This window comes from Myxocyprinus asiaticus, chromosome 45, assembly GCF_019703515.2.
Source record: "Myxocyprinus asiaticus isolate MX2 ecotype Aquarium Trade chromosome 45, UBuf_Myxa_2, whole genome shotgun sequence".
Taxonomy (NCBI): Eukaryota; Metazoa; Chordata; class Actinopteri; order Cypriniformes; family Catostomidae; genus Myxocyprinus; species Myxocyprinus asiaticus.
This window is the reverse complement of record NC_059388.1, coordinates 13,521,713-13,637,950: the sequence shown is the minus strand read 5'-3', so window position 1 is coordinate 13,637,950 and position 116,238 is coordinate 13,521,713. Positions and strand designations below refer to the sequence as shown.

At 41.0% G+C, this 116,238-nt stretch overlaps 2 protein-coding genes across 2 annotated transcripts; both read right to left on the bottom strand.

Moving 5' to 3' along the window:
• Positions 1–22,803: 22,803 nt before the first annotated feature.
• Positions 22,804–71,455, bottom strand: LOC127435385 (cadherin-related family member 5-like). Its single transcript, XM_051688826.1, has 17 exons — positions 71,372–71,455; positions 40,822–41,007; positions 35,876–35,979; positions 35,367–35,575; positions 34,739–34,795; positions 34,151–34,243; positions 33,862–33,948; positions 33,254–33,364; positions 32,945–33,115; positions 32,678–32,768; positions 28,905–29,011; positions 28,544–28,744; positions 28,240–28,371; positions 27,998–28,076; positions 27,366–27,559; positions 26,862–26,882; positions 22,804–25,071 (listed from the first exon to the last, which is right to left on the bottom strand). The coding sequence occupies exons 3-17, from the start codon at positions 35,940–35,942 to the stop codon at positions 24,232–24,234; spliced, it is 2,460 nt and encodes an 819-aa protein (XP_051544786.1). The 5' UTR covers positions 35,943–35,979; positions 40,822–41,007; positions 71,372–71,455; the 3' UTR covers positions 22,804–24,231.
• A 724-nt stretch (positions 71,456–72,179) lies between these two features.
• On the bottom strand, positions 72,180–100,568 carry LOC127435386 (D(4) dopamine receptor-like). Its single transcript, XM_051688827.1, has 6 exons — positions 100,352–100,568; positions 79,113–79,292; positions 78,444–78,718; positions 75,504–75,616; positions 73,252–73,955; positions 72,180–72,393 (listed from the first exon to the last, which is right to left on the bottom strand). The coding sequence occupies exons 3-6, from the start codon at positions 78,678–78,680 to the stop codon at positions 72,191–72,193; spliced, it is 1,257 nt and encodes a 418-aa protein (XP_051544787.1). The 5' UTR covers positions 78,681–78,718; positions 79,113–79,292; positions 100,352–100,568; the 3' UTR covers positions 72,180–72,190.
• Positions 100,569–116,238: the final 15,670 nt, after the last annotated feature.

Here is a 116,238-nt window from a genome sequence, read left to right as displayed (position 1 = left end):
CAAAAGCAAATCAAAATTATTCAAACCAAACATATAGTACACTACAGTTTATATGGCTGCATGCAAGTAAACTCAATAAAATAACTTATAGGAAAGAAATAATAAACTGTGCCTTTTGCCATTCTGTGTATATAGGTGTATAGTATAGACACAACATTAACCAATCACAACAAGTGTGCTGATAAAGATGAAGTGCAGGTGACTGCCTGCTGTTGTCCTTGAAGCAGCAATAACCTCATCTTATTATGTCCTTTTTAAAGGAAAAATTGGCGTAGGACCCCATAGATAACTTTATTTTCTGTGCAGTGGCGCTGCTGTTTCTCACGGAAGAGACGCGGCCAATGTGAACGTCATGCTCACGGAGGATGTGTGCACCCGGCATAAAAGTTACAAAGTTTTACCTATAACTGACGTGTCGTTGTTATGACTAAAAACTAAAAACAGAGTTATGACTAAAAACAGATAAAAATAATTTTAGCCTACCATCTTTATACAGACTGCACTATCCATAGATATCTATATGTAGATACCTTACTAGCAGCTGTTTCTATGGACTGCGATATGTCGGCACGTCCGCCATATTGGATAGGTCAAGAGCCGCCTGTCAATTGACAGACACTGTCTGCAAAAGTATATTGTCTTTTCCAGCCAAATTTCAGATTATCTGATTTTCCATAAACATTGTATTTTAGATTATATAAAAAAAAATCCTGACTTGACTCCTAAAACAGTTTTTCTTCCCCCATAGCAAACTGCAAATAAAGGCCTTTTCAAATGAATATACCATAGCAACGGTCTGAGGATTCTTCTCCATTCACTTCACATTCAAACAGCTCTCCTTGTTGACCGTTCCAAGATGACGGCGTGGTTGACGTATCCAAACCAGCCAGATGAGGCATCTACGAATTGCATCATCCCCGAGTGGCAATAACTCCCACCTGCATCACTCAATGTAATCCCAACAGAGAGATCCATAACAGCAGCACTACACACCTTGATGTCAAAGTAAATGCACCATGCACTCTCTGACATTGCCTGCCAGGTTAAATGAGGTCATTTAGTGGAAGTTGAGTAGACTAACTGAGAGGGCATGTTGGCTTTTTTATCCACTTTCCCTGCACATAAAAGCTAATCCTCATCAACAATTCACTCTCTGCTTCTCTTGCTCTTTTGATTTTATGCTGACTTTCTCTATTTTTCCTTCTTTCATTCATCTAATTTTTTAAGACTGTGTCCTCTTCTGGCTAGTCTGGCTGACTAGTGGCTGTAAAATGATGGTGTTGTGTTGCTAGGTGACGATTGAGATCAGTTAATCTGTGGATAGTGTATACAGCATTTGCCCTACCTGTGCCTTCTCTGTAACTCACGTCCCGGGGGGCTTACTTCGAACTTTGGATGACCCCATGGCATGCACATAAAAAAAAAGTTAAAAAAAAGCATGCTGGTCTTTTCCTGCACAGTGAAAGACACTTCAAAAATCTTTCTTGGCATCAAAAAGGCCTTTTATCAATTATTGCAATCTATTGTGATATTAAAATAAGTTCTTTAGTGGTGCTTGCAAAAGCACTGTTACAATTGCACATACTTATGGTTAGGAATTTGAACAAACTGTTTGTGCTACAGACATGAATGATACCTCAAATCATGTCTCATGGAGAGAAGAGGTATGTGATTACTTTTCAAAGCAATAGCACGCAACAAATTGATTTTCAACGATAACTTATACACCTTATACAGACCAACCTTGAGCTCCGAGGTTGTTCATCGATGGTATATGCTTCTGTTGAAATCATCCGTTTGCGTTATTTTAACTTCATTGTTTAAAAAATGTGTTTGATAGAAGAATTCATGGTTAACAACTACATTACCCATTTGCAATGCTTCATGGGATTGTAGTTTGTGCCCGCATGAAAGTACACAGCCTTGTACCTTTGTCTGTTTGTCCAAATTTCAAATACTTTTTTGCCTCAAAACAAAGTTTGTGATGTTATGATTCACCTCGGAGCTGGTTGGTTTGGTTCAAGGCTTACAACTCTTTTATGAGGTATTTTATGAAAAGTCTATTGGAAAAATGAATGGGAAAAATACTTCTGGAACCCAGACGGCTGAAAAAGTGGGTGGGTACTGTTGCGCTCTATTGTACATATGATTTTTGCCAGATGATATAAATGGTGAAAAAATCCAGTAGATTTATCTTGACAAGGGGACCCAAGTCATATCTAGGGACCAGAATGTCATAGTAATGTACTTACAAGTAATTACTAGTGTTGTCAGTCAATAAAATTGGTTTTAATCGTGATTAATCTCATAATTTTTTGTAGTTAATCGTGATTAATCACAGATTTTGAAAATGCTGAAATTTAACACCAAACTTTTCCTGTCAAAATGTATTTATTTCCATCTTAGGAAAGAAAACAAAACAATATGTAACAATATAATGCTTTGTTAAAATTTTCCAAACAAAGCCTTCCACAGTATAAAGATAGAAATGCACTAAAATAGCATCAATTCAAGTAACATTAAACATTTCTCAAAGTCTAAGTGGGAGTTTGACTAACTGAAAAACTAGTCCACACATAGGTTGCATATTTATTGCAATGGGCATTAAATCTCTTAAACTCTCATCCTCCACAATATTAATCTGCCAGGAAACTGTAGCTATCCACTAACATTATAGCAGTCGTGAAGCTGCATTCATGATTTGCGTCAGAGCATCAACGCCAGTGTCAAATGTCACTTTGAAATCCACATGAAAAGTGCTTGCAGACCAAAATGTCCAATCTGCGTTTTGGTGATAGTTAAGACTTGATGTGCTTCTGTGGTAAATAAAGTGCACCTTACATATTCTGAAAAATACTTGATTTCTTGTTTTATACATCAAATAACGCTAAGAGGTCCTTTCTTCAATATTTTATCACTGACAGAGAAACGTTGTTGTGTGTGTTGTGTCAGTGTAATGACTCTGGGTGGACACATTACAAAGGTTCCACCCTCCCAACAAGTGTTTATGCTAGTTTATGCTGTATTAACGGTAAATGTGTTAATCATGATCATGAAAAATGTATGCGTTAAACTTTTTAAATCAATCACATGGGTTAATGCATTAATTCTGACAGCTCTAGTAATTACCTTAATTGAAAGTCAGCAACAGTAATCTGATTACAAAAAAAATTCAAATGTAATGTGTTACACTACTTGTAGACAAAAAAGTAATTCAACTACACTACATTTACTAATTATTTTATAATAAGATTACACCCAACACTGGTAAGTAGCCACCTAGCAACCACCCAGAACATCCTAGCAACACATTAACAAACCACTCAGACCACTGTAGCACGCTTGCCGTGGGCCTGGGAAGACAGGCCACCATTGATGCCGCCGCCCCACGCGCCGTGGACTTTGGAGGGGAGCGTGAACGGCTGACTGACCCAGCCATACCTGGGCTTTCCTTTGGACACTACCCCGCCCCTTTCACGGAGCCCCGTTCACCACGAGGATGCCAGATTCTCCCTTTTATGAACACTATTCCCCCTTGGACACTTTATTACCCCTTTTGGACATTTTTACGTTTATTATTGTTTCCAATATATGCCTCTCCGAGGCTTGACGCCACACCCACTGTGTCTGTCTCTTGCTCACCCTGCCACACTTATACCACCTAATCTAACTAAAGCCCTGTAATCCATTTAAAATGAGGTTATGAGGGTGCTGCTGGATTTGCAAAGATGCTTTTATGAGAATGAGATTATGTCTGTATTACAGCGACCTGTGTGTCTCACTGAAGAAAAAAAAAAACACTTCAACAGAAAGTAGGAGGGGAAAAAAATGAAAATAGATGAGTGTGGCATCTTTACATGTTAAGATAAATTAATGTTATTGATAATCATGTCTGTCATTCAGTCTTAAGTACCACCTCTCTCTATATTAGATACTTTGTATGATAATTTGTCAAATTTGTCTATATTTGCATTAAGCATTATTCATTGTGTTCCTCTGCTTTTGGTTCACAATGACTAAACCACCACACATTTTTAAGGTGCCAACACACACACTCAGACACAGTTCCTCAAATATACCCTAGTGTAAATCCTCATATTTGCTGAGATCAAAGTTAGCTGCTTATTTGCTCAGTAAATGCAACGCTCCGGTGAGCTCACCTACCCTCAGCTGCATCCAGACAGTAAACACTGCATATCCTTTCATAAAACAGAAATCATTACCCTATGGAGCAATCTAACCTGCAAAAGTTATTATAAATCTATTAACATTCCAGCTTTTCTTGTCTCTTTGCTAATTAAAGACAGGCACCTCTTATCTATCTATCTATCTATCTATCTATCTATCTATCTATCTATCTATCTATCTATCTATCTAGTCACTATTTACTCACGCTCATGTCATTCCAAACTTGATTGGAAGATTGAAGTATTTATTAGAATTTATTTCCCTCTCTCACGCTTTGCAGTTTGTTTGTTTTTTTCAAATTATAATTAATAATTTTCTGCTTGCATGCATTAAATGAACCATATAGGTTGTGTAAAAGTATTTCAGGTGTATTCACTTATATTTCTCTACTGGTTCAACAGAAACATTTGCTTTTGCTATCATTCATTGTGTAATTGTTTTAGTTTGGCTTCTACTGTATTTTGTTTCCTACTTGAATGCATGAAATGTCATATTAACAAATGCCCAACTCAGGCCCAGGTGCACTTGAAGGCAGCAAATGTCTCGTTCTCCATCCCACATATTCAAACTGGCATGATCGGTTACAGCACATGGCATTTGGTGTTGATGTCAAGTCTGTCATTCCATTTATGAATGGAAGGGAAGATCATCAGTGAAAAATTACTTACATTCCAGTCCATTCCTCAAACAAAACATGTGGGCTAAAGTTGACTTTTATGGTATGACTTTTATTGTTTTTCCCTTTTGGAGTTTTATTTTATGTTTATCGGTATGCCACTGTATTGGAAAAGAGCTGTGTGAAGATTTTTCAAAATTCAACTTTTGTGTTCCGCAGAAAGAAATAACAGCAAAAGGTACAATATGAGAGTGAGTAAATAATGACAGAATTATCCTTTTCATTTTTGGGTTAACTACTCAGTTAATGCTCTGCTGTAGTACACGCTGCATGCCCTTATCCACAATCTGTCCTGTAGTCCCCATAATGCTGCACTCCCAACCGATCCCAGCCTTTGTTTTATTTATATGACCTCAGGGGATAGAAACTGCAGTACATTTTGGTTCATTGTTCAGATGATTGTTGAAATATTATGCGGTCATTAATTATGAATTTAGACATGGAACGAATACACAGGTCTGTGTGTGCTAACCATGTGCTTATTTGGCTTTGAAAAAAATAATCTAGTGTACTTTCAGTAAAACCAGCAAATGAGCCAGAGAAAATGGATTGGCAAATATAATTATGACACTTCCTCCCTCTTTAATAGCATCTGACCCCTAGCTACCACATCAATAGTCTATCTTCTTAGAGCAGCGTTTGATATTTACTGAAAAAAGTGTGCGTATTATTCAGTTAACTGACATTATAATCTGTAGCCTACAGTGATGAAGATAATAATAAGTACAGTATATATTTAGACAGTATGTGTTCCTTGAATTTTTAACACAGTCATTTGGCAGGCCAGACCTTATGCTCTGTCTCTGTCCCAGTAACTAATGATTGTGCGTTAATAATTAATACTGGCCTAATAAATGTCCTTGATTAGTGCTTTAGGTGTGGGTACGTCCATTTAGCAATGGAGCAGTATTCAGATTATAAGATAAAAATTATGATAAAATTATTAAGGCAGTGTTTTGGAACACCATTATGTTTGGCTTTGGTGTTATTCCTGCTTGAGTCTAAAACCAGAGCAGTAAAATGTAAATAATAATAATAATAATAATAATTTTTAAACTGTTCAGTTTAAATGTATGTTGTTCTGTCAAAAGACTTTTTAAACCAGAATAAATTAAATATTTTTTTGTGTGCGTGTGTGTGTGTTTCTTATTGCTTTCAATGCTGATGGTACATAGTAAACCATGCATTGTAAACCATATAAAAGCAAACTTTTGTCAGAAGGCAATGTGAAATGTTTGGACTAGAACTGTTTGTGTGTCAGAGACACTTTAGTTGAATATAGTGGAGGGCATCTCCGTCCTTTTAATTGGCTACCCTTCTTGGAATTTTAGGCCTCAGGATTGTAATGTATAATCTGGCACAAATACATCCTAACAAAAACAGAAAATTATTTGTTTTATATCATAACATTTACTGGTATTTTTACAGCATACAGCATTTGTTGCTGCAACACATTATCTCTTAATCCAATTGAAGATTAAAATAATATTAAAGGAATGATTGCAAAAACATGCCTTTCCTCTACTCATGGTTTGCCAAGTGTAATTTATTAATTAATATGTCCCATGGAGATTGTTTCTAAGGCAACTGAGGACATCCACATTTTAACGTCCCATAAGTTATATAAGAGTTTTTGAGTGTTATCAAACAGGTTTGTTGTTCTTGAAATTCCATGTCAAGTTCTGGTTTTTCTGTGTTGAATTCCTTGTGTGTATGAGCACACTTGGCCAATACAAATCTTTTTAATTCTAATGTCACAGAAGATTCAAATTTCATATGAAATTAGATACTGTATTTAATCCATCAAATTTGAATTTTTTAATCTCTGTCTATACATTTCAAGCTTAAGAAAATGCATGCATACAATGTGCCAAATAAATGTGTGCACTTTGGCAATTTAGTTTTGTTTTTTTTGTTTTTTTTGGTTGTTGTTGTTGTTTTGTGCAAAAAAATACATAAATAATAAAAAAATATATATATATATATATATATATATATATATATATATATATATATATATATATATATATATATATAAGAGAAGAAGCTGCATCTTTAGTGTGACCTGGTTGTAGTCACACAGCTCTGACTGCAACCAGGTCACCCAGAGAAAGAGACACAGCTCTAACTGGGCAAGAAGAAAGATAATCAAATTTTCCTGGCTAATGTTGTGCTGATACCCTTTAGCTTATGATCTATTCACTATTCACCACAAAAAGATGGCAAATGCAAAATAGCCCATGGCAAAGCGCTGAACAGAAACAGTAATACCTTAAGGAAAGGCACTTTTTTTTTAATACCTCAGAAATTACATTCTGCAAGAGACCACTACAAGATTCACAATGCTATTTATCTCATTAAAAGAGAAAAAACAGGCTTGTGAGCTCCCTGTACTGCAAAATTATCAGTGATCAGTGTGATCTCATTGCACAAGGTACTCTGTTATCTGACTCATATGGCTAATCTAAAGCAGTTTTTGTAACTATACACCATATGACAGGTGCACATGTTGAACAGGTGTCTTTACTGCCGCTTTGTCAATATGTACTGTAACATGTTCAGATAATCTTAGTAACAAGGGTTGTATTGTAAAAGATTCAAAAACAGCAATGTGAATGTAAGAAGTAGAGTGCTGATGTTGTTGTTCAAAGATATTATTATACTAACCAGAGGCTATTTAGCAGAGATGGGCCACTTCTATTCAAATGAATGGGAAAAACTGGAAAGCCCAACTGTCAACGGATGTGGAAAGAAAGTCGCCTCAAGGTTCGAAGTGTTGTGCATTCTGAGAAGCTATTCTGCTCAATATGATTGTACAGAGTGGTTACCTGAGTTACTGTAGCCTTTCTGTCAGCTCAAACCAGTCTTGCCATTCTCCATTGACCTCACTCATCAACAAATAATTTCTGTCTGCAGAACTGCTGCTCACTGGATGTTTTTGTTTTTGGCAACATTCGGAGTAAACTCTAGAGACTGTTGTGTGTGAAAATCCCAGGAGATCAGCAGTTACAGAAATAACCAGCCCATCTGGCACCAACAATCATGCCACAGTCGAAATCACTGAGATCAAATTTTTTCCCCATTCTGATGGTTGATGTGAACATTAACTGAAGCTCCTGACCCATATCTGCGTGATTTCATGCATTGCACTGCTGCCATGCAACTTATCGCATGAATAAGTAGGTATAGGTGTTCCTAATAAAGTGCTAAATGAGTGTATGTTCTTTGATCATAATCTTGACCAACCATTTTTGAAATTTCAGTGTTCCCCCATTCAAGTAGATAGGAGCTGCACTTTAATGACTGGAAATAGCTTCCATAGAGCGTTCCAAAGATGGCTGCCAGTGGACTGACGTGCTAGAAATACTTTGACTTTAACCTATGTTTCAAACTATTGTAAATGACTGCCCAAACAGTTGTGGGTCACTTTAAATTTATTTAACATACCTTACGTACATAAGATGAAACAAGGGTAATGCAAATTAGCGATGTCACAGCAGAGTGAAGTGTAATGTGTGTAGCTCCACATGTTCCTGATTTTGAGATCAAAGAATCCTTTGGAAATGGTTAAAATTTTTATCATTTAACTTGGCACCCTTTGGCAAGTGGAGCGAGGTACAGTAAATCATCTCAATTTGTGTTGTGTCCTTTTTGTTTATTTCATTGTGGTTTGATCTTTGTTTGTGTTAATGATTTGTGCATGTTTTAAAATGGTCCAAATCATCTGTTGTGATTTTTTTTTTTTTTTTTTAACATTCTGTGACTTAAATTTGCATGGATTTGATTTAATTCCTTTTTATGTCTATTTTAATTTGTTTATATTTATTTTGTCATTTCTTTGTGCAGTTTTACGGTGCTGCAACTCGGAAGTGAAGCTTAATGGTACTCTGTATGAGCAAAATAATGTTAAAGGCACCCATCAGAAACACTCTGTGTCCCCTTTATTGATGCCAAGGGGCCATTACAACAATGTCTCAGATGTTTCTTCTAGTTTCTCCTAACATTTGTTAGGGGAAATAAAAATAGAAGCAAATGAGACACTTGTTTTAGTAAGAGTATAGAGCTATAAAATGAATGTGGATAGCATACTTCAGATAATTTGGTCTTGGAGGATTCTAATGAGAAATGCTTGAGTGCTGAGACTGGTGACTTTTGATTGCAGACCTGGGTATCTTGACACTTGTTGTGATCTCATCTGAAACACACAGAATACACATGTTATATTAATGGGGTCTTAATCTTAAAAACAGGAGAGCAAACGTATTCATTTGATCTCTATTTAATCTTGTTGGAGTAGCAGTTCAGATTATAGGTCTGCACGGGCCTTAAAATTAAACCTGAACCTGGCCTGAATTGGGATCTTGCGGGACAATTCTGAACGCTATATGGCAGAAGATGCAGCAAACCACCATTTTCTGACACACTTTGGTGGGACTGAACAACACCTCTGACCACTTTGATCCTGACAACTTAATCATCTTTCTAAAAAATGCAGTTCAGTGCACTTGACTACAACATACATCTGGATATATCCAGGTTATAATGCTCTTCTCCATCATTTTATCATTATTTGATGAATTACTGCTGTTTTCATCTGGCGGTAGTAGCGCAATTTAAGTTGTGCAAGGACATTTTTGTGAATTAAGCGCAATCTACAATAAGCCTAATTTACATTGAAAGGAGGCATGTTTGCATAGAAAGGAATGACATTTACTTACTCAAGATGCTTAAACCAGATTTCGGTTAGTGAAGAAGTTGCAGGTTTTTGGCGCAACTGTTTACTGAATTTACCTCATTTTTTGTGTATTCACCTGTCAGATCTCAATCTTGACTAAACAAAACCTTCAAACACAAACACTCACATCAATCAGAACAAGCATATTCTGAGATTTGTAGATCTGACTGACATTCTCCTGCCTCTCCAGTTTGACATTATACTCTAGTTCTTTTTTTCTTTTTTTTTTTTAAAGCACTGCCCTCAGTATCTGACACCTGTACCTTAAAGACTGAGTTCGTCTCAAAGCATTGAGCCCATCAGTATAGGCTTGCTCATTCAATAAGTGCTCAAATGGGCAGGCTGTTTATCCAGGCAGTAATTGTGTTACTATGTCTAATGGCTCAGTTCATATGGCTCGTCACATACCAAGAAAGAGGGAGAGCAGACAGGCAGGCAAGGGAGTGGGGAAGCCAGATACATGCTGGCTGCTGGTTTTAAAGTAATCATGATGCACCGCAGAAGCCGTGTCTGGTGAGGTTGTGAATCATATTGGTATGATTCAACACACACAAAACCCCTTCTTATCCATCAGTCTTACAATTGCATGCTGGTTGACCAGCCTCACCAGCTAAGTTTTGCTGGTCTGCCAAACCAGCCTGGAAATTAATGCTGGTCTAAGCTGGTCTTTTGAGCAGGGAGGGCTTTGGTCACATCATGTTTTGAACATACCTCAGGTAATGAGAAATATGGTTACAAATATATCTTACTTATCTTACAAATTTATCTTATATTATCTATACCTGCTGATCTCTGTCCAATGCTTGTGCCTTTCTGTTGGCCAATACAGTAATTTGTGCATAAACAAAGGAACAAGACTTTAATTGTCAGAAGTGTGAGGTTTTAGGAGTCTGACTCATCAAAGCCAAAGAACATCAATGCAGATCTTTGAAAAATAAACAGCTATTTAGAAGTCCAGATACAAACATTTGAAGAGAGAGACACACAATGCTGATGAAAGAGAGAGAGAGAGAGAGAGAGAGAGAGAGAGGAGAAGAGAGACAGGTGTCCCCTAATCAAAGTGGACAACCAACAAAACTCCTTCATCCTCTGTTGCCTCTCCTGGCATCTCTGACAAATCTAATATATATAAATATATCAAGAGGCTACTGTCCTTCATTGAGTCACAACCCTGAATCTGCCCTGCAAGAACACTCTGGAAAATCCCATTCAAGAAAAAGAGAGGATTAGAAAGCAGCACTGAGGCCCAAAACATATTCTACATTAGTACGTGAATGCAAAAATTTCTAACCATGCCAACACAATTTTAAATGTTGTTGCATTTCGAATATATAAGAATGCAATTCATAACGCAACATAAGTACACCTTGCATTCACAGGCCACGTCCACACTAAAAAATGTAAAAATATATTATTATATATTGAAATTAACATTAACTAAGATTAATAAATGCTTAATACGTATTGCAAATTTTTAGTTCATGTTAACTAATGTTGTTAACTAATGTAAACAAATGGAACCTTATTGTAAAGTGTTACCCACTAACCTATTTATATATTTTTTTTTTTTTTTTTTTTTTGGTTGACTCATCAATTTAGCTATGTTTATGCCTTGCATCCACACTGGAACGGCATTTTCCTCCACCAAAAACAGAAACTTTCGAAAACGCTCACTGGTACCGCATTCTTTGGAAAACGATGAGGTCAGGAAAACGACAACCGAATTTCCAACCGAGAATGTATTAGTGTGGATGTGGCCTCAGTATTATTGCAAATGGTGCAATAGCAGTCTTCTAATAGGTCAGATCATGGTGGAGCAACAGTTGAAGATTCTTCCAGAGGAAGTTAGTTAAAGTCGGTAAAACTTGCTGCACTTAACTGCACTTAAAGGGATAGTTTAAACCATAAATCTCCACTTTCACTTTCAAAATGTGAAAATGGAGATTTATAGTAAAAAAGGACTTAAATATTGATCTGTTTCTCACCAACACCTATCATATCGCTTTTGAAGATATGGATTAAACTACTGGAGTCGTATGGATTACTTTTATGCCTTTATGTGATTTTTGGAGCTTCAAAGGTCTGGACACCATTCATTTGCATTGTATGGACCTACATAAAACCTGATGGGAACAGTTTATTCGCAAAACTGTGATGTGTTTTGATCATTTGTGCAACAAGTTTTTAACCCACTGCTGATCGTCAAAGTGGGTCCACACAATTCACCAAAACAGTTTTTAGCACAGGCGCTCCCATATATGGAGGCTAGCCGCATATGGGCAAAGCAGCCATTTCAGCCCTCAGAGATATTACACTCATTCTGTTTAATAAAACAATGTACAATTGCTTCAGTACCACAAATACAACTCTCCCTGAAGCAAGCAGGTCATTCAGATGCTCCATCATGACAACACGGGCTCCCTCGAGATAATGCAAATGACGTAGTGGATGGACACCCGCAATAATTCACGTTTAGTCAAATATTTAGAAATGTGTTTAAAAAAAGGCTAAACATTTGGATGGAAACCCAGCTACTGTCTATATGTTCAGCTAGTGTCCTTAGATCAATGGAACAGACATGTGACCTCTGTCGCCCGCTTGAGTTGTGAGGGTTTTTTTTTCCACCACAGGAATGCAAGAATGAACAGGACCACACAGGGGCAAAGTGTGGCCCAAGCAGTCACGTCTACATTTGCAAACTTGTGTAGAGTATGTTTTTGGACCAATAAAAGGGAAACATCAAACATGTAGTTTGACAATGTTCTTTTAGGTTTTTTTTTTCTTTTGACATTTGATGACATTTATAAAAGACTCCAGTCTTACCCCTGTTAGGACACAAATGATATGGCTGACTGTTTCAGCTCAAGATTGCAGACAGATGTCTGTGTCTCTCAGCTCTCAACAGCAGATGTGCCTCATCTGGCAGACACCAGCAGAGGAAGCTCTGAATTACAGATCACATGCTATAAAGATCTGTGTCTAATTCTAAAATAAATGTTGTTTATAACAGGATGTTGCCATCACCAAATGAGCCTTATTGGGAGAATACATCACAATACAGTTGTGGATATACAGCACAAACCAATTTCCTGTATGACAATGGATGAATATGACATTGAATAACATGAGATTGGATCTGAATCACAGTCTTGCATAAGCAGCCATCTCCCTCTGGCTCTCTTGGGTATGTGTCATAGACATACTAACTGAGATAACGCACATACACAAATGCTCACCCTCTTTCTCACTTTTTCCGTGATATTCAAAATGCTCTGGGCAATAACATATTCTAGGCAAAAAAATAGTTAAAAACACATTCTATTCTATCTTTATTCAGAAATAGATGAAGCGCCCATCTGGGGAGACACCATTTGTAGTTGAGGGACTATTATTAAGTCTTACTTTGGACTAAACAATTTCAGACATCGCTCCCCAGATCATGGGAGACTTTGATGGTGACAGATGGTGTAGCTCTCCAGCTGCAGATGCATCGCATAAACAAGAAAAGCTTGCTGGCCCACAGCAGGTGGAGAAAGAGGTGTGATCCATCATGGCCACCTGGCAGTCTGATGTCCTGCCGAGGTACTTGCACACATCTGTCACTGTGCGAGAACAGCACAGCATCTTCTGGACCCAGCAGACCCAGAGCTCCAACTAACACCTGTCTGTCTGTTAGAGGAAACCTCTGGCACCTGTCCACAAAACTTGTGAAACTTTTGCCCCTAGTGGTAGAAGCAAAAACATGTCAGGTTTAGCTGGTTTAAAGTTCACCCCAAAAAAAAGAAAAAAGAGAATCTCATCATTTACTCACCCTCATGCCATCTAAGATATGTATGACTTTCTTTCTTCTGCTGAACATAAACAAAGATTTTAAGAAGAATATTTCAGCTCTGTAGGTCCTCACTATGCAAATGAATCAATATTTAAGTCCTTTTGTGGAGGCAGGAGTGTTTCCAAGAGCCGTGCTGTAGAAAGTGAAGCAGGGGGAGATGAGGGGTGAATGATTTCCACCTGTGCTTAACACCTGTCTTGTGTTTTAGTGAGGAGTGACAGGGGCTTTTAAGGAGAAGAGACAGCGGCAGTGGAGAGAGAGTGCCAAGCTGACAAGATGCGTGTGTGTTGGCTGCTGCCGTTACAGAGTGTTGGAGTTTTGAGTAATGAGAGCTGTACCATTGCGCTGTTGAGCGAATGTGTTTTGTTATTTAAAAAAGACAATTCTGAGTTTGAAATTGCCGTCTTCCACTTCCTCATTCCTTGAACTTATTACACTGGTGCCAAAACCCAGGATTTGAGGAGGACAGCTGCCATGGTGTCCTCGCCACTGGCTGATGTGATCAAGACACTTGCTGGCATCCACCAGACCCAACACCAGGCCCTCCTGGAGCTTCGCAACAAGCAAGAGCAATGATTTGAGGTGCTCATGCAAGCCCAGGCAGAGGACCGGCGGGCGTTCTGGAGCTTGCTGTCGCAGGGGGATACTCATGCAGCGACATCGGTCATGGGACCTCCACCACCGATCACCCTGGCCAAGATGGGCCCCCAGGACGGCGTTTGTGGAGTTATTCGAGCGGGTCACTGTGGGCCAACAACTGCAAGTGGATAACATGCTGGACCAAGCTATCTCTCTCTCTCTCTCTCTCCCACTGCCTCTTCCAACCACCCCCCCCCCCGTCCCTGCTCCCCGGAAGCAGGGGTTTATTCCCCCAAAACCCGCTCCACGGATCCAGGTCGTTTCTCCCACCCCCTCTGTGTCTGTTCCCCTTTTCCGCCAGGTTGGAGAATCAGTGGTCACAGGTGCGGGGGGGGGCCTGGGTTGGTGGGCTGGTGCTGCGGGGAGCCAGGATCACTTCCAGGATCAGTGCCCGGTGATGGAGGTGGGGATATCGGGCCAGATTCCCAACGTGTCGCACACCACCCCCGACCAAGCAGGGACGTACCGGATACCTGTGAGTATTCAAGGGGGTACCTACCAGGCCTCGTTGGGTTTGGGTTGTAATCATACCTCGATTCAACAATTCCTGGTTCAAGGTGAGGGTTTGGGTACAGCACGTTTGGATATTCACAAATACCTATTAGTGCCCATCTCTATTCAATTTCAGGGGCAAAAGCATAGTGTAGAGGCTGCGGTTAGTCCCCGCCTCAACCATCCACTAATCTTGGGTACAAATTGGCCAGCATTTACTACTTTATTGAGGCGAATCTGTGTGGATAGGTTCTATAACAAAGTGTCTCGGTGTGTGGTTTGCGATGCATTGGCTGGGGAGGTGAAGCCGTGGCCATCTACTTCAGCTCCACGTCAGGGTGATGTAAGGGAGAGGCAGACATTGCACTCACATATCCGTATTTTTCAATTATCAAAGATCAGTTATATTGAGTGATGCAGGACGCTCAGACAAAGGAAGATACAACCCAATTGATAATTCTGAAGAGCCGTTGGGAAATGCTTTTCCAGACGGCTCATCATAATCCGGTGGTGGGTCATTTAGTGCAAGAAAAGACACTGAACTGTCTAATGGCCCATTGTAACAGATGTTCATTTTTGGATCAAAAGGAGGAAGCGGGACACGGCAAGATCCAACTCAAAAGGGCTTTATTTCCCATACCTTCACATTCTATATATACATTCCACTTTTCAGTGGTCACACTCAAATTAATGCTTTTCAGCACAATACAAATCGCATTCAGGAACACTCTGCTCCATGCAGCTCTCTCTCTCTCTCTGTCTCTTCCGGTGGACTGGGCCATCTTTTATCTCCCCCGACTCTCACTGTGAACATGGAAACATTAGTCACAATTCATTTCAGGTGGATGTCCTTACCACTTTCTCTCTCCCCAGATGGGCGCTTCACCATGCCCTCACCTCCACATATCCCCACCACCCGACTCAGGCTGGAGGAACTGTTCGGACTGCCGCCCCCCCCCCCCTTTTCTGAAGAGGAAGTCCGCGACAGCCATCTGTGCCCCCGGACTGTGGACCACCTTGAACTTAAATGGCTGGAGTGCCAGATACCAATGGGTGATGCAGGCATTGGCAACCTTCATGCGGTGGAGCCATTGGAGCGGGGCGTGGTCCGAACAGAGGGTGAATGCTCGTCCCAACAAATAGTAGCAGAGAGTGAGGACCGCCCACTTGATGGCCAAACATTCCTTCTCTATGGTGCTGTATTTTGTTTCGACTAATGTACAGCACCGGGCGCTCCTCCCCCTCCACCACTTGGGACAGAACAGCACGCAGCCCCCTGTCTGTTGTGTCCATCTGTAAAACAAAAGAGAGAGAGAAATCAGGGGAATGCAGAAGCGGCCCACCACAAAGTGCAGCTTTTACCAGGATGAAAGCTTGTTGGCATGGCTCCGTCCACGCTCCGATGAGGAGGCTTTTGGAGTGGCCGGCGGATTCACCAGCTGACATTCGTGGCGTGTCGCACACCACTGGCTAACATCCTTGTGAATACCCGGCCAATAGAAACGGGCCATGAGACGGCTCAGTGTTTTCCCCTGTCCCAAGTGTCCTGCCATCGGACTATGATGAGCCGCCTGGAAAAACATTTCCTGATGGCTCCTTGGTACAAACAAATGGGTTGTATCTTCTTTTGTCTGAGCATCCTGCATCACTCGATACAACCGATCGTTTATAATTGAGAAATATATGTAATGTGTGGCTGAAGGGGTTGACCATCAATTAATTTCACTTGGTCAAACACGTGCTTAAGAGTCTCATCTCGCATCTGCTCCAGAGGGAAATCCCCAGTGGGAATTCCCCTAAGGGCTTGGGAAGCCGAGGCTTCCCCCTCCCTTACATCATCCTGACGCGGAGCTGACATAGACGGCCCTGGTTCAGCCTCCCCTGTCAGCGCATTGCACACTGCAGACCATACCACTGTATTACAGGACCCATCCACACACAAGCCCTTTATCAATTCGGTAAAACGAGAACTGTACGAATTATTGGGGATTAAATCAATTCGGACCAGCGTGTACCACCCTCAAACAAATGGCTTGGTCGAATGATTTAATCAGACCCAAAAGAATATGATTCGTATGTTTGTGCACGAAGATGCTAGAAATTGTGAAAAGTGGCTTGAGCCCCTATTATTTGCAGTACGAGAGGTCCCACAAGCCTCCACGGGGTTCTCCCCGTTCAAATTATTGTATGGGTGTTGACTGTGTGGCGTGCTCGTCATCCTATGGGAAAATTGGGAGGAGGGACCTTCTAACAGAAAAAATTTAATTCAATATGTTCTTGACCTTAGAGCAAAACTCCACACATTGGGGCAATTAACACAGGAGAATTTTCTCCAGGCTCAAGAACGTCAAAACCGGGTGTATAATAGGGGTACTCAGCTATGGGAATTTACACCTGGAGATAAAGTCCTTGTATCACTTCCCACATCGAGCTCTAAATTACCCGGCAAGTGGTAAGGGCCCTTTGAGGTCACACGGCAAGTCGGGGAAATCGATTATGAGGTTAAATGTACGGATAGAGCATGTCAGATTGGAGAGAGGCTGTCCCCGTGATCTTGGAGACATTAATTCAGGAGAGGGAGGAGCTCGGTCCGGAGGCAAACTTAAAAATCACAGATCGAGTCACCACGGTCACTTGTGGAGACCACCTCTTGCTGTCACAAGTCACGGAGGTTGCCAGGATGCAAGGAATGTTCTCTGATGTGTTCTCGCCTCTTCCCTGTCGTACAAATCTCATACAGCACCATATCAAAACAACCCCAGGGGTAGTGGTACGCAGTCGTCCCTACCGTTTACCCGAACACAAAAAAAAAAGGTAGTACGAGAAGAGTTGAAGGCTATGCTTGATATGGGAGTAATAGAAGAGTCCCACAGTGACTGGTCCAGCCTGGTAGTCTTAGTCCCTAAGAGTGACGGGTTGGTTCGGTTTTGTGTGGATTATAGAAAAGTGAATGCGATGTCTATATTTGATGCATACCTAATGCCTCGCATTGACGAACTGCTTGATCGGTTGGGTGCAGCTCGTTTTTATTCGGCACTGGATTTAACAAAGAGATATTGGCAGATTACCTTGACTCCCATGTCCCAAGAAAAAATGGCTTTTTCCACTCCGTTCGGCTTACACCAATTTGTCACCCTATCTTTGGGTTTGTTCGGGGCCCTGGATACGATTCAACGGCTCATGGACAGAATCCTCAAACTGCATGCCGCTTACACTGCTGCCTATCTGGATGACACCATTTTTTTCAGTAATGATTGGCAGTGGCAACTGCAGAATCTGAGGGCTGTCCTGAAGTCGTTGAGACAGACGAAACTCACAGCAAACCCTAAAAAGTGTGCAATTGGACAGGTGGAAGTACGGTATCTGGGCTTCCACTTGGGTCATGGGCAGGTGCAGCTCCAAATTGATAAGACTGCAGTGATTGCAGCCTGCCTGAGACCTAAGACCAAAAAGGAGGTGAGACAGTTCCTGGGGCTGGCTGGCTATTATCGCAGGTTTGTGCCTAAATATTCGACCATCACCAGCCCGTTGACTGATCTTACTAAAAAGGGGGCACCAGATCCGGTCCAGTGGAAGGAGCTGTGCCAACAGGCTTTCTTACAAGTAAAGGCTGCACTCTGTGGTGGACCACTATTGCATTCCACTGACTTCTCTCTCCCTTTTGTTTTTCAGATGGACACATCGGACTGGGGGTTGGGGGATGTGTTATTCCAGGTAATGGAGGGGGAGGAGTGCCCCATGCTGTACATTAGTCGAAAGCTCTCAGTAAGAGCGACTAAGTACAGCACGATAGAAAAGGAGTGTCTGGTGGGGGGGTGGGGGGTATGTGGAGGCGGGGGCGTGGCCGAGCGCCGTGCTGTGGAGAGTGTGCTTAACACCTGTCTTGTGTTTTAGTGAGGAGTGACAGCGGCAGTGGAGAGAGAGAGCTGAGCTGACAAGCTGTGTGTGTGTTGGCTGCTGCCGTTGCAGAGTGTTGGAATGAAAAACCCTGAGTTTTGAGTAAAGAGAGCTGTACCGTTGCGCTGTTGAGCGAACGTGTTTTGTTATTAAAAAAAGACAGTTCTGAGTTTTAAATCGCCGTCTCCCACTTCCTCATTCCTTGAACCTATTGCACCTTTTTTACTATTCTTCATTTGTTTTTGGTGATTTGCATTCTTTGTGTATATCACCACCTACTGGGCAGGGAGGAGAATTTATGGTAAAAACTGACTTAAACATTGATCAGTTTCTCACCCACGGATTGTGAAAGGCTTAACAGGAAAAGTTCGACAAAAATGAAAATTCTGTCTTCATTTACTCACCCATTTGTCGTCTAAATCTGTATGACTTTTGTTATAGTTGTGTGTGGGTACTTATGGGGCTTCTGTCCTGGGTTAATATTGTGGATGCAAAAATAAAATCCATGGACATTGATGAGTTCTTTTTCAGTATTTTCTCCATCTTTATTTTCTCAAATTTTTCATACTTTTTCCATCTTTATTTTCTCAAATTCACCGCTAAATGCTCCTGAACTGGACTCTCTCTCTCTCTCTCTTTCTGAAAACAGTATAACACATAAAAACAAAATACATACATGTAATTCTTTATCCAAATACAAAATAAATCAATTCCTTTACACACAAATTCAGAAATATTTACTTAGCATACAAACATAAAAATCTCAAAATACTGTATATTTTTCAGTTACACTTGCATGAATATCCATGCTAATCCAAGCTCGTTTATGCTGGTTTTTATTGCAGTCTAGCAGGTGGATCAGACATGGTCTAATTAATCTGGTTGACCACATGTGAGGCTTAAGATGCTTAAGAAGCTACAAAAAAATAATAAAATAATAATAATTACTGAGTGCACCTTTAAGTCTCTGAACCAAATTATTCATATAAAACCACTAATTACCTTGACTAGTATCACACATAGTGTAAAAGTTGTTCAGCGTTTTCCTCAGACAGCAAAGAGGCATAAAACGTGTATCAGGATTATTATAACATTTGGAGATCATAGCATCTCTAGATGTTGTGAGCATGGGCATGTCCTGTAAATAAAATTCAGTTACTTGTTGCAAAACACTACATATTTTACACAGAGACAAGAGCAAGCAAAATGAGTATTAGACTGCTTCTTTCAAAATTTGGTTCTTACATAATATATGACGATTGCCTCACACAGCTCCAGAAGCTGACGTGTCAGACTGAACAGGAAGAAAACAATCTAATGGCTCCCTCTTTTGGTCACAGTTCATAAAACAGAACAAACCTTTTGTCATTGTTTTCTCACCCTTATTTTGTTCCAATACCATATGACTTTCAGTCTTCTGTGGACGCAGATTTTAAGGAACTTTTATATTTTAAAGAACTTTGCATTTGCTGATTTTCATAAGCTCACATTTTTTCCCATTCTGATGGTTGATGTGAACATTAACTGAAGGTCCTGACCTGTATCTGCATGATTTTATGCACTGCACTGCTGCCACATGACTGGCTGATTAGATAAGCACATGAATAAGTAGGTGTACAGGTGTACCTAATAAAGTGGTAGGTGAGTGTGTTTTATACATCATCTACTTGCACAATTACATCTAATGCACAATAGTGTTTACCAGTTCTGGAAAAGAAATGGAAATTAGTAAAATCTCTCTCTATGTATGTCCTCTTAAACGCTACGTGTCATGAAAATGACATTTCCAGTAAATATCCAGTGTTTAATTTTTGTACAAATCTGACTAGTAACATGCTAAGGCTATTTCCCCATGGTTTCCCTAAAGAATTTCCAATAGGGTTTTAGAAATGTGGTGTTCATTTGCCCTTATCTAAGAAATTATTAGCAATGTTCGTTTTGGGGGGTTTAAAACTTTTCAAAGTTTTAAAAGTGCACTTAAAATGTGTTTTAAATGTGTATGTTTTTAATCAACCTATAGTTTTTAATTAATTGTGAAAATGTAAATGTCATCTTAATCATTCTTTTTTCTTCTACATGAAATTATATAAGATACTGATGTACTGTCTTCTGATGTTATTGTGCCTACTTACTATTTTGTTGGATTATTTCCTTAGCAGCATGGGTCCATATGTTAAAATGCAGTATACCTTTGTCTTGGAATTGTTTCAGTCAAAAGAAAATAAAGGACTTATCCTAAACATAAAATTACTTTAAGTTTTGTTTAAAATGTTCATTAGTGAGACACAATGTCCTTTTATTTGATACAGAAAAGGAATGTTATTATAGTGCTCTGATTTCTGACAAAGCTTTTTTTGTTTTTGTTTTTGTTTTTTTTTTTGTTTTTTAACAAATATGATTGATATTGTCATTGAAAACAAGATATATCTATTTAAAAAAAGTATTGTAAAGGTTTAATTTAATAAAAATAACTAAAACCTTGGTTAAAAGTCCCAACATTCACACAATTTAGAGGCACAATGATAAGACTGAAAAAATTTAAAATTGGCTACTATTGTTGTTGACAACTAATCAAAACAAAAGATGGTTAATCTTAGTTTAACCATCTATGAATCATGTGCATCAATTTTTATAACCACTGCATGAAAATATGTAAAATATGAAGTAAACTAGAAAACATATGTTGCCACATTTAAAATTTTAGCTATCTGTCTGTGGCCCCAAAAAGTATTTGGTCACTTAATAAATGTATGAATGTCATTGCCTTATATAACAAATATCAAAGCACGTGGCAATTGTTTTAAAGAAATGTAAGCACGTCTTTCAAGAAAAAGGGGAAAATGCTTGTTTCCTCTCACAGTCACATGAGGGCAGCAGACATCTTTTGGTATCTCTCATGGTTATTCACAGCTTTCTGGAACATCTTTTATGGCCCCCTACTTTTGTTTGCCATTTTCTGGATTTTTAAGAATCATTGTAGAAACTATACCTGCACCGTAAGTGTCATATTTTATCTGATATATTAATACACAATGGGGACATAAAAATGTACTGCATAGTAGGAATGACCCCAGACACAAAGAAAATTAGTGTCACAGATCATTTAAGGTGAAGCATGAAGCATATTGTTGTCAGCTTTTCCTAACATGATGTACATAACCAAAAATGCTAGACCACAAATTTCAACGAGATTAACATTTTACCAACAGCATCCTTAAAGGAATATTCCGGGTTCAATCTAAGTTAAGGTCAGTCAGCAGCATCTGTGGCATAATGTTGATTATCACAAAAATTATTTCAATTTGTCCATCTTGTTCTTCAAAAAAAGCAAAAAATCGAGGTTACAGTGAGGCATTTACAATGGAAGTGAATGGGGCAATTTTTGGAGGGTTTAAAGGCAGAAATGTGAAGATTATAATTTTATAAAAGCACTTACATTAATTCTTCTGTTAAAACTCGTGTGTTATTTGAGCTAAAGTTCTTTAAATCATCATTTTACAGTAGTTTTAGGATTTGTTGACATTACATCGTCATGGCAACAAAGTTTAAAAATTGGCTATAACTTTACACAGTAAAGGTTAGTACATGATTTATCACACTAAAATCATGTTAACACGCATATTGTTTATGTCTTGTGGCTATACTTTTGAAACAGTGAGTATTTTAACGTTTACGGATTGGCCCCCATTCACTTCTATTGTAAGTGCCCCACTGGAACGAAAAAGAACAGGAAGAACTAATTTTTGTGGTAATCAATATTATGCCACAAATGCGTTCGATTGACCTTAACTTGCAATGAACCTGGAATATTTCTTCAAGGATAGTTTTCTAGAAAGAAAACAATTCATATGGCTTGGAATGGACAACCAGTATACTCTTCATAATTCTCTATAAATCTACCTTCATTTTAAAATTTACCCTTTCCTGAATGTGTGCCAGAGTGGTTTTATTGTGTTAATCTGTTTACCCTAACAGCTATAGCAAAAGATATGGGATTTTTAGTATGGGTAATTAAAGAAATGATCCCAATTTAAGTTTTAACTAGGTATTTAAAACCAAAAAATAAAACCACTGCTAGAGAAAACAAGCATTTGTGTACATGGACTTTTGATTAAAATCATAGTGTCACTCAGATACTGTATAACCCTTGTGACATCTTTCCTGAGTGAGTCTACTAGCCCCAGTCTATACGTCTACATCTTGTATATTTTGCCACCAACAACCAGTGTGTGCAAGAGTGAAATATGATTTATAATGTGGCTCGATTTGGAATTATATGTACATAAAATAAGAATATAAGAAGTAGCATATGCTAGTGCATTAATTTGTAGGATAGTGGTTTAAATCCGTTTAATTAATGATCATTTTAAATGGTGAAAAGATTTTCTTTCAAAAGTCACTAAAACATTTTTGTAATGCATTTAACTTGGTTTTAACAAAACTCCAAAACTGTATCTGAAGCTGGACAGCAGGACAATGAGCTGCCATTATCAGGGCTCTAGGTGGCTGCCCAGAGGAGAGAGTGACCACTGCATTCAACTGTATCTATCCCATACAAAATCCAAACATTCCCAGAATAATACAAAGTGCAACAAAAACTGCTGCCTTCAAAGATTTGTATAGTTAATGTTCACATTTGTGGGTCTTTCATGTTGCTCTATACAGCAGGTCTTGACACAGATGCCTGCTGATGCCTTTGGAGATGTCTATAAATACAAAAATCTCACATTTCACAACTATGATTGTGATGTTGCTGCCTCATTCCCATGGAACGTGGTGAGGAGAGATGGGTAATGTTGCTTCCTGCAGACAGACAGAAAAATAAAACACAAGGGATGGTTTATAGAGTGGAGATTCCACATCTTAAAAAATGTTTTTTTTTTCTTTGAAACCATTACTATCATAAGAAAACTTTCATTTCATTGTTACAGTCAGAAAATTTTGTTCAATTATATATACAGATATTTCTTTAGACGGCTAAAGCATTCAGATTAGCTCCAGGATTATGTGGATATTATAAGATTATCATTTTACCTATCATAAGATCTCCAAAAGTCCATACGCACCTGAATGTCCTACAACCAAACTACAATTGCATCATGTTGCAAAATATTTTACAAGTTTTACCTTTTGGGCAGGTCAAACATGGATATTTCTCTATTGTCATTTTCTCTAGCAGGTCTCAGTATTTATTTTCCTAATGCTATGATTCATTGTGTCAGGAAAAATTACAGTCCATTTTTTAACTGCAAATTTGGTCATTGCAACATTTGACTCCTTAAACCATCCATCTACAATATATCTGTTTGAGTGTTTTTGTTCATTAACTCAATGTCAAGTTAAATCAGAAGATTCTAGTCATAGTAAACATTTATTTAGATTATGTACTCCGTTTGCTTACATTTTTGACAGCAATGTCTGTCTGAATATCTTAATCTACTGTAAAATACAAGAGATGGATACAATATTCAAATTTCAAACAATGCATATTTACTGTAACAACAGCATTTTTCCAGTTTTTTCTTAATGGCAGTTGCCCATGCTTCGATCATGTGCTTAATTAAGGCTGATCATGTGCAGTCCACAAAAAACACAACATTCTTTGACCAGTCCAACATGAAGAGAAGAGAAATATAAAACGTAATTTGCGTAAATATCCACACTACCATTTTTCAACGAGTCTATTTTTTACTATTTCCCTTTTGGATCCTTTTCCATATTTTTATATGTAGAAGGATTTGGCTTTTTCATTATAGCAACATGTTTAAAAGATTAAAATTCAATCGAGTCATCCACAAATCTCAACATTCCTGTAGTTGAAGAGTCAGATTTGAGATTCATCTGCTCCGTGGGCTCATCATTTGGTTTCAGTTGTTCAAATGATTTCTTGGTGGAATCCTCTCTTTCCAATCCAGTTTCCTCCTTTTGGTCCATTTTAAACTGGTTTTGTCCATGTTTGTGATAGGCCCTTAGTTCATTAGGCTCGTCATCCGGTGTGTCTTCATCATCGCTGCTGTAAATGACAGAGAGCATGGCCTTGTATGGATTTCCATCATCATCACTGTCATCTCCATAATTTGCATCACCTTGTATTATATATTTTTCTCTGGACCCTACAGAAGGATTTGGATAACAGATGTGATCACCTGAGACTTTCTCAGAATTTTCTGCAGTATTTTCTATCACCATTGCATTAGTGATGAAAGTAGCCTGCCGTAAGACAGGCATGAAAGGATCCTCTATTGTCTCCATTTGACTACCTCTGATCAAAATATGCCCTCCCTCTTTTCTGGGCAAAATCTCTTGACCTTCCTCATTCTTAAAAGAGACTGATTTTTCAGCTGCTTTCCCACTGGTCAAAACAGAGGATGAGTTGTTTATTGATGTTATTTCTGGAATCACCAGGATGGGTAGCATGTCTTGGAGGGGCAAGGGCCTATCAGACACTCTAGAGCCACATGCCCTGGTTGGTGGAGGGGGGATTTCATCTCTTTTAGTGTACAGTCCATGTCTTCCAGTCAAACCATTGGAACTTGGGGATTCATAGCCGACGTACGCCTCGTTGTGGTAGGAGGCATCCTCTATGAGTGGAATGGAACATCCTGAATTGACCTGTTGACCATGGAGAAAGGGCATGTAAGGTCTCATTGAATAACCTTGCAATTCCACTGCTGAGGTCCATTGGTGATTATAGAAAAGTTATATATGTCTGTATTCCTTTGTCTAAATTGATAAGCCTATATAATTATGTTTGCTTGACAAAGCCAATAAACTGTTATTGTGCAAACATGGATTAGGGTTTTTGTAAAAATCCCAACTTCCTAAAATCCCAATGTCAAAATTTAAACTTTCAAATTTCAAATTTGATTTGAAATGCTTTTAAAATAATTTAAAGGGATAGTTCACCCAAAAATGAAAATTCTCTCATGCATCATTTACTCACCTTCATGCCATCCCAGATGTGTATGACTTTCTTTCTTCTGCTGAACACAAACAAAGACTTATAGAAGAATATCTCAGCTCTGTAGGTCCATACAATGCAAGTGAATGGTGGCCAGACCTTTGAAGGTCTAAAAAGAACATAAAGGCAGCATAAAAGTAATCCATATGACTCCAGTGGTTAAATCCATATCTTCAGAAGCGATATGATAGGTTTGGGTGAGAGACCTTTTTACTATATGTTCTCCTCCCTGCCCAGTAAGTGGCGATATGCACAAATAATGCAAATCGCGAAAAACAAAAGAAGAAGAATGTGAAAGTGGAGATTTATAGTAAAAAGGACTTAAATATTGATCTGTTTCTCACCCACACCTATCATATCAATTCTGAAGATATGGATTTAACCACTGGAGTCGTGTGGATTACTTTTATGCTGCCTTTATTTTCTTTTTAGACCTTCAAACTTCTGGCCACAATTCACTTGCATTGTGAGGACCTACAGAGCTGAGATATTTATTTCTTCTAAAAAACTTTGTTTGTGTTCAGCGAAAGAAAGTCATACCAGAGATTATTTAGCATAGATGGCCACTTCTATTAAAATGAATGGGAGAAATTGCAATGCTCATCCAAGAAGCTCTGAGCCCCCAACGGTCAATGGATATAGAAGGGAAGTCCCACCTTACAGTTAAAAGAGCCAATCACCTTTTGGATACAGACATCACCTATCAGTCAACTCTAGAACGAGCATGCGCATTAGCTATACAAGCCAGGAAAATTTTGTTTTTTAAGCATAATATGAGGTAAAGAATCACAATTTGTGACAACTGTATTGTCAGATTTGATTGCTGATTTGAAATATGTTCTTTGATGTAATCTTGACCAATCATTTTTAGATTTTGATCTTTCTCCATTCAAGTAGATAGGAGCTGCACTGGCATGACTGGAAATAGTCTCCCGAGAGCATTCCAAAGATGGATGACAGTGGACTGACTTGCTAGAAAGACTTTGGTCATACACATCTAGGATGGAGTGAGTGTGAGTAAATGATGAGGGAATTTTCATTTTTCTGTGAACCATCCCAACTTTTGGGCAAGGATTTTGGCAAGCCAACATCAAAGTTTGTCCTGATGAACTTTCCTTTTCTAGAAAACAATTGCACAACATCACTTAAAAAAGACCTTATTACAGTAAGCTTGCAGATGAAACACAATATACTTTGCACACATATACAACAGACAATACCAATTATCATCAAACACAGGGGATCATTCTCTGTATAGTGACCGGCTTAAATGGTGTACCAAATTAAATGGTGTTTTTTGAAAGCTGTCACATTAAAAAACTCATTTAAACCAGCATTTATAAAGAGTACACAGCATCACTTTCCCAGTAAGCACATCTCACCATCACAAGGGACAGTGGCACTTCAGAACACGTCTAGCTACTTAATGTCAAGTACTTACCTGCTGGAACCATCTTAAGCTCTACATAAGAGGAATTAAAGAGGGATGTGAGGGGAAGCTGACAAGTACAGGAGGAGTTTTTGATTGTTTGGCAGTGATATAGTGTTTTTAGTATTTCATTTGTTGTTGAAAGTCTTGCAACAGTTCTTCCAATCAAAAGCTCTTTTGTTAAATTTAAGTTAATTAGTTTAGTAGTTTATTAGTTAGTTTAGTTATTAGTTACTGCAAAGGTTTTGCTTGAACTTCGGTAGGTTGAATAGGTTTTCATACTGTACACTGAAGCAGGTGGGACAAAAACAGTAGTTTTTAATTGATCCCAATTCTATATGCATAATAAAAAACACTGATCAGTTTCTAATCTTTCACACATTTACCTGTTTTCAGTAGACTGTTTTATATAGAATTGTTTTACAAGTTTATATTGTTATTGATTTTTGACAGTATAGCATATGCTCTGAGAGGACTTGAGCACACAGTTGCTCACTCATTTAAATCAGCACTTACTACATTAGGGTGCTTTCCCAGTGGTACAGAGCCGCTGTCTGCTGGATGCTGTCTCTCTCTCTGTCTCTTTGCCAGCCAGAGGAGGATAAAAAGTGCTGTCATGGCCACTATCAGAACAAGAGCAGCAATGCCACCAGCCATACCCGCATTCATGTCTCCAAACAGCCGTTCTTCTCCAAACTGACTACTGGGAACTGTCAAAGAGTTTAGAGCAGAAAAAGACAGAAGATGATGTCCACCAACTAGACCAGCACTAAACCATGGAACCATGGACATTTTTTGCTGTTCTTTTAAGTAGGGTAGACTGTCTATATTGTTCCTTATTTGTCAGTTTAGTGTCTTACACCTTCTAGTGATGTATCATTTAGTTTGAACCAAATGACTGCCAAAAGGGTAGGCAGTAAAGAGCTGAAGGAGGGCAGAGGAATAATGAGAACACAATGAGAGAAAATCTAATTTAACATACTTCAAGTCTCTTACAGATCAGCCAGGAATAATCAAATCAAACATATGGACCATCATCTGAGAAAATTATCCTTCTTAAGGTTTGATCTTTATTAAACAGAAATTTTAAAATGAACAAAGAATATCTCTAAAGGATGTTTAGATATATTTTCATTCTATTTACCTACCTGGTTGCCCCCTCTGTAGAACTTCTATGTCTACTGAAGCATGGGCAGTCTCACCTGACTCTTCATCTATTGCAATCACCTGTGGTAAAAGTTGATCATCAGGGATACCATGAAAAGAGTAATCCTATCAATGGAGACTATATAAATAGAAACGCTTGTCTTGCTGATTTGTATATGGTTAAGGCTATGTACAGTTCCTGTGTAGTTTTTGAGGACCTATTGTCCTATTCAGCCATTGTCACCTCCACGATGTGTCGATCAAAGGCTCTAAGGTGGTCAGTCTTTGCGATCACAATGCCATCCTGGGTGATGTGATACAGTTTATCTGTGCCCGTCATGGGTTGCAATGTGTAGTGGACTTTTGGGTTGATTCCCTGAATAAACAGCAATACAAATGATAAATGATGCTTTAAATGAAGGTTTGGGGACAGATAAACCATATTTGTGAAGACTATCATTTAATTAATGATTCCTTGGCATCTTAATGCTATTTTAAAGAATATTTTTGAAGGTTCTTTTAATATATTAAAAAGAATTTCACTGTACATCTCTGAAGTCTCTGTCGATGGCCTGGACAACCAGGACTTGGTTCCTGTAGGTAGTGACCAGTGTAGCAGGGCTGGCGTTCTCGATGAGGAACCCTTTGTATATGGTCTTGTTGAAGTAAGGAGCAAATCGGTTTTCAGATATCACATGTACTAGTGCTGTTGCCACAGAATATTTCTTGGGGTCGTTCACTTGCCCAACCTGTTGGGGTTTGCAAATGTCATCAGCAGTAATTATGAGTCACTCAATATGGCACTTTAATATGGCACATTTATTTTTCAATGCAATTTCCTTTTATTGTCTTTCCACATAAAATTATGAAATATTTATGTGTAGAAATTACCATTTACCATTACCATACCATTATGCGCAGACTGAATGAAGGGGTGAGGAGTCTGTTTTCCACACGTTGCCGGAGAGTGATCTCTCCCGTTTCAGGGTCGATTGTAAATCTCCCATTGTCATCACCTGTGAAAAAATATATATATTAAGTTGTAATTTTGATCAATATTAGAATGTAAATTTAAAGACTACATGAAATCAAAATGGGTGTTTTGTGGCTGGTAGCTTTGAGGTCATATATGTGACTAAATGAACCTTTAGCAGATACACACATTTTAAATATATCGATTTTCTCTTCTGGGAAAACAAACTAAAAATATACATGATATATCTTTCATCAACCAAATTATAGTCCAATTAAATGCTCTTTAGTATGAGAACATCAGCTCCCCCTAATATCACTTACATCTGACTTTCAATAGCAAGTAGCAAATCATTTTTCATGACTGTCACAGAATTTAAAAGCTATTGTCTACTTAAAAAAAAGTAGGGACAACCAATTTCATATGTCCCTCCAGGGCCATAGCTGCTATAGACATTGAGAGGGATGGGTCTTTCAATGATCAATTTCAAAAAATTTAGGTTTGGTTCCCCCAGTCCTGAATACTGAATTCTTGGAAAACATCCTGTTTCAGTAGGACATACTTCCTGCGCTAGTCATCTTAAGTATTACAACAAATACAAAAACTTGACTTGGTCTGGTGAAAATTCACTAAACTAATTAGTCAAATATAGCTCCAAGCAGCAATTTCCGGGGCCTTAAACAGTAGAGTAAGCAGCTAAGCAAGCATAGTGAAATAACACCGTGTGACAGATCTTTTTTTTTATTTATTTATTTATTTTTTTTTGGGGGGTTCCTGGGTAGTAAGTGTTATTTCCCAATTGATTATGCCTCAGAAGTATAGAAAATGGCTATTATTCCCCACAGACTTTGCTTTTGTGACCAGGACAGTGATATTTTGAAATTTACCTATTTTCCAGAACAGTCCAGATAGATTCAGTGCTGAGTAAACTTGGAGTAACTTCTAGAACTTTCTAGAACTTTCCAGTAATATAAATAGTAGTATAAATACAGGGGCCTTAAGCCCACCAGTTCAGTTTAGTTCCAGCTGCCTAAGTAGATACATATCTGCATTTTTCTGAGATGGCATCAAGAGGCTGCAAGTATCCGGCAGACGCATTTTGCTATGTCTGCGGCCAAGTTATCAAGACAAGAATGAAAAAGTACTCCGTGGAAGCATCTGCTAAGGTGTGTGAGGCCTACAAGGCATATTTCGGCATGCCTGTCAGGGAACAAGACAAACCCTGGGCACCTCATTTCACCTGCGAGCACTGCAAAAAAACTCTGGAAGGTAAGATGGACAATTGTTGCTCGGAATTTTATGTTATAAAATTTGTTAATTTTTAAAATGATAAAAGTTTTTAATTTTAAAAGGTTTTTTGGGACGCCTTTGGGACAGCAGGGACACCAAGGCGCTCTACCACAGGTGGGACTGGCCACAGCGGACCGAGTTCTCTGTGGGGAGGAACAACATCAAGTGGGAGCCACTGGTGGACCCCCGGAAGGTGCTGATGCCACCACTGCACATCAAATTGGGCCTAATGAAACAATTTGTCAGAGCTCTAGATAAGGAGTCGGCAGCCTTCAAGTACCTTCAAGACTTCTTCCCTAAGCTGTCTGAGGTAAAGGTCAAAGCTGGTGTCTTCGTCAGACCACAGATAAAGAAGATCCTGGAGTGCAATGAATTCCCCAAGAAGCTCACTAGTAAGGAGAAATTGGCTTGGAACAGCTTTGTCGCAGTGGTTTGGGGCTTCCTGGGCAATCACAAGGCTGAAAACTATGTGGAGCTGGTTGAGACTCTGGTGAAGAACTACAGCACAATGGGCTGTAGGATGTCCCTCAAAGTCCATATCCTTGATGCTCATCTTGATAAATTCAAGTAGAACATGGGATCGTACTCGGAGGAGCAAGGCGAACGCTTCCATCAGGATATACTGGACTTTGAACGCCGCTACCAAGAACAGTATAACGAAAACATGATGGGAGACTACATTTGGGGGCTGATCCGTGAAAGTGATTTACAGTATAATTGTAAATCTTGAAAAACTACTCACTTCTAAATCTTTTGTAGTCATTTTTGTATTAATTTAGTATAAATACATGTTAATTTGGATTCATATGTTGTTTTTTTCTGACTTTATGTGAACGAAAAGACACAAATTTGCCTGTTTTCTCATTGGAAATAGGTAAATTTCAAAATATCACTGTCCTGGTCACAAAAGCAAAGTTTATGGGGAATAATAGCCATTTTCTATACATTTGAGGCATAAGCAATTAGGAAATAACACTTACTACCAGGAACAAAAATTGTGTTATATAGTGTAATCCAGTGAGACCAAAATCATCATTTTAAATCAAACAGTTTGAAGGTAATTTTAGATATAACCATTTTTTATAAATTTTATTAACCACTAGGTGGCGACATCCTGAAACTTCAAATGAAATCTCAGAACATCATCATGAGGTCAAGGTTTGTGTGAGGTTTGTTATTGGTATCATGATTTTAGCCCAAAGTATACAAAAGTTATAAGCAAAAAAAGCACTTTTCCAAATTTCTGCACCACTAGGTGGTGCTCCGCCCACACTGCTCAGTTACCCTCAGGGCATGGTGGCGATGAGAAATACTAAGTTTTGTTTCAATATGCCAAAGTGTTACAGAGATACAGCCTCAGATCCTTTTTGGCATCTTGCCACCTACTTTGTTGATGCGTTTGTCTATAGAAAATCTTTTGAAACTTTTTAAGTAGGTTTTTAATTACATTTAAAATGCTGGACAGGAAGTATGCCTGACCATGGCAAATTGGGTATTACTGTATTCGGCATGACGCAAGGAATCTAAAGAGTGCAGTCACAGGGCAATAGGCCAAATTATTTGAATGTTATAAGCATGCTTAAACATTTTGTTATATTTTTTATCACAAGGTGGCGCTGGCCCCAAACTTTGTAGGTACCCTCAGGGCATTATACCGATGACGCTAACAAAGTTTTGTAACAATATGCCATTGCTTTTGTAAAATACAGCAATTTACAATTTAAATTAAAAAATGGCTGACGCCCACTATGGCCAGCCTAGGAATATCTGGTATCATTTGTCTCTGCATGCCCAAAGGAATCTAAAGAGACCAATTTCATGATTTTAGGCCAAACTATTCAGAAGTTATAAGCAAAAATAGCCATTTTTCATATCTCTTGACCTGTAGTTGCACAGATACAGCTTAAGTCCATTTTGGGGTACTTGCTGTCGACTTCACTGATGCGTTATTCGAGAAAGGTTTGGTCTATCAAAAAGCTTTTGATTATTTTTTTCACCAGAGTCCCTAGATGGTACATGGCAAAATTTCATGCAAGTTGGACATACTGCCTAAGAGGAGTTAAAAAAATGTATTTTTTCGGAAATTCTAAATGGCAGAAAATCTAGTGGGCAGAGCTTCTAGGATGTGGTTTAAAAGTTAAAGGCCAAAACGTGATGCAATTTTGAACTGTTGGTGACATTAGAGGTTTTGAGTTAGAGACTTCAAATCTGCTATGGCTTTTGTTCAGACTATTCCCTATCAGTGTGCCTAATTTCACAACTTTCTTCACAAAGGTTCTCTGGGCAGCCATAGACTCCCAGCCAGAAACAAAATAATAATAATAAGAAGTTGCTTGGCCCCTAATAAATCAATGCAAGATAAGTGGTAAATAGAGAGCATTCATGAGCTCTGAGTGCTCATATGTGATACTTTACTCACCAGACAGTATGCAGTAGACCAGAGGAGTCTGGATATCTTTGTCTCCATCCTCAGCATGTATGGGACCCGGTGAAAAGTACAGAACAGTATCCTGCAACATAAAGAGCATATAGCCTAAAATAAGACTTTCTTAACATTACATTTGAATGCACATACAGTTTCTGTTTTTGGATAAAAAAGTAATTTCAGCGAACCTATACTTATCCTCTCAAACGTTACATTATCCTCTTCAAGCTTTGTTCTGGATAATGAAATGAGAGTACATACCTCATCTGTCTCTGTGATGTTGACGGTGTAGACAGGGTTGGTGCAGATGGTATGACCACCATCTTTATAAACAGGAGAGCAGGGCAGAAACAGTGGATACTGGTCATCACCATCTAGAACATTCACTGTGACTGTAGCTGTTGTACTGTACTTTTCTTTTGTGTTCATTTCCTGATGGTAAATGTAAAAAAAATAAATTAAAAAAATACAAGCTGTAACACCTTTTGGGGTTTTGTAATCAAACTTATTTTCAACCACACGAATGTCTTGTGAGTGCGTATGTAATTGATTAATATATTGTTCACATACCACAGCATATATGACCACCTGCAGCTGGGTTTTGGTCTCAAAGTCTAGCGGTTTGTCCAGAATCACTATCCCACTGTTGGGCAGATCTATTCTGAAGTAGCTGGCATCAGGCTATATGACAGAGACAGTGCTGTCAATGTTCTCTTGGATTGTGGTGTGTCAAATTCACTAAAGGTAAAGTCAGCTAATATATTGAGTCACAGCACATGTATATCAGGTATACATACAGTATAATGAGAATGCCTACCATAAGGGCAAATGTCCTTGGCCCCAAAAGTTTTCAGACACTTAATCTAACTTAAAAATGTTATTGCAAAAATATCAATCAAGTGGCAGTTATTTTTAAGAAAGATAAGCACAGTTATGTGATGAACTACACCTGTGGTTACTCTGCTAGGACACTTAGGTGAACTTGAGGGGAACTGACGTCATTCAATAAAACAAAAATAAATAATATATATATATATATATATATTTTTTTTTTTTTTTTTACATATTTAGTTGTATTTATTTGCTTTTGTTGTGCAGATAGATTGATTCTAGGCTACTGCACGGCTTTTATTCAGCCTGTCCCCTGTAATTTTGTTCTTATTAGATGTGTCACTTACTGAGGATTTATCAGTCATATAAGTGATCGTGTCTCCGTCAGCATCTTTGGCTTTCACAGTGAACACCATCGAATTTACAGCCATCAACTGTGGGAAGAGAGTCAGAGTTCAAGTATCAGGTCAGGACTGTGAAGTCAGAGCTTTCATAGAATTCCAAGTTTACAACTTGTAATTACGAGTTCTACAAAGACGTGAACACTTTTTACAAGCATGAATCTTGTTATTACGGTAATTCTGTAATTCTGACATGATGTGAACACACCATAAAGATGGACAGAAATTATTTTACCTCGCTTATGTATCGTGGCTGAATGGTGTCTTCAAGAAAGTGTGGCATGTTGTCATTTTCATTCAATATCTCCACCATGATTCTGTATCGACTCTGAAATAAGAATAAGAATAACATAATAACAGCAATACTCTAAGTGTTTCTAGTTACTTTTGTTTTATTGGAAAAATGCTTCATGTACACTACCAGTCAAAAATTTGGACACTTGTTGGTTGAGTGTGCAGTGTTGTGAGGAGGGTGGCTACTTAAATATAAGATGATGATTATAGTATTATTCTAAAATGTAGAAAATATTAATAACAAAGAATGAACAGCTCTGTTCGAACTTTTGACTGGTAGAGTATGTCACAAACTAATTATGAAACAATCTGTGTGTCAATGATAAAATAAAAATTATTTAGAGTGAATCCAATTCAAAATCTGATTATGCAGCCTGATAAAATCCAAGAATACAAACAAAATCTGCCCATAGGCTTTCAAACTCGGGATATACTACTAATTAAAGTATAATTGAGTATCATTAGTTTTAGAATATGAAGGCTAGTATACTACATTTAAGTTGATAAAACAGACTTTTTAGAATGGTACCCGTATTGTTTCATCTTCGTAACATGCCAAAGCAGCTATCAGGACTGATCCAAGGACCTATACAGTAGATTAAAAAAAAAAAAAAAATTATTAGGTTACATGGATGTAGTGTATATATAGTGTATATTTAGCATATAATTATTTTAATATTAATAACTAAATTAAAAACTAAACTAATTATTAATAATTTCAATAATTTTACTTATTACTAAACTAATATCTTAACTAATTTCTAACTAAAATGTAATCAACAAGTGACCACTGGATTTCAACAAACACTTTGGCTCATAACGCCTTGTGGCAGGGCGGAGGGCAGGGCTGGGTCGTGATTCCGTACACCTGGCCCCTAATTAGGCTGATGAAGCCCGAGAAGGATAAAGGTGACCGGAGAAGGCAGTGCGACAGAGAGAGAGAGTGTCACGGGCAGCTGCCTGACGCCTGTGTGTGTTTGTCTTTTTGGTTCAGTTTATTATTAAAATATTATTTATATTATCAAGCCAGTTCTCGCCTCCTCCTTTCCCTTTTACCCTTACACGCCTCCACTGCTTTCCTGGCTTTTTTAAAGTCCCAAAGCTCCATTGTCTGGCATTCTTCCACACGATTACATCACAACACTTGTTATAATCACCTCTCGATCTAAGGTCCTAGAAAGTGATGAGTTCAGTCTGATTGTTCGGCCCTCGAGGTAGAACCAATCAGCACTTTCTCCCGTGAGACACAGACGAATGCTGTTGGCTCTTGGGTCTCCATTGATACTGAGGTTGGCTATGAACTCTCCTGTAGGACTATTCTCTCTGACCGTGGCAAATATATCCTGACCACCAAGGCATAGGCTGCCTGCCATTCAGACAAGAGACTGATTAGATTATTAGAACAGCACAAATCATCCAAAAAATCAGTCCATAACAGACTGCACAGCTAAATTTTAAAGAAAAAAACCAAAACATCTGTAATAGTATAAGCCTACAGGCATTTGAGTGGACACTCAATAATACTCAATACTAGAATAGAGTCATTCAAGCCTCATAAACATTTGTAGCACATATATTAGTTCACTAACAGTAAAACTGTCACAGAGCACTGATTCAGAGTCATGTATCTGTTGTAACATATCCTGATTTTCTAAGATGTGTTTACCTTCTGCGATGTGATAAAATATGTTTAGAGCCATCTGGCAGAGAAACAATCTCCATGGTGTCAGCATGGCTAATTTTCTCTGGGCTCCCGTCTCCTCCTCCCAACTGTGGAAGAAAAAGCCAAACCCTGACAGTGAATCACTCTAAAGGATTTAAAGTACTCCAATTTCCTGTCATAAAGAACAGATTTTCTTATTCAATCAAGGATTAATTGAAATCATAAGATTACCAAACCATATATATACAGTGCTATGAAAAAGTATTTGCCCTCTTCCTGATTTCTTCTATTTTTGTGCATTTTACATACTAAATTGTTTTAGATTTTCAAACGAGATATAACATAAAACAAAGGCAAACTGAGAAAAACATTTATTAAAGCAAAAAAGTTATCCAACACCTATATCACCCATGTAAAAAACAAACTGCCCCCTTAAACTTAATAGCTGGTTGTGCCACCTTCAGCAGCAAAAACTGCAACCAAACGCTTCTAATAACTGGAGATCAGTCTTTCACAACGCTGTGGTGGAATTTTGGCTCACTCTTCTTTAGTTCAGCCACATTGAAGGATTTTCGAGCATTAACTGCCTGTTTAATGTCCTAGGCCACTCCAAAACTTCATTCTTACTCCTATGCTTTGGATCATTGTCTTGCTGCATAATCCAGTTGCCCTTGAGCTTCAACTCACGGACTGATGATCAGACATTCTCCTTTAGGATTTTCTGGTAGAGAGCAGAATTCATGTTTCCCTCAATTATTGCAAGTCGACCTGGCCCTGAAGCAGCAAATCATCCCCACACCATCACACTACCACCACCATGCTTGACCGTAGGTATGATGATCTTTCTGTGAAATTCTGTGTTTGATTTACACCAGATGTAACAGGAAACCTGTCTTCCAAAAAGTTCCACTTTTGACTCATCAATCCACAGAACATTCTCCCAAAAGATTTGAGGATCATCAAGGTGTGTTTTGGCAAAATTCAGATGAGCCTTAATGTTCTTCTGGATTAGCAGTGGTTTTCGCCTCGCCACTCTTCCATGGATGGCATTTATGCCCAGTGTCTTTCTGATAGTGGAGTCATGAACAGTGACCTTTATTGATGTGAGAGAGGCCTGCAGTTCCTTGGATGTTGTCCTTGGCTTTTTGTGACTTCTTGGATGAGTCGTCGCTGTGCTCTTGGATGAATTTTGGAAGGTCAGCCACTACTGGGAAGGTTCACTACTGTGCCAAGTTTTCTCCATTTGGAAATAATGGCTCTCACTGTGGTTCTTTGGAGTCCCAGAGCATTTAAAATAGCTTTGTAACCCTTCCCAGACTGATGTATTTCAATCACATTTTTCCTCATTATTTCTGGAATTTCTTTCGACCTTGGCATAGTGTGGTACTGAGTGAGATCTTTTAGCCAACTTCATGCTGCTGGTTTAGTAACCATGCTTTTTCACACAGGCCCAGTTGGTATTGGATAACTTTTTTGCTTCTATAAATAACATTATCATTTAAAAACTGTATTTTGTGTTTACTCAGATTGCCTTTGTTTTGTTAGATTTTGTTAGAATTTTTGAAACAGTTTAGTATGAGACATACACAAAAACAGAAGAAATCAGGAAAACGTTTTCACAGCAGTATACTGTTGAGTCTCACCAGCAGCTGTTGCCATGATGTGGACTTGATATCAATTAGTTAAGTTATTAAGATACTGTAAGTAATATTTCATATATCAAAGAGTTTAATACACAGAATGGCTAGAATCTCACACATTCTCTCCTCACACGTTGTTTACTTGTGTTTAAGCTTTTGTCCTGTTTAGTCTTCACCTCAGGGCCTTTTCTAGTACTTATTATGGTGTCTTTAGCCACTGCGAGGCCACCCGCCTGGCAGTGATGTGTTATGTGAACTCCAGGTTGCTCTTTTGATCTGCCACCTTCCACTTCAAACACACCACATAAGAGCTTTTTCAAATCCTCATAATACCTGTTAAGCTGCCTAAGAGCTGTTTTTCCTCCCAAGTTTTGCTGCCTGACCAGGCGAAACTAAACCAAACAACTTTGTCATTTCATTAAGTAGAAGGATCATATATATATAATCTCACTGATTTTTTATGCCACAACATAATTGCATATTCTTAGTCTATTACACTTTTTTCAGTTGAACTGAAACTCATTTGCGGGAATGTTGTTATAGCACATGGCTGCTAGGGGGCACCATCACTCACTCCTTCCTTGGTCAGATTATTAATGACAATCGTACTTAGGCTGATTAGTGTCAAAAATACACCTTGCGACCCTATAAGATCCAAGGTAATCTTATTCTGATCTTTTCAACTAAATACTGGAGACAACATTGACTAAGGTCAAGTTCACAGCTTAGCTGGCTTAAAGTGGTTTACCACCATGGCAGACCATCTCTGATATCAGACCTGGCTCAATGGGGGGGGTGGCTGGCCCACCCCAAATCACAAGCCCCCCCACCCTCCGGCCCACCATGTCTATCACTTGGCCCTCTTTACAGCAACCTCATTTACCTTCGCCCCACAACTCAACCTCCCATCCCCCAACCCCATCCACCATGACTCGGCCTCATTTACCTTCGCCCAACAACTCAACTTACCATTCCCCAACCCCGTCCACAATGACTCAGCGTCATTTACCTTTGTTCCACAACTCAACCTCCTATCCCCCAGTCCACCATGACTAAGCATCATTTACCTTTGTTCCACAACTCAACCTCCTATCCCCCAAGCCAGTCCACCATGACTCAGCGTCATTTACCTTTGCCTCACAACTCAACCTCCCATCCCCCAACCCATCCACCATGTCCGGCCTCATATACCTTCGCCCAACAACTCAACTTCCCATTCCCCAACCCCGTCCACAATGACTAAGCGTCATTTACCTTTACACCACAACTCAACCTCCTATCCCTTAACCTGGTCCACCATGATTTAGCCTCATTTACCTTCGCCCCACAACTCAACCTTCCATCCCCCATTCCCGCCCAGCATGAGTCAGCCTTATTTACTTTTGCCCCACAACTCAACCTCCCATCCCCCAACCCGTTCCACCATGACTCAGTCTCATTTATCTTCACCCCACAATGCAACCTCCCATCCCCCAACCCCACCCACCATGACTCAGCCGCATTTATCTTCACCCCAGCCCTCAACCTATACAAAGGTCTTGCCAATCATGTTTACTACGTCTAGTTCAAAATCTAAGTATCCTCCACGTTGTGTATCCTCGCCAAGATATAATCAATGAGTGTGTTATTGTATCTGAATACAGTAAGGATGACTGTATGAAGACTCAATGTGATTAGGAATTAAATGGAGTAATTAGTACAGAGCAGGAAGTAGGTCTCTGCTACAGCCAAGATTATGGGATTACAGTGCATTATGGTTTAATATTCTTGCTGTACACTGCAGCTTGCTATTTAACATGCAAGTTTGTCTGAGTCTGACTGCGAGTGCAAATCGAAAACACTCATTAATGCTCATTAATGCTCTTATGAATTTTAGCAGAAGTATACAAATATATGCAGTTTTTATTCATTATGTTGGTTTGATTTGATTAGTCTAATCACACACTTGAGAGCAATCAATACGGATCTGTCATCTGCAGTAGAGAAAGTGTGCTCAATTTTGATTGACAGTTCACTTTAAGAGAGTGTTACAAGTGTTTTTTTTTTTTTTAGACATATCTTGCATTGGCTTGCTTATTTGAACTTGGCTGTATTGTATCTGTAGTTTATTGTACTATTTCACTTCTTTCCAAGCAGATAGCAAACTAAATATCATACTTGCCATCGGTTGATTACAACAGTGTCAAACACGATGCTAAAGCGCTTTTGTACAGTATGTCACTATAAGAATGTCTACTTAAAACCTTAAAGGTAGTAAATGATGACAGAATTGTCAAAAACATTAAGAAATCTGTTTAAATGTAAAATGTAAAATCAGTGGAGTCCTAAACTTGGAAACACAATAGAAAGACACCTGCAACCCAAACAAAGCTGAGCTTGTTTAGAAACACAATTACCCCAGTTGTATCTTTAGAGGAGGCTAGGCTATCAGACTCATTAGAGCAGCTTTGGAAATGGACTCAATCATGGTGAGGTAAAGAGCGTGAAGTCTGTGTATAACAGACTGTCTTGGCTTGGTTAAAAGAATGAGTAAAGATAAATGCAGTGGTCTTGTTGAAGTCAAAATGCCATTTATCTCTTTCTCTGTCGTGGTTTATAAGATTAAACCCAAGCTATGCTGAATGGATGCTTCAGTAATTGCTTTGAGACTGATCTAAAGTGGTGATTGCACATCTATACAGCTATCTTTAACACCACTAAAACACCACTTCTGGCCAGTGCTCTAAAATATACCCCCATTAGAGGGGAGTTTGTGAGGCTATATATATATATATATATATATATATATATATATATATATATATATATATATATATATATATATAGCAATTTATAATTCACTGGATTATAAAAAATAGACATAGTCCATGGTTATGTACTATGTAAAACATTTTGAGTTGAATTTGCAGCAAAAATAACTTCAATATAAAATTACTATTTTTTTTATTTCAATATATAAAAATTTATAACTTTTATAGATAAATATATGTCATAAATCAAATTACTAATACACTTATATAAGATTTTATACCCACCCTTAGGTGTTTGATTCAAAAATTAAATTTAGCCCAGAAAACCAGTCTTAGCAGGGAGATTTAAAGGTCCAAAACAAGAGAGGGCAGCCTCAGCATGCTGGGAAAGTGAGCTCTGCTACAGTCAACAAGAAAGCAACAGTTGTAAATGTTCTATGAAGTGTAAGAAACACAGTCACATTCTAGAACACACACACACACACACACACACACACACACACACACAGAGAGAGAGAGACACACACACACACATCTACAGTTTCAGGATTGTCCTCACCGTAGCTCAGTGGTAGTTATCCTTTATTTTTCAGCTCATGGGATCCTGCTATCAATTTCTGTGGTGGCCATTCCTGTCCTACACCACATGTCTTGTCTGTGTGGGGTCCCGAAGCCTGCGCCACACAAGACAGCAGGTAGCCATAGTGCAAACCGCAAGAGATTTCCCGAGCTAGTAAAGTCAGGGCTGGTGAGAGAGGGCGAGATAGAGCAAGAGAGAGAGAATGTGTTTAGCTAGAGAGAATTAAGAGCCCTCACACACAGCTGAATGAGGGCTTAGAGATCATTTTCAGGAAAGGATAACTGTGGCTGCAAACATTTGCGGCGTACCACAAGCTCTTTTCTATGTTAAAATATTTGTCAGAACTCTTGGGGTTCAAGGGCCCAAGGGTCTTTTGCACTCATACAGAGTATCCTGTGTGGGGTCAAACGGATCCGAGGGTCTAACAATTTTTCACAATAAAAACGATCATTTTAAGACCATTAAGATTTTTTGACATACTGTAATTTTCAATTAAGCACATTTCCCCCCTATATTCTCATTACCGTCATGTGTCTGGACATTTAATTCAGACTGAATTCGACAACAGGATGTTGAAAGTTCTGCTGCTGAAATCGGTCTCTTACTGAAATTCAGACCACTGCCCCAGTGGCTGATACTGGAAGTGTTGTTGGGGTGAGATGTCGACTGGGTGGTGCCCAAGGTGAGTTGTATTTATATTAGCAAATGACGTAATACAGTCAACAGGAATGCATATTTTATTAACTTTACCCTCAAACCCCAACCCTAGACCTAACCATTAGTGGAGCAAAAATTAAATTTTAGAGAAAAAAATGTGACCTCTAAATCTTAGTCACCGTTCTTTATTTAAATTTGATTACTTCCTGGTTTCCACGAGGCCAGAACCCATGTCATTGAGATTGCGCGGGCAACTCGCTATCAGTTTTTTTTTTTTTTCGTATGACATTAAGCAATTTGTAAAAGAACACAGCGAACAGTACATGGAAAGCAGTCGTAAGTTAAAGTCCAAGTCACTTAGATATTACACTGCCTCAGGAATTGCTTCATGTAGTGCCCAAAGACCACCAATAAAGCATCTTATTGGGCACTCATTTACAATGTGATCAGTTGTCTGGTAAGGTGCACCACAGTCACACACTGGGGAATCTGCAGCTCCCCACTTATACATGAGTGAGGCACACCTTCCTTGGGTGGTGCGAAACCGGTTCAACATGACCCACTCATGCCGTATCAGTTCAAAGTCAGGCGCTCTCATTACTGGGTCAGCAACAAGGTGGCCATTTACTGGCAAGGAAGTGATCCACTGCTCTCTCCACCTCTCTTCCATACAGAATTCTGCTCCTCCTTGAACTGGGTCAAGTATCCAGACTGGTCTCCATGAGCGGAGTCTAATATCTGGAAGATCTAAAAGTATGTGATACAGGAAGGAGTTCCTGTATTGCCAGCAACCCTGGTATTCACGTATGGCTGCAGCTTCACACCTCAGTTTAGATGGAGCAATATTGGTGAGTACTGGCAGCCAAGATAACTGAGTTGACTTGGTTACACCTGAGATCAAGCGCATAGCGCTGTTCAGCTGAACATCTACCTTGGTAGTGTGTGTACTGTTTAGCCACACTGTTGCACAATACTCAGCAGCTGAATAGACAAGAGCTAGTGTTGCAGTGCATATAGTCTGAGCACTGGCTCCCCAGGTGGTACCCACTAGTTTCCTTACTAGATTAACATGGGAGCTGACTTTCTTGGCTGTCTTTTCAAGATGATGTTTATATGTCAGTGTCCGATCTACGTAATATAATGCCCAAGTATTTAGGGTGATCTACGTGTTGGATTTCTACATCACCAAATTTCACATGCATTTTTGCATGTGCATTTCGTGTGCTCAGGTGGAAAGCACATACTTCTGTTTTACTTGGATTTGGTTGTAATCTCCACTTTTGAAAGTACTGATTCAAGATGTACAGGTCCTCCTCCAGGGCCTTTTCACACTCAACTAGAGTCTTTGCCTGGTACGCTAGTGCCAAATCATCTGCATATTGGAACTTTTTCACCTTTGTGGGTGGAATGTTCGAAACATACAGATTAAACAGCACTGGCGCCATGATATTTCCCTGTGGGAGTGCTTCCCTCGCTATCAGTAACACCACAGGGAAAGGTGAACATGTTTGAATTGATGCAAAAATGTCTGATGGGGATGGTGCTTGTCAGTAATTCAGCAGTATTCGTTGATTACAGGATACACAAAATTCAGAAGCAGCATGTCGATTTCCCATGTGATCATGTTGATTCATTAGTTTTAATTAGATTATCATTAGATTTTATAGTAAAAATTACTGTAAAACAATGATTCTTTATCAGCTTAAAGGCAGTACTACAAATACCACTATGATGTATAAATACTTTACCATTTAAATAATACATCATTATTTTTTTTCTCAGTACAGTGTGAAAATGCAATTATTATAATTTTTTTTTTTTTGTTTTTTTTTTTTGCATTAGGGTACTGAGAATTGTTGGGGAAATGTGCTTAATTGTTGTGAAACAATGCAAAAAAGCCCAAGTATCCTGGACATGTTTTTGGCAGATTTTGTGAGATTCACCCGTGTGTATTGAAGTAACTCAGTGTATGTTTAGTATAACTGTAGTATAACTGTTTGGTTGATAACTGAGATCTACTGAAGTTTCCTGCTTATATCTCTGAGCTTGAGTGAAAAAAATGTCCACTCCATATCTTGCTAGACTGCTCTCTGTTCCTCTCCATTTAAAGGGTGACTCGTCTTTAATTACCTTTGACAAGGGATTACCCAGCCACTTTCCCTTTCTCTTTCTCTCTGACTTTGAAACTGTCTGTCTGACTCCTGGCAATTGGCCTACACAATCTTTCAGTCACTCCTCTACCTTTAATCACTGTTGGACACATGTCCAGGCTGATCTGCTGTCAATGGGACCACTCCTTAACACTTCTTAGCAAGAGGAGATAATTGGCTTAGACCCAAGTTCTGTGAATGTGCGCCACCACGGATTAAACATTTGACATTCACCTCCCATAATTGGGCACAGGTAAAGCAACTATACAGGTAGGTGCTTGAGAACTGGGGAAAATTCTAAGAAAAACCCTTGAGTTTCTCTGCTCTCAGACTTAGAATCAATCAAGGGGATGTTTGCATCGATTGGCAGGCTTGTGGAGGAGTTAATTAGCCTTCAGCACAGCTCTCTGATCCTTGCCCTTCCCTGTCGGCTCCTCACCTCTCAGGCACGTTATCTGGTAATAATTTGCAGGGCGGCTGGGGCCACTAGAGATTTTCCTGTTTGTTTTGGAATTGATGGATGTTAGACTGAGCTCACCTCTAGAGCTCTTGTCGAGGTTTGACAGGTGTACCTGTCTTGATGATGAGAGAGCTCAGCATGCACGCACATGTAAACACACAGATACGCACAGGCCTGCATGCAAACATGCCAGTGTGTGTAATCAAGCAAGTACATGCAGCAGACAGATTTTGAAGGGCTGACGAACACTTTTACAGTCTACATTGGCTTTGCATGGTGAAGTTACTGAAAGACCCTTTATAAGTGTCTCTAGTAAAGAAAATAATTTTAAATTATCTCTGCGTCGAGAATTTTATGAAACCTCTCAAAGAAAGAGCAGTGTATAAGAGACACTGGGTGATTCAGCACTGGATTAGCAGTACTATGCTTATCCTGTTTATACAGTTCATTGTGCATGCAACACTGATTTTATTCCTTTCATAACAAGTTTTGTCATGCCGTATAGAACCTGTTGCCATGCAACAAGACCGTGTGCACTAGAGAATAGAACAAACTTCTCATTTTGCCATTCTCTGAGAAAGTGTTGCTGTGGTATTACTGCTTGTTTGGGTGGAAATCCAACCCAACTCCAATAAGTCTCAAGGTGTATTTTAACTTATATTAATAGGTGTGCTAGTGGTCGTAGGAGTTGGTGTGGAAAGGAAGAATTGTCATACTGTAGGAGTGAGTTAGGTCTCTATTTATACACATAACATTGTAATTGGCAGGTATGTGGCACACCCACTTACCATCTCATGCATATTGTGCACAAAATGGCAAGCACTAGCTGAAATTTCCAGTTCCAATCTGATTGGAAAGCTTTACGCAATTTCCGGGAGTAAGGGAACACAGATTTTTAGTCAGTCCACATGGAAATAAAGTCGAAAGTTAACAAGAAAGTTAAAGGTACAATTAGATACAATTTGAACTTTTGGGGAAGAACTACAGATAATCACTGGATTTGCCAAAGATTGTCAAGTTTTTGTCTGAGGTAGTTAGTAGCAAGTTAACTAAACTGTATATTCTGCTTTGTTCATTGAGGTATGATCTCCTCCTGGGAAGTTGGCAGTACTTGGACAGAATAAGATGCAAGGAGGAATAGACTTTAAGCTGCAAATCAAAAGTCTGGCTTCCTACCCCAGACTTTGCAGCAATATGTTTACCACTAGAGGGCAATGTTTCAGAGGCACTTCACAAACATATTCAAATAGGATTAATCCTATGTTTTAGTCCATTCCTATTTTAATGGTTGGTTCTCTCTCTCTCTCTCTCTCTCTCTCTCTCTCTCTCTCTCTCTCTCTCTCTCATCTCTCTCTCTTTCTTTGTTTGTTTTTCTGTCTTTTACTCCTTTGAGTTTCTCCTTTTCCTTTCTTTATTTGTTTTTTCTCCTTATACTCTCTTCTGTCTCCTGCTATCCCCTGTCTTTTATCTCCGTAAAGGCCAATTTCCTCACTTGGTTTGATTTGGTTTAGTGGCTGCTCTGCCATTGTTCTGATCCACTGACCTTTCCTTCAGAGCTGGCAGCACAATTAAATAATACTGTGGGCACACATGTCAAGAATATTTTGCTCGGAACAGATCTGCTGTTTTTTTTTTTTTCTCCATGAAATATGCCCTCTATCAAAACTTGAAGGCATTTAGTGCTTTTCCCTAGTGTGACAGGAGAATTTCAAAACCTTAAAGATTTAAGTCTCTTTCTTCAGCAGAACTTCTAAAGCTACTAATATTATTCCGGACTTGTGCCTCTGGAAAATTGACACAACTAGCCTTTTCATGCCTTCCCAGATGAGGGAAAAAAGCCATTTAATTTAATTTCAACCTGGCTCAACTTTATATACCCAGAACCTCCTTTGATTGTATGACTGATGTGATTTTCACTTAATGTATAAAGTTGGGATAGAATACCTGGAGCATCATGTGCTAAAAATTGCGATAAAGACACACCTGCACCAGCAGTGTACGTCTAATGGCTTAATCTCCAGTCAACCTTTTGTGCACTCCTTTATTAGGCATTTTGTGACATTTTGTCTCTTTTACCACTCAGCAATTTGCAAAGGCACAATTTCCAAGGAGTTAAACTTTGCTTTTCAGCTGTGCTGACATTTGTACTCATTTTGCTATCTCTGTCAGTTGGTGTGGAGAAATCTTTGTTTTGCTGCCATCATGAATAGCATAATTGGTGAAATAATGGGTCGATAGTTCATGTGCTTGGCCTGTGTTGCTGTGTGATTGGACTGTGATTGCATTTTGTTGTTGAGCGATTTCTGCATTGTGTCAGTTTAAATACAATGCAAATGACAGCATCATTCGAGATATGCAATTTTGTGCTTAATACCGAGCAATTGTAGAGCATCACACATTTGAATGCTGTAGGCATCTAGCTGTATGAATTACATTTCAAGTTATGAATGCTTTTCATTCAATATTTGAAGCTTTAAAAGCAAATCCACATCCATAGTTTTTAAGCAAAGAGGTAATCTTAAGAAATAAGAAATTACAGTTTTGCTTTGCACTGTAGCACAATCACCGCAGGCCGCAAAAATGAATGACTGGGGTAATATATGACATTTGTAGCACTTTCAACTTCTGCAATTTACTGTGATTGTCACCCTGACAATAAATGTGACTTTCACTGCATTAGAAACAGCATTAAGGATGATTCACATGGGATTTCATTCAGAAACAGTAGGTTGACTTTTCTTTACATGAAATCAGCCTGTGCTTACCAAAAATTAAAACACTGCCCTCAGATACAAAATAATGTCTGATAGGAGATGGTGCTTGTCAGTGAGTCAGCATAATGTGGCCGATCCTAGGATACTGGAACTTGCGGAAACATCATGCAGACTTCCTGTGTGATCATGTTGTTCAGTCAAAGGGAGAACAATCTTGGTAGGCATGCTGTATTATTGTTACAAACAGAATTTCCAATAAAAATGACTTAAAAATTGAGTTGTGAATGACGGTGTGGAAGGGTCCACAGCAGAATGAATGGAGAACACAGGGAAATGGGCTTCTCCTAGCACAGGTAAGACTTTTAATTGGCAACTTCAACCCTTACAGCTTCACAAAACTCATTAGCTTCACAGATACGGACACTCATAAACTCGTCAGCTTCACAGACACCATGGACTTCCTTGTGCCAGGCTCGCTCGCTCTCGCTCTCTCTCTCACACTCTCTGCTGGTGGCTTGACTGCTTATATGCCGCTCTCCCCATGCTCACTGGAATTAGAGACAGGTGTTAGACATAATCTAGCTCAGGTGCAAGCACCCTTACCTCTTTCTCTCTCTCTGGACAGACGCTTGACCACGCCCCTGCTGCCACAAACAGTCTTTCAAGGGAAAAGGCCTTAAGATCACATCTTAATGGAACATACCATTTACTGAATGATATCCTAGCCACATTACTATCAACATAATGTCCCAGATTACTCCAATTTACCCCAAGTGTATTGCAACATTGTTTCCTTGTACATTTTATTGTGGTATTAAATCTTTTCCATTGTCAGCTATAAAAGTGAGCTCAAAATGAAAAGATTCACAATTATACACCACATGATTTTCAGTCACGAATTATTATGATGTTTTTCAAAGCTTTCAAGTCTGCTTGTATTGTTCCGTATTGCTGTGTGAGTGTATTATTTTGTGTATGTATGTGAGCTTGTATAATTATGTACTGATAACTATGTGATCTATTTCTTCTCTAATTTGACGTCAAAGTTGCTGACAACCATTCTTACAAAAAACAAAAAAACAAAAAAAAACTCTGCTGATATTTCTTTCTCTTCTATTCCTTACATATTAACATTGATTTTCTGCTATTTGTCTTTTTCCACCTAAACGAATGTAATAATTAGCTCTCAAATATAGAAAAGAAGTGAAGATGACAAAACCCTACGACTGGCAGACATGCTAAAACTGTGATCAACTGACAAGACATGACATTATATCGGCAATCAGAGCCATAGTCATTGCATTTTTAATGAAGAGCTGTCTCACCTTGTTTAGCACATGGCGAGGTTATAGCAGTAACCTGATCTCATGAAATTGTTTGAAGAGCACAGTTTTCATTGTTGACGTATTTCCTATTGAAACAGGAAGTTGGGGCAGGACTTAATGAAGGGCTTGTACCTTTTTAAATAGCCAATAGCCTTTAGTTTACATCACATCTGCAGACCATTAATTGCTTGCTATAGAGCGCAACAGAGCCCTCCCAATTTTCAGCCGTCTGGGTTCCGGAAATATTTTTCCCATTAATTTCTTCCATAGACTTTTAACAAAATCCTTCATAAAAACCAACCAGCTCCAATGTGAATCACTACATCACAAACTTTGTTTTGTATTTGTTAAAAAGTATTTGAAAATCGGACATAAAGACAAAGGAACAGGGCTGTGTACTTACTGTCTTTCATGAGGGCACAAACTACAATCCCATGAAGTACTGCGAATGATGTCATTGAATAAAAAACGATGGAAATATATAAAACTATTGATTTTAGGTTGTCGATTATAAGTATAGAAACAATATATTTTATGTTTATTGCTAAGTTTCCCGATATGTACAAATATATAAGTAGTTTAAGGGTGAAGGGAGACTGTCTCGATTCCTTCACAGTGCATCATGGGAGCGCGCAGTCTCTCTGAGGCACGTTTCCTGGGTTTTGTTGGCTGTGGTTCTCTGATTGGTGGATCTTTCTCTGTTGTACCATGGGTAATGTAGTTGTTTACCATGAATTCCACTATCAAACATGATTTTTAAACAATGAAGTTTAGATAACGCAGACGGATGGCTTCAATGGAAGCAGATAAAATCGATGACCAACCTCATAGCTCACGGTAGGTCTGTCTTTAAAGGTTTATAAGTTATCGTTAAAAATCAATTCGTTTATGGGATAAATGAATGGGATTTTTATTTCCAGAACCAGACTGTTGCACTCTATTGCTAGTCGGTGGCAGGTGAAATTAGGGGGAGGGACATTCTCATTCTAGAGAGCATTTTATTGGTCAAAACTTTGGATATGCCCCCTAAGTGTGAGATAAGCCATCACTATTTATAATATCTGTTTTCCCGGAAGAGAAAGACTACACATTTAAAATGTGCATTTATCTGCTAAAAGTTTATTTTGTCAATGTTTAGGGGTACACTATCAGAGCTAACTGACATAAACTAAAAGCACCAAAACTTCCATTTAAGGAGATATTTTTGAGTGGAGACAGTGCTCATTTGTTGTCTTACTCTTTTTCTCCAACAAACATTGTTTCTACAGTATGCAATTGCTGTGTCTTGTGTAGCAATCTGTTTGTATCTAGTCGTTACCAGGACACAGTGTCAGAGAGAAAGTTTTATCTGTGCTCTAAGCAGAAATTTGTTTTTGACATAGTATTGATTAAGGGCAATGTTCACCATATTCACCATACATCCTTACATAACACGTCCCTGCTGAGGTCTCCCATTCCCAGGGCGACCGTACAGCTTTAAGTGCCCGAAAAATCTATAAAAAATGTTTTAACGAAGCAAAGAAATTGTTTGATTCCTGTATATTATGGCAGAACAGTGTCAAGAAGGCCTTTTTTTTTGTTTTTTGTTTTTTGGATTTCGCTCATTTCCATTTACTTTCTGTTTCAGTGTTCTAATGGCCAATCTATTTACTATATTTTATAAAGTAGCCCTTCTAGCAACTGTGACCAATAATAACACAAAGACAAAATTCCATCTTGATAACACACATGACACTAAAATAATGTAATTCACATTGACTTGATAATATATAATTGTAACATAAAATCTAACATAAAACACTCCAATGTACAGTGAATAACATAATAATACAGTATAATAATAATAAATATTTCAAAATTAAATCTATACAGATGTGATCTATTTTATACATGTCCATTTCAACACAAATGTTAAGCCGATTTATCATTTTTAATTAGAAAAATTTAGAATGTTTTTTATATATAATATTCTACAGTAAAATAACATGGTTTTTCTTCATGTACTATATACACTAATGGTAAAAAGTTTTGAAACACTCATTCTTTATTGTATATATATATATATATATATATATGAAATGTACGAATTACCCCTCTATTTTTAGATGATACCCAAGAAGGAAACTAAAACACAGTAATTTGTTTTACCCAGAGAAAATGGACAAAATCATTACCTCTCTTGACTTAGCATTCCTGAAAAATATAACTCCAAAAGTCTGAGACCACTAATTTGAAATTTTTTTATTTTTTTATTTTTTTTTTCATTACAAATAATATTATCTGCATGCAAATTGGAGTGAAAAGGTGAACTGCAAAATTAACATGAATTTTAGAATGTCTTAGTATTTTTGTAAGTCCCCATTTTGGATAAACTCCACAAGTTTTTGCAAAACCTGATGATCCATGTTATTCAGCATTTGAATAAGAATGTTCCTGGATCACCAGGTTTTGCATAAACTTGTGGAGTCCATGCCAGCTCAGGTGCATATTGTCATTACAGCTAAATGGGCACATAACAAATGTTCCAAAGAGCATCTTATGTGCTTCAGTGGAAGCAAAGAAATCTGGCCTTTTGTAAAAAGGAGTTAACATGGTAATTGCAACAAAATTTGCTTACATTTAATTAGTGACCTAGAAATATTCAATATGAATTATCCATTTTATGTCATATATTTTCAGTGTGGTCTCAGACGTTTGTACCCCACTGTATTCCATCAACACTATGATGAAATAAAAGAACCAAAAAGTACCATGGTTTTTTGAACATGGTACCATGGCCATATCATTTTTTTTCTGAACATGTACCATAGTAATAACATGATATTCTTTTAATTAACTTGAAAAATAATGTTCAGTAAAATGGCATATGAAAATTTTAATTATTAAGTACTATGGTACATATCAAAGTACCATGGTATTGCCATCTGATATCAGTGTATCATTGTTCTTCCCAGTGTTGGTTGTAATGCATTACTACATAATTAATTACTGTAATTAAATTACTTTTCAGTAATTTAATTACAGTTACTTCTTATGTAATTGTGTTAAATACTGTATAGATTATAGAACAATTCTATATAAAACAATAGTGAATTTAAAATCGAAATTTAACGTGTTAAAATGTATGTTTTCTAATTTAAAGCGGCCCCCTTAAATTCTTTGAGCAGTTCATGAATAATTTGTTTGATTTTAAATTATTTATTTGAAAGAATTAAAAGAACAATTTCATGTCTATCCTTATATTTTTCATCTGGTCGAGGTTGATAAGGGTTTTAGAAAGTAATTAGTAATAAGTAATTAAATTACTTTTCAAACAGAGTAATTAGTACAGTAATCTAATTACACTGTAGAATATGTAATTAGTAGTTAGTAATTAATTACTTATTTAGAGTAACTTACCCAACACTGGTTCTGCCACAGTAACATTTTTGTAAGCAGAAAAAGAAAGTAATGGAAAAAAAGAGCTCTAAGGATAACAGGTTATATGTGTCTTACTTTAAATGGAACCAAATAATAATAAAAAAAAAAGCTATGAAGAGTGAACTGACACAGTGAGTCATTATGACATTATGGTGTGAATAATCTAGTCTGAGGTGGGTTTTTCTCTGTTGTGCTCTATCAATAGGGTATCAGTATCAGGATAATAAGATGTCATGGTCATCTTTTATTCACTATTAAATTATAGACCTGCTCTCAACAGCTATCATACAGCATGTGTGTATGTGTTTGTATAAGTGAGCTCACATGGATTGAGAATAAGACTGCATTCTGATTTGCAGGGTCCCTACACAGTGTTCACTGCTTCCTACTCACTGAGCATAAGATATCTGTTGAAGTTCACTTCACTTGACAAAATGTGTTCATTTGGACCCTGCAAAGTCATCAAACACAGACAATGGTTGAGTTGGGCAGATTACGGGTTTCAAGTAAGATGACATAATATACTTGTGTAAATACATATAAATGTAATAGAAATGACCTTACTTCTAATATATATATATATATATATATATATATATATATATATATATATATATATATATATATATATATATATATATATTTAGATAATTAGATTAGATAATCGCATGGATGTTTGTTGGTGCCAGACGGGCTGGTTTGAGTATTTCTGTAACTGCTGATCTCCTGTGATTTTCACACACAACATTCTTTAGAATTTAATTCGAATGGTGCCAAAAACAAAAAAGCATCCAGTGAACGGCAGTTCTGTGGATGGAAACGCCTTGTTGATGAGAGAGGTCAACAGAGAATGGCCAGACTGGTTCGAACTGACAAAGTCTACAGTAACTCAAATAACCACTCTGTACAATTGTGGTGAGAATAATAGCATCTCAGATTGCTATTCTGAGATGAGGGTTAGCACTGTTTTGGCAGCACGAGGGGGACCTACACAATATTAGGCAGGTGGTTTTAATGTTGTGGCTGATCGGTGTGTATATATATATATATAATACATTCATTTGTATTCTTATAAAATACATGTCTCTAGACCAGGGGTCCTTTTTGACAGGGAGTGCCATTTTTTTATTTTGCTGAATAAAATGCACCTTAAGACTTCTGATCCAGGCATATATCCTACTTGGCAAAATCCTGCCGTAGAAGACATTTTGGTGCTCGGTCCTTATTATACGTTGCTCTTTCCAAATTAGTCTCTTGTAACAAGACCTTTTCTAAACCGGCAAAGGTCTGGGATCTATAGCAGCTTCAATTGACCAAGAGCTGCCCATTTTGACAGGAAAAGCCCTCTAACCAACATGTAAAATGATCAGTCACAGTTGGTTTAGTATCACGTGTCGTTTAGGGGTGGGGTTATCAGAGATATACCATTCCATAATAAAAGATAAAATATAATTTATATAATGGCGTGCACAGTGTCTTAGTAAAGAAAACCTCGTCACAGACATAACTGAGTAAACAAAGCAGAATATGCAGTTACACTCATGAATATGCACTGTACTTTCTGCTATGTGCCTCAAACGAAATTATGAATATCTTGAAAAGATTTTACACATTACACCACTTAGCTGACATAGCTCAAAATTGCCGAAGAGATGGCAAAAGTCCTGTGGATCAGCGCTGGACATTTTGAATGGCTATCATATTCAACATACCTGATTTAGATCCATGAAATGAACTGAGTGTTTCACATAAGGTAGACATACAAAATGTGCAGTGCTGTGGGTCCTCAGGACCAGAATTTAGAACCAATTTTTTAAATCATCCATTTGATTACTTTAAACCTTTAGCCCATAAGATCACATTTTATTGTACTCATCAAGATGCTAAGTCAAGAGCAACAGAAGCATTTATGATCTAGTTCAAGACAAAATTCAAACTCCCATTCTCTTAAATTTTCTGATTACAAGTCAGTGCATTATCACTCAGAGCCAAAGAGGGCACACAGATTTCTCATTGTGAAACAGGCATAGCAATATGAGAATCAGCACACAAAAGTATTGCTGTTGCAAACTTTTATTAATATACAGTATACATTATATAACTTTTGTGTAGCATGGTTTGACAATCATTTGAGCCAAATTTGTCCAGTGAGAACAGGACAAAGCGTTGCTAAGATAAAGCTGAACATCTTCATGGTCAACTTTGCTGGCATGTTACAGAAAAATGGTTTGGAATATGGAAAACCATTTGATAACATTTTGCCAGCTGGGTCTCAAGATTATTTGACCAAACTTTTGGGAAAATCTGATAAAAGCTGTAGGACGAGTTCGAAATGGCAGGTGACAATGAAAGTCAAAATGGTGGACATGCAAAATGGCAGACATTGGAAGGAGGGGTATCATTGTATTCAGTATGACGCAAGGAATTTAAAGAGATCAGAGTCATGAATTTATGCCAAGGATTTCTATAGTTATAAGGACTTCAATGATTTTTTTAACACTAGGTGGTACTGTATCCACACTGTCAGGTTAGTTCACAGTATGGTGCTAATAACGTGAACCAATGGTGCATCTCAATCAGCTCCCTAGCTTTTTATTTTGTGAATCAGTTTATCATGAACAAACATTCTGGCACTGGTAAGGGTACTGATCCACTGATCACTGGGATACTTATGACTCAATCACCTGCGACACGATTACAAGGTTGCGCATTAAAACACACCTGTAATTAATCAACAACATTGCTGTATAAATGACACTGTTGTGCATTTTCATTTTAAATATTCAAATGTACAGTGTTATTATGAAAGATAATTGATTAAATAAAGAAATACAAATATTAAGGAGTGTATTTTTAGCCTTTTTCTAATAACTCTAATATTTTAAAGATTGTTTCTCTTTCATGGTCATTGTGGATGAAAGATCATTTTCTTTTAAAGAGAAAATAAGGCTTTGACTTCATGGTTTTACACTTGCGCTCGTTTTCTAATGACTTGAAGGACTTAAAAGACATGGCGATGTTTCCGGTAAGTGAACATAGTGAGCAATGATGCTCCTTGGTTTTTGCTATGCATTCTGGGAATATTTAGGGTGCGAACGTTTCAATGCACTGGAATGATTTTATGATTGGGATAGCCCTAGAAATGGCTGACTCCCTGATCAGTGCCCTGACTATTGAACTAGGGAGCTGATTGAGACGCGCCCAAAGTTTTGCTTCGATACACCAAATCATTGAAAAGTTACATCATTTTCTGGCAAATTTCAAAATGGTGGATACTCTAAACAAAAAAAGAGAGATGTTTACTGAACTTAATTAAGGAAAACTTTTACACGCAATTAAATAAAAATTTACCAACAAGAAAGAATTGGTTTGAACTGACTTGTTCTAGTTCTAGTTGTACAAACTTAAATTAATTTTGTCAGACCAACTAGATAATAGTGATGGGTCATTCATGAACGATTCATTCATTTTGTGAAGAATGAGTAGTCTCAGAGAGTGATTCGTTCATTTTGTGTTGGCCTTGCATGTGCATTGCGCAACCTCCGTTCATTGATGGAGGGAACAAGACATTGTGTTGATGTAGTGACCCTAGGGGTCAAACTTGGGAGCCCCAAACTCCTCTGATTTTGAAAAAAGGCCAGTGGGAATTGGCAAGTGGAATTTGCATGCCACTCCCCCCGGACATACAGGTATAAAAGGAGCTGGCTCGCAACCACTCATTCAGGTTTTGTGCTGAGGAGCTGAGACAAGGTCTCGGCCATTTCAGCGGGTAGTTCAGTATTGTGGCAAGAGGGACACAACGTCTCATTCCCTCCATCAGGGAACGGAGGTTACGAAAGTAACCAGGACATTCCCTATCTGTCACTCACTCAATGTTGTGTCGATGTAGTGACACTAGGGGTCCCTATACGAAACACCACAATAAGCTGAACTGTGTTATGTGGACTGGCGGTGCAAGACAGGCAGACCGCTGTGTGCCTCGTAGCCAGTGCACCAGGCCGTCACGTAACCTCCCCAACACTCTTATGAGCATCGAAAGGTCCTTTGGGAACAAGTCAACTTGCCCAACAAATAGGGACAGGCTAGCCCAGCCGTGGCCTCTTTTCCTCTTTTTTCTCCCCAAAAAGAGTGGAATTTTGTTTACTGGCTGGGGGCCATAAGTGTCTACGTTGGGGGGGGGGGGGGGTGTCACTCCCAAGGGGAAGACACCACGGAGACCACACCCCGCAAAAGTGTTGGGTGTTGCCCGGCATGCTGCTCTGCAGATGTCTGCCAAAGAGGCACCACTGGTCAGGGCCCAGGAGGCTGCCACACTCCTAGTAGAGTGGGCTCGTAGCCCCACAGGGGGTGGCACGTCCTGAGCGTGATATGCCAACACGATGGCATCAATGACCCAGTGGGCGATCCTCTGTTTGGAGACAGTGCTCCCTTTCCTCTGTCTGCCAAATCAGACAAGAGCTGATCAGAACTTCTAAAGCTCTGCGTGCGATCCAAATAGATGCGTAAAGCATGCACTGGACACAGCAACACCAAGGCTGGGTCTGCCTCCACCCGGAGCAGCGCTTGCAGGTTCACCACCTGATACCTAAACGGGGTCATGGCAACCTTGGGCACATAGCCCGGTCGGGGTCTCAGGATCATGTGAGAGTAGCCCGGACCGAACTCCAGACACGTTTCGCTGACAGAGAACGCCTGCAGTTCCCCTACCCTCTTGATGGAAGTGAGTGCAGTCAGGAGGGCAGTCTTCAAAGAGAGTGCTTTAAGCTCAACTGACTCTAGGGGCTCGAAGGGAGCTCCCTGTAGACCCTGAAAGACTACAGAGAGGTCCCACGAGGTCTCCCAGCTGGCTGAGGTGCGTGAGCACCAGGTCCCTGTGCGCACACAACACATCCCGAGAGTGAGCTAGGATTAGCCAGTCGTCGAGATAGTTGAGGATGCGGATGCCCACTTCCCTTTGCGGTGCAAGGGCTGCCTCTGCGACCTTCGTGAAGATGCAAGGGGACAAGGACAGACCGAAGGGGAGGACCTTGTACTGGTACGCCCGGCCCTCGAAAGAAAACTGCAGGAAGGGTCTGTGGAAGTATGCGTCCTTCATGTCTACCACCGTGAACCAATCTTGATGCCGGACGCTTGCTAGAATGCGTTTTTGGATCTGCATCTTGAACGGGAGCCTGTGCAAAGACCGGTTCAGTACTTGCAGGTCCAAGATTGGCCACATCCCACCACCTTTCTTCCTCGGGTTCTTGGCAGGCCGTGAGATGGGTGGCATCTGCTTCCTGCGGTGGGCTCCACGCCGGGGCCTGGCCGTGGGGGCGGGCTGTGGCGGAGCCGGTGTTGTTGCTGCAGGAGGACGCCCTTGGCAACGAGCAGACAGGGTGCGGGGTCTTGAGCCATGCTGGGACAGGATGTGTTGAATAGCCTCTGTCTGCTGCTTCACCGCTGAGAACTGCTGGGCAAAGTCCTCGACGGTGTCACCGAACAGGCCAACCTGGGAGATGGGGGCATCAAGGAACCGTGCTTTGTCAGCCTCTTTCATCTCGACCAGGTTGAGCCAAAGGTGGTGCTCCTGGACCACCAGGGTGGACATCGCCTGCTCGAGTGACCGCGTCATGACCTTCGTCGCCCGGAGAGTGAGGTCGGTTGCCGAGCGCAGTTCTTGCATCAATCCCGGGTCAGAACTACCCTCGTGCAGCTCTTTTAGTGCCTTGGCTTGGTGTACCTGCAGGAGAGTCATGGCGTGCAGGGCGGAGGCGGCTTGTCCAGCGGCACCGTAGGCCTTAGTCATCAGAGACAACATAAACCTACAGGCCCTGGACTGGAGCTTCGGGCACCTGCGCCAGGTGACAGCGCTCTGCGGGCACAAGTGCACCACAAGCGCCTTATCCACCTGGGGGATCACCAAATACCCCCTGGCCGACCCACCATCGAGGGTAGTGAGAGGAATGGGAGGTCTGTGGGGGGTTAGCTGGTGGAGGTGCTCCTACTGAAGTACACAAATCGCCCCCAGTGCTAACCGACGCGGCCTCATACCCGTAGGTAGAAGGACCAAGGCAGGGAGCCGCTGGGGTGGCTTGCCCTCTTACAAAGGAAAGCCATGACCGCAACATTGCCATAGTCATGTTCTCGCAATGAGGGCATGACCCATCCGTGGGCAGTGCCCAGACACGTAAGACAGTGATCGTGGCCGTCAGAAGCAGAGAGATAATGACCACAACCAGGAATAATACACAAACAGAAAGGCATCTTTAAAAAGACGTTCCGTGTGTGCCACTCTTTTAGTTATAAAATACACTCTTTTTATAATAAAATGTTTTGTTCTGTCGAAGCACCCAGGGGCATTCTCTGCACTCTGCGGGTGCAGAGGGGAAGAAGCCGCTGAAATGTGCCTTAAGATCCAGCAGATTGAGGTGAAAGTAGCAAAATCGGATTCAGTGCACTGAACGCAACCGCTCGGCTCCAAAGAGAAAATCTGAATGAGTGGTTGCGAGCCAGCTCCTTTTATACCCATATGTCCGGGGGGAGTGGCATGCAAATTCCACTCGCAAATTCCCATTGGCCTTTTTTCAAAATCAGAGGTGTTTGGGGCTCCCAAGAGTGACCCCTAGTGTCACTACATCGACACAACATCGAGTGAGTGACAGATAGGGAACAGAAATGATTAGTTCACCTCTCGAGTCTTCTGGTCCAAGTCGTTCGTTCTTTTGTCACTTGACAGCCGTATACGTTATGCATTGCTCACACAGGAAACAGAAATGATTAGTTCACCTCGAGTCTTCTGGTCCGAGTCATTCGTTCTTTTGTCACGTGACAGCCGTATATGCTATGCATTGATCACACAGGAAACAGAAATGATTAGTTCACCTCTCGAATCTTCTGGTCCGAGTTGTTCGTTCTTTTGTTACGTGACAGCCGTATACATTATCCATTTCTCACACAAGAAACAGAAATGATTAGTTCATCTCTCGATTCTTCTGGTCCGGGTCATTCGTCCTTTTGTCATGTGACAGCCTTATACGCTATGCAGTAACAAAAGAACGAACGACCCCGACAAGAACAATCGTCATGGTTACTTGTGTAATCTCCGTTCCCTGATGGAGGGAACGGGACGTTGTGCCGATGTAGTGACACTAGGGGTCTCTTCAAGAAGAGTGCCTTAAGCTCGGCTGACTGCAAAGGCTCAAAGGGGGCTCTCTGTAGACCCTGAAGAACTACAGAGAGGTCCGATGAGGGAACGAGGCGCAGTCTGGAGGGATTCAGCCTCCTGGTGCCTCTTAGGAACCTGATGATCAGGTCGTGCTTCCCTAAGGACTTACGTCAACTACGTCGTGGTGTGCTGCTATGGCGGCAACATACACCTTCCAGGTGGAAGGGGACAGCCTCCCTTCCAGCCACTCCTGCAGGAAGGAAAGCACTGATCCGACTGCGCATCTCTGGGGGTCTTCCTGACGGGAAGAACACCACTTAGCAAACAGACGGCACTTAAAGGCATACAGGCGCCTCGTAGAGGGGGCCCTAGCCTGAGTGATCGTGTCTATGGGACGCTTAGGTCTTCCATGTCCCGTCCAGGGGCCAGACATAAAGATTCCAGAGGTCTGGCCACGGGTGCCATATGGTGCCCCATCCCTGAGAAAGAAGATCCTTCCTCAGGGGAATTCGCCGGGGGGGGGGGGGGGCTGTCGCAAGGAGCGTGAGGTCCGAGAACCATGCCTGGTTGGGCCAGTAGGGTGCTACCAGGACGACCTGCTCCTTGTCCTCCCTGACCTTCCACAGGGTCTGTGCAAGTAGGCTCACTGGGGGAAACGCATATTTGCGCATGCCAGGGGGCCAGCTTTGTGCCAGCGCATTTATGCTGAGGGGGTCTCGGTCAGGGCGTACCAGAGTGGGCAGTGGGGAGGATTCTTGGGAGGCGAACAGGTGCACCTGTGCCTGTCGAATCGACTCCAAGTCAGCTGGACCACCTGAGGGTAACCTGTCATGACAGCGCATCCACTGTAGTGTTGGGGTTGCCTGGGATTTGAGTGGCTTGCAGCGACTTAAAGTGCTGCTGACTCCAGAGGAGGAGACGGAGGGCGAGTTGTGACATACAACGAGAGCGCAGACTGCCTTGGCGGTTGACATATGCTACCGTTGTCGTGCTGTCTGTCTGAACTAACATGTGCTTGCCCTGGATCAACGGCTGAAACCTCCACAGGGTGAGCAGAATTGCCAAGAACTCGAGGCAGTTGATGTGCCAATGCAGTCGCGGACCCGTCCAGAGGCTGGCGGCTGCGTGCCCATTGCAAACAGCACCCCAGCCCATTTTGGAGGCATCTGTCATGACCACGACCTGCCTGGAGACCAGTTCTAGAGGAACGCCTGCCCGTAGAAACAAGAGGTCGGTTCAAGGGCTGAAAAGACGGTGACAGACTGGCGTGATGACCACGCGATGTGTCCCGTGGTGCCATGCCCATCTCGGGACTCAAGTCTGGAGCCAGTGCTGAAGTGGCCTCATATGCACCAACCCGAATGGGGTGGTCACCACCGAGGATGCCATATGCCCCAGGAGCCTCTGAAAAAGTTTCAGTGGAACCGCTGTTTTCTGTTTGAACACCTTCAAACAGGCCAGCATCGACTGGGCGTGCTCGTTCATAAGGCGCACCATCAAGGAGACTGAGTCCAACTCCAAACCGAGAAAAGAGATGCTCTGAACCAGGAGGAGCTTGCTCTTTTCCCAGTTGACCCAAAGCCCTAGTCGGCTGAGGTGTGAGAGCACCAGGTCCCTGTGTGCGCACAACATGTCTCGAAAATGAGCTAGGATTAGCCAGTCATCGAGATAGTTGAGAATGCGAATGCCCACCTCCCTTAACGGGGCAAGAGCAGCTTCTGCGACCTTCGTAAAGACACGAGGAGACAGGGACAGGCTGAAAGGGAGGACTTTGTACTGATACGCCTGACTCTCGGATGCAAACCGCAGGAAGGGTCTGTGTTGAGGAAGGATCGAGACGTGGAAGTACGCATCCTTCAGGTCTACTGCCACAAACCAATCTTCATGCCGGACACTTGCCGGAATGCGTTATTGCGTTGGCATCTTGAACGGGAGTCTGTGTAAAGCCTAGTTCAGTACTCACAGGTCCAAGATTGGCCGCAACCCACCGCCTTTTTTCGGTACGATGAAGTAGGGGCTGAAAAACCCCTACTTCAACTCGGCTGGAGGGACAGGTTCTATCATGCCCTTCCGTAGGAGGGTAGCGATCTCCGTGCAAGGTAGCAGCGTTTTTGTCCTCTACCAAGGTGAAGTGGACACCACTGAACCTGGGCGGACGCCCGGCGAAGTGAATCGCGTAGCCGAGTCGGATGGTCCGGACCAGCCCTCGCAACGGATTGGAAAGCACAAGCCATGCATCCAAGTTCTGCGCAAGGGGGACCAAAGGGACAACATCATCGGACGTACCGGCAGGTGGGGCCTCGCGGCAGAGCTCGAGGTGCCACACCACGTCGTGGCCGTGCTGAGTCTAATGACATCGAAGCACTTACCTGGCTCCTTGTGACCACCCCAGAACAGCCTGGGACGGGGGAGGAAGAGGCCTGTCCTCGTGACCCATGGAGACTATCACATCGGGGGCGGATTTGTGCCACAGCTGGGCGCTCAGGGTAGGGAGACTTCCGCTGGAGCTCCAAACCTGCCAAATAGAGTTGTGGACGGTGGTCGTGATGACGGCCGTGCACACCGCATACTTGCTGAGCTCTTGAGTACTGCAGCCACTTGGGCATGCAGCACGATTAAATGCAAAAGGTAACAAAAAGATGGAGAGATCTGCTTACCAGCTCCAGAGCAGCGGTTTTCGTTGTCCCTGGGTCGCCCGTCTCAAGGGCGCTTTGAAGCCTTTCACGGGTTCTGGGCGGTTGCGAGACGGGTGGCGTCTGCTTCCTGCGGTGGGCTCCATGCCGAGGCCGGGCCGAAGGGGCGGGCTGCGGCGGAGCCAGTGCAGTCACCACAGGGGTCACCCTTGGTGATGGGTAGACGGGGTGTGGGATATGCCGGCTAGCATCCGTCTACTGCTCCACCATCGAGAACTGCTGGGCAAAGTCCTCGACGGTGTCACCGAATAGGCCCGCCTGGGAAATGGGGTCAGCAAGGAACCGTGTCTTGTCGGCCTCGCCCATCTCGACCAGGTTGAGCCAAAGGTGGCGTTCCTGGACCACTAGTGTGGCCATCGTCCACCCGAGAGACCACACCATGACCTCCGTTGCTCGGAGAGCGAGGTCGGTCGCCGAGCGCAGTTCCTGCATCAATCCCGTGGCGGAACTACCAACGTTGCCATGGACATGTCCTCGCAATGAGAACATGACCATCCACGAACGCTGTCTCCACATGAGCAGTGCCCAGACACGAAAGACAGTGATCATGACCGTCAGATGGCGAGAGATAACGAGCGCAACCAGGAATAACACACAATCGGAAAAGCATTTTTAGAAAGACGCATCTTTAAAAAGATGTTCCGTGTGTGCCGCTCTTTAAGAGAAATATACTATAGGGGCATTCTCTGCAGTGCACCAGTGCAGAGGAGGGAGAAGCCGCTGAAATGCGCCGTCAGATCCAGCAGAGGTGAATGAACAGTCGTGGGAATTCAGCTCAGTGAGCATGACCATTCGGCTCCGAAGAGAAAATCTGAATGAGTGGTTGCATACCAGCTCCTTTTATACCCGTATGTCCGGGGGAGTGGCATACAAATACCACTCGCCAATTTTCATTGGCCTTTTATCAAAGACCAGAGGTGTCTCGGGCTCCCAAGAGTGACCCCTAGTGTCACTACATCGACACAACGTCGAGTGAGTGACATATAGGGAACCGGAGGTAAACTAATTTTTCTATTTCTCATAATTTGGCTGCATTATCAATTTTGGCTGCATTATAAATTTTTCCTTATTGGGAATATAATCAAAGTTTGCGTAAGTAGACGTGTTGGGGGGGGGGGGGTTTGGCTATTGAAAATGTAACATTTTCATTTAATTCTGCTCATATGAACAAAATGAACTAAATGACTTGAATAAAGATTAGTTCATTTTGCTGAATGAGACTCAAAGTTTCAAGTCAGTAAAATGATCCTATCTTCCCATCACTACTAGATAAGATCTAATTAACTGTCTTAAGTTGGAATAATTTTATTAACCATTAATATATATGCAAGGTGAGCTTGTGTAAAGACAGTGAAATTGTTGCAATGTCATTTTGATAGCAACTGCTTATAGAGATAAGCTGACCTCAAATGAAACAACACAAAAGAACAAGCACCAATCTTCACCACAATGGTAATTCCAAAAAAATCCAGCCTAACAAAAAATATTTTTAAATGCCAATTTAACACAACATTAAACATGAACAAATCTCCTCCTATTCTTGTTTTAGTCAAAAATGCATAAAATAATACTTAGTTTCAACATTTGTTCAACCTAGCCAGTCACCTGCAAAACATGCTGGGAAATGGAAATCCCCTGCCCAGTTTCATCAATGCTACAAAAAGTATTCATGTAGTCCTAACTCAAATTGATTAAGTAAACTTCATTTTTATAAATGTAATTGGATTTAATGTAATGAAATCAAGTTAAGACAAAATGTTCTAGAATTGTTTTAATTTTTTTGAGTGCAGGTGATATGGCCGATGATGGAAAAAATCGATATCATCGGATTCCAAAAACTGTTCAAATGTTATGGGCAAAAATAGCCATTTTTGAGATTTCTTGATCCATAGGTGGTGCTGTCAACAAACACCAAGCTGTCACCACCAGATCATGGTCCTAATGAAGCATACCGATGTAGGCTTACACCTACTGTATTTGTTGTCCACAATACTACACAGTTTCGTTTCAATAGGCCATAACATTGCCAAGATACAGCCTAAATTCCTCTTTGGCTTCCTCGTCACTGTATTGGCTGATGAATTAAAGGAAATTGTTTGGTCTGTCAAAACACTTTTTATAACATTTAGCCTGCAGTATCTCAAGGTGCTCTGAGACAAATTCGGGGAAGATCCGATGAAGGCTGTGGGACAAGTTTGCAAAAGTATGTTTGTTAAATTTGTGACTATTTTTGTTGCAGTCTTGAGCACAGCAGTATCTTAAATTGTGCAGTCACAAATTAGCAGCTTTAAACACCCCCCTGTGGATCTTAACTCACTCACACAGAGATTAATTCAGTTCTCTGTAATGGAGTGGTGTAAACTTGAATCCAAAATATCTATGATACCCACAGTCCAGCACAGAAGCTCTGGTGAATTAACATCATTTGTAAACTCCTCACTCATTAACCGATGCTCATTAACTGATAATTTGACATTTAATTTGGGCACAGCGGCTGCTAAGCATTGTGAATTACCTGCATGCAGATGCTTTACTGGATCGCTCAGATCCCCAGCTTGCCCTTCAGATGTAGTGTGGCCCCTGCTCCACCTTGCTTCGCCTCGTTTCCGTGGTTACTCGAAGGTCCACACTCGGCGCTTACACAATCCTTTCAATCTATTTTTGTGTACTGCTGAGAGTGTGGGCACCCACCTAGCAAATGAGGCACGGAGGAGTCATCAGCCCTGGTTAAGCAGACCAGCTTGTGGCTTATTTCCTCTGCAGGATCTTTTTCAATGTGAATAAAACCACATCAAAACAATGACTGCCAGCTGACTGGTTACATCTAGAGGAGCTTGTCATGTCAGCTTGATATCTTTTCCAAAGGGCCAATGCTACAAGACCACTGTGTATTTGTTCCAGCTATCAGACTGCCAATGGAGAACATCCACTCCACAGCCCAAAGTCTTTATTAAGCTCCTTAATATGTATTTCCTTAGTAACTCAATTACCCTCATTTCATCCGTATTTCTTTGTTGCGGTCTTATCTGGGCTTTGACAGCTGTGTTTATAGGGCAGAAAGAGGCAGTTTGCAAGTGGAGGGTTGGAAGATCATGCTTGAGGATTGCGTGATTGCCGGTGATCTGCCTGTGGACAGTGCCATGTTTATTTCTACTCACCACCAAAGCAAATTTAACTCTTTCCTCTTGTGAAATCTCTTTAAAAGCAGTGGTTCTCAACTGATTTTTCTTCAGGACTCAGATTTTACATTAGAGACCCAACACAGTACCAAAATGATTAATCACACAAAAGTAAACAAAAATGTCCAGAAATCCAACAATGAAATGTATACATTTTACCATGAACTGCATATGCTCAAAAACATGTCAATTATCATGTCAAACTGAATGAAAATGGACAATTTTCCAAAATGAATAAACAACAGCAGAAATGTGATTTACCAGCCTAACATATGGAACAAACACTGGGCCGAATTTTATTAGTATTAGCCATAATGCCAAGTGAAAAATACAGTAAATTAAAATACCTTCATTTGATTGGACACAAAGCATTTGACATCAGCAACAAAGAATAAAGGTATCAATTTATCAATTTCTCCTGCCTTTTAAACCTTACTTTGTAAAATGTTTATATATATTTATGCATTTGGCAGATGCTTTTATCCAAAATGACTTACAGTGCCCTTATTACAGGGACAATCCCCCTGGAGCAACCTGGAGTTAAATGCCTTGCTCAAGTACACAATGGTGGTGGTTGTAGAGATTGAACCAACAACCTTCCGCTTACCAATTCAGTGCTTTAGTCCACTACACCACCACCACTCACACACATATATACATACATATACATATATACATACATATACATATACATACATACACACACACACACACACACACACACACACACACACACACACACACACACACACACACACACACACACACACACACACACACACACACACACACACACACACATATATATATATATATATTTTATGGGCCATTCAGGCAAAATGCATTCTTGTGTTAAAAAAAAAAAAAAAAACCTACACGCAAAGCTACAAATGAAGAACGAAGGTGTTTTAAAACGTGTTTGTAAAAGTTGAAGTTCTTTTTAACTTGATACGGCATCTAAAAAGCGTGGCACTCGTTCATGAGATGCTGAAATAACTGCGAGATGCAGAGCAACAGTCAAAGTCATCTGCCTAGTGCATGTTAGAAAAACAGTTTAAGGCTATGTCCACATTAATCCGGATACATTTGAAAACTCTTAAGTAGAAGAGAAACCCAGCTTTGCCCTCTGAGTAACACAGGTCTTGCCCATGCACTGATCATGCAGGAGATCAGCCAATGGGGATTCAGCATCGGGTGCAAGGACTCTGTGTATGGAATAGGTGGGACTGAGCAGAGTTTTTGGGGTAGCCCCTCTTACTGATCATGCACTAATCACATGAAAGGACAGCCAATCAAAACACAGCACTGGCCCAAGGATGCAGTGATGTAAACATTCAGGACTTGTTTATTCTCAGTTAGTCAGAGTTGTGCAGAGAGTCAAAGATAGCTTTTCCTGTCCATCCTTTCCATTCCCTTTGTTTACTTGTGTGCGTTCATGATTGAAAGTAAGTGCTTATTCATCTTGTCTTTGATAGAGTCATTGTTACTATTTATGTCTAGGATATATTTGTTGACTGTTAAATATATAAATATAAGTTTAGGTGGAAAAGAGGAAGATTAGTGGACCCACGCGTGCGCGAGTGTTTAACTAAAAATAGGCGCTTATCAAGGAGATCATCCCATGCTACTCAAAATAATACGTGGCTAATTGGGTTTAATTTCCGCCTATTTATCTGTGTGCTTCAGCTGTAATTGTCTGTTGAATGCAAAGTTTATTGTAATGTAAGTCTTGTAATGTAAGAAGATTTGTACACCATGTATACTCTATAGTTTTATGTTTACATGCCTGTAATTGCTTTTATATGCTCTTGCAAGCCTGGTAGCATATATGTATATGGCAACACATTGTTATTTGGAATTAAGTGTAATATCAACCATGCTATTATGCTAATCATAGTTTGTTAATCTTTTACATATATTTTCTCTCCTTTTAGACCACACACACCTTCAGATTTGTATGTATACCCCTTGTAAATACTTGAAGGATGTTAAAGATTTAAGTATGGATTTCTGCCTCCGTGTCCTTACCGACACTCCATGGCGATGAACACATTTGCCTAAGAACCAGTTTACCCTTGCCTACATCTTAAATTCCATGTGCAGCCTGAAACGCAATTGTCTTCGTGTTCCATTGCTGGACAGCAATTCCAAGTAAACTTCCCATTGCCTTTGAAGAAATGCAATGTCAAGGTTGAAGTAACATTTATCTTTAACAATGCAATCAAAGTGAATAACAGGCACAACAACACCCCTTCAACATGGGCCGCCATCTTGATTGTATTAGGTTGAATAGATCACATGACAGCATCACATGACAACAAATATGTCATCGTTTTCAGATATCTCTATTTTCTCTGTCCACACTACAGCGTGAAGACAGCGTTTTCAAATTTATCGACTTGAGAAAGCATTTTTGAAAAGCTTAGTTTTCGCTTTAAAAAACACAGTCTCAGTGTGGATGGAAGGCCAAAAGATGCATTTTCAAATGAAAACGTATTAGTGTGGATGTGGCCTAAAAATGGTACAGAGAGATACATTAACACATTCAGTGTGGACGGCCCTTTAGTTAGCTTTTTATTGTTTGGATTTAGCATTATTTTTCCCTGCTGTCCGTGACCTTATGGAAACAAACCATTTCTGGGTCGCAACCCACCAATTGAGACCCACTTTTTTTTGATGATATCAGACATCTGCGGCACTGCAGAACTGATTTTTACATCACCGGCTAAATGATGTTACATTGCATGGTGTCAACCCTGTTTATGACTCATAGATATAAATCAGGTCTCAGCTCAAAAGGTTTGAATATTGTGAAGTGCTTTTGGGAATGCGGTGTGACTGTTATCGGTGTCACAATCACATGCAGCAGAGTGTTTCAGTCAGGCTGTTTCAATGCTTCAATTTTGGAGACTTTCAAAGTTAATTATGCCAGCACTGCTTAATTTATTTATTTTTTGCTCATTATAAGACAAATATTTTTAAACAAATATATTTATATTCTCACTTGGCCTGCAATATTGTCTTAAAATCATCCAGGCTTATGAAATTCTCACATTTATTATGAATTATACATTATATATATATATATATATATATATATATATACATACACACACTTCATATTTTATATCATATATTTGTATTTGTAGTATTTACTGTATACAATTTAAGGAAAAAACAGGCTCCAGAAAGTGACAGATGCACTGATGATCCTGTACAATAACAGCAATAATGATTCCATGAGTCTTTTTATAACATCGATTCTTAGAAGCACAATTACTATAATCCAATTCAATAATGTCCATAATCCCCCATGCAATGATGCAGTTTTATTATCAGTCACTGTTGACTCCGAGCACATAGATATGTTTTGTGAATCCCACTTGCAACAAAACAAAAGTGGCAGATGGTGTGCATTAGTGCAGAAAAAGGTATCCATTGAATTTGGCAACTGTATATACACTCCTATCAGTTGTCATTTTCCCACTTTGTAGGAAGCCAAATAACTTTTCCTAAACCGCTTGTTCTAACTGATAGAGTTTAAAGCTAGCCAAAGCACGTAGGCAAGAAAATGCTTTCAAAATCCAACATACTGGTTTCTATTGGGCATTAACTTCTGATTAGTGTGGCTGTTTCTGATTTTTTTTTTTTTTTTCATCACTCTCTTTCCCTGGCAAGGTGGGCTTCAGACTGCACAGGGTTTACACATCTGGTGTGTTTTAAGGTTTGTTTGTTTTTTTAGTTTTTTAGAGAAATTAGGAATAAAAAGTTTTCTTTAAGTAAATCTTTAAGAGTCAACAGCTATGTTCGGAATAGCATACTATGATACTAATAGTACAATTTCTACTTAATAATATGTACACTGTGCACAGTATGCACATTTTTTGAATGCATAGAATACCTGGATGACCTGCTATATTTGCCAAAATATGCAGTATACATTGCAACACAATGCAAACAATGCAAAGTAATCTTTCCATTGTGAACTGGAATTAATATCAGACATAGTTTCTTCTTTGACTCATTATTTGATCAGATTGCCAAAAGTTAACACGTTTACAAAAACAAAATTACCATTTTAATTTCCAAGATGTTAAGTGGACTCCACTCGCATAATTAAACATACAACATAGTGAAATCATGTGACAAAATGTTTACATTCCATATGGCATACTATTTGACATGCTCTTTTTAAAAATAGTAGGCAGTATACATACAGTATGTACTATGCAGTATGCAGATAGCAGTAAATTAGTATTCCATTCCAAACATAGCCATTCAGCCATTCTAGTCAGCTGAATGGTCACAAATAAATGTTTCAACTTGCTCTACCATCCAGAAAGCTGCCTGTCCACTCTGTATATCAATTCATAAACAAACAACACCTTAAAACAACACCATTTCAGAAAATAATTAAATCAACACCGATACCAATCACATATCAAACACATATGAAGTTGAAGTCTTTACATATTTTATGCCTCTGGGCTATGAAATAAACAGTATTCTGTTATCTAGTATATTCAAGCAACAATTAAAAAAAAAAAAAAAAAAAACTTTTTCAAAGTTCAGTTAACTAAGGCATCAGAAGTATTCCTCTGTGGTACATACTCCTGCGCTGTCTACGTCCATTTGGTCCATTCAGTAATCCATGTTTAATGTTTTTGCGACTCTTTTTCATTAAACCATTCCTTTACTTTGAGACCATTGTGCGCAGTGGCGCACCTGCCTGTACACAGAGTACACACTGTGTACCCTAACATTACCAGAATTTCAATATGAATTCTCTGATACTTCATTTCTAAATGAAAGGTGATGTGTGTATTTTTATGTTAAACTATATTGGGTAAAATAACCACACACTGAAATAACAAAATTCTATTACTTACTAAATAAAATACGTCAGAAAAAATACAAACTGAATAAAAGTCGGTCAGATGTTTCAAACAATAGCAAAACATTGAAAGAATGTGATTGGCGGGACGCTCAACGTATTTGGTTGTTAATCTGGAGCTGACGAGTAGAATGTAATTGAAATAATGTTTACAATTACCTCTCGTTTAACAATAGCTGGCTTTCCATTGAAATGTTTTGCATTTTAAGCGCGTTTCAAAAAATGCAACTAAGGAAAATATGAATCCTTGCGCGTTTCTATAACAATATCTTGATCTTTCCATCACGTTATCTTGATGGTTCCCAACATGTCATGATGGAGCAGCTGAATGACTTCCTTCGGGGAAAGTTTTACTTACAGGATTGGAGCAATTGTACCTTGTTTTATTAAATACTGTTAGGAGATGCCACAGAATAAGTGTAATATCTGATAAAATGAGGGCTGAAATGGGCTTCGATATCCACATGCCACCAGCCTGCGCATATTTGAGAGCGCCCGCGCTCAAAACTGTTCTGGCGGATTGTGAGGACCCACTTTGTGTTAAACATTTCCGAATGTCAAGGGCTTTGTTCAACAAATTGTGTGCCCAGGTCGGACCTGCCGGTCACATCAAGCTATCTCACACTCATAACATGCCCTAAAACATGTCATCGTTTTGCAAATAAAATGTTATCATCACCATAATACACATTTTAACTAATGTGAAACTCTATAAAATCCACCTCTGCCTAGCACATTAAATTTAAAGTTTATTCGCATATCAAGAGTTTCCATTCAGGATTTCTTATGCGCAATTTCAAAACATTTTATAAAAATAGTTGGATGGAAACCCAACTAGTTTTAAAAAAATAATAAAAGCATGCAGAGTAAAAAAAATTTACCTTTTTTGCACACATAAATCCTGCAAGACGGAGACGCGCCTCACAGGTTTGGCACTAATGAACATTCACAAAGGCTTTGGAATAAAAAGAGCGAGTACAGAATTAATTTGACACGTCAGGGACCAGGAGGTTGAACTTTTCACTGTAAGGTAGGCATTGGTTTCTTACTTTAGTCAGAAATGTAAGACTATTGCTTTGTTAGTAATGTATATTGTGATGACAGGACAATTGACAGATCTTGCACATACAAATTGTTGTGCAAAATAACTGTCAATTTAAAAAGGCATTCAGTAGTTCTCTAGCTTATGTCAACATTGCTCTTCTTCATGTACTTTAAGTACCGATGTGACAGTGGTGTTAGATGCTGTACTGCCATCTTTCGACGTGGATCAGCATGATCGTCTCTGCTTCCCCCTGCTTGAGGTAATTTCTAAAGTTATTTATTACTACTATAATATAATTGCTTTGCCTAAAAACAAACATCAGAATTCAAGCAAACAGACTTCTACAGTTAAGGACAGATTATTATTGTCCCTCATATCAATAATATTTGGAGACTGTCTACGTTTCATGTTATTTCTAAAGACAGTTATCACCTTTATTAGAGAACTGCTAAGCATAAAATGAACTCATTATCTAGCGATAGAGAATGTCATGGTAAAGGAAAGATTAGAATTGTTTTTGATGATCAAATTTAGCATGTCCATGAATACTGTGTTTGACAAACTTTTTATGTTTCCAAGCAACCAAAGTCATGGTTTACACAAAATCCACAACAATCACTGTGCCAAGCTACTTTGCACTAAACGAATGAAGACATTTCATTGAGATGGATGTAGATGGGCCCCTTTTACTATAGCTGTGATAACAAAGAAAATAAAATTACATGTTGCATTCCAGTTGCATTTGTAAACACTGCTGAAAACTATCCATTACTAACATACTGTATGTTGACTACACACGTCATTTTGGGGGAAACTTGTGTGAGTTTTATAATTTAATAATTCCTTACCTGTCCAACAACAAAGAAGCAACAACGTCATCACTACTCGAATTTTCTCCCTCATCAAATCTTTCCACCTTGTGTATGCCATACCAATGTTTACTCTAGTTTTTTGCCTTTGCCGGTCTTTTTATCTTTTTGCTTCAGACCTTTTTTGCTTCTTCGGCAATACAGCTACTGGATCTCCCATTATTTCTGCTGCTAAAGCATGATAAATAAGTATGTTCCATTGAGTTCTTTTAAGCATAGCCAACCTTATCTACATAGGTGGCAGCCAATGAGCGCAAGGATTCTCTTCTTCGACATTTAGTGAAACACCGCAGATCATGTGATTTCAACATGGTGACAGACATTGAGGGGGGTGACCTGCACCATGTATAATAAAACATTTTTTATAGAAAACTATTATGAGTACAGCCTTCATCTCATGTGAGTGTTCACAATACAGATCACTCTTCACAAAAACAGAACTCATTCGTTAATGTTAAAACTTTTTAAATTAGCCCCAAATTACTGTATGCACCTTTAAGAGGTTTAAATGCAAGTTTATCGTAAAATTATTTAAATTAAAGTAAAATTAAACCATTTGAATTAAGAAAGCATAATTTATACAAATAACTGTGGGGTTTATATACGAGTAATGATTAAAAAATGTTTTGTCTTCTGAGTACCATGGATCTGAATCCTGGGGGCACCTTTGACTGTGCGATGTAGATCATCCAGGTGTTTGTAGACATTTACCTTTGTGTTGAACCATGATGTTTCGGTGTGTATTACTGTCATGAATGTTGATAAGTTTGGCCATGTCCTACAAGCAATCGCTCAATCTCAAGAGCGACAAAAGAGAAGTTTGTGAAACACGTTCCTGAACTCCACATTAAAGGCAGTGTAGATGATGGGGTTAACAGCACTGTTGACATAGCCAAGCCATGTGACCACACTTATCAGCATTGGCCAGATGTCACATGAATGGCACAGCGCCTTAGTCACATGGACCACAAAGAAAGGAGTCCAGCAAGCCAGAAAAACACCTGTAAATGAGAAGGTCAGGTTAGGAGTTTACATATATTCTTTCTCTTGATCTACATAGCTAATTCTTCTCTTTCTTTTTCAACTATCTCATGTACATAGACTGAATAGAGTCCTGTAAGCAAAAGAGCAAACTGTTTCCAGCCCGATGTGTATTTTGTTCTCTCTGGGCACCTCAATCAAAGTGTCAGTTACCCTTTCATTCAGCTTTTGAATTTCTTTATTTAAGCTGTTGTATTGGATCATGCTAATCTCTCAACAAGATTTCGATCTGTAAGGCGTAGGAAACAATAGTGAACAAATGGTTGCCATTTTCATGATTTCATTGCCCTGGAAACAGCCAGATACACTTTATACTTGAGAGGACTTCTTTTAGAAAAGTAATTCTCATGTTAATATTCAGAGAGCAGCAGGTGTTACATTGAGGCATAGAGTTTTGTATATTGCTCTGCATGACATTTTAGCTATATTTTCCATCATGGTCGACCACCCGATTGCTATGGTAGTTAGGATGTACAGTTAGCCTGTACCATTAAACAATATAAACCAGCCTGGTCCAGTAAGGAATTTCATTCTAGTTCATGCAAGTCTAAGCTGGTCTTTTCAGCAGGATCAGAAGACAAGGACAAGGATAAAAACTTTGTTGAAAGGTACCAGTCTGAGGAGGTTAGTCTTGATTTTGTAGGTTAGGTTTCTCTGCAAAGAAGACTTAAATCTTAAACCATTTTGCTTCTCAAGAAAATGTATCTTGTTTGAAGGATAGAGTAAGAAAAATATTTTTTGCTGTGAAGCTTCTTTGGAATGATCTGTATAATAAAAAGCGGTATACAAATACATTTAAAATAAATTGCTATACGTACCCACGACTACAGGCAGCACCTTCATTGCTTTCCGCTCTCGTCCGCTCACCCTGTTGCTCTTGTTGTGGCATCGCCCTGTATGAGACCGATGGTTCTTCCCCACCCCATTCTCTCGACCACTATCATCATCCGTAGGTCGGTCAGGGTTCTCTACATCTGATACACTATCCATCTGGGTGGTCAGAGGGTCGCTCTCTGCAATCGGAATCTGACATTTTACCTCCTCATCTGTGGTAATGGTAACCGGGCTGGTTGAGGAGAGCAGACTAGGAGGGGTGGCAGAGAGCGATGTGGGACTGAGACCTCCAGGCATGAGGTACACCACCTTCTCCTTCGCCCTTCCCTTCTCCTTCTGCAGTGCTGCTCCCAGGTGCAAAGTCAGGCTTCTACGCCCCCTGGGTGCCCGACGGAGGTGGGACCGGCTGCGACCAGAGCTCCATCGCTTGAGTCCCCTGAACATCCAGTAATATAGGAGGAGCATGACAGGGCAGGGTACGAAGAAAGAGCAGATGGAGGAGTAGACCACAAACTGATTGTCCTCCAGCTTGCAAACATGAGGGTTCCTGTTGGGCACCTGGTTCAAGCCGAATATGACAGGACTGGCCACACCCAGGGAAAGCACCCAGGTGGCTGTGATCAAGGCCAACTGACGGAAACTAAACTGGTTACGGTTGTACTTCAAAGGGAGCACTACCGCTATGTACCTGCAACAGAGAAGTTGAGAAGGTTTTCTGATTGGTGAGTCAACCCTGCTTAAGTACAAGTTGCTGATGTTGAGTGTTGCTTGATGCATCTGGCTGAAAAGACCAGCATAGCTGGTCACCAACTGGTCACCAACATAGGATTCTGGTGTCTTGATTCCCCAAAAAAGTTTCTTAACTAGCTTAACCTGCAAGACTTCTTTGGTCAAGCATCTTCGAGGTAGACCAGTATCAAACCAGCACTGACCAACATAAACCAGTCAAGACCAGTCAAGCTGGTTGTCTCATCAAGGAAACGTTCAATCATACCTCATATTTGTACATTTATTTTTGGCTTTTGCTATAGTTTTATTGCAGTTTGTTTCCAAAAGCTTATATTCATGCATAAAATTATGATTGACAACTAAAAATCTGCTTTTTATGCATGTTTAATACTTAATCACAGTGCATGCTGAGGCAACGGAAGGTTCCAGAGCAATCATTTTAAATTGCATGAGATTGCATTCAGTCTGATTCATGCTTTCAATCAGCTACATCTTTTCAAACATAAACCTTTGTTTTTATCTTCAGAGATGAGCTCTCTTTGTTTTAGTATGCGTAAAAGATAGAGTGACCCTGCTTTCCCTCTGTCTGGGACCTCTTGAAGTTGTTTTATATTGTTTACGTGATGCGGTGCTGCTTGCTGCACCATGTAATTAATGAAATTCAGCTCCACATCGTGCTGAAGCGTAAAAGGGAGCTACGTTTCATTAGCATCCCACTGAACGACCAATCATGTGTAACCACCGAGTTAAGATTCACTGCGTGAGCACTCAGAGGGGAACATAGCAGACCTACTGAATGTAAAAAATACACCTGAACGTTAAGGGATCACTGTATGAACTTGTGTTAGGGGTTCATATGCTTGATTTACCCACATAAAAACTCAATATAATCAGGTTGCACATATTTTATATGCTAAAAATGTGTGCTATTCCTGCTGAAAAAAACAAACAAAGCTTAAACCAGCCTAAGGTGGTTTTCTGGTCTAAACTTAGCTGGTTTAAGCTGGTCTCCCAGACTGGTTAAGCTGGGGCTCAACTGGTGCCCAAAACCCCTGTAAAACCAACTAAATGACTAGGCTGGGAGACCATCTAAGATGAGCAAACCAGCTTAGGATGGTTTATGGTGTCTTTTTTCCAGCAAGGATATCACTGGAGAGGAACTGTCCTTAGAACACTCTGTTATTTGGAAAAATACATTCAATTTTTCAGAGTTAGGGCCATAAACATGCTCCTCATGCAATTTTCAAAAGCTCTCAAACTTCCATGTTTACTTGAGTGTTTGAACTCAGAGGGCACTGCAAGACATTTCTGACCATGTTTACTCTGTTGGTAAAATGTTTAGAATTTGCTGCAGCCTACGTGTTGCCAATGCATTTTCATGGGGTACATTTGTGGTGCAGGCAGTGTCATATTTTCAACTCAAAATGTGTTTGAAAGTTTGAGCAAGTTTTAACAGACAGAAGTTGAAATGGGTGTGCAGGTGTGACTGTGGGTGTGTGCGTCTCACCTGTCCACACTAATTGCACACAGATTCAAAATAGAGGCAGTGCAGAGCATCACATCCATAGTCATTAGGGCATCACAGATGTACATACTCAGTGTCCAAATGCCTCCCAGGAACTAAAACACACACACACACACACACACACACACACACACATAGAAAGAAAGAAAGAAAGAAAGAAAGGGGGAGGGGGGGGGGAGGCATTAGAGAACAGTATACACAGCAAGGGGCCATGGTTTTGCTAGTTAGCAAGGTCAGGTTAGCCCCTGCTGGTAGATGCTGTAACTACAACATTTGGGGACAAAGGAGTCTTTCACCAGAGTAATTGGTCACATGGGATTTACAGCTCAGGTGACTGACTAAAAAAAAAATTAAAAAAAACCTGTATGCAGAACTGAGTGTCCATGAGCATAGATTGCAGAATTCAAATAACATACTTCATTATGTGCCAGCTGAGAAATTGCCATTGAGATGAATGGGAATGCTAGCAGATAACAGATCTCCAGGTATTATAGACCTTATTGATACACATTCATCCACATCTCCCCCAGGAAAACCCAACATCCAAGGTCAATGGTGTTATCTTAAGTCATTATCTCACATGTTTATGGGAGCAGATGGGTGTTTAATACTCTTCATACTTGACTGATTGAAATCAAATGTTGAATTCATCAAAACAATTAACCAAATCCTTTGTTGATGCACATTAACCATACAATAAGGAGAGTCTCTTGGGAAAATTACTCATTGAGGTGTTTCTACAAAAGGAAAGCAACATATAAAGAAGTCACAAGGTAGTGTAACAGTGAGCAAACCACTAATTAAAACTGACACTCAAGAACCAATGAGGTTTGATGTTATCAACGCTGCCGCCATATTGTATTTAGCTCGGTTTAAATAGTTTATCAATGGTTTCATTTGATTTGAGAGTGAAAACAACTTAAATTACAGTCTATTTATAACGCAATGTGATCATATGACTTTAGATAACTAGGAAAATATGCATGGACTACTTTTTATGACATTTTTGTGTGCCTAATTAAGCATTGAAGAGAGACACTGTCTGCTGCCATTGTTTTAAATTCAGAAAACAGGACTGAATGAAATTATAATTAAATGATCTCCTCTTGTGTTCCACAGAAGAAAGAAAGTCTTGATGATAGAAAGAAAGATATGTTCACAAAATTTTCATTTTGGGGTAAACTATCCTTTTAAATACGAGGAAAAACCTTGGGAGGAACCAAGACGCAGCCCTTCTCCTCGGGCTGACACCAGAGTTTGCGTTAACCGAGAGTTTTCTGCAATTTACAGAATTTTAAGAAAATTGATCTATGATTCAAAATGCTTTCCCTTAATTTGGACAAAAAAAATAAGGTCTATTAATATAATATACAAAAGCAGATTCCAACCTTACAACAAATGATTCATGAACTGTTGCCATTGTGCCCTTGAGGAAGGCACTTAACGTCAGGATGCTCAAGGGGGACTGTCACTGTACTAAGTGTACTGTCTTTAAGTCACTTTACATAAAACCATCCGCTAAATAATAAATTAGTAGTCTGAGAGAACTAGATTTCTACATTTTCTGAACAAAATGTGAGCGGTGCTTGCTTATGCAAAGGTCGCTGCCACAATTTTAGGGTGTTGTGGGTGGTTGTCAGTGGGACGCCTGAGGTTTCTAGGGTTCTTGGTGGTTGCGTACTGGCCAAAGTCAAAAGAGCTCACTCTCAAGTCTATGTGATATATTGGGGCCGAATTCATAATTTATTTTTAAGAATATCATTCTTCTTAAAGGTGTACTCAGTATAGGTTGACCAGACAGGTTGATAAAACTGGGATAGTCCCGAATTTATAAGCCTTTTTTCCCTCTAATTAGTATTAAATGCAGTTTGATTACTTTAAAAAAGCTTTAAAGTTGACATGGCTGCGCTTTGTGCTTTTTCTCTTATGAGAAAACAGCAGAGAGTAACGAAAGAATCACTCATTCACGCAATTTGATTTTTGAGTGCTCATGATTTTATTCATATGTTTCAAAATTAAAATTCATTTCTTAAGGAGTAAAACTTTTTTTAATTAGTACAAAATTACTGAGTGCACCTTAAACTACAATTTACTTGTTATGTTCTAACTTTAAGTTCAGAATAATTTGTGTTCCCGAAAAAGACCTACAAATGCTCTTATCTTTTTTTGTAAACCTCCAAAGTTTGTAGCTAGACATTTTTGCCTGTTTTATCATCCACCAGGCAAAAATAGTGTGTATGATTGCTTAGAAAAGCAACTGCAGACCTCTCCTCAACAAGCAACATTGAGGAATTATTTATGTTCGTCGCACAATGACGAGTTATAACGAGTTATAATGAGTTACGTACCAAAGTGTACTTAGGGTTAAGGATTTGTTAAAATGTGTAAATTACTTCAGGAAATACCACTAAAAATGTAAGTATCAAACAAATGGATCTAATGGACCCTTTTCACAGATTGTGATGGTGCGTTTCCACCTTATTTAGCAGCATAAATGTAGCAAACTTTTTTATATTTGAAATTTTTTTTTGTAAATTAATAACATTGTACTTTGTATTATATTACACTGGAATTAGTTTAAAAAACGAGTAACAACAGATTCGATGAGGTTTCTAATACAGCTGCTGAGGGAGTGACAGTAAATTTGTTGTAATTCATCGCTCTCTATTTTTTTCTTCATTTGGAAAGTTGGAGGAATGTAATAGTGGCATTTTTCTTTTGATGTTGGAGCAAATGGGTAAGCAAAAATTATATTTGCCGTGGTCTCCCATTCACTCCCATTCACCGCTATAGAAGTTTACCCTGCAATTGCTTACTTCTGCATTCCAAAACCCAGAAGGGTGAAAATGGTCCATTAATTTGGACATACAACTGATGAAAACCTCACTTTATTGTATATAATCTTCAGTATCCAGTTCTCACCTCAGAGTAGACGTAGAGTGGGAGAACCAGCACAGCCAGCAGAAGGTCGGCCACAGCCAGACTGACTATGAAGTAGTTGGTTGCAGTTTTGAGGGAACGTTCTGTCAGCACACTGAGGCAAACCAGCACGTTGCCCAGGATGATGATGAGGATGAGAGGCACGCCAAATATTATGGCAAAGTAGTTGTACCCCTCTTGGTCCGTCGCTGGGTCTATACTGGGCGTCACATTGACCATGGTGCCCCAAAGTTCTGCTGCCAACCCAGTTTCAACATCTGTGGAGGACATAGAAACGACAATTGACACACTGTTGGTTGTTTGTAGAGATCAATCGGTCTTTTTGTGTGTGTATTGTATGCTAAAATATGAATTTGTGTTCCTGCCCATATGTTTCTAGGAAATTATGACAAGATGAGACAGTGTAAATATAAGCAAATGGCCTCATTTGAAAGTCATTCGTATGCATAGCATTTGGATATGCCGTCATATGTCTTCCCATTCATTTGACAGTAACAGACACAGTAACAGTTTCTTCATTTGTTGTGCCTATCTCTCATTTCTTTCTTCTATTTGTCTACAAAATGTTCTCGTTTTAGGATACAGATGTGTTCATGTTTACAGTATGATGTACTGAATATAAGTTTGATAAAGGCTAGTCAAAGTTCTTACCTTGAAAATGTCAACAACAGAGAGTTTTGTAGAATTCTGTAGAGTATGTAGTGTTGTCTGACATCAGTTTGTGTGGTAGTCACATTCTGAAAATGTGTGGGATACAGTCGAGTCTCTCTGTCAAGGTACACGGTGGCCATGTTCGAAGAGTTAACACTTCATTCATACAATTTGATATAGCTGGTGAAAGAGAAGAGAGGTGCTAATTGAATTTTATCTCTAGGCTTTATATAGGCATTTTTAGCAATCCATGACTTACTTTACTTGTGATAATCAAGTTTAAATAAAGAGCAGGTGCATTCTCAAGTGAGCTTCACTGGAGAAGTCTTCACATTTTGCTAGTGTTTTTGCCTTACGGTTGTGTGCCTTGGTTTTTACACTTGAGCAATGTGCAAATGTTGCAGTTGTTGTCGTGCATCACAGTAAAGCTGTCTTTACACGTCAAAGGTGGCACAAAAGCTGAATCAGAAGTGAAATATACACCATAAAAAAGGTAAGTTTACACAGATTATTTAATGCTGAACAGAGGTCACATAAATGAAATTTAAGAATCACAACTGCAGGAAACGTCATGGTTACTTGTGTAACCTCCGTTCCCTGATGGAGGGAACGAGACGTTGTGTCGATGTAGTGACACTAGGGGTCACTCTTGGGAGCCCGAGACACCTCTGGTCTTTGATAAAAGGCCAATGAAAATTGGCGAGTGGTATTTGCATGTCACTCCCTCAGACATACGGGTATAAAAGAAGCTGGTATGCAACCACTCATTCAGGTTTTATGCTGAGGAGCCGATATAAGGTCCGGCCATTTCAGCGGGTAGTTCAGCGTTGTGGCAGGAGGGACACAACGTCTCGTTCCCTCCATCAGGGAATGGAGGTTACACAAGTAACCATGACGTTGCCTATCTGTCACTTACTCGACGTTGTGTCGATGTAGTGACACTAGGGGTCCCTATACGAAACGCCACAACTGGCTGAACTGTGTTACGTGAACTGGCAGTGTGTGGTGGGCAGACTAATGTGGGCCTCATAGCCAGCACACCAGGTCGACACGTAACCTCCCCCAACATAGTTATGAGTGTCGAACGGTCGACTAACCAAAAGACAGGCTAACCCAGTCGTGGCCTCTTTTCCCTTTCTCTTTTTCCACTCCCTAAAAAAGAAGGGGGATTATCCGACTGGGCCGCCAGGTCTAGTCGGGGGGTGTCCCTCCCAAGGGGAAGACACCGCGGAGACCACACCTTGCCCAAAGAGGGGGGATATTTAAGTGAAAGAATACGTCACATGGTCTTTCCAACCATGTGGAGAGTCTTCAAGGTAGATCCTACCCAACGGGGGAGGAGTTACTACAAACATGGAGACTGGGGCAGAGGGGCTCTGCCCAAGGAAGACGCAGTTTGCCAACAGGGAAACTAATTAGCGGAAGATATATATCGCATGGGGTTAGCCTTACAGGGAACCGCCACATGCGGAGCACCTACCCCAGAACAGGACTCTTAGTTAGCACGTGTACTGGGCCGGCAGCCAGTCTCTCTGAAAACTCAACTGCCACAAACCGGTTCCACCCGGAGGTTGTAGAACCTTGCAAAGGTGTTGGGTGTTACCCAGCCTGCTGCTCTGCAAATGTCTGTTAGAGAGGCACCCCTGGCCAGGGCCCAGGAAGCCGCTACACCCCTGTTAGAATGGGCTCGTAGCCCTACCAGGGGCGGCATGTCCTGGGCGTGATATGCCATAGTTATGGCGTCAATGAGCCAGTGGGCAATCCTCTGCTTGGAGACAGTGCTTCCTTTCCACTGTGCACCAAAGCAGACAAACAGCTGCTCAGAGATCCTAAAGCTCTGCGTGCAATCCAAATAGATGTGTAAAGCGCGCACAGGACACAGCAACAACAGGGCTGGGTCTGCCTCATCCTGGGGCAGCGCTTGCAGGTTCACCACCTGGTCCCTAAAAGGAGTCATGGGAACCTTGGTCACATAGCCCGGTCGGGGTCTCAGGATCACGTGAGAGTAACCCGGACCGAACTCCAGGCACGTTTCGCTGACAGAGAACGCTTGCATGTCTCCTACCCTCTTGATGGAAGTGAGTGCAGTCAGGAGGGCAGTCTTCAAGCTCGGCTGACTGCAAAGGCTCATAGGGGGCTCTCTGTTGACCCTGAAGAACTACAGAGAGGTCCCATGAGGGAACGAGGTGCGGTCTGGAGGGATTCAGCCTCCTGGCACCTCTTAGGAACCTGATGATCAGGTCATGCTTCCCTAAGGACTTACCATCGACTGCATCGTGGTGTGCTGCTATGGCGGCAAAGTACACCTTCAAGGTGGAAGGGGACAGCCTCCCTTCAAACCTCTCCTGCAGGAAGGAAAGCACTGGTCCAACTGCACATCTCTGGGGGTCTTCCCGTTGGGAAGAACACCACTTAGCGAACAGACGCCACTTAATGGCATACAGGTGCCTCGTAGAGGGGGCTCTAGCCTGAGTGATTGTGTCTACCACTGCAGGACGCAAACCACAGGAAGGGTCTGTGTCGAGGAAGGATCGAGATGTGGAAGTACGCGTCCTTCAGGTCTACAGCCGCGAACCAATCTTGATGCTGGACGCTCGCCAGAATGCATTTTTGCATCAGCTTCTTGAACGGGAGTCTGTGTAAGGCCCGGTTCAGTACTTGCAGGTCCAAGATTGGCCGCAACCCACCGCCTTTTTTTTCAGTATGATAAAGTAGGTGCTGTAAAACCCCTTCTTCATCTCGGCTGCTAGTTCTACTCGCGCGCAAGGTAGCAGCGTTTTCACAGTGAATACCACTGAACCTGGGTGGGCGCCTGGTGAACTGAATCGTGTAGCCAAGTCGGACGGTCTGGATCAGCCATCGCGACGGATTAGAAAGCGCAATCCACGCATCCAAGTTCCGCGCAAGGGGGACCAATGGGACAACGTTGTCAGACATACTGGCAGATGGGGCCTCGCTGCGGGGCAGAGCTTGAGGTGCCAAACCACGTCATGGCCGTGCTGAGTCTAGGGACATCGAAGCACTTACCTGGCTCCTTGTGACCACCCTCGGAACTGCCTGGGATGGGGGAGAAAGAGGCCTGTCCTCGTAACCCGTGGAGACTGCCACATTGGGGGCAGCTGTGTGCCACAGCTGGGTGCTCAGGGGTGGAAAGACCACCGCCGGAGCGCCAATCCTGCAAGGAAAAACCCGTGGACAATAGTCGTGATGACGACCGTGCACACCAGGTATGTGACCCAGGGAGGAAGGAAACCGCTCTTTTGCTGAACTGTTGGGTACCGCAGCCACTTGGGCATACGGAAAAATCTAACAAAAAGGCAACAAAAGATTTTCCACCCGGCCCTCCACCGGGGGATGGAGTGGTCTTCTTACCAGCTGAATGGGTTTCTTTGTCCCTGGGTCACCCGTCTCTGGGGCGCTTTGACGACCTCCGTGGGTTCTTAGCAGCCGACTGTGAGACGGGTGGCGTCTGCTTCCTGCGGTTGGCTCCACGCCGGGGCTGGGCCGAAGGGGCGGGCTGCGGCGGAGCCGGTGCAGTCACCGCAGGGGGACAAGCAGACAGGGTGCGGGATCTTAAGCCGCGCTGGGGCAGGATGTGCTGGATAGCCTCCGTCTGCTGCTTCACCGCCGATAACTGCTGGGCAAAGTCCTCAACGGTGTCGCTGAATAGGCCAGCCTGGGAAATGGGGCAGCTAGAAACCGTGTCTTGTCGGTCTCACCCATCTCGACCAGGTTGAGTCAAAGGTGGCGCTCCTGGACCACTAATGCGGCCATCGTCCGCCCGAGAGACCGCGTCGTGACCTTCGTCACTCGGAGAGCGAGGTCGGTCACCGAGCGCAGTTCCTGCATCAAATCTGGGGCGGAAATACCCTCGTGCAGTTCTTTCAACGCCTTGGCTTGGTGGACCTGCAGGAGAGCCATGGCATGCAGGGCAGAGGCGGCTTGTCCAGCAGCGCTGTAGGCTTTAGCCGTCAGGGACGACGTGAACCTACAGGGCTTGGACGGGAGCTTAGGGCATCCGTGCCAGGTGGTGGCGCTCTGCGGGCATAGGTGCACCACGAGCGCCTTATCCACCGGGGGAATCGCCGTATAGCCCCTGGCCGCCCCACCATTGAGGATAATGAGAGCGGGGGAACTGCGGAATCAGGGCCGGGCAGTAAAAGGTTCCTCCCATGATTTCATCAGCTCATCGTTCACTTCTGGGAAGAAAGGCACTGGAGTGGGCGTGGCTGCTTTGAGCGGCACCGTGAGCCAAGGAACCAATCTTCAAGCCACGAGGGTTCAGGGGAGAGAAGAGGGTGCCACCCAGGAAAGCATGTCCATCATTTCGGCATCAGCCTGTGACTGGGCAATTGTCCCCGAGGTGGGGAACCCAGCTGAGGCTTCTGCATCTGACTGGACAAGCCCGCTTTCTGTTGCTGCGCTCGAGAGCTCATCATCTTTGCGGGCTCCGAACAAGAAGCCAGACTCGCCGTGAGACGAGCCGGCGGACTCATCCGGAAGTCCGACTGGAGCAGACGAGCGTGCTGGGGAATGGGAGGTCCGCGGGGGGATACTCGGCGGAGGCGATCCCATTGGGGTCCCCAAATCTCCCCCAGTGCTAGCCGTGCTGGCCTCATACCCGTAGGTAGAAGGACCTTATGAAAAGGATCTTACGAAAGCATGCCGCGACCGCAACGTTGCCATGGTCATGTTCTCGCAATGAGAACATGAACCATCCACAAATGCTGCCTCCGTGTGGGTCGCACCCAGACATGAAAGACAGCGATCATGACCATCCGAAGTTGAGAGATAACGTCCGCAACCAGGAATAACACACAATCGGAAAGGCATCTTTAAAAAGACGTTCCGTGTGTGCCGCTCTTTTAGAGAAATATACTCTTTTAGAGGAAAAGGTTCTATCAGAAAATATACTCTCTTTTTTTCTGCCGAAGTGACCAGGGGCGTTCTCTGCAGTGCACCAGTGCAGAGGAGGGAGAAGCCGCTGAAATGCGCCGTCAGATCCAGCAGAGGTGAATGAAGAGTAGAATTCAGCTCAGTGAGCATGACCGTTCAGCTCCGATGAGAAAATCTGAATGAGTGGTTGCATACCAGCTCCTTTTATACCCGCATGTCCGGGGGAGTGGCATGCAAATACCACTCGCCAATTTTCATTGGCCTTTTATCAAAGACCAGAGGTGTCTCGGGCTCCCAAGAGTGACCCCTAGTGTCACTACATCGACACAACGTCGGGTGAGTGACAGATAGGGAACGTAGTATAAGACACAAAAGTTGATTCTATTGAAATTCAGAGATTCTATCCAAACTTAATATACAGAGATTTACTAAAAACACTGCAGCTTTTTAGTGCTATCAAAAGGTTACTCTGTTTGTTTAAGAATCCCGACCAGCCCAACATTGGCTCAACTAGTGGACTGAGTTTAGGATGGGGCTATCTGTTGGCAGTAGGGGGGGAGTTTTTGGGAAAATCTGTTTTTAAAGGGATTTTTGCAATTCTGTGTTGGTGGGGCTAGTAGTGCAGAAAATACACACTTAACCAATAAATTGAGAATAAGAAGGGAATATAACTTTTTTTAACTCATCATTCTAGTCTGCAAGCTGCAAGTTTTTAATATTGATGCTATTTTTGTTTCATTCTGGAATTAGTAGTTGAAGTGGAATAAAGCCATATAGTTTCTTTTTATATAGAATGATAGCATGTACTTATAATAAATCAGAGTATTTCCTTAAGAAATTTGTAATTTTGGGTCAATTTAAGTGAGTTGGAACTATTTTGAGATATCGACTTTTTACAGGTTTTAAAAAATTAATCTGTTATCCCAAGTTCTCATGTCATAATATTCCCTGCAAGACATATTGGAGTATGGGATCAGATGACGTTCAGCTTCTGTGATAACGGACTGTTTGAAATTCTCCCTTCTCACAACAACAGGTGAAAGTTGCCATGGCAACCTCCAGTGTGTGTGTGTGTGTGTGTGTGTGTGTGTGTGTGTGTGTGTGTGTGTGTGTGTGTGTGTGTACCACAATAAAGAACAGAGGTACTGAGCATGTACATAAATAAAAAACCCAATCAAGCCTGTTCCAGTTCATGTCACCCTTTGGCAACTAATGAAAATGCTCAATTAGAGAAGTCTCCTCTCTGGTCGATGCTATCGTTTTTTATCTCCCTAGAGGTTGTTCTCTTAGAGCTTCAGTAGAAAGAATAAAAAGCTATTCATTTTAGCTGTCAGCTGATATACTATGGGGTTCAAAAGTGACTCATGAAAATGCTTCTATTTTGCATTTTTCTAATTTAATAAAGTTTTTTTCCCATTATGATTTATATTACCAGCAACAATTTGAGTAATAATTTGAACTGAAAAAAAAAAAAAAAAAAAGAATTTGAATTTAATTGAATTTCTTGGTATTTGGTATGTTCCACTTTTACTGACCGCATGCACTCGAGCTGACATGGACTCCACAAATTTGTGAAAAAAAACGATTATCCATGTCATTCACCATGATTTGAGAATGTTCAAAAAAGAATCTTCTGAGCTTCAATGGAAGCAAGAAAATCTGACCTTTTGTACATAGGAGTTAACATGGTCAATGTTAATTTGATTATTGACCAAGAAAAAGTGCAGAGTCTTAAAATGTTTCTTATTCATTTATAACAAAAAAAAGGTAAACAAAACAATACTTCCAGGTTTAAAGTGGATTTTGTATAAAAAATGATATTTTTGTTCCGGTTATTGTCATTTTTAGAATTTTTTACATTTAAAGCAGTTTTTCACAGTTCTCTTGCTTCATGGATCACATTCCTTGTCATTGTGTGGGTATTAACAGAAATCTAAAAAGATGTGTGGCATGGCTTTTTAATCTCCCAAAGTACAATGGCAAGCAAAGACACAAACAAATCGTGTCTCTGGCAGTTGTCACTTTGGTAATCTATCCCCATGGCACTCGTACCCTGCGTTCTGCTTGTAAATGTCATCCTGAGGCAAAAACATCGCTGGGTAAAGGTAGCAGCAGGCAAAAGACAAGGAAAAACCAACTAACACACCCTGATGTAAGTTTATCGAACCAGAACGTTTCATACAAGGCACACAGATAACATTGCCATCAACAACCTTCTCCCTGCTGTCCCTGAACGTCCCTCTGCGGAACTCATTAAAGCACAAATAGCTTCCATGTCTTGTTGACAGAGGACATGGACAATAATTTCATTGTAAAGTCTGAAATGCCATTGTCACATAGACATCTGCCCTAGAGCAGAACGACTTGGAAAGTTGCATCTCATTATACTGCACCTTCAAGCATGAACTGTGTTTAATTTTGCAGATATGAGCCTACCGGGGCTGTTACGAGATACCTTATTGAGCTTAGGTTTGTGCAGAAAGGTCATTTAATTACAGGTGGAATGATTTAAGAATTTATCCCTTTAGCGGAAGTCACATCCTTTGACATTCTCAAAGTGTGTTTGTATGTTTGTGTGTGTGTGTGTGTGTGTGTGTGTGTGTGTATACATGTTTATACTACATTGTGGGGACCAAATGTCCCCACTAGGATAGTAAAACCTGAGATCACCTACCTTGTGGGGCCCAGCCAGCGGTCCCCAAGAGGGAAATGGCTTAGTAAACATACTAAATGATGTTTTTTTGAAAATGTAAAAATGCAAAAAGGTTTCTGTGAGGGTTAGGTTTAGGGGTAGGGTTAGGGGATACAAATTATCGTTAGATCTGTATAAAATTCATAAAATGCGTGGAAGTCTATGGAGAGTCCCCACAATGATATAAAAACAAGTTTGTGTGTGTGTGTGTGTGTGTGTGGGGGGGGGGGGGGGGGGGTTACGAGGACATTTCTTTATGTTACAAACTGGTAACTGCAAGCGTATTATACTATAAATGTGGTTTCTTAGGACATTTCTAGTGTCCCTATAATTCAAATCGCTTAAAAAAACATACTAAACAATGTTTTTATGTAAAACTTTTTTTGTGAGGGTTAGGTTTAAGTGTAGGGTTAGGGTTAGGGGATAGAATCTATAGTTAGTACAGTATAAAAATCATTATGTCTATGGAGAGTCCTCACCAACATTGTGTGTGTGTGTGCGTGTGTGCGCGCACGTGCATGCATGCATGCATGTGTGTGTCCGTAATTACCCTCTGTTTGCACTTGTATGTGTGTCTGCTTTAATATTGTGTTGAGTTGTGTAGAGTTCCCATTCTTGATTTTGCACAGTTAAAAATCATCCCTTTGTATTTACTGAACCAGCTTAGGCTAACCACATTTACAGCATAATACCCTTGTAATTACCAGTTTGTAACCTAAACATTTTTTCTCGTAAACCACCCAAAGTTTTAGCTGGTCTCCCAGCCTGGTCAGGCTGATCTGTTTGCTGGTTTTAAAGGATGTTTGTTACTTCCCAACCTGACCAGCTGGTCGGCCAGCTAAACCTGCCGAGAACCAGCCAAGCCAGGTTTTGAGACCATCTTAACCCAGCTAAGACAAGAGAACCAGCTAAGGCTGGTTTAAGATAATCATTTATGTAAGCAGGGTTGATACTGGTTTATACTGGTCTCGCCTCCAGAACATCTAAATGAAGAACATCTTAACAAGCATAGCACCAGCTTTGCCAAAGACCAGCCAAACCAGCTGAAGACTAGTGCTGTCAAAGCTTGAAGACCAGCTAAAACAGCCTAAAACCAGCTTGACCAGGCTGGGAGACCAGCTAAACCAGCTAAGTCTAGCCAACCAGCTCAGGCTTGTTTAAGCTTGTAATTTTAACAAGGTTGATACTGGTTAATACTGCTATTACATCCAAGAATATATACTGTATATATATATATATATATATATATATATATATACACTATATTGCCAAAAGTATTCGCTCACCCATCCAAATAATTGAATTCAGGAGTTCCAATCACTTCCATGGCCACAGGTGTATAAAATGAAGCACCTAGGCATGCAGACTGCTTCTACAAACATTTGTGAAAGAATGGGCCGCTCTCAGGAGCTCAGTGAATTCCAGCGTGGTACTGTGATAGGATGCCACCTGTGCAACAAGTCCAGTCGTGAAATTTCCTCGCTACTAAATATTCCACAGTCAACTGTCAGTGGTATTATAACAAAGTGGAAGCGATTGGGAATGACAGCAACTCAGCCACGAAGTGGTAGGCCACGTAAAATGACAGTGTGGGGTCAGCGGATGCTGAGGCGCATAGTGCACAGAGGTCACCAACTTTCTGCAGAGTCAATCGCTACAGACCTCCAAAGTTCATGTGGCCTTCAGATTAGCTCAAGAACAGTGTGTAGAGAGCTTCATGGAATGGGTTTCCATGGCCGAGCAGCTGCATCCAAGCCATACATCACCAAGTGCAATGCAAAGCGTCGGAGGCAGTGGTGTAAAGCACGCCGCCACTGGACTCTAGAGCAGTGGAGACGCGTTCTCTGGAGTGACGAATCACGCTTCTCCATCTGGCAATCTGATGGATGAGTCTGGGTTTGGCGGTTGCCAGGAGAACGGTACTTGTCTGACTGTATTGTGCCAACTGTGAAGTTTGGTGGAGGGGGGATTATGGTGTGGGGTTGTTTTTCAGGAGCTGGGCTTGGCCCCTTAGTTCCAGTGAAAGGAACTCTGAATGCTTCAGCATACCAAGAGATTTTGGACAATTCCATGCTCCCAACTTTGTGGGAACAGTTTGGGGATGGCCCCTTCCTGTTCCAACATGACTGCGCACCAGTGCACAAAGCAAGGTCCATAAAGACATGGATGAGCGAGTTTGGTGTGGAAGAACTTGACTGGCCTGCACAGAGTCCTGACCTCAACCCGAGCACCTTTGGGATGAATTAGAGCGAAGACTACGAGCCAGGACTTCTCGTCCAACATCAGTGTCTGACCTCACAAATGCGCTTCTGGAATAATGGTCAAAAATTCCCATAAGCACACTCCTAAACCTTGTGGAAAGCCTTCCCAGAAGAGTTGAAGCTGTTATAGCTGCAAAGGGTGGGCCAACATCATATTAAAACCTATGGATTAAGAATGGGATGTCACTTAAGTTCATATGCGTCTAAAGGCAGATGAGCGAATACTTTTGGCAATATAGTGTATATATAAAACCATCTAAACCAGCTTGACAACAGCTTGGCCAGACTGGCAGGCCAGCATAACCAGCTGGAGACCAGCTAGACCAGTTAAAGACCAGCTTGGCTGGGCTGGTAGACCATTTTAAACCAGCAAACGACCTTGGGATGGTTTAAGCATGTTATTTACAGTAAGCAGGGTAGATACTGGTTTATACTGGTGTCATCTATAATAATGTCCAAAAGTAGAACATCTAAACCAGCTTAGCACAAGCTTTGTCAGGCTGGCAGACCTGCTAAACCAGCTGAAGACCAGCTAAACCTGCCGAAAGCTAGACTTGACCAGGCTGGGAGACCAGCTAGACCAACTTAAACCATCTAAGACCAGCAACCCATCTTAGACAGCTTCAAGCTTGTTATTTAGAGTTGATATTGGTTGGTCTTACCTACAAGAACATCCAAAGGAAAAAGATCTAAACCAGCTTTCCACCAGTTTGGCCAGGCTGACAGACCAGCTAGACTAGTGAAAGACCAGCTTGGCCAAGCTGGGAAACCAGCTAGACCAGCTTAAACCAGCTAAGACCAGTAAACCATCTGAGGCTGGGTTAAACTGTTTTTTTTTTTGTTTTTTTCAGCAGGTATGAGATATAGGTCTACTCCAAGCTCATCCAGGTTTCCTCACCAACGATACAAGTCAACTTTAATTATAGACAGAGAATTTCAGAGCTTCTACATTCTTTTATAACATAAACAATGAAGAGTGATCAAGGTAATTACTGCCTTTCCTCTCTCTTTATTATAGTTATTTCCTCTCAGCTAATCAAAGCTCGACAATTTTTTGGAGGTGTTGAAAAACTTCTGTCTTTGTGATCATTTTTTCAAAGAACAATAACAAAGTAAAATGTTTGCGTAGTATAAATGTTAGCATAATAGTTTCCTTATTAGTAAAGGTTAGGAAGGTGACTTCTACTGGCTTCTTTTAAATTGCACCATGGTCTAAAGTGAATGCCAAGCATAAAGATGGTGCAGCCGGTGAACCACACTGAGGCATCTCACTATTTGAGCCGTTTGTCCTTCTATGTCAATGTTCTGGATAAAGCCTGACAGAAAGTGTTTTTCATTCTTAAATGGTTTGATTCATGAGAGGTGATGAGAGATTGTAGATCAGGTGATGGCCTGTGGCATTTTTTTTGTGTGGCTGAATGTCTTTTTGAAGATTTATAGCCATGGGCCTCTACACGAAAATATTTTAGGGAGCAAGCAAAGATGGATGGAGAGACATTCACAGTGACAATTCACAAAAGCTCCAGAGGGATGATCTGTGTGAAGGGAGGCGATCATGTATTAGTGTGTGTTTTTTTGTGTGTGCGCACGTGAGGCAGGGTAAAAACAGAGGATCATGTCACAAGATAGCAGGCCTTAATGAGGCTTATCAAATGAATAGTTCCGGTCCTGAATGCTGATTGGTCATTCTAGTGTTCCAGCCAATCTGAAATACATGATACAGTAACAGCTATGAGGTAAAACAGCTGTTCATGAAGCTATGGTGTATGTCAGACACTATGTATTCTAGCGGAAGGATGATTGATGTCATGATTAATTAAGTTGCATAACATTTTAATGGAAATTTTAGATCTTAAAGTTGACCCATAGTTCTTTATTATGTGCTAACCAGTTGCAAGAATGAAATCCTGTGTGTGTGTGCTCATATATGTATGTAGGATTGTATTGTGTGTTTGTGTTTATGTGTGCATGGCTTATCACTGACTGACATTTCTGACATGTATGCTATGTATATCTAGGATTTGAGTTGTATCTGGTTAAGCCCATGATGAGCAGGTTAAAGTGTAGAGTCAGGGGTTAATCAAACATGTTTCTGACGTAATTGACAAAAGCTTAGCAATCAACGACCATTTTCTTTGTTAATGACATAACATCCAAACATAAATCATGATAAGATTTCAGCTTTGATTAATTTCAATCTGGGGCTCAGGCAATGGCCGACAAAAATATGAATGCCATCTGCCATTAGGGCTTCAAGAAAATTGCCCTGCTGTGATATCTTGGCCATTGACTTTAATGTCTTAAGACTTATAGATCAACTGCCGGCTTATCTAAAGCAGCTCACACAATCTCCTTCTCTCTCATGTGGCCTTTTAGCATTCAACACACAATCGAGATTTGTAAGAGAACAGGGCCAATTCAGATTAAGTACTAATGTGTTTTGCTATGCAGCCTATGTGACGGGGTGACTTTATGGAGATAACTGGTATTTTATGTTTTGCACAAGTAAAACAGGAGCCCCCCTACCTATTAGGAACATTTTAGCAATGTTGGCAGCAATGTAGTGAAATATCATTAGGGTCAGACAGAAAACGTTCTTGCGAAAAAAAATACAAACACAGTGCGAAAAAATGGAACAGAACACGGGTATTTTAAAACGTATTTTAGCTTGACACGGCATCAAAAAGCATGACGCTATTGAGTAAGATACTGTAAAAACAGTGACAAGTGGCATAGCATTCAAAGATGTCCATCTAGCACGTTTACATATACAAAACTATTAAAAAAACAGCACTGTCTGACACAAAAATGAGTTTGGTGTGAACGGCCCCTAAGACAATACAAGAACGGACTGTACATCTATCCATTACAGCCTTGTTTTCATTTGCGTCAAATGAAATATGGGCTCTACCTTGACTAAGGCCACATTCACAATAATCCGTTTTCATTCGAAAACTCAGTTTTCAGCTTTCTAATGCCATCGCTTACAAAGGTATGCAGAAATGGAGAGCATTTTCAAATGGGTAGAATAATTGATGGATGAGAGGATTAAACAGTGTAAGGTTAAACTAAATTAATTGCTAATTCAGACGTATTAGTGTGGACATGGCCTAAGGTCCATAGGAGGGCTAGAGTAGTGACCTCAATTCCTTCTTTTTCATTTTACCCATCTTGTCTCATTTCCTCTCTCTTTCGTACTATTTTCTTCTCTTCATCTTGGTCCCCGCTTTATGTTTTATTGTATGAGAGTGGCTCCTGCTGTGAACTTGGTACCATTTGTATGAATAGTTCTTGAATGAGTGAGTTCTGCCCTATCACACTCAAACACACACATATGACTCTCTTCGCTAGATTACAATCGAGTACCCCCGCTTCAATGTATCCCAGCGCCAGGATTTACATCCCCGCCGGCTCTGTGCCAGACAGACCCAAGTGGCTTATAAGTACAAGATATGACTGACCTTTTCCTGCTCGATCTCAGCTGCTCAATAGATTTAAGGACCTGGCATCCAACAATGGGAGTTGCCCTTTTAACCAGAATCTGGATTCAGCTATATTTTAACTTTTATCAAGTTCAGAATATATTCCCAGATGCAGTTTAATCTTTCCCACTCATGTCTGTGATAATTTGCAAACTGATGAACTGATTCACTCTCTGCCCAGAGGTAGTAATATAGTGCCATTACGGTCTCAGCTTGTCTATTCAGCAGTGCTGAACTATGTTGTTTGACAGTCATGTTGTTCCTGGACCAATAGAAGATGTTGATCTTGGAACATGTCCTACTTGGCAAAATCACAGCCACTGTCCAAATCCTTTGTTGGTTGTGGTAGTTTGCTCTTGACCTCATCCCTATTCTCCCCACAATGACTGAAGTTTCATTTGTTCTTTTTTAAATTGGTGACCATTGTTTTATACACTCAAAGTCATGCATATGGTAATGATGCAATCAATTCTATACTGCAGAGGCATTTGACAGTTATCGCCGAGGAACTAAAATAGAATTATGATCTACTTCCTGCATTTCTCAAGAGATTCTTCAGTATTACACTGAACAATGGAAGGAGGGGATATGGTGGGGATAGAGTGGGCAATAAATAAAAAGTCCGCCCACTTGCTGTTCACAGTACCATAGCAACCAACCTGTGGATTTTAGTGCCAGATGGGCATGTGGTGCTTATTCACCCATGTTTCCTTCCCATCGTGTGAGGAGAGCCATAATTGCTCAGGGTGGTGCCATGAAAAGACATCATTAAAAGCCACAGGTCTGCCCAAACACAGGTCAGGGGGTCACTTCATTTAATGTTAACTGCTTATTCATACACCTATGTTTTTTGGGCAGTACCAGTGTCAGCCCTGGCTCATTTAGTGTCCTAGGAGAAATAAGACATGACAACAAAGTCTCATGACAACTCGTAATAATTCATACAAGATGACCAAATTGAAAGATATTGTATGAAGTGCCTCATATGAAAATGTACAACTTTTAGACCAACCAATCAATGAACAGAATTTCAAATCGATACAATACAGGCATTCAATTTTAGTTAGCCTACATCCAACACTTTATTTTAAGAAAATGGGTGGGTTTTTAATCAGTTCATCCAGCCATCCATCCATCCATTCATTCATCCATCCATCCAAACAAACAGCAAGCATTTAAAACTTTTTTTAAACTTTCAGGCCAGGCTGTGTCAAGCCAACATTAAAGTTTGTCTTGACAAATTGTACCTAGTTATTTATGCAAAACAATACCTATAATACTTTTTCCTTGTCTTGTTTCAAACCGCAATGTTTCCTTTCATTCTTGTTTACACAAAAGTTATTTTCCTATTACATTAAAATCATGGTTAGGTTTGGGTTAAGGGGTTAACCCAATGTGACTCTACTCACCCTAGCAACTGGGCCAATTGGTTGCTTAGAAAGCCTGACTGGAGTCACTCAGCATGCCCTGGATTTGAACTTGCGACTCCAGGTGTGGTTGTCAGCATCTTTACTTGCTGAGCTACCCAGGCCCCCCCAGAAAATTTTTGGTCTAGTGAACAAGGAGACATACCTAATATAGTTGATATTTTTTTAATCAAGCAAGCAAAAATACAACTTAACTTGACACTCAGAGGTCAACAACCAGTTGCATTTTTTGTTGTATAAAAAAGAGCAGCTTTGACATTTAGAAAATAACTCCTTATTTGTTCCACAGAAAAAAAACAAAAAACATCTTGGTTACTTTTGTAACCTCCGTTCCCTGATGGAAGGAACGAGACATTGTGTCAATGTAGTGACACTAGGGGTCACTCTTGGGAGCCCCAAACACCTCTGATATTTGAGAAAAGGCCAATGGGAATTGGCGAGTGGAATTTGCATGCCACTCCCCGGACATATGGGTATAAAAGGAGCTGGCTCACAACCACTCATTCAGGTTTTGTGCTGAGGAGCTAAGACAAGGTCCCAGCCATTTCAGCGGGTAGTTCAGTGTTGTGGCAGGAGGGACACAATGTCTCATTCCCTCCATCAGGGAACGGAGGTTTCGAAAGTAACCAAGATGTTCCCTATCTGTCACTCACTCGACATTGTGTCCCTATACGAAATGACACAACTAGCTGAACTGTGTTACGTGGACTAGCGGTGTGAGATGGGCAAGCCATTGCATGCCTCGTAGTCAGCGCACCTGGCCATCACGTAACCTCCCCCAATGCTCCTATGAGCGTCATACGGTCCCTTGCACCTCGGGGACAAGACGACTGCCCAAAAATGGGGACAGGCTGCCCCAGCAATGGCCTCTTCTCTTTTTCTTTCTCCCCAAAAAAGAATGGAAATCTTGTTCAGCTGGGGGCCTTTAAGTGTCCAAGTCGGGGAGGTGTCCCTTCCCAAAGGGAAGACACTGCTGAGACCACACCCTACCCGAAGGGGAGGTAATTGTGTGGAAATTCATCACATAGTCTTACCGAGCTTGTCGGCAGTGTCTCACGTGGAGAAGTCCCCGTGGTAGGTCCTACCCAGAGGGGAGGAGATCTACAACACGGCAACCGGTGGCAGAGGGAACTCTGCCCAAGGAAGACACGGGTTTACCAACGGGGAAACCATCTTGTGGAAGATACATCACACAGGGTTACATACAGGCAACCAGAGCATGTGGTGCAACTACCCCAGCACAGGGCCTATTAGCACAGATGCTGGGCCGGCATCAAGTTTCTCCACCAACTCGCCTGCCACGGGGCCAAGGAGGAAGGACATCCAGGGTCCACGACCTTGTGAACATGGCTGGTGGGTAAAAGCGCACGTCTCCACCTCCAGGAGGGGGAAGGCTCTATGTGCAAGCGGTACACCCGGCCAGTTGTCCTGCAAACTTACCTGTTCATACTTGACAACACACGGGACGAAACCGGCTCAACCGGAGATTGTAGAACCTTGCAAAGGTGTTGGGTGTTGCCCAGCCCGCTGCTCTGCAGATGTCTGCTAAAGAGGCGCCATTGGTCAGAGCCCAGGATTCCGCCACACTCCTAGTAGAGTGTGCTCATAGCCCCATGGGGGGGCGGCACATCCTGGACATGATATGCCAAAGCGATGGCGTCAATGACCCAGTGGGCGATCCTCTGTTTGGAGACAGCGCTCCCTTTCCGCTGTCCTCCAAAGCAGACAAAGAGCTGCTCAAAGCATTTAAAGCTCTGCGTGCAATCCAAACAGATGCATAAAACAGGCACCGGACACAGCAACGACAAGGCTGGGTCTGCCTCCTCCTGGGCAGCGCTTGCAGGTTCACCACCTGATCCCTAAACGGGGTCACGGGAACCTTGGGCACATAGCCCGGTCAGGGTCTCAGGACCACATGATATTCTGGACCGAACTCCAGGCACATGTTGCTGACAGAGAATGCCTGCAGTAGGACCAGTAGGATGCCACTAGGATGACCTGCTCCTTGTCCTCCCTGACCTTACACAGGGTCTGTGCAAGTAGGCTCACTGGGGGGGAACGCATACTAGCACGGCCCCGGGGCCAGCTGTGTGCCAGCGCATTTGTGCTGAGGGAAGCCTCGGTCAGGGCGTACCAGAGCGGGCAGTGGGAGGATTCCCGGGAAGAGAACAGGCTCACCTGCGCTTGACTGAATTGACTCCAAACCAGCTGGACCACCTGGGGGTGGAGTCTCCACTCTCCCGGGCGTGACCTGCGTCTGACGCACTGTCGACTGTCGAGGTCGCCTGGGATGTGAGTGACTCGCAATGACTTGAGTCACTGCTGACTCCAGAGGAGGAGACGGCGAGTGAGTTGCAACATGCGACGAGAGCGCAAGCCACCTTAGCGGCTACTGTACACTACCATTGCCATGTTGTCCGTCCGGACCAACATGTGCTTGCCCTGGATCAACAGTCAAAGCCTCCGCAGGGCGAGCAACACTGCCAGCAACTCTAGGAAGTTGACATGCCAACGCAGTCACGGCTCTGTCCAGGAGCCCGCGGCTGCGTGCCTGTTGCACACGGCTCCTCAGCCACGCTCGGAGGCGTCTGTCATAACCACGACATGCCTGGGGTACTTGCACTAGTGGACTCCTGTCTGCAGGAAAGCAAGGCCCGTCCAAGGGCTGAACAGGTAGCGGCAGATCGGCGTGATGACCATGCGATGTGTGCTGCAGTGCCATGCCCAACTCGTGACTCGAGTCTGACACCAGTGCTGAAGCGGTCTCATATGCATCGACCCGAGCGGTGTGACCGCCGTCGAGAATGCCATATGCCCCAGGAGCCTCTGAAAATGCTTCAGTGGGACCGCTGTGGTCCACCTGAACAACTTCAGGCAGTTCAGCACTGACTGCATGCGCTCGCTCGTGAGGCACGCCATGATAGAGACTGAGTCTATCTCCAACCCGAGAAAAGAGATGCTCTGTACCGGGGAGAGCTGCTCTTTCCCCAGCTGACCCGAAGCCCCAACCGGCTGAGGTGCCTGAGCACCAGGTCCCTGTGCACACACAACAAGCCTCGAGAGTGAGCTAGAGCCAGCCAGTCGTCAAGACAGTTGAGGATGCGATCGTGGCCATCGGAAGCAGAGAGGTAATGACCACAACCAGGAAATAAACATCTTTAAAAAGATGCTCTCCGTCAGTGCCATTCTTTTAGTATGAAAAATATACTCTTTTATTGCAAGAATTTATACTCTTTTAGACTGTCGAAGCACCCAGGAGCATTCTCTGCACTCCGCCGGTGCACGAAGGGGAGAAGTCGCTCTAATGCGGCATAAATCCAACAGCTTTTGTAGAGGTGAATGGATCGGCGAAGGAATTCAGCTTGCTGAAATACAACCGCTCGGCTCCGAAGAGAAAATCTGAATGAGTGGTTGAGAGCCAGCTCCTTTTATACCCGTATGTCCAGGGGAGTGGCATGCAAATTCCACTCGCCAATTCCCATTGGTCTTTTCTCAAAGATCAGAGGTGTTTGGGGCTCCCAAGAGTGACCCCTAGTGTCACTACATCGACACAACGTCGAGTGAGTGACAGATAGGGAAGTCATGTTTCAAGCGACATGAATGAATGGTGTGTAAATGGTGGGTCATAGTTTAACCATGAAGGATTTCTCATTTTATAGCAAGTGATCTGCAGAAGGTGTGACTCAGTTGAACCACAGAACCAAACAACAGAACCAAAAGGAACAATTATAATTAATATTCCCTGATAGCATACGTACATCACCCAAATGTCTATTTGATGTGTGTGTTTACATCTGGAAGTGTGTGTTTACATTTTTTTTTTACGTTTTTACACTGCAATACTGTCTATAAGACGTATGTCAATAAGTATGTCTCGGATGTCAAAAAGACATCCAGCATGTCTTTGAGATGTTATGATATAGAATGTTTGTAAATCTGATCTTTTTAAGATGTTTAGCAGATGTTAATTAAATTGTGATGCTTTCCAGATGAAAAGATCTAAAACATAATAGTGCGGTTTATTAAAAACAATTCTGGTCTGTCTTTTCAATATAATGGCAGTTGACAGTGAGCTTAAAAAATACCCCAATATTATTATAAAAACTTGCGTTGTTTTTAGCGCTGAATGAGCTCTCTCATAACGCTCATGAACTTGCAATGATGGGCCAAAATTTCGGTGTACTGCTACTTTGATTATCAAAGATACTTTTAACTTCTTTTTTAATCTGAGGAGGCACATATAAATGGGCATGATGCTTTCGGTAATTATAATACCCACAGTATGTAGGGTTCTCTGATATGAAAGTCTGTGCAGAAGTCCTATACAGAGAGATATTAATAGACTTAATCACAGTTCTGCAGATGCTAAGCAGAGGTGTATAAGTCATAGTTTTTTGTGTATGGTGACATGTTGTCAGAGTACTTCTTAAGAAGATGCTTGTGCGTACAGAGCAACAGGTGCTAAATAGCTCTGGCTCCATTACTGCCACCTGTCAGGTCTTGCTAGCACCAGTTTGGTTCTGTTGGACTCAGTCCACTGAACGTCCATCAACGAAGGAAACAACAGTCTAGATGTGGCTCTCTGACCAGCTGTGAGCACAGCAACAACAGTGTGACAGCAGATGGGGGCAGAGAGGAAATATTCAGCTGGTACTGAACTCATGGTCAGACACAGTGTATCCATATGTGTGAATTAAATTAGTTGCTATGGTTTCCAAAACTCATGGTCATTTTAGAATGCTGTTTGTATGGTGTTTTGTGTAACTGTATCAGGGATATTAATAATATCTGTTGAGGTTTAGTTTAAGGAAAGGGCACAAGGTCAGTGTCCTTCCAGTCTTTGTTTATTTATTGCTCTGATGATTCCCTGTTTCCTATAGCACTTATTTTATCAGATAAAGGGAAAATGTCTGATATAATACTGCTTTAGTTTTAGAAAAACTTTTCAACTGCACACCTGTTTTCAATGGCTTTTTTTATTTTATTTTTAACAGTTGTTTCATTCTTGTTTCACTTGGTTTGAATTTTTCTGTTTATCTTAATTTCTTGTGAGCAAATTTTCTTTGACTTACATATGTATGTAAATGTGTTTATGTAAATAGAGTAGGGTCCAAATGTCTGAGGCCACTTTAAAACTCAAATTACATTGTATTTGGACCACAAATGATATTATCAGCATAACAATTTGAGAGAAAATGTTGATGAAATTCAGAATTTCTTAGTATTTGGTATGTCTCCCTTTTACTTTAATGACAACATAGACTTGAGCTGGCATGGACTCCACAAGTTTGCACAAAAACTTGTTCCAGCATATCCTTGTTATCCAGCATAATTTGAGAATTTTTCAAAGAGCATCTTGTGTGCCGCAATGGAAGTAATCAAATCAGACCTTTTATACAAAGAAGTTAGCATTGTCAAAGTCACAAATGAGCTTACATTTGATTAGTGACCTAAAAATGGTGCAGAATCATAAATATTTCAGTAACACTTTACAATAAGTTTCCATTTGTTAACATTAGTTAACAACATTAGTTAACATGAACAATGAAGAATACTTAAGCATTTATTAATCTTAGTTCATGTAATTTCAACATTTACTAATACATTTTTTTAAATCTAAAGTTGTATTAGTTAACATTAGTTAATGCATTATGAAATAATATGAACTAATAATGAACAATTATATTTTTATTTTATTTAACTAACATTCACAAATATTAATAAATGCTGTCAAAAAAATATGTGAATTGTTTGTTCATGATAACTAACGCATTTACTAATGTTAACAAATGGAATCCTATTGTTAAGTGTTACCAAATTTTATTCAATTTACGCCATAACATTTCTTTTTGTTAAATTAGTCAAAATCCTAAAATTTTCTTTTTATTTCCGGGTCTAAATTAGATTTTGAATCCCAGATTTTCACTGTAGTCTCAGACATTTGGACATCACTGCATGTTCTCTGTAAATTATTTTGTATATACTGTTTTAAAAGGTGACATATAAATATATAAAAAACATTTTTTTTTTAATGAAATCATGAACAAAACTTCAGCTTTGCACAGTCTAAGTGGATTTCAACATAATTTGCTTGTCATTTTAAAGTGGTTTGGTTTCAGGTAATGACTGTAAGGGTGTTTAATTGCAATCAAATATATCATAACAGGTATAAAAGAGGTAGAATTCAATCAAGCAGAAAAGCTTTCTACTGATACACCATGAGTCCTGTCTCAATTTTGTGAACTGCAGATAATTCTGTGCTCATCCTTATTCATGGCATATTGTTCGTCATTTACATAATTTAAAAGGCTAATTTTTCTGCACCCAAAATGAAAAGATGTCAAATCTGATATGAACTGACAACCTTCTAATCTTTTTATGTTTAATAACATGTTAATTTGTCTCAGATTAGATCATTAATATTATCCAACAATATGCACATTTGAGTCTGATATACATACAAAAAGTCAAACCCACTTACCTGTAGTTCAATCGCATTTATAGTTAAGTCAAATCTGGCAGAAAACTGTCAAAAGGAAAACATGAGAAATCCATTAAATGAGTCCTTTCAACCGAAAGGTGTCAGCGCAGAGGTCAAAACCATGTCCCATTGTCTGAGTATTTACATCATTTTCCGTGAGAGAAGCTTCAAGCTTGTCTTCCAACTGGGGTCTTTTTCCGCCTAATAATTTTCTCTGATGCTCTTGTATATGTCAGAAAGTTTCCTCAGGAAGCAGATTTCAGGTTTTATATGTGCTCTCTCTCACTCACTCACTCACTCACTCTCTGTCTCTCTCTCTCTCTCTCTCTCTCTCTCTCTCTCTCTCTCTCTCTCTCTCTCTCTCTCTCTCTCTCTCTCTCTCTCTGATTTCATTAGCTGCTGTCTATGGAGCTTGGGTTCAAGAGTGTACCTATTCTCTCTCCTCATGTGAGTGCCACATGCTCTCCTCTCTCTTTCTGTTGCTCTCTCTCTCTTTCTCACCTCTTTCTTTCTCCCCTTCTTCTTACCTTGTGACTCCTTTCTTGGTGTATTTATGTTCTTCTTCTCTCGTATGTCACACAGGCTCTCTTTACACCTGTCTGTCTGTCTATGTCACTCTTTCTTCTCTTTTCACTTTCTCTCCCTCTCTTTCCCTCCCCCTCCCTCTCTCTCCGTCCCTGTCTCTCCCACGTTTAATTGGCCGTGGTACACCTGTGGCAGCTGTGATTGGTTGCCAGATGAGTGACTTAAGCTCCCACTTGCTGATGTGTCTCAGAACAGCTGTTGAACAATCAATGACCTAGAACAGGCGTCTAGTTCTGACACACAAAACTGTGAATCTTAATTTGAGCACATGACAGGAGGTCCTAATGTGAGGCATGTCCTTTTTGTCTCACTGATAAACATCCTCAGTTGTTTTCAGAGGGAAGAGACAGACTCTGCTCCTTTGACTCCAATGTTCAATTGCATTATTTATCTGATAACAACCAATTAGGTTTTGTTTGTTTGGGTTGTGGCAGCTGGCATTATGGTGACCCTTTTTTGCCTCTTTTATTTATGTCTGGCTTGAGCTTTTAGAATAGTAAATGTTCCTGAACTTGAAGTATAACCAGTAATGCAAACAAAATTGGGCTTATTTACCCTTGAGTGGATTTTTTAAGGATGAAAATGTGTGTGTGTACATGGGTGGTGTAAGTGTGTGTATCTGATACACATGGTTCTGAGAAACCAAATGAGTGGGTTGAACAGAGTGCCTCCCAGCAAATTAATCTGTCAAGGTAATACCTGCCCAGACTCAACCCACAACCTTGGAAGGAGGGGTTGTGTCCAATCTGACTCCACTCCCTTGTTCTGATCTATTAAACTGACAGCGATTAAATCACTAGAGGTTGGAAAGTGGCTGTACAATTGGTTGCTAGTAGGTGTTACTACTCAACTGCAGTATTTGTAGTTTGCCAATGGTCGCTAATGTCTGCTCAAATCGGCAACTCTCATTGAAAATTAATGACTTCTGGTTGCTTTGTCGATGCAAAGTTTTGTCAGTGAGTGCGTTGTCATGTACAGAAAAACACTGATAGCAACAACAAAAAACAGCTCGTTCTTAAAACCGATAATGCAAGAAAACATGACATTTGAAATGATCTGTTTTTCTCCAGTTTTCACGCCAAAACATTTAACAAAAATGAACATAAGACATGCACACATGAAATAAACTGCCAGAATGCTGCTAAGATTGTTTACATGTAATGTGAAATTGTGGTATTGGGTAAAAATGTAGGTGTGCTGATCTTTTTTATGTATATATATAGTTTATTGCTATTAGAAAACCGTTTAAGGCTTTTACGTGGCCTTACATGTTGTCTTACAGGTTATGAAGCATAATCTGTGTTAGATTGTACATGTAAACATGTTTAATGTGTGTATATGTGAGTGTAGCTTTATGAGAGTGGATTTTTTAAATCCATTTTGATGCAAAGAGCAGAACATATGCTCTAAATTAGTGATGGACAATACCACTTATTTTATTTTATTTTTTTGATCCAATACCAATTACTATTCATTTTTATGTAAAGCACTTTGAAATGCCATTGTGTATGAAATGTGCTATATAAATAAACTTGCCTTGCCTTGCCTTGCCTTGCCTTACAGTGAAGGCCAATATCGCCAAGACCAATACCTAAACCAAAACTGATACCTCTATTAAACTGATTTTTTATTCTGATATTTTTCAAAATTCTTGGGATAAAATTGATCATTTTATATATTTTTCCATTATATCCATATTTTGCAGTTACAGGCTTAAAATGGAAAGTAATTAGACTTCTGTTTTGTTTAACCATATGAAAATTAGCTCTGGTTTTGCTACAGTAACCACTGATCTTTATACTGTATCTATTTTATAGATCAGTTACAGTAACCATAGTTTAACCATGGTATTTGTAGTAAAACCATAGTAACAACAAAATTAACCATGGTTAATACAGTCAAAGTTATTACAATATTACTAGAGTAAAACCATGGTCACTTTATGAATACTACAGTAGTACTGTAAAACAACCATTGTTAATTGTATCAAAACCATGGTTTCTTCCAAAAAACACAGTTACTACAGTTTGGTTACTACAGTCATGATTGCTACAATATTTCAATAGTAAAAGCATGGTTTCCACCATAAAACTGTGGTAAATACAGTCCTGATTACTACAATATAACTATATTAAACCCATGTGTGGCAGGTTCTTTGCTCTCTTGTAAAGGAGGAAGCAGGAATCGGGTGAACAATCACAAAGACTTTAATTAAACACAGCATAAAACTGCTTTTGAGCACAGACTCGCTAGCGCACACACACACAGCTCCGGGTGTCCCTCACACTGTTGGCCTTCCGGCCCAATGCAGAATGCACCCGTTCGCTAGCTGCCTGCATCTCTCTCTCTCTCTCTAACTGGCGTCTCCGGCTCCTCTTTATCCCCCTTCCGGCAGATTGGGGTAACTCAGCACCAGGCGTCCATCCTTAAGGCCTGGCCACGCCCTCCTCCTCGTCACACCGTGGTTCATTTTCATAAGGTTATCATGTCTTTCTACAGTTCTTATGCTAAGAAAAAAATATTTCCTATCTTACACAATCATTTGCTAATATATGCTTATTTTTCTCACTTGAAGCTCATGATATGCATTTTTTTTATGGTAACAAAATAATATCACTAGAAAAAAATGAGGATTTTATGAGGATAGATATTCTTGGTACAACATTAGTATCGAAAGTATCAATACTTTAGTATTGAGTATCAATACGCCCATCCCTACTCTACACTTTTAGCCAGCAAATACAAATAAGAAAAACATGGATTTCTGAACACTTGCTGCCCACTGATAAAGCACAGGAAGTCCATCAGACAGAGGATCCCCAATAAAAAGGACATTTGCTTTCTCCCATAGGTCTCAAGCTAAGGTCATAACATTTGGGGATAACTGGGCTTTGGTGCAACTCTGGTTATGATCACACAGCAAAAGAATATGGTTGTCAGCCATGTTTGGAGTGATAAATATAGTTATGTTCACATTTAGTTGAGTTATAAAAGAGACCCTGTTTCCACCTGGTATTAAGATTGCATTTCGGGTTATCTGATAACATGTGGTCAGCGCTAATATAAGTCCAAATGGGGTCTAAACTGCTTTGTGATCGGATAACAAAAACTACATACGAATGTGGTCAAAAACGTATGTGACCAGATCGCACTTGAGGTGTAAACGCTAATCCTTCCAGGATGCATCCTGGCAGCAGTGAAACACCACTACACACTCGCTGCTTGTTCACAGCTGCACTAAAACAAGAGTTTAAACTTTGCCATTTACAAGCGTCTTTAAAGGAAATAACCATCTGATTGGAAAATTTAGTGGATGCATACACAATCACTAGAGCTTCACGGATCTTCTTTAGTGTATCTGATATCAACACAGATGACCAGCACTAACACCTGAAGCTCCTTTAATATAGGTAATCCACTAAAATAATGGATAATTCTGCTTGACATGTTGCTTTTGTGCTTAGATTAATTTTAAACCGCATCTGGGAGAAACAGTGCGCCATTTTTTTTCATGCTTTCTTTGACTTTTCTGACTTTGTTGTGCTTTATTATCATGCAGTCACATATTGACATAGTGATTGATGCATGTTGTCATGAAACAGAGACCCTCCCCTCCCAAACCAAACACAAGTGGTCACAGGAGACACATTTAAGTGACCAGGTTTAAACAGCCATGTGTCTCACCTGACAACATGTGATCGAATCACCCGAGATGTATCGTAATACCAGGTGGAAATGGGGCCACAGAGTGACCACAGAATTCTACAACCAAAGTGACTACCAGAAATTTTTAAAAGTCCCAAACTGAATTTTGAGAGTAAGTTTGGTTTATATATACAGTATGTACTGTATTAACGGAACCGCAGCCAACAACTAGTGTTTGCAACATTGAATTTTCCTTTACCCTGAAATTGACCCAAATCTACCAAATTACTGAGCAGGATCCCCCGTTAGACATTTTTGCATCAATTTAAATATGTTTACCTTTCCCTTTTGTGCTACAGTTAGCATATTCCACAAGCCACCTCTGAAACATGAGTTCTGGTTCCATGGAAACCAGGAACTAATTGCATTCACATAAATAATGGCAAGTGTGATCAGGAGGTTGCCTTTTCGGTCTAAAACTATATTTTTTACTCCACTGATGGTTAGGAATAGGTTTGGGCTTGGGGTTTGGGTTTGGGGTTTGGGTTTGGAGGTAGAGTTAAAAAAAAAATGCATTCCTGTTGACTGTATTACATAATTTACAACTAAAAGTACAACTCACTTTTGGCACCACTCTATGGACATTTCACCTGGGAACTGGAGCTCACACATTGACATACGTACAACAACATTTCGGTAGGCACAGATCAATTCACCGAATTCAATTTGCCAAATTCATAGTGATCAGTCTCACCATTTTATGTATGACATGAGCTTGTGAACAACTCCTGTCATCTTTCATACATTTATAGTATTATTATTCAAACACTTTATAGCATGAAAATCTGGGTATTGTGTGGTCAGAGAGTGAGAAAAAGGTAATGTTTAGTGTTTGAACAGAAGAGTGAAAAAAATAACAAGAAAACTTAAAGATATAATAGCTTGGCTTTTTAAAAAAAACAATCTTGCTGTTTTCATTTAAATACAGTATCTGAGAGGAGTAAAGCAGTGGTAGTTGGCCAAAGGCAGTTTATAATAAAAATAAATGCTTAAAGACACTGCGACGAGACAGGAGAGGAACGAGGATCTAAATGCAGCCTTTTTAATAAATAAAGGTAAACCAGGTAACTCAGAACATAATGAAACAAAACACAGGGAACAAAGCACAGCATAATACAGATGAAGACTGACAAAGAAACCAGGGGAAAACAAGGGCTTAAATACACAAGGGAAAACAAGGGAACGAGGAACACCTGGGGAAACAATCAGGGGAAAACCAATCATGAAAAGAAACTACAAAGGGCTACAAAACTAACAGAAAAAAAGGAACGGGGAACTAAACTAGAATTTCAACATAAAAGTCAAGACAAAAAACAGGGAATATTTGACAGACACAATACAAAGCCTTGATATTTATCTGTCACTATGGTCACAGGCATTACTCTGGAATTATGTGATAATTCCCTTTGGTTATGTGATAATACAGACACAATATAAAATCCACTGGTTTTGGTTATGTGATAATACAAACACAGTATAAAATCCACTCCTATCTGCTGTAAGGACAGGACGACCTAAAAGTCAAACCTGTTAGTAAATACAGTGTTAAATCTCAATGCTAACAGATTTGTCCTTCTGGGTTGTTTCTGCTGACATGTTCACAGGATGATTTAATTGTCATTTAAATACTGTTAGCTGAAACACCCTGTCTGGCATGGCACTAAATATCAGTTCTGTCGTTCTCCATTGATATGACCATATACAGTATTTGCATGCAAAAATCTTTAGCGGAAGATGCAGTATATGTGCTTAGGTTCTTTATTTAGACAGCCTCCCAAGTTCAGTTAAGCCACTGTAATAAACAACTTGTGCAAATCTTGCAACTTTAATTACCCATTAATTACAATGATTAGATAATCAGTCCTCCCGAAACATGGTATACAAATGCTAGGGATAGAGAGCCCATGCTCAGGATTAATTGGTGAAGGGGATGAACTAGTCACAATCTAGGAAACGCAATTTCAAAACATATTCCCATTTGTGTTACTCCATGATTTCATGAAGCACGGAGGTGTCTGATATGCAATGTTTGATCTTTGTCATAACATGCACAGCTTCTTCAAAGAAATGCAAAAGTTCTGAAATTTTCATTTTTGTTTCTTTCTTTCTTTCTTTCTTTCGATCCATCTTTCTTACATTTTTTTTTTAAATTTTGTCTTTGTTTGGCCTTTAATTCTTTGGTTCTTTATTTTGTTCTTTTTTTTTTTTTTTTTTTGCTTGCTTGCTTTCTCTCTTGCTAATGTTCTCCTGCCTGTCTTTCGTTCTTGATTTGACTTTCGCTACTCTTGTCTTACCATTCTCTCTGTCTTGCCCTCTTTTTCCCTCTCTTTCTTTCATAAAAAAGTAATTGAGTTTTCTCCCAGTACGTCAAACGTAGCAGAGGTTTTGACGCTGTTGCCATTTCAGTATGTGTGAAGAAGAGTGGGTGAGTCTATGTATCATAATGTATTTTTTAGGGTAACAGTTTATTTGATGGTTATTTATGTAGCTTAATGTGTGTGTGTGTGTGTCCGCCTGACTCTCCTTCACCCACACAGATGTACTAGTACAGAGAGAGGAAGAGAGAGATCTGGAAGGAAGCTCTGGTTTTATAGCAGTGTAAAAGACAAGAATGGATCATTCAGTCAGATATTGCAAACAATATATCCACACTCATTGTTTTTTTTATTTATTTATTTTTTGCCTTGTTTGTTATATTTTGTGCTCCGCTGTTATAATCTCGGCAAGGACATGTGGAGTTGTGTTGCTCTCGTCAAGCTACATTATGCATACTGAGAGGAAAACAGACCGAAGGGGGTGGGGGGGGTGGGAAGGAAAAATACCAACAATAATACCAACAATTCTGTAAACTGTAATAACAGGTAAATAAATAAACAATATCTTTTCATATTTAGTTCCTTAAATAGCCTCATCTAAATTGAGAAAGTCAGCCAGTGAACCAAACTACCGTAGAAGAAAATGTTTTCAGCCTGATCTTATGAAAATTATGTGACTGTGGTGACATTTTTGAAAAACCACATTACGTGGTTCATTACACGTAGCGGCAGTGTCAAGGTGAAATGTCCACTGTGTGGTGCTAAAAGTGAGGTTTTTAAGATTAAGGCTACATCGAGTTTTGAATAAACAAAACCGATCTCCCTAAACTAAACCTTAAACCTAAACCTTACCGATAATGTCATAAACAGCAAATGTGACTGTAACAGATCCCTGAGCTTCTAGGGAAATGAGGAAGTGGGGGACAGCGATTCCAACACTGGACACACACTTTATTTTAAATAAAAACAGATTGCTTAGTAGTGATAACCAAAATAGCCAGAATAATGTCAGCTTTCCAACAAAACAAGGGGGGAAACAAAAACACAACTTTTCAGCAGTCACTTTAACTGGCCAACACACAAACAGCTTGTCAGCTGGGCTCTCTCTTCCCGTCTGCCGCCGTTCCCTCTTCTTAAATTCCCCTGTCACTCCTAACTGAAACACAAGACAGGTGTTAAGCACAGGTGGAAATAATTCACCACTCATCTCCCCCAGCCTCGCTCTCCACAGACATCGCTCGGCCACGCCCACCTCACCACAGTGACATAAAAAATGCAGATGCAGAAACAACCATTTCATTTTGCAGTGCTTTTATGACACTTTCTCCTCAAGTGTTGGTTTACCTGCTCTTCAGGATTCGTACCCCAGTCTTTTGCATCGCAAATGTGATGCACTAGCAGTTGAGCTACAGAAGAATTTGATTGCACTTGAACAAGCCTATAAATGTAGTTGGTTTTGTAATGTAAATGTTAAAATGTATTGCCTTACAAATCATGTGCTAAAGTAAAAGTTTGTTTGGGGCTCCGGATGTCGGGGGCAGTAGGAAAGCTCCGCAAAAACTGATATAGAGGTGACATGTTCTGGTGACATTTTTAGACACTGTGTCAAATTAATAAGGTTTCAAAAATGCATGCCGATTTTGGAGTTACTTGATGCAATGTGAGGATTGGACGTGTGAACGGCGAGCTCTGCGCACTTTGCTAGAATTAATACCTTTTATGTCATAAACCGATGAGATTCGATACACTCTGTTCCATAACTGTTCTAGGAGGACAATATGTCAAAGAATTCAAAATCCTCGGGCTCTGGAGACATTAAAAGACACTTACGTGCTCAAGCTGACACCCCAAAAAGGCGTTTGATATGGTAGAATGGGATTATATTTTTAAAATTTTGGAAATGTACAGAATACTTTTATTGGATGGATTAAGTTACTTTATAGACACCCGGTAGCAGCGGTACAAACAAATGGATTAATTTCAGATTATTTTACTCTGGATAGGGGCACCCGGCAGGGTTGTCCTCTTTCCCCATTATTGTTCTGTCTTGCCCTGGAACCATTAGCAGCCGCAATAAGCAAGAAGAACGATTTTCTGAAGCTTTGGCTCTTACAGCGTACTGCCCGGAAACGGATTTTCTGCTGGGCGCCTTCCAGTGTCCCAAACAGGGCATTAAGTATTTGGGTATTTTATTCCCAGCAAATTTATGTGATTTAGTTAGAGTTAATTTTGACTCTTTAATAAAAAGGTTTTCAAGTGATGTGGGCAGGTGGGCTTCATTACATTTATCTATGACTGGGAAGGTTAAGGTTATTAAAATGAATTGTATTCCAAAATTCAACTACCTGGTACAGTCTCTCCCTATAGATGTCCCCCTCTCTTATTTCAAGCAATTTGGTAGCATAGCAAATCCTTCATTTGGAATGTCCCAGATTACATTTCAGTAAATTGCATAGGCCGATTGACAAAAGTGGGCTAGGCCTACCCAAGACTTTGGTTTTTTATTATGCATACGGTCTCAGACATTTGGCTCATTGGCGGATTCCACCTGAGAGAGTCCCTCTCTGGTTTTGTATTGAACAGAAAGTTCTTGCCCCTATTTCACCATTGCAAAGCCTTTCTATCAAACTAACTGGAGAAGTTAAGTTATGCCCCATTATGTCGCATTTGCACTCGGTATGGACAAAAGTGTCCAGAGTGTTTAATTCTGACATTTATTTAAATGTAGCCTTGAGCATATGGCTGAACCCAAAATTATGTATTAATAAGTCCCCTTTCTGCTGGACAGAGTGGATTGTGAGGGAGGTTAATACACTTGGTGACCTATATGAGAGTGGAGTGTTACGATCCTTTGAAAATATGGTTTAACATTTTGGGATTCCCAGATCTCAGTTCTTTAGGTATTTACAGCTGTGCCACCTGCTCTGTACTATTTTTGGGAGTGGCATACACTCCCAAATGCAGCAGATACTCTGAGAGTGGTGATTAATGCTTTTGGAAAAGGTCATGAGGCATCAGTGTATTACTCCCTGTTAATTCAGAGTCTGGGGGATGGAGCTTCGGCTTCTCTCAAGAGATTATGGGAGAAAGATTTAAACTTGTTATTGGAGGAGTGAGTGTGGGCTAGGATTCTAAAAAACATCAAGTCTACATCTAGAGATGCAAGGGTGCGACTTATGCAATTTATGATTTTACATCGATTCTACTGGATCCCCTCTAGATTGTATAGGCTTGGTCTGAAAGAAACACCCACCTGCTGGCGATGCCAATCAGAAGATGGGGACACAACCCATGTTTTTTGGTGGTGTGTTAAGATCCAAGAATTTTGGTTGAGGGTTCAGAGTTTTATGTGTGACGTATTGGGCACTCAAATTTCATTTTGCCCCAGACTCTGTATTTTAGGCGATGGGGTGGTCATTAATATAGGGGATAAATACATAAAAAATTGGGTTCTAGCCAGTGCTATGATCGGCAGACAGATTGATCTTAGGGGATGGAAGTCGGCTGGAATGCCCTCATTTCAAGAGTGGTGCACAGAGATGGGGAGGGAGGCGGCATTCAAGGAAATGTCATATAGAAGTCTATGCAACTTAGATTCATTTAATAAAAAATGGGGCAGCTATTTGGCATTCTTGTAGGGCTCTCGGGGAGGGGCAGTGGAGAGAGAAGTGTAGTTTTAAATGTGTGTGATTATATATATATATATTTTGTGTGTGTGTGTGTGTGTGTGTGTGTGTGTGTGTGTGTGTATACTCAAGTGTGACCACAGGGATATTTGTTGAGGGTCAGGGTGGGGTTGGGGATTGGGAGGGGGAAGGTAATAATGGGGATTAAATGTTGATTCTGTGAATATATGTTTTGCTTTTCTTTGTCAGTTGTGTGAATCAATAAAAAGTGTTAATCAGAAAAATGCATGCCGAGACACCTCCGTTCTGTTTCATTCGTTGCGCTGTGTCTAGATGGTTTTTAGCACAGGTGTCACAAAGATTTAACATTTTGAACAAGTTCAGGTTGCAAAGAGGTGACTGTTACAATATTTAACATTATTTCAGATTGTTCTGCAACAAGCAAAATTTCAGTGTTTTGTAAAAATATATGTAGGTAAATATTGCTTTTTTATCACTGTATTGTAGAAAAACTGGAAAACATGCATTAATTATCTTTAACTAGATTTTTATTTGATTAAACATTTTGAATGTATGTGGCTACAATGGTTGATAGGATGAATTTTAAAATTATGATTTAAAATAAATTGTATGAAATTTAAGCAGAAATTTTCTAAATAGGGCCCTGGGTTGGTCAGTTGTTTAGGGTCTCAGAAACCGTAAACCCGCCCCTGGGCGAAAACTTTGTGTTTATGAACTGATAATCTGAAGTTTTACTCGTGATTTGTGTGAAAAGAAGTAAAAGACATTGTAGCGACACATACAACGAGCAACTTAAAAATAATTTTGCATTCTATAAGACCAGGTTGGCTGTTTTAGATTTTAGATAAAACATCAATGTGCAAGAATATACATAATAGGAGTCAACAATATGGAAGCCTATGTATACTGTATATCTAAGGCCCCGTTTCCACCTGGAATTACGATGTGTCTAGGGTGATCTGATCACATGTGGTCAGGTGAGATACATCGCTGTTTACCATCTCCTGTGACCACTTGTGTTCGGATTTGGAGGGGAGGGTCTCTATTTCATGATGACATACATCAGTCACTATGTCAGTGTGTTACTGCATGACAATAAAGTGAAATAAAGTCAGAAAAGACAAAGAAAGCGCAAAAAAATAGCACGCTGTTTCTCCCAGAAACCTGTATTAAAGGAGCTTCAGGTGTTCGTGCTTGTCATCTGTGTTGATATCAGACACACTAAAGAAGATCCGTGAAGCTCTTATAATTGTGTAAGTATCCGCTTTTAAAATTTTCAAATTGGACCGTTATTTCCTTTAAAGCTGCTTGTAAACAGCAAAGTTTAAATTCTTGTTTTAGCGCAGATGTTAATTGACAGGTGAGGGGTGGCGCTTCAGTGCTGCTGAGCTACATACAGGACCGATTAGCGTTTACACCTCAAATGTGATGCTGTCACATGCATTTTTGACCACATTCGTAAGTGTTTTTTGTGATCCGATCACAAAACAGTTGGGACCCCGATTAGACCTGTATTTAGGGCTGACCACATGATCAGATCACCTGAAATGCATCTTAATACCAGGTGGAAACAGGCCCTAAATATTTTCTCAGAACACAATGTTCTCTCCACCCGATCATATATTGCCAGGATACAGAATATTAAAAAATTCACAGATCCTTCTGTGGAGAGAAGAGGAGAGGAGAGGTTGATCACTTCACCTTCATTCATGCTCATTCATTTCCTCAGTCTGCGTCTTTCTCCTTTCATCTGTGAACTTAGACTGTTTCCACAGAGATCACCTTCATTTGTCCTTCCTGTGTCCCTTTATCTTTTGCTCTCTTTCTCTTCCTTGCCTTTTTTCTGCCTTTGACCCTAACACTGAAAATGGCAGGGGCCTTAAAAGACCAATGAATTCATCCATTTCTCGCTCTGAGACACACGCTCTCAGCATCTAACACAAGTGACACGCACACAAACAGCAGGCATTAATTGTGTGACTTTGTGCACTGAAAGCCCTAGAGTGGGTGCGCTGGGAGAGAGTGATGTTCCATTTTATTCACTTGCATCACTTGCTTATTCCCTTCATTTATTTAATTTTTTTTTTTTGGAAAGACAACCGCAGTCAGACGTGTGAGAGAAAGTCGCTCAGTTGGATTGGGATTGGGTTTGAACACTGAGTGCAAAGGGGAATTTTGTTGTGACTGGCTTTGACTGTTTATTCAACATGATCACACATGAAATCAACATGATCACGCATGATGTTTCTGATAGTTTCGGTACCCTAGGATTGGCGACTGTATGCCGACGCGCTGACATGCAGCATTCTTATCAGACATGTTTGCAGTGGTTTCAATGTGTTTACATTTCCACCTGGTGCAATTGGCAGCACGTTGCATCAGCTGCGTGGAGACTAGAGTTCAAAGCCAGGCAGTAACCACGTTTGAATAATCAATGATGAGCATGATTCGGAGGTTTCACTTTTCCCTCTAACTTTAAATTTTTACTCCACTAATGGTTAAGGTAGGGTTTGGGTTGGGAGTTAGAATCTATAAATATATGTTCCCTATCTGTCACTCACTCAACGTTGTGTCGATGTAGTGACACTAGGGGTCACTCTTGGGAGCCCCAAACACCTCTGCTTTTTTGAAAAAAGGCCAATGAGAATTGCCAAGTGGAATTTGCATGCCACTCCCCCGGACATACGGGTATAAAAAGAGCTGGTATGCAACCACTCATTCAGATTTTCTCTTCGGAGCCGAGCGGTTCTATTAATTGAAGCTGAATTCATCCGCGAAGTTCATTCACCTCATCTGCTGGATTCTACAGCGCATTTCAGCGGCTTCTCCGCCTCTGCACCCGTGGAGTGAAGAGAACGCCCCTGGGCGCTTCAGCAGAAACAACTAAAAGAGTATATTCGAAAAAGAGTATATTTTCTTTCTAAAGAGTGGCACACATGGAACGTCTTTTTAAAGATGCCTTTCCGTTTGTGTGTTATTCCTGGTTGCGGTCGATTTCTCTCCACTTCTGACGGCCACAATCGCTGTCTTACGTGTCTGGGCACTGCCCACGTGGAGACATCATTTGTGGATGAGTCATGTCCTCATTGCGACATGACCATGGCAACATTGCGGTCGCGCAAGCCACCCCAGTGGCTCCCCACACCGGTCCTTCTACCTACGGGATTGAGGCCGCGTCGATTTGTCGATTTGTCGATTTGGGGACATCAATGGGACCACCTCCAACTGGTATTCCCCCATGGACCTCCCATTACCCAGCACGCTCGTTTGCCCCGATCGGGCTCTCGCACGAGACCGGCGGCTCGTCTCAGCACAAGTTCGACTTCTCGTTCGGAGCTCCAGAAGACGATGAGTTATCGAGCACAGCATCGGAGAGCGGGCTCATCCAGTCTGACGCAGAGGCTTTGGCTCGGCTTCCTCCTTTGGGAACGGTTGCCCAGTCTCACGCCGATGCAGAAATGACGGACATGCTTTCCCGGGCTTCCGCAAGCATCGGGCTAGAGTGGAACCCTCCACTCTCCCCTGAACCCTCGCGGCTCAACAATCGGTTCCTGGGTACGGGGCACCGCCCATGGCCACGCCCCACCCCCGTTCCTTTCTTCCCGGAAGTGCATGAGGAGCTGACAAGATCGTGGGAGGCACCTTTTAATGCTTGGTCCTGGTCTTTTAGCTCCCCCGCTCACTACCCTCGATGGTGCGGGGGGTGGCCAGGGGGTATTCGGTGATCCCCCAGGTGGATAAGGCAGTGCACTTGTGTCCGCAGAATGCCGCCACCTGGCGCAGGCACCCGAGGCTCCCGTCCAGGGCCTGTAGGTTTACGTCGTCCTTGACGACTGTGGCCTGCAGTGCCGCTGGACAAGCCGCTTCCGCCCTGCACGCCATGGCTCTCCTGCAAGTACACCAAGCCAAGGTGCTAAAAGAACTGCACGAGGGTAGTTCTGACCCGGGATTGATGCAGGAACTGTGCTCGGTGACCGACCTCGCTCTCCGGGCGACGAAGGTCATGGCGCGGTCTCTCGGGCAGGCGATGTCCACCCTGGTGGTCCAGGAGCGCCACCTTTGGCTCAACTTGGTCAAGATGCCCTTGACTCCCCCATTTCCCTGGTTGGCCTGTTTGGCGACACCGTCGAGGACTTTGCCCAGCAGTTCTCGGTGGTGAAGAAGCAGACAGAGGTCTTACAACATATCCTGCCCCAGCACGGCTTAAGACCCCGCACCCTGTCTGCTCGTCACCAAGGGCATCCTCCTGCAACAACAACACCGGCTCCGTCGCAGCCACTTCTGTGGCCCGGCTCCAGTGTGGAGCCCTCCGCAGGAAGCAGACGCCACCCGTCTCGCGGCCGGCCGCTAAGAACCGGAGGAAGGCGACCCAGGGGCAAGGAGACCCACTTTTCTGGGGCTGGTCGAAGACCACTCCATCCCCCGGTGGAGGGCCGGGAGGAGAATCTTTTGTCACTGCATGCCCAGGAGGCTGCGGCACACAAAAGCCTGACAAAAGAATGGTTCCCTCATCTCCTGGGTCACATATCCGGTGTGCACGGCCGTCGTCACGACCACCATCCACCGTCCCATTTTGGCAGGTATGGCACTCCAGCGGCGGACCCCCCATCCCTGTGCGCCCAGCTGTGGCACAAACACGCCCACACGGGATTGGTTCCAGTGGACTACGGGGACGTGATTCCTCCTCCCCCCTCCTTGGCCAATCTTATGGTAGGTGGCAGGAGCCAGGTTAGTGCTTCGATGTCCCTGGACTCAGCACGGCCACGGGGCTTGAGTCCCCTTGACGTGGCACCACGAGCTCCACCCCACCGCGAGGCCCCACACGCCGGTATGTCCGACGTGATCATTACCTTGGTCCCCCTCACCCGGAGTTTGGGCGCATGACTCGCGCTTTCCAACCCGTCGCGATGGCTGACCCGGACCGTCCGACACGGCTACGCGATTCAGTTCACCAGGGCACGCCCAGGTTCAGCGGCGTCCGCTTCACCTCAGTGAAGGGCGAGAATGGCACTACCTTGCTACCTTGCGCTACCTCGCTTCTGCGCAAGGGCGCGATAGAACCTGTACCTCCAGCCGAGATGAATAAAGGGTTCTACAGCCCTTACTTCATCGTACCGAAGAAAGGCGGTGGGTTGCGACCAATCCTGGATCTGCGAGTACTGAACCGGGCTTTGCACAGACTCCCGTTCAAGATGCTGACGCAAAAACGCATTCTAGTGAGCGTCCGGCATCAAGATTGGTTCACAGTGGTAGACCTGAAGGACGCGTACTTTCACGTCTCGGTCTTACCTCAACACAGACCCTTCCTGCGGTTTGCCTTCGAAGGCCAGGCATACCAATACAAGGTCCTCCCCTTTGGCCTGTCCCTGTCCCCTCGCATCTTCACGAAGGTCGCAGAGGCTGCCCTTGCCCCGCTTAGGGAAGTGGGCGTCCACATCCTCAACTATCTTGACGACTGGCTAAACCTAGCCCACTCTCGAGAGTTGCTGTGCGCACACAGGGACCTCGTGCTCCGGTACCTCAGCCGACTGGGGCTTTGAGTCAACTGGGAAAAGAGCAAGCTCTCAAAGGTTTAGGGCATCTCTTCTCGGTTTGGAGTTGGACTCAGTCTCAATGACAGTGTGCCTCACGAACG

Excerpts from the sequence above, each read along its gene's own strand:
- LOC127435385 (XM_051688826.1), bottom strand. The coding sequence starts at position 35,942 with ATGCTGACACCATGGAGATTGTTTCTCTGCCAGATGGCTCTAAACATA. Across the intron at positions 32,769-32,944 it reads ACATCACAGAGACAGATGAG|GATACTGTTCTGTACTTTTC; the intron begins GTATGTACTCTC and ends TTTATGTTGCAG. Across the intron at positions 28,745-28,904 it reads CATTCAGTCTGCGCATAATG|GTTGGGCAAGTGAACGACCC; the intron begins GTATGGTAATGG and ends AAACCCCAACAG.
- LOC127435386 (XM_051688827.1), bottom strand. The coding sequence starts at position 78,680 with ATGGTCAATGTGACGCCCAGTATAGACCCAGCGACGGACCAAGAGGGG. Across the intron at positions 75,617-78,443 it reads CACTCTACGTCTACTCTGAG|TTCCTGGGAGGCATTTGGAC; the intron begins GTGAGAACTGGA and ends TGTGTGTTTTAG. Across the intron at positions 72,394-73,251 it reads GGTGCTGCCTGTAGTCGTGG|GTGTTTTTCTGGCTTGCTGG; the intron begins GTACGTATAGCA and ends TCTCATTTACAG.